The 144,179-nt window shown below is 32.8% G+C and overlaps 1 protein-coding gene and 1 long non-coding RNA gene across 2 annotated transcripts; one reads left to right on the top strand and one right to left on the bottom strand.

Moving 5' to 3' along the window:
* Positions 1-44,903: 44,903 nt before the first annotated feature.
* Positions 44,904-117,681, bottom strand: LOC127729352 (synaptotagmin-1-like). The gene is made up of 5 exons (XM_052237127.1): positions 117,252-117,681; positions 73,710-73,885; positions 55,030-55,473; positions 53,847-53,964; positions 44,904-48,156 (listed from the first exon to the last, which is right to left on the bottom strand). The coding sequence occupies exons 1-5, from the start codon at positions 117,679-117,681 to the stop codon at positions 47,855-47,857; spliced, it is 1,470 nt and encodes a 489-aa protein (XP_052093087.1). The 3' UTR covers positions 44,904-47,854.
* LOC127729353 (uncharacterized) lies at positions 107,503-120,667 on the top strand. The gene is made up of 4 exons (XR_007994595.1): positions 107,503-107,639; positions 112,059-112,123; positions 117,544-118,600; positions 120,521-120,667. It is a non-coding gene; the product is annotated as an uncharacterized LOC127729353 (long non-coding RNA).
* The last annotated feature ends 23,512 nt before the right edge of the window (positions 120,668-144,179 follow it).

Genomic DNA, 144,179 nt, shown 5'->3' with positions numbered 1-144,179 from the left:
ATGGTAGATTTGTTATGGAGTTTAGTGTAGCGTACATTTCGCTGAGCTAGTATTCATTATTGTTTAGGGTTCAACTAAAGGCCACTTACGGATGGGGGATTTTCTCGCTTCGTTGAAGACCCATTGTTGTTTTCTGCTCTCTGGTCGGTTTGTTGTCTCTTAGACACATTCTCCGTTTCCATTCTCCATTCTATTTATTCTACTTTATACATCCTTCGTCTTCACACAGTCCTGGATTTTATTGTAGTTAAATATTTGTCCTTACATGTGTAACTGGGAGAAAAATGCAATTTTATTTTGTCTTTAAGCTAGAAATTAGAGTCACTGTGTTGAATGTACCAAGAACACTGTTGCACAACTATAGTAGGTAAAAAGGTTATTTTTAACATTTGGTTATACATTTCGTAGATTTACAAACATTGGGTTTTCTACGCTGTACCTTTTGATACATCTTTGATAGAAATGAAACAAGGAGTGTAAAGTACTAGCGCAATAAGGGTAAACTGACATCTGTTAATGTGCGTGTCCTTACATAAGATTTTTTTTCAAATTAAAGACAACAATAGTTTATCGATGTCCAAATCTTATAAATCCATTAACAATGTACGAATGAAGATAAAAAATAAAATATGTGCTAATCGCATTAACCCCATAGTCGCGATATCGGGTGCGTCAACATGGTAAAGTTCAAAATAACAAAATTACCGAACTCCAAGGAAAATTTAAAACGGAAAGTCCTTTATCAAATGGCAAAATCAAAATCTCAACCTTATGTAGAAAATGGTGGCTTAAACCTGGGTTTATACAAAGCGTCTCCTAGCTGCTGTTCATGCATCACTCGAAATCCGAATTCACATTTAATAAAACTGTCACAATAAGGAAAGGATCTTACTTGGGAATTGAAAGGCTTTTCATGTATCATAAGATTTAACAGCGAACACCAAGACGTCGCGTACGGTGTTGGTGATAATACGGGCTTTGCTTTCCAGTTCGCCTTTGTAGTATTTGTTCGTAGTTTCGGAATTGATAATTTTATAAATATATATATCAAAATGAGCCTTAATAAAAGTAGAAATCAAATATGCCTGAAAATCATTATTTTTTTTCACTTTGTAACTCAATTGATCCCTTATAACACTGATTTTGAGCGTGTGGACAAGTAACACGCAACAAATGACCAGCGTTGTTTTAATGCTCTTCTCATTTTTTTAAAACTTAAACAAAAAAAAAGAGGTATGCATAGAAAGAGCAGTCTTTGGTGCTGATGACGTATGTTTCATTTATGACGTCATCGTTAACTGGACGCGTCTGACCGGGACGAAAGGTGCACTTTATTTTGTGGCAGGCCGGAAAAAGTAAAAAAATATGGAAAGGGGAGAAGGTAAGAGTCATTTAAAAAAAATAATTCAAATATATTATTCAATAATATGATACATCATTTTATTCCTTATATGACAAGGAAAAAAACTAAAGTTTTGTTACAATATTCCAAAAGATCGTCGCAGAATTTACGAATATTCGAAAATTTGATTTCTGTCACAAACCACAAATTTCTCATTTTATGAGGTGCTCTTAAAAATTCGAACGAATGCTGCATACATAAATTACATTTTTTTGTATCCATCGTTCATGTGTCAAAATTGTACAATAAATATATAACTTTCTATATCTTCCAGTAGTAAATATTATTTAAGTTATGTCCTATACTGCTGAATTTATAAACTCCGTTGAAATGTCACACTTGCCGTTTTTGACGTTTTCGACGTATTAATTTAGTGTTATATGAAAAACAATAGTCATTTTGCGGTCTTTTTTACGATCCTAAATTTTATATAAAAGTGAAAAGATGTTTTTTAAAGTGTAAGAAAAAAATATGTAAAAGTTGCAAAGGAAAATATTAAAAAGAAAAAAAGCGCGATCTTTTTGTTTGTGTCTAGTCAAAATGTCACAAAACGCCATTTTTTACATTTTAGTAAATAGTATGATAAGTCAAATATAACTGTTGTAGAGGGGGGAAATAATTTGAAATTATAGCACAAAACAAACGACATAACATAACAATTTAATTTTAAGGGATTCATTTGAACCTATTTTCGACTATTTGTCGAAAATATTAACGACACAATCAGCTACTACTTTTGTCTAGTCATAATGTCACACCATGCTTTTTTTACTTGTTTTGACGTTTAATTTGACATATACATGTAGTGCTTAACGTCGCAACTCTTTTTCCAACATATTTCATGTAAAACCATGATTTTTATCCGTTTACGTGTTCATAGTTGACATTAAATTTCCTTTTATTTGCAGCTGGCAATTTATATTAAATTATTTTTGGTGTAGTAAATTTTGAGTTTGCTTTCAACAATTGATACTTAACCTTTAATACAGGTGATGAAATAAACGCTTCAATTGATAATGTTATCCAGAAACTATCAAAAGCAGATAGAAGAAAACAGCAGAAAAGAGAGTGGTTCGAAAAAAATAAAAACAAACTGTTACAATCAAAGAAAGAGAAAAGATCTTTGCTCAAAGGTGATACAGTATAATTTAAAGAATGTCATTTCTCTTTTAATTTAACTGCACTCGAAAATAATATGTGCCGCTTTTGCCTTTAATTTGGTCCTACACGTAGCAAGCGTGCCTTCATAGACATGTATGTTGCACCATGAAAAAAAAATCTGTCTCTTTAAAAACCGGTACTTTTTATTACACACAAAAACCAAAGAACTGTAAAAATTTAACATAATTATTTAGGCGAAGAACCATTTACTAATATATATCTAGTATAATATACATTGCGTGTACAGAAACTTTTTCAAGGAACAAATTTTGACCGTAAAATGTGGGGGGTGGGTGGGGGAGGGGGGGGGGGGGTCCACTACCCTAAGTCGATAAATCCTACATATATGTAATGTGTCAATGGTGTTATATAGGCAGAGAACGAAAATACACAAACAAACAATTTACAACATTTCCGTAATAAATCGCGTGTAAGTAGACGATATCATGCATTTATACATGTAGGTACATAGTATATTAAAAACGAATCGATTTTGTAGGTTCAAAATCTGTATCTGCTAGCGCCATTCGCAAAAGAAACCAAAGAGTAAAAGAATTTATAATAAAAGAAAATTGTAAAAACAGAAAAAGAAAGGAGAGGGAGCAAAATAAATTAAAATGTGAAAAGCGACAGAATTGCCTTGAAAAGAAGTGCGAATATCAAAGAAGAAAAAGGGGGAGCTCTTTTGTTACAACAAAAAAACCTGAGAAAATCCCACCTTTCTCTAACAAAATGAGAAAACACAGAGCAATAAAGAAATTAAGAAAAAGCCTTCCAGACTCACCAGGAACACGCATTTCTACACTAGCGGCATATCTCAGAAATGAAAAATCACCAACAATAAAAACACTGCAAAGCTCCAACATCATATACTCACCAGAGGAAAATAATAAAAACCAACTAGGTCTGGCTGTTCTTGAAGATATGAAAATAGCAATTTCAGAGACAAAACTTAAAAGAACAGACCAGGCCAGATTATCCATGAATGTTTTAAGCGCGTCAGTAAGCGGCAACTGCGTAAAACAATTACGATCAAAACTGTCCCTAGCAAAAAAAATGGGTGTACCTGCAAGGCGTATAAGCTACGGATTTACACTCCGCAATAAAATTTCTAAAACTCTATCATCATCTCAGGTATATACAAAAAGAAAAGTAAGAACAGATGCCCTTTCGGATGCAAATAAAAACTTAATTCATGACTTTTGGTGTTCTCCGGAAAATTCCCATCCAACCGGAAATAAAAATGACGTGAAAAGAGTGCGTATTGGACCCAAAAAATATTCGAGTCACCATGTCCAAATATTAGAAAAGACTCAATCTGAAGTTTTTATAGACTTTAAAAATAAATACCCGTCTGTTAAAGTTTGTCAAAGTTTGTTTGAACGCTGTAAACCTTATTTTGTTCGTGCTGCTAGCACGAAAGATCGTGTAACGTGCTGTTGTAGATATCACTTAGAAATAAAATATGTTTTTAAAGCTGCCATGAACAATCGTAAAAAATGTAACCAAAATCTGCCAAGTGACACACAATTTCCCGTTTATGCTTCTGTGACTGATATGTGTAATGCAACTTTATGTAATCCTAATGAAAACGGGTTTCATGATAAGAAATGTCTAGATAGAAATTGTCCTAATTGCGGAGTGAAACTTCTCAATTTCTCCAATGAAGAACTAAAAAATGATGACTCCAGTGAAAATATTAATTGGGAATGTTTTGAATATATCAATCAAAATACAAAACACGGACAAAAAAAGAAACTTATGCTTGTGAAAAAAAACACAAAACCTGGCTTAATGGTTCAGTACCTACAAAAGTTACTTGGAACATTTCCGGCGCATAATTTTAGAGCAAAATGACAAAACAATCAATTAAAACATTTGGTTACAAATTTACCGCAAAATCACGTTATATCTGTTCATGACTATTCGGAAAATTATAAGTGCAAAGAGAGAGACGAACTACAGTCAAGTTATTTTTAAAAGACAGAAGCTTCTTTACACGTTTCTCTGTTATACAGACATGCAATATTAGAAGTTGACGGTGTCTAAAGCACCCTTGAAGACCCTTATATAGTAACAGAAAACTTTTTTGTAATATCAGAAGATGAAAAACATGATCAGTATTTTACTTTTCAAGTTCAAAAATATATATCTGAATATTTGTCGTCAATATCCTGTCATGTGCATACAATGCACGAGTTTTGCGATGGATGTAGTTGCCAGTACAAGAGCAGACATTGCTTAGGTCATCTTCGCAAATCGTTAGATGAACTAGGTTATAATAATCTTATTCGGAACTTTTTCGAAACGTCTCATGCTAAAGGCCCACAAGATGCAGCAGGAGGACTTGTAAAAAATCAGACAGATTTAGCAATCGTTCGAGGAACAGCAACTATACAAAATGCTCATGATTTATTTGAATTTGCCAAAAGCAATCTTTCCGTTCCGAAATCAAGTCATTGTAAACGTCGTTTATTCAAATATACTGAAAACATCAATAGAAATTTCCGGATGTTTTATAAACCAATACCAGGAATTCGAAGCGTGCATCAGGTAGTTGTTGATAATGACCATCTTTTAATAAGATCTTTATCTTGTTACACTTGCAATAATTGTTTAGAAGGTAACATCAACGAATGTGAAAACACAAACATAATAGGAACATTTTCTCCGATACCAATTGTCCCGGAAATCGGAACGGTTGACGAAGACCAAACTGATGAGACTGATATCGAAGTTCCAATTTATGAACTAGTATCTAAATCAACCATATTTGCTGTCCTTTGTGACGATGATGAGTTTGATTACTACCTATTAAAAGCTCAATCTGAAAGTTATCAGTTAAAGAGTCGTGAAACAGATAATTGGGGAGTGTCTTATCAACCCGGAACTAACGTTATAAAAGGAAACTATTTTATGCAAGGTGAAAATCCACTACATTTCAAAATGATTAAAAGAAAGTATGGGCTCGTTCCTTCAAATTCATGCTTATATATATGCACTGATGTTTATGTACGTAGTGGTGAAGTTAAACTTTCTGAAGATATTCACCAGAATATACTTAAATGTGTTGAAATGAGTACTTATGTGTTATAGATTATTTGAATAAAAATTCAAAATATTGGAAATATGTAAAATTTTTAACATCGACTAAAATAATTAGAAATGGGTCTCCATTGAGATAGTATATATCTGCATGACAAATATATATATATATTATGGGTAAAAAATGAGGCTGAAAATGCACTCAATATTTATATTCAATATTTTGTCTATTGAGACATGGTTCTAAAATGTTCCTCATAATTTCCGAGCGGTTTCACTGTAACGTGTTGTATGAGTATCTGTGAAACAGTGAAACCGGTAGGAACTAAAAAAAAGTTTTGAAAAAGAGTTGCTTAGCAATTTAAAAAACCACAATGGCACAATACTTTAAACATTATTTTATCTGCACGAAATGAAAGAAGGATGACGTAATTTATACAATGCGTGAAAATAACGTCAAATTAACGTTACCAAAACTAACACCAACACCGTACGCGACGTCCAAGTCTTTTCACTAGTGAGTTGAGACACAGATCCATCGTACCTGTCAGCCAATACGTGAGGTTCTGAATAGGGTTTAAACAATAGAGAATAATGCCTAAATGATATAATAAATAGAGAAAAATGAGCAAACAATTAAAGAATAGAGAATAATGGGGTACAAAAGTATAAAGAATAAATGTTTAAAAAGAAAAGAATCCTGAAATACAATACTGATTACAGAAATGAACGATGTACAGGAGAAAGGAATCACCAGAGTTTATTATTACCGAACTAACAAGATTTTTCTGTAATTAACTGAAGTATTAGGGAAACCAATCTTTCTATTTTCGAAAAAAGGAATGATATGTAGTGTAATTACGATTCGATTGATATTCTGCATGTGCGATGCAATCTTAGGCCCGTTTTAGTGACTTCTTATTTATTAGTCTTACTTTTTTTGTATTCACGATCATTCATGTTTTGTCTGTTTTTTCAGTCATGATATTTTTATCTTTTTTTATTGACGTTTTTTTTATTGTATCTGGATATCTTTATCTTCTTTTACTTTCATTTTGCCAAATTTGTAATTTTAACAATTTTGTTTCTGATATCAGATATAAAGTCGACACATAATTAAGTTATTTGGAATCTAATGAAAAAGGCATATCGTTTACATTTTCATATTCCCTTTTAAAATTAAACCATTAAATCACATTTTGCTACTGTTTTGTCTAGACAGACGTTGTAATGAATATCATTCATCCTTACACGGAATAGTCATATTCACAACAGAAATCTGCAAAATATCATTCACATAGGCGGATCCAAGGGGGGGGGGGGGGGGGGGGGTTGGTGGGTGGGCTGGGGGGCCTGGGCCCCCTCTTTTGTGGGAAAATTGGTTGGTTATATAGGGAATTACTGAAGCATGACGGGAGCGGCCTCTCCCCCTTAGGTCAGTCAGTGGGCCCCCCTTACAAAAAGTTCTGGATCCGCCACTGATTCATCCTTACACGGAATAGTCATATTCACAACAGAAATCTACAAAATATAAATCTTTTAGCGGCATTGCTCATTTCAAAATATTTGGTCCTCTTTTCAAGCAATTTTTACTTTTTATCAAGATACTGAGAAAAGGGAACACATTTAAAGAAATTATAAACGCCAGACACAAATTGAATTTATGGCTACTGTCCAAACATAAAGTTGAAATTCTTAACGTATACTTCAGTCTCCTACTTTCATTTCTTTGTTTTTTTATTGTGTTGCATCTAAGAATTCCGGGCAATACTTTTCTCCGAGCTTGCTGATTTGTTTCCTACGAACTGGTTCGATTTAACTTAACTACCAATTGGTTTTCATAATTTTACAAATATATACCTTTGATGTTTTTGCTATTCGATTTGGTCCCTTTTAGTCTGCCAATGTATTTCTTCCACATTGGATGGTTTAACTATGAGTGTTCTTGACAGTTATAGAGGATATTCAAAAATACCAATGGTAGCAGGAAATTTATTTCTGTTTCAGATTTATTAATTCTGTACATTGTTTGTTTTGGCTATGTTTCCTCCCATCTGTTCCTTTATTTGTCTGTCAGTCCATGCAATGAAACACCCATGCATGATGATAAGTTTACATAGATGAGATTAAAAGACTGCATTTATTCTTTCTCTCCTTATGATACGTACATTTTCAGTACCTTGTACAAAATACTGTTAATGTTTTGTAATTTGTACAAGGAACAACTATCTTCTCAGATGTTCACAACAACAACTTGAAATGAAATCATTCATAAAATTCAATAAAATTTGAAAGAATCTACTTTTCAAACTTAGGAAAAATATAAGATGTTTAGGCCACACCAATTTGATTTGTAGTTCTTCGGACAAAAGCTCCAAAAAATATGGGGCGAGCGAGCGAAATTTTTTTAATTGTATTTTTTTCTTGAAAATGAGTTTTTATGAGGCGGGTGCTCTGCAAGTGAAGCGAGCGGTATATTTTTTTTTTTCAAATTGTGCGATTTAGAATTTATGTACATGCTAAAACTGGGTTACTTCATAGAAAAAGGAGAAGAAACATGCTCTAATGCATATAATTCGATGAATTGGTGCATGAACCATACCCAACTTTCTTGTCTCGCTGTGGTTTTGTTAATTTCGATTATTTTCGTCAAATAAGCTTTGTCTGCGTGATTTTGCATTAAAATTCATGCATGTGTATATATTAAGAAAGCATAGCAGATGCAGTTTAACAAGAGGAATTATGTTAGTTAGGTAAATGACATATGTTGAATAAATTTAAATATGTGTATGTATCTAAAAAAAATGCCCCTGGAAAATATTAAATATTTTTTATATATAGTTGTTTTCATTATATCAATATATGGTAATGATTGTTTATTGGCTGCTTGATGTCCACTTGGAAATATTTATCAATACCTACTAATGATCAACATAATGAGTGAGGTGAATATTTCAACAACATTATGAGTAAGATAGTTATATTGTTATGCATGTAGATGTCAATGTATTAAAATATTCCCTTAAAATACGTATACCTGTCACCACATTCACATGCATTATTCTGACAGCAAAATACTCTTTCATTTTGCTCCTAAAGGCTGCAATGCATTTTAAACTCTTTAGCTTGACTAGAAGTGGTTGAACCAATTACACATCCCTAATTATTATGAGCATGCCAATCACAATACCACCTCTTTGGTCTCGAACGTTGGAACTGTTAAATTTTCCCTTACAAAAGAGTTCTGCTTGCATACCAATAGACTAACAAGGACATATGGCCATGGGGTTTCATCAAAATAAGATAAATCTATGATTTTTTCTAAAATTCATGGGAATTCAATATTATTTTCATCAAAGATAGATAGGTCTATAAAATAACAAGCATTGTAGATAAATTTGTACATAATAGCAGCCAGTGTTTCAATATTCCACGTAGCAAATCTGAATAACAAGTGTCAATATAAACAGTCATTCTTTGTAAGAACAATGTTTTATTGGAATAGACTACCAAACAATCTCGTGTGTGCCAAGACAATTGATAGCTGTAAAACTTCGGTTGCTCTCACATCGTGGGACTAATTTTCCATCGCCTTTTTTCCGTTGCCATTGATGCCATATCATGGCCTTGCAACGTACTTATTCAGATTCAGGTCTATGTCTGTTGAAACAATGATTGGGGATGACGATGGTTCTAACGAACATTGATATAATCGTGCATGGTCATCTAAAGACAGATTTTTAATATTTGTCTCCTAGAACAGGTCTTCATAGATAAAACGAGATGCATTTCGGATAACTGTGTGTTCAGTAACTACCTCTCCACGGCAATGAGCTGACACAACTGCATGTTGGCATCCCGATTTTTTACCTTTTATTTGCAATTTGATTTATCACACGTGCGTTTGAATCGATCGGTGCAATAAAAACGTCTATGTGGAAAAAAAATTCAAAGAGAAACTAAATTTGGAGCGGCATGCGGCCAAAAAATTTGCGGAGGCGGTAATTATTTTTTTTTATTGAAAAGTCAATTTCTTCAAAACAGGAGCGGGAAAATCCAAAGAACTATTAATCAAATTGGTGTGGCCTTAATTACTCAGTAAATTAATTTGTAATTCCATCAGGTTATTTTTGCCTAATTTATTGTCTTTTATTTCCATCTTTAAGATAATGCATCTTTCTGATTTTTCTTCGAGGTGTTTTTTAACCTAGCTAAAATGCTGTATCCACAAAATGCAACTATGCCCTCTAGGCTCTGATTGCATAAAAAAATATGATATCTGCTTATATTAATATTTACACTACATTCTTCTCATACTTCCAGTTCATCTTAATTGACAGACTTTATAAAGTAAGCTTTGAATTTATGAATATCGAGGGGAGGATTTATGACGGTTACCGAGGGTATCATCAGTTCAGTAGTCAGTCCTTCGGTACTGACATGATATATAACAAACCTTTCTTAGATTTCCCGTTTATAAAATCAGAAATGATTAGAAAACTAAAGTTTCAACTCCATCAGGCTTTCAAATATTCAGCTTTGAGCGTTCCTGATGAAGGTTTATCCAGAAAAGTGCCTCGGACGCCAGAAATTTCTAAAGTGTTGTTTCTTTTTTTACCACTGGTATGACGAAGAGCAGAACTGAAAGTTATCCATAACATTCAAGGGGTGACGGATGCCTTGGTAAAACATCGATACATAAATTTTTCACTACAACCATACATTCTTCAAATTCTCAGATCCAGCAGCCTCCCGTTTGTCAAAGCAGAGGTGTTGTTAAATGACAATTATTAGCTCTGTGGTATGTTTGTAGTGGATGACGCGAACTTTGAATCAAGTTATTGAATAACTAGGGTGGTAAACAATGTCATTATTATTGATGTAAAATATGTAGTCACACAGTTATTTGTTATTACAGTACCCATCGATTCGTCGACATAATCCTTACACAATATTAAACATTTTACAATTTATAACATCGTTTAGCTAAATAACTTGTTAATTGACATCTGTTTGATAGGACATTAACACCAGTTTAAAACAAAATATAAACCAGTGTACTTTTGAGTAATAAAAATCCAAATATCATATTGCTGACAAGTTCACAGTCTAGTATGATAGTTTTTAAAGTGAGGTTAAAGTATCCTTGTTGTTTGTCATTTTTTCGGTCCAAGGACGGCTCTATTTCTTGACAACAATATTTTATTAGTAATTTCAAGTTCGGACAATTTCATTTGGGAGAAGACTGTATTCTTGATGATAGTCGGAATTTTCATTCACATGTATCCAACCTTGGTAAATGATTACGTTTGGGACAACACATAGGCAAGGGACAAACCAAGCGTCGTTAGTTTAAATAGGACAGGCAGTTCTAGGTCAAAATAATAAAATATGAAAAAAAAAATAGTCAACAAAATATAACAAAGAAAAAGTAAAGTTTTAGAATTACGAATCGCATGAAAAACCGGGTTGAATTGAGGTTTTCGGGAGATTTGCAATTCCATATGTGTTGTCTTGCTTGTGTCAAATTCCCCGATCGACATTCCGGACGTCCTTCATTACAGGCCCTACCTATTGTATGCATTGTTTGTTTGCGTCCTGAGCATGTATGAAATATTTGCCACTGGACGCTAATCAACCAACAATCAGTCAATCAAATAAGTAGCATAAGATAAATCATGAACCAAGAGACCAGATCGATATTGTGGAAATGACAAATGAATAATGCCATAGTCGTCTTTGATATGTTTTCTTCGAAATTCTTGACCATGTTCGTAAAACATTTCGGAAATTGACCTCAGCGTTAGCATTCAGAATCATTAAAACAGCAACCGTCTATCAGGTACAATACAATAGGAAACAAAAGTTCTGACATATCGTATCACACAGGGGATACACTCCATATACTATACAGTAAGATAATAATTATTTAAATAATGTCAACATAAGGAGGTGTTAGTTAGATTAATAAATGAAAAAAGTGTCCAGCAAAAACTATAGGAAGGAGAATGCAAGTATCTAAGGTTATTCTTTGTTCAAATAAATACAATAAGGTGTTACCAAATCGTTAGGACATAAAAACACTTTTGGAAATCGGTTTAGAAGAATTACTAGAAAATCTTTGTCAAGTAATATCATCCTCAATGTTGATGCAAAAAAAGCAATGCGATTAGGATATAACACAATATAAGAGTTATTCAACAATTCAGATTTAGAATTCATTTATTCCCAAAAAAAACTTAAAAACTCACAATAACAAACCAATTCTATAATAGAATTGTCCATGACAACCACTCCCAGACTAATATTGTATTCTATAGGTATTATCATTAACTAAGATTCTATTACTGAATGTTTCAACACTCCCGTTCCTATAGTTACAGACATTGACAGGGACTACTAATCAGATTTTATTTCTTTCTTTATAGGGTCTTTTATGTCCATCTTGATTAGGCTATCCTCTTAAAAGTCATTATCTTTTACTGATACAAACTACATAATACAAAATGAAAACAAAAAATTAGTCTATCATTCATTATACCAGAACCTATACACAACAGCTACTCAGAACTCTGCTGTATTGGTTACCTTTAAAAATGCTTCTTTGATATTGATTTCCACAAATATAATAAGGTCATATGACTCGTCACGTGTTTTGGTTCTCACACATCCATTCAAATACATGGTTATGAGCGTTCCTGGTGAGGAAATCCAGAAAAGTGCTTCGGACGAATTCAATTTATGAAGTGTTTTTTTTTTCATTTTTCTAATATACGTTCAAAACGATTGTGTATCTAAGTAGCTACATTTTGTTAATATTTTAGTCATATTTTTAGGCTTCAGAGTTTGTTTTATCTTTCAAATTCTAATATAGTCGACACTCGATCATCAATAAAGAGACACTATATGTTGAAATGCATCGGGTGTTGCGAAATCCATACTTTGTTATAGAACTAAAGAAATCCACATAAATTTGCAATAAATATATTTGAAAGCTTGGAAGTAAATACATTTGTCGATACCAAAAGTAAATATCAAATTTTTAAAGCTAATAAAGAGACGCGGAATATTTATAAAAAAGATGTTCAAACTCATAAGTTGTAGACAGATTGGTAGTGCCATGGCCATAATTGTTTAAAATACAAAGTATCAGCAAAATCAATGAAAATGTTTCTCCCTTTGATAAACAGTACTTGCAGCAAGATTTAATTCCTTTTCTGTGAGGTGTTCTGTGTTTCTAAGCAATGTTATTTATGATTTGGTAATAAATCAGAGCAATATTTATATCTAAATCAAGTTTATAGTGCTTTCTTTTATTTTAATATGAATTTGAATTCCAAATATTCTTTGGATAGAGATTTGTTTAACTAGAGTTGTCTTTCTTTTGGGGATAGTTTGAGAGATCATTTTTTAAACGAGCGATTAACTTGCACAGTACTCTCTTCCCTTCACAAATCATTTCCGCATCAAAATTTACTGATTTCTCTTCGATTTTACTTTTTCCTGAAGGGTGTTTATGTAAATCCCCTCGTTATAAATTTCATTTAAATTCTTTATTCTAAATATATATTCGATCACTACAAATTCTACAAAACAAAAAGTCTAAAATACAAAAAGTCTAAAATACAAAATCGAAACTCAACAGTTTGTTCGTTCTAAGAGTTTTAAATAAAAAAAAACACATCTTTTATATTATTCGAGCCTATGCGGAGGTCATAAACAAATCGAAATAGAAATAAGTAGAAATGGTATGATTGCATATGAGACAACCATCCATCAGAGTTCAAATGACGAAGCCAAAAGCAATTAAAGGTCATCGTACGGTCCTCACAAATGAGAAAACCCCATACCAGATAGTCAGTTATAAAAGGCCATGATATCAAAAATGTGAAACAATCCAAACGAGAAAACTAACGGCCTAATTTATAAATTAAAAGTTACGAAACAAATATGACAGACATGAACCAAAGACAACCACTGAATTACAGGCTCCTGACATAAATAACGTGGCGGGGTTAAACATGTCTATTAGCGCTGAACCCTTCCACTGACCTGAGACAGTGGTAATACAGCACAACCTAAAACAATCTGTAAACAAAAATCAGCTGCAAATGGCATAATAGATCGGCACGAAGCACGAACAAACTAACTTATATTACAACAAAAGACACAAATTATTTCTGATTCTGTACCTGAACAAATATGTCAATCAGAAATACAGTTCACTACCTTACAAAATATCTTTCCAAAACTTCCCGGAAAGTCTACGATGTTTCTCGTACAATCTATGTTCATGTTTTAGTTTTGATTTATTTTAATACAAGGTTGTTGTTGAAGAGTGAGTGGTTTTGACATTTCGACATGGTGAATGATAAAGAACACTGACGATATTTCAAAACTGATTATGGAAGGAAATTTTGTGTAAATTACAGGAAAAATAATTAAGATTGTTGTTTTTCATTCTTGTAGACCAACACTAGTTTAGCCTATGTGGAGAAAAACAAATATAAAAAGAATCTGCTGAGTGAAATCATTCTTATCATGCAAGATAGCAGTCAAATATATTGTTTACTATTTATTCATTTTAAAATAGAATGGAGTAATGTAGGTAGAATTTTTCCCAAGAAGAAACAAGGGGTGACAAAACTGAGCTATGTACGAAAAGCGCGTCTGGAATACCTAGTTACAAGTCTGGAATCTTAGATGAGTTTTTTTAAACCCAGAAAATGACCAACTCGCGATGGACGGTTGCCACATGTGGAACAAATCTGTCAAATTTACGTCACTAATGAGTCTATTGTAGACAAAACGCTCGCATGGCTTACAAAATTTTAATCCTGGCATGTATGATTTTATGACTTTCAACTACACCTTTATTGTTGGCGTCTTTGTTAGATTAAATTCTGTGTTCTTTGAAATTTTTTAGTCAGTTATGTTGTATATCTGTGATGTTTCTTTACTCAGTTTAGGCTGATGGATCCCAATTACTGTCACATTGACCTATTATGTCTGATTGTGTTGCCTACTGTTGTAAATATAACGGAACTATAAGCAACTGCCATACAAGTGGGAGGTTTATCTAGCTATAAACCAGGATTAACCCACCATTCTTTTTCTCGAAAAATGTCTGTACCAAGTCAAGAATATGGCAGTTTTTTTCTTGTTCCGTTGATTGATAGCGCTTGATTTTGTCATTTTTTATGGACTTCCCCTTTTTGAATTTGTCGTGGAGTTCCGTATTTTTGTTATTCTTTTTTACCCCCTCCCCTCGGTTTTGGTGGTGTCTGTGTTGCTCAGTGTTTAGTTTTCTATGTTGTGTTTTTGTACTAATGTCGGATTTGTTTTGCCATGGCATTATAAGGTAATTAAACCCATGCGAAGAAGAGAACAAGTCAACAAGAAGAGGAACAATGTTGATTCCCTAAAAAAGTCGATCAGCTGTTGAAAAATAGGCTCTCTAAACGTAACAAATATGTTGTTAATAAAGAGAATATTGATCATGTCAGTTTCAGAGACCTTTTTGTTTGAACCAGAGTGGACTTTTTCCCAAATAACACAATGTCGAGATTTATAAATACCGAGCCACGTCAAAAGGATATTATCAAAAAAATGGACTAAACAGTAAAGGTTAAAAATGTACTTAGACAAATAAAAAGAACAGTACAGCACGTAATTAAGATGATAAACAACGTCTGTACATAGAATCTTTACTTCAAGACCATGATCTTTTATTTGTGAAGTTGATACGGAATATTTATCAACAAGGTCTAAGTATCTTCAGATTAACTTTTTAGAAGAAGTAAGGGAATTAAAGTACCTGTAAAAACAATTTGGTGATGAATCGAGGTAAAGTAGTGATTTGATCCAGTTTTATAAAGCCAAAAATGAATATGACTGAATCAAACTTAATACATGACAAACCTAAACTGATCATATTATGGGTTAGACCTGGTGGACTTTTCTATAATGTTTCTATCATTTGTCCCAAAAAATGTACATTGAAAAAATCTTATTGAGAAAAACGCAGATGGGATTTGTATTCATTTGTACTATAGAAATGTACTACAGAATAAATTTTCCTCGGGCCACCATTGTGACAACAGAGGTCAAAGTTTATTATGATCTTAAACCATTCCAAGAGTAAAGAGAACAGCTTTATATAATCGAACAGAACGGTGGAATATTCATGTATCATTATCTGATACATTTTACCTCTTGAGTATGTAGTTTCTTAATCACTTTGAAGACCGGTCTTGATTATGATATAAATAGTATTAAATGTTAATAATTTGGACCGATGTGTCGTGATTTTACTTTATAGACCTAGCAATTCATCGTTGTGTGTTACATGTGTAAGAAGTTTGACTGTTCAATGACGTCAACACCTTAACCCGTGTGTAAAGAGTATCTGCATCTTCTTTTCTTTTCCACATTTTACTCTTTGTCTTGCAAATCCCTCGATTGAATCAATGAGTTTATAAGGTTTTGTTTCCAGTACACAAATCACCAATGTCCTTTACTTTGTATTGATATCCATTTTATCACAAACCTTTAGCAATAACTCAATAATATATTTCCTACGGGAATATTCATTCCAGTACAATTTTGTTCACGAGAACCTTATTTTCATTCTATTGCAATGTTTTTATTATCCGAAAATTGCGACGAAATAGTTTATCGCAATAGTAAAAAAACCTCGCAATCTTAAACTCTGATAGCATTGTTTGTATTGACATTCACTAAAATAATTAATCTTTCATTTTTGTTAGTTCTTAAAAAATCGAAAAAATAAATGCCTTTAAAAAACTCCGAATTCACAGTAGATGAATGAAATTTCACCATATATATGCACTTGTATAGTGTTATCCTGGATGATCAGAAAGACAAAAAATTATTAAAGGGTTAGTGGGAGTAATTGGCCACAGTTTAATAGATCTATTTACATCACAACTGTAAACTTCAAACAATATGTTTTTTCTAAAATTATCAACTTTAATGTCCAATATAATTATATATTCTAGCAAGACATAATATATGATGGTCGCCGACTGTTCTTAAAATCGCAGACCATATCTACTCAATTGAATAGGACGAAAATCCATCAACCCTGGATATCAGAGGCTAATGATTTGAACTGACTAAATTGAAATCAACCCTAGAAATCGGAGGCTTATGTTTATATTGAGTTTGTGAATAATATATAACAATGCTATCCGAGCGCAGCGAAATGTGCCAAAATGGCCAGACTGTAAAAAAAAACCCTCCTTTTTTTGACAGAATGGCTATCCGCTACAAGGTGTGAGGAAAGCTTAGCCTTACTGTGGCAATTACTGCAGTATTGACTAATAAATGTATGAAGATAACTAGATGACACTACTGATATAACTTCTATAATATTCAAAATTTTTTTTTTTTTGTACAAACACAATATATTCCTAAAGCCCCTGAAAATTTTTTTCTAAGTAAACGTTTTCCCACCATGTCTGCTTGTCTCAGACCTAAATGCACACCCCAAGGTCTATTCCTTGCTGTGAAAAAAAGCATTTTTGAATATGGAAGATCCAACGATCCATATGCTGTTTAACCGACCTGCAAATCTTAAACAGCAGTTAGTACTTGCTGTCATGTGTTAACAGGTTAGCCTATACATAAAAACATTTTAGCAAGTAATATACCATTGACAGAAAAAAACCTTGCGTGGAAAATCACGGCAAAGTAAAACCACCCCCTCTTTATATATTTTAGATAGGATGAATCAGACTTCCAACGACCAAGTACCTTTATATAATCATCTGCATACCCTTCAATCAAAAGAGTAGTGGCCATACCTATTCTAAAGGAATGTGACTTGCACATGTTGTAATTAGACCCTTTATATCCTAAGACAGCTAGTGATTTTTAAGGACGGCAGTGAACTGATATCTAGTCATCGGTTTAGTATCTTAGTGACAAAACAACGGTCCTTCAACAGACGGACGAACCATGAAATAAGAACTCAATGCTATCACTGGACAGATTTTAACATTGTATTGACTTGAAATGGTGAGCACTTTCCCTGTTCCTAACTGGACAGTTTTTGATGTTGCCAAATAAACCTGAACATATATTTATCGCCAATCTTTACATTATTAAACAAAACTGTATGATCAGCAATACCTTTACTGCCTACCGTCAACTCTCCTACCCGAAATAACCCTTATAAGGCTAATGAAAATGCTGCAGTGAACAATTTGTTTCAAACTGTGACGAGCATAAACTTGGAAGTACCTACTTTCTTTTCCAACAGTTCTCTAGTAAGAGGTAATCTCGAGTCAAATTTAGATTTGGCGCGCCTTACACCTTCAACCATTTAACGAACAACAAAACACTGTGTATTGTCTAACAAATGATTCAATTTATGAAAGAAACTGATGCCTGATACAGTTTACTGTAGAATGTGATAATCCAGTTTGGAACAAATGTGTTATATAAAATATAATATCTGAAGAGGTGCAGGCCATTTTTTATTCAAGCCAAAGTTAACTCTAAAACTACAAAAAATGATTCTAATCCAACCTGTGCTGGGGGCAACCGAATTTTGCAACAAATAATTTATGTCAACCTCGAAATGATTTCAAAGAATTTCATATGTATCTTGGAAGGATTCTTTTCCGTATCTGGTGACACAACTCTGAATCGACACATCTGAAACCGAAATAAAGAATCGGCGATCATATTGAATGACCCTTCTATATGTTTTGCTTAAAACTGAGTACTGTTACATAATGTGAACAAAACCAAGGTGCGAATTAATTTCATAACTGATTTCGACTTCGATGTCCTTTTGTTGATCACCGATACCAAAGCCTGATTATCTATCATGAACAGGATTTTTTTATTTCTGAATTGCAGACCCCATGAATACAAATTCAATATTAATGGAACCAGTTAAAAAACCGCAATAGTTTTCATCAATTCAGAGTCTGTCCAATTTTCTGGCCAACGAAACCGCGTCCATTACCCATCAAAATAAGCCCCATAGCCGAATTCTGGACTACCTGCACTGTCTGTGAACAACTCAATTGTTTCATTTGTCAACCAAAAATTATGACTCGAATTAAATGAAATGGTTTCTTTTCTTTAACAGACGTAATTGAATTATAAAATCTTCTTAAAAATGCTCTTGCAGATGGGATAGCCCTAGCACAAAAAGCCATTAATAGATGACTCTAAAACATTTGCTCGAACCTTTTTCATAGTTAGCAAGTTCTCCAAGTGAGATTTTAATTTTTGAAGTTTGCTGTCAGGAATCCTGACCAACATCTGATCAGTATCTATTTCTAAGCCCAAAAAAGTTAATACAGAAGTATGTCTAATTGTTTTATTTTCTGCAATTCGGACACCAATTTTTGATTTCACCTATAAGAATTTGGACATTAAAACCTGCCTTGGTATTTATTAACCATACTTCGAGAACAAGATACAAAAGGATGAGCAGCAAAACATCTAATGCATGAATGACTATAAGTACAATTAGGCCTAGTGTAAGAACCATTATAATTGAAAGCATAGCACTTGTATATGCTTCGAACTGATGATTCTGTGGCATTATTGTTTTGATTAATATACATTAACCACAACTCCAAATCTATGTCTGCCCATGATGAAGATGGGTGCTAGGAGATTTTCAATCTGAACTGCTCATCATATTGTTTCCACCTTATACTATATGAACCACAGCGTTTAGCAGCTATTCTGATGTTGTTGGTGTATTTCAACAACTCTTAAAACTTTTCAGGATAAACTAGACAATAAACACTAATATAAACTAGAAATGCATCAGTGCACTGATCAATATTTGTAATTTTTTGCTGATGTTTTTGTTGCAACACCAATTCACATAAAACAAACATATGGTTTGTTTAATTGATTTGTTTTGAATATTAGTATTTTGTAACAAACATGCCATATCAATAAATTCCCCATTTGCTAGTTTCTTTTTATTGGCAATTGATATGTGCATGCCTAATTCATTACTTGCTATAGTGGATTGTAAAATGAAGCTTGGAGGGGTTGTTGTCAGCTGAGTATTACCTGTAGTGTCATGAGTAGCCACATCAGGACTACTGAATACTGGACGAGCCTTTTTTGTACCTGGCACCTGCACAAACGAGGGCACTACTGGACTACTTGTAGGTACTGCAACACTGGACACCGACACCGCTGTATGGGTCCCTGGCATATGTGTCACCATTAACCATGGAATCTGACTGGGACAAGTGCTGAAGGCCGGCAACAGGTGATCTAACCGCTGTCACCTTCTTTGCTGCTGCCGCTGCTTGATTGTACGTCTGAGGAGAGGAAGCTCTCTTTCTAGCAGATTTTCGAAGCATCTTGTTAACTGTAATGAAACCTGTACGTTAGTAAATTAAATTCTACTGAGTAATCTTAATACCGCATTATAATCAATAAAATTAGTCCTATAATAAAACAGACATGTAAAATTTATAAACTATAAATTGTGATATATTGCATTAACAAATACAATGAAATATATCAATAATCATGAAACCAAATACTTGATGTTTGTGTGTGCAATGTTTAAACAAATACTATACAAATACTTGTACGTAAAGGTTAGTTATCATGCAATAATCAGTTATTTATCCTATGATCAGGATAAATTTAAGTATTCAGTATTGTTTGAACAAAAATTTATGACCCAGACAAATGATGACATTTGTGAATCAAGTAATCATTTATGAATAAAGTAATCACTTAATCATTTAATCAAAATCTGACAACAGTAATCAGACGATTACCACATTCATAAACGTGTAATCACAGCAATCAGACTTGCATACAAACAGATAATCATACAAATATTCATGTTTCAACAATGCCTACAACCTTAAAATATCAAACTGGATGTCTCTAGCAATTTAAAACAAGATTATGGACATATGTCATCGATTTAATTCGCATACGGACGACAAATATTATAAAGTCGGGAAAAAATAATGCATGTGCAAAATTAAAAAAAACGGACGACGAAGTTTTCTTTATATAAATAAATCCATCATGTGCTTTTCTGAATAAAAGCTGCATTCTTGCAAACACAAGACAATTCAACAGATCTGTGGCCGATGTGCGAAATAATTACACACGTCACATGGTTATGGTATAATTCTAGTTATGCGCTTAAAATTGTACAATTAACGACGCAATAATGTAAATTATACAAATATTAAAGCCGTTTCACTATGTAAAGTTATTTCTTTAACAAATTTAACATCGATGGGCACAGATCTTAGCCTTTCAACCACGTCTTTTCTCTTCCAATGTTCTCGAAGTGCCTTGCTGTGAGTTTAATTACGATTGCTGCAGCTAAATACCTCAAAGATTTTTAAGACAACACCACGACAACTATAAACCAGATCACAGCGGATAAGAGATTTCAAATCTAAAGTTTTAGATACTTTTATGTGTACAGTACCATAATATCACTATGATGTGCACTTCATGCATGAGTTGCACTTCTATTTCAATATAGCTCTTATTTTATATATGTTTAGCTTTCTAGACAGAAAAAGACTATTTAAACCGTACAAAAAGAATAAATGAATGAATGGCTGAATTTGTATTACATCCTGTAGTAAAGATCTCATGGATATAAGGACGAAACAAGTTAATGTGGTATAAAATGAACCCTGCATAATACTAGTCCGACCTGCTGAGCCTTATTCTTAACGTGATTGTTCACAAGGTAACCGTCAGTGGAAATACAATCATGTCACCCTACCCGGACATTTTATTTTCACTGCAAGCCTACCAGTCTTTGTTCTTACTCCTAAATACCACGTGCGTATCGGAGAATCAATAAATACCAACTTTTAAACATTTGGTTTTATCTGGTCAGGGATAGAACCAACACTATCCCGCTCTCAAGGCGAGCACTCTAGCACGAGACAATTAAGGCGGTTCAAAATGAAAAGGAGATTGCGCATTTTCCTTGATACCGTCAAAAGTAAAATTACAAAAATACCAAACTCCAAGGAAAATACAAAACTGAAAGTCCCTTGTCAAAAGGCAAAATAAAAAGCTCAAACACATCAAACGAATGGAAAACAAGTTTCATATTCCTGACTCGGTACAGGCATTTTTCTTATGTGGAAAATGGTGGATTAGACCTGGTTTTATAGCTAGCTAAAAAGTAAAATAACAAAAATACCGAACTCCAAGGAAAATTCAAAACGGAAAGTCCCTTGTCAAAAAGCAAAATCAAAAGCTCAAACACATCAAACGAGTGGAAAACAACTGTCATATTCATGACTTGGAACAGGCATTTCTTTATGTAGAAAATGGTGGATTAAACATTGTTCTATAGCTAGTTAAACCTCTCACTTGTATGACAGTCGCATAGATTTCCATTATATTGAAAACAGTGTGTGATCAAAACAAACAGACACAATACGTAAAAATGTCAAAAAATGGGGTACAGTAGTCAACATTGTGTTATAATCTTAATCACTTTAAAAACAAACAATTATGTCAACAAAGAAAAAAAAGGCATATAGACACAGCAAAGACAAAGTACATAAACAAAAATGAAAGAAAAGAATACAAAAAATTACCATAGCACAATAAAACAATGGTGGGATGTATAAATACTGAGCTACGCCAAAAGGATATTACAAAAAATTGACTTAACAGTAAAGGTTAGAAATATACAAAGGCAAATAAAAAACAACAACACTATAACACGTAATTAAGATGATAAACAACGTCAGTACCTAAAATCTATACTTCAAGACCATCATGTATTATTTGTGAAGTTGATACTTAATATTTATCAACAAGGTCTTCATATCTCCCTATGAACCTAAAAAAAAGGACGAGACGTTCTTTGACACAACCCTAGTTCAAAAACTTTCTGCTCAGTCACTGGTGACGTTTTATAAATTCTGAGTAGCAACTGCAAGCTCTTGAATACCGGATGAGTTGGGAGATGTATATCCCATATGCAGGTGAAGTTGGTATATTGCTGGTAAAGGGGGGGATATTTTCCAAAATTAAAATCATCTCGATTGTCATAGACTCTGGTACTGAGATGACCGTTTTTGTCAAATTCGAGGTATACCGGTAAGTCTAAATATGAAGCGGAGGAAGCCATTTCTGTTGTTTCTTTAATTTCCTGTTCTAGATGATATATAAATGAAACCCAATCAGAAAAGCTTGGATTGTTAATGGAAATAACATCATCAATATATCTGAATGTGAAATTAATTGATCTGGCTTATTTGTTCTTCTTGTTTTTGACAAGTGGCTGAAAGAAACACCAAATCATATGAAAATAAGAAGAGGTCGGCAAGGAGAAATTTAGTGAAATTGCTTTGCTTGAAAAACGCTACATACTGCATCAAACATTTCATTATTTTTTTCTTTTTTAATGTCAAATCCTAATCAAAGATCTACATGCACATTGACTGACTGACTGGTCAAAAATTATCAACAAAACCAAGCCCCTATTGTTCATTTCAGCTGGCGAAGCAGGCGTACATTTTTTATTAGACAGTGGCAACATCAACGATTCAAATTATTGATTGAAGCAACATTTCTGCAGATATCTACAAACATGATGTATGCATGTAGAATGACAAATCAAATATGTGAGTTGTGTTCATACTGATGCTGAACGGAACCTGAATAGAAGTAGTAAATTCGCAAATAGGAGAAATATTGCTGCTGTTTTATTTAAGAGCAATTCTCTGTAATCACCAAACATTTCATATAGAGGATCGGCACGCATAGTCACCGATTTTCCTTAAACTTAGCCTGACTATACATTTAGGTGAAAAAGTAAGAAAGGGCCTCCCAAAGTGTTGCGAGGCCACGGTTGCCATGGCAATCAAGTCAATGAGTTTGCTTAGCAACCAACCTTATGTGATACAAAAGAACCTAGTTACCATATATGTTTTAATTCCGGACTGTATGGATTATTACACAGACCAGGGTCAGGGATGAATGTTATCACATTAGTTATTAGCAACTATTCGTTTATAGTGTAAAAGTGCATAGCAACCATTTATTTATTTTGGAAAATTGCCATACAACCATTTATTTATATTAGAAAAGTGCCTAGCAACAATATATTTTCGGTTTCATTGATACAAAAGTCAGAAATAAATTGATATCAATCATGAGTTATTTTTAAATTAGTAATCCCTTTGAAGAACACACATTTTATGTACCGAATTGTTGAATTACACTGGGTGGGTTGTACATATGTATAATCAAGAACAGTTAATTATATAGAAAATTCAATTTCAAGGTCGAACAAATAAGGGTTTAATCAAAAATCCAAATAAAAAAATAAGATGTAGTATGATTGCCAATGAGACAACTCTCCACAATATACTAAATGTTATTTTTACGATAGATCCTCAGAATCTACAAAAACAAGGCGAAACGAACAAAGTTGCTTATAGAACGACCAATTTATTTCTTTGGTTAGTGTTGGGCTTTTGAACAAAAGGTTTTGCGTTATAAGGCTGGACTACTTATTTAATTTTTTCGTCGAAAAAAAAAAATTTCCGTCGTGTACACACCTATTTCTTTTTTCAAATCGTATGTGCATCTGAATGTACAGAAAATTCATTTTCAGCATGTCTTTCGTAATGATTTTCAGTTGTAGACACCATCACATTCATTTAATTCAGCATCCCTTAACCCGATCACAAAAAGATAGAATGGTCCTTCCTTAGCTTATAGAACTACTCTGAATACGCTGAATTGCTATTTTTGTATTCTGTGGATAATAATAAAAAAACTCCTTCTTAAATACAAAAGAAAAATGTGTTTTCTGCAAAATTTACTTTTTTTCATGTAGATTTTACCTTGGTGTTTTCTACCAATCTATTATAGGTTTTAAGCTAATTGTAAAATAACTGCTAAAGAAAGTTGATTCTCAATTTCAGCAATATCAACCCATTGGTAAATTTTATCTTTAAGATCATTTATTCTGTATAATGCATCTCTTTACCTATTAAATGTTTTAAGAACGACAAAAAAATTAATGACAATTTCAGTAATGTCAACGTATTTTAACTCTTTTCTCGTTGATCTGTTTTACTGAAAGTATATCTTTTTCTATTATAGTTCTTAAAAATAGAACCCAAAAACGCAGAAAAGGAGAAAAATCATTAAAAAGTGAAGTTTCTAAAACAAAATATAGAACCCAATTCATACGATGCCACTGCAAAATGTAGTATCTAAAATAATAGCATAAACTCATTTTTTACAATGCCATTACAAAATGTAGTTTCTAAAACAATAGCATGACTCAGTCTATTCTTTGCCTTTACAAAATGAAGTTTCTTTTTGTACAGTTTATTTATTAATTTATTTAATGACAATTTGTCGCACCTGGGACTTACATGAATAATACAGTCTCTTGGTCCCAGGTTGTCTATTCCTTCATTTTTTTCTAAATATCAAAGACTACTAGCTAATTTTATTTTTTAAAGTAACCATTAATTTATTAAAATGCTTATTGCATTTCGATACTATGCAAATAAAAGTTTTTAATATGTTCATCAAAAGAAACAGTTTGTTTCATGTGAATAACAGGAGTGATTTATATTGTACAGTGTGCAAATGATTATTTGTTTTACTTAGAAATATAATCTTCATAATTTGCACTAGAATGGACATGTATATGTACTGTATTTTTAATTTTTCTTTTTTGTGATTAATATCTTTTATTTCAAATCACATGAATACACAAATACTAAGCAGTCAGGGCAGCTGACAGAGGGGTCTCTGCTTTTAACCAGCATCTGTTTTCAATTAGTAACTGTATTCTACACAGCTTGAAATCTTTCGTATAAAATTTATCCTTTTTACATACAATTATAAAAATATATATAACTGTTATTTTTTTTTCCATTCTAACCACTTACAATGTTAACAGTTCAAATCTTATCTCGTGTAAATATAAGACAATCAATTATGAAATCTTTTGTAATTTTAATTGTGTTCCCGGTTAAATGCCGTTAGATATTGACATCGACATGACACGTGCTTCAAACACTTTAGAATTTGGATGAAGGATTATTTGTGAAATAAATGTATGTGCACATATAAAAAGGAACACAATCTGTGATGATAAAAAAATACATTACGAAAAAGTAGTACAATTATGTAGTATGTAATATACATATGTATAAAATATAAGCTATGAAATAACTTATATCAATATTGGGATTGTTGGTAAATGAAGGTGTAAACAATACACTAGTGGAGGAAGCCGGAGTGCCCGTAGAAAACCACCGACCTTCGATAGGAAAACTGACAATCCCAGCGGGGTTCGAACTCACAACCTCAGTGTTGACTGGCTAGTGATTACAGTAGTAACTACTTAGACCACTAGGCCACCGAGGCCCCTTGATTTTTAGTATGTGAGTCTACTATGATGAGTTACAGATCAAGTTTAGGTTTGGTTCCGTTCCGCTGATTTTTACTGAAATTACTGGCTTTGGATTTCCGACCTTTCCAAACAGTACATTTTTCCGACAACACTATAAAATTTTCAATAATTATTTGCGTTTTATCAAGATCTTGATTATATCCAATAATCAGGTTTTGGACTTCAAAGTCAAGCGTTATATCTATGCACAGAGATAGCAATCTTTTTATTTCTTCAATGATGTTTTGAATTTTATAACAATAATACATTCGTGTGACGCACAGTTCATTATTCTATTGTGCTGTATTTGTGTTCTGTTGTAAATCAATTTTAGGTGTTCGTTGTTATTTTGTGGTTTACATGTTGAAATGTACTATTATATCATTTATTTATGTATTTCTCTGTCCTGAATGTTCTTTTATTTATTTGTACAGTATTCTTGTCACGTAATGTTGTCATTTTAGAGGTATTTTTAACATTGCCATAAAGCGGGAGGTTTGGCTAGCCATAAAACCAGGTTCAACCCACCATTTTTTCTTAAAATGTCCTGTACCAAGTCAGGAATATGGCAGTTGTTATCACAATCGATTTGTGACTATTGAACTGCGGTATACTACTATTGCTTTTATAGAATAGACGATCTTGGATTTTAAAAAAAATGACACATAAGTTAAATAGGCTATCGGACTTTCGCATTTGGTACAATTTAAATTCAGTATAATGTATATTATGATGTGATTTCCATTGGAATTGGAAAATATTGTTTGATACAAACAGCGTGTGAAGCTTTTTCCAAACTGATTGCCAGTCTAGTTATGTATTAAATGTTCTATTCTATTTAATTTCACATCTTGCACTTGTACATTTATGTAGTGTTTTTTGTTATGATTTTAATTGATTTTTTTTCTGGGAGAATAAATTTTCTTTTCATATCATATATTTTGTTATTCTGGATTTTTATGTGCTTGACATTATTTGGAGTACTAATGGTGCTTCTTAGTTCATTAATCCAATCAGTGGGGATTGATTTCTTTATTAGATTGTATTCGCATATCCATTTACATTTATCTATTAATTTATCAAAATAATTATTTATTACTATAGGTTTCCGTTTCGATATTCCAAACATCTTTTATTTTGCGATATGACTCTTGGTAAAGGAAGGGAAGAGCAAAGGTTTACATTTACATTTCATAATGTTGTTACCAAATATATTCTCTTCAAGAAAGCTATTTTTTGAACGTTCGGTCATTAAACTATAAAGTTCACACCATGCAGTAACAGAATTTTGGTAGAAATTTGACATATACTTAATATTAATTCTATTTAGATCTTTACAGGTAAATATAGAATATTCAGTACCAATTTTTTTTTGTCGAAGTGTTTTAGCCAGTATTTGGCGATTGCGTGTTTGACTTTCTAAACTAATTTCATATGTTTGCTTTTTATGAAACTTTCCAAACTGATCACTTTGATCCCCCATAAGTTTTCATCTAAAACAACATACTTTTCTGTCGACAAGACTGACTTTAGAGCCCAAACAAATTCCCAGAAAAAGATAGTTTATTTCTTTTTCACACTCATTAGGTATACCCTGCATCTCAACCTCGTATCCCAAAATAGGTATTAATTGGGTTTTTATAATAAATACTTAAACTCTATAAGTTAATTTTCTTGTTTTCCAAACGTGAATACAGTTTTATGGGTATATTTATAACCATTTCTGACAGCGTCTAATAAAAAAGACTCAAGGTCAAAGGTCAAGGTCATCAATAACCTTTTAACTTTTTTCAATTGATTTTCATCCTTTATATGTCATAGTTTATGAGATATTTTAATAACAAGGTCAAAATTATTTTACAAAATAGCAAAAATTTTCCTTAGCAACCACCCTAGCAACCTGAATCCAAAACCTTTAATTATAAATTATTACTAGGCAACAGTGTTAGTTTACATTGATAACGTCAATGTAAATGGGTGTGGATGCAAAAGTGTGTAATTAGTTCATTCAAAATGCCTATAATTTGCCTTCTTGACTACAATGAAAACTCCTTTATTTTAATCAGTGTTGCAATCTTTTCCCCCTTTTCATCAGATTTTTTTTATCTTATAATTAACTAATTAAATGTTATATTTTAATGAACAAATGTTAAAATATTCCATAAAATAGAAATGTTTGCATGATATCTGCCTGAAAATGAAAATATCTCTAAATCTGAGGCTATGCGTGCCGCAACTTGGTTGGTGGTTACAGAGAACTAATATTAATTATTGCCATAAAAGCGGGAGGTTTGGCTAGCCACAAAACCAGGTTCTACCCACCATTTTTTCTTAAAATGTCCTGTACTAAGTCAGGAAAATGGCCATTGTTATATTATAGTTCGCTTCCGTGTGTGTTGCATTTTAGTGAAGTGTTTCTGTTGTGTCGTTGTTCTCCTCTTATATTTGATGTATTTCCCTCAGTTTTAGTTTGTAACCCGGATTTGTTTTTTTCTCAATCGATTTATGAATTTCGAATAGCGGTATACTACTGTTGCCTTTATATACCAAATTAAAGTCCCTGTAGCGTAAAAGTTAACACTTTATTGGTTTCGTTTAATGTTTCGTTCATCGTATAGTAAATGTCATCGTTTACTATAGCAGTATTTGGCAAAACCTCAATGCTCTTCAACTTCGTACTTTATTTGACCTTTTAACTTTTTTTATTCGAGCGTCATTGAGGAGTCTTCCCTAGACTAAACGTGCGTCTGGTGTACAAAATAAGCCTGGTATCTATGAAGAGTTTGTTTTAGCATTTCATTTATCGTTTAGAAAATGACCTCGTCCATCGTGTGGAATATGATATTTTCTTCTCAAACATTCCATTTTAAATAGTATCTTAGGGTATCGAGTTAAGATAAAAAAAAAACAATCGAGTTAAGATAAAAACAATCAAGATAAAAACAATCGAGTTAAGATAAAAACAATCGAGTTAAGATAAAAACAATCGAGTTAAGATAAAAACATTCAATAACCAGATAGATAAATAACAAATTAGAAGAATGAAAATAAAAAAAGAATTGAAATTGAAAAATGAAATAATTCTTGAATTTGAAAAATAGACAAACCAAAAAAATTGAGCTCATGAAACTCAAGAAGCGACGTACCCATCATTTTATGATTTATAAAGATTTACAAAAATGAATGTGGTAGACGCCAAAATATTTCTCGACAAAATAAATTTATACACTAGAACGAAGTTTTGATAAGAGATACACAATCTTTTTGATTTTTCAAAATATGATGAAATCACAAGCCTATAAAATTTTCTTATACAAATGTTTGTAATAACTACATGAATTAACATTTAAGTTATCACTTAAACGATAAGGATTCCTTTGACAAAAAAAGAAGAGCCGCTGAAACGTATTCATAAATATATGTAAAAGAATCTTACATAACCAATATTTAAATGAAATCTGGATAAAAGCAGTAACATCACAATGATGGCAGGTGTCATATCTAAAACACCGAATTAAAATATGTAATAGCTTTGTAGCATTCTTTAAAATATTCGTGCAGTTATCATTCGTAAAAAAAGTTTTTTACGTCAGAAATTCAATATGCCACTATGCCGTAGGTTGTACACTAAACCTCTAAAAATCTGATTAACTAGACATGTCTACAGCATGCAAAATAATTTAATATCATATTGAATCGAAGTTGAACAGTCTTATAGTGCTAATCTAAAAAGCGCTTTGGGGCAAGCCATGCTCTCCTGAAATTAATTGATTTTTTTCAACAGTATGCATGTATAATTTGGTTTGAATGGACTCAAAAGTACTGATAATGTGAAAAAGTTTTTTTCTCTAACAATCACGAAGAGGACATACAAAATAGTGTTATATCAAAATGAGTGTAAAGAAGCTCAAAGAGTAGAAACAGTAGAACCATTGAAAAATCTTATTTTTATTGTTATCTGTCTTAGAAAATCATTTAAGAAACATAAATCTAAGTACCCTAAGGTCGGATAAAAACATTATTCAAATTGACGACAGACGATATATGGTAATATTCATAGTAAAAACACTAAAAAATATATTCTTTTCAAAGGTGTATCACCATAAAGCGTTGAGGTAGGATGATATGGATTACATTGATTTTTTCAGAGGAGGTACAAACTCTAACCCTATAATTCACTGTGTCTATACTACCCCAGCAAAAAATGTTTCGAGTCGATAGTATATAATATCGAGTATAGTGACGGATCATTTACAGACATTTCGGGGCCTTTTATAGCTGACTATACGGTATGGGTTTTGCTCATTGTTGAAGGCTGTACGGTGAGTTATAGTTGTTAATTTCTGTGTCATTTGGTCTCTTGTGGAGAGTTGTCTCATTTGCAATTATACCACATCTTCTTATTTTTATATATATAATTGAATGATATTGTACAATGTAAATACACAAAATCTTTTCGATTGTAATATTTTCTACAATCGTTCTAGATCAATGGAGAAATAAATAAAAATGCACAGCAAAATGATATTTGTTTACCTTTTCATTAAATTGCACAAAAGGAACAACAAGAAATGTACGGAAAAAATATTAAGATGGAGATTTATTCATATCTCTATACACTGAACAAAAGAAATGGGTCTGTCAAAATCGGTCCGGTTTTGTTAATTGGAATGACCCGTTTTCGTTAAAAAAACAAATTCACAAAGCTGGACCTGGTTTAGTGATAGAGAATAATGCATATAAGTATTAAGTAAATTGAAATCTGATGTCAGACATGAGTCCAAGGGCTCGCTGTATTACAACTTATGTAAGGGGCAATTGACTATTTATTTGAATCCGTAAACACTTGAATTCCTGCTTTATTGGAAAAAAATCAATTTTGAATTCACTTAATAGCAAAATATAAGCAAATAAAGAGTGTAAAGCAATTAAGTTCTCTGAAGTCTAAATGCATTTTTCAAAATGAGTTCTGTAAAAGAGGGACGAAAGATACCAGAGGGACAGTCAGACTCATAGATCGAAAACAAACTGACAACGCCATGGCCAAAAATAAAAAGACAAGCAGACAAATAATAGTACAGATGACTAAACAAAGAAAACTAAAGACTAAGCAACACGAATCCCACCAAAAACTGGGGGTGATCTCAGGTGCTCTGGAAGGGTAAGCAGATCTTGCTCCACATGTGGCACCCGTCGTGTTGCTTATGTTATTACAAATCCGGTAAGTAGTCTAATTCGGTAGGTCACATTCGTGAAAAATGTAATGTTCAAACTATGATAGTGTACGTACATCCTTAAAATTTAAAGGGCGCCCATTTAATTTCCTTTGACCACAGGATGGTTAAGTAAGTAAATGTTCAACTCTACCCAAGGTGCGATAAAGGAGTGATACCTTTCCTATGATCGTTTGAAAATAAATATTCTAACCACAAGATGTTGAACATAATAAAGCAAGTAAACGATTCAAAATATATATGCATAGAAAATATTGCCCTTGAAAAGGAAGTGCACTGATTGACAATAATCATGCGTTAAAAAATCCCCTTACCTCTACGGAAAATCAAACGTAGAACATTTTATGAATATAAGAAAAATACATAATTCCCTTACCTTTCAATAGCATAATGACTATCGTACATTAACATATGTTTTACATTTTAATGGCTTGGTCAGGTTTATTTTCTAACTTTATAGGACTATTTCGTATACCAAATTTTTATAAGAAACGAGAAAAAACATCCACGAAACTAGATATATGTGAATTGATGATCATATTTAATATGTATTTTCACATTGGTATTTTTGTGGCTGCACCTATTAGCTCCTATCGCGCATTTACCAAACAGGCTGGATGCAATCGCCATTACATATATACTGAAAATTATTTTTTTAAAACATAAATGTCAGTGATATCAAGTGTTTGTATTCCACTACAACTTAGTTTGTAGATAAGTGCAATAAGATATAATGAACGTATTTTGAAAACGCAAAATATGTTTCACTCCCTGTTCGAAAAACTCCTCTGGAAAATAAATCTCCATTATTAATCAAGTATGGTTGAAGAAAATATCATATCTCACAATCGAAAATAGTAATATGCAAATATAGATCTAAAATTTTATACAAATAACAAATAATTAAATAGAAATCGCACCTTTCATCTGTCTAAAAAAGGTCCGTCCTCGTACTGGATATTAAATGCTAATGAGTCGGGTTAGTTCAGACACAGTGCACTTCGTATTATAAAAAGATTAATCTCAAATAGTTTATTGTTTCTTCTGTTTCTCAGTTTTGCATTGTATCTGTGTCAGGTGTAATGGATAGTTCTTACTGATCTTTTAATAGTATTAGAACTTACGGATTTTGATTGTCTTCTTCATTAGTTTTTTATTCGGATAATGTCTTTATTAGGTAATTCAAGATCGAGTTAACTACATTAACCTAGATGCTATAATCGATCTTTTGACACAGATAAAAAAAAAACTGTCCGGGATTGTTCGTGAATAGAATTATTTCGTTTTCAAGTAATCCTCAAGACTAAACATGCTAAAATGTAAGCACTCTAATGAAGTCTGAAAGTGATTAATTCCCTATTATCAATTGTTCTGACATCAGACCATTTTGTAATCGATTACATTTAATCACATGATCAGACAGAACGTGTTGTGAATAAGAATATTGCCGTATACACATTTGTAGCGAAGTCGTTACAATGTTACTGTTTATTGTTTTAATGGGAAATTAATCCATGTACATTGTAAACAAATAAAACGAGTCAGCTGTATTACGGCGTCTTTCCCTAAGAATTTATGTCTTGTGGAGTTGTAAACAGTGGTAAGAGTATTAAGCAGAAAGAATAAACAGAATATGAACAAAAGGAGCTGTGGGGTAAATGTCAATGACACAGCAACAAAACGCCAACCCTTCAGAACATAAGAATAGAAAAAGATATGAGGAGGTCAACATTTGGTCTACAAAAGACACACACGCGTGTATATACTTGCCGATTTAAAGAATATATCCTATTGCCATTTCAATTTGGTTAGCGGGGTTCTTTGTCAATCCGTAGCTGAAAATCATACACTACCGGCAGTATTAATTCATAACACTGTCCCACCCAGACCCTCCCTTATTATGCTGTTGAATGTCAGTTGTACCAATAACCAGTTTGCTATATCTTTGGTGCCCTGACCGAAAGCTGAAGAGTTACAGTGCAGATAAAGGCACCTGATTTACACTTAACAGAGTTCAGTAAAGGGATCAAGAAATGCCAACTGGTTATAGTACGTATAAAGGAATAAAGTAAACAGACACAGGTTTGGGAGAAAGAATCACAGTTTAATATTTTCTTTGCATATCAATAAAGCAATAAACATATTTACAAAGAAAGCAAAATCAAGTTGAAAAACTGTGGTACTCCAAAATAATCCAAACCTGTGTTATAGTAGGAGATTAGGTTCATGCAATTGGAAGCCTGGTAATAACAAATACATGCATGACATGCTGATTATAGAAAGACAGGCATGGTACCCTTTTTGAATAAACAAAATTGTATTTAACACTTATGCTATGACCAGAAAAGTTTTGCAAGAATTCATGCTCCTGAATTCAGCACAAGTTACTTCTGAAAATTAACACTGAATCAAAGTGTGCCTGTGAGCCTAAATAAAAGAAAACGAAGGGAGTGACAGGACATATGAGAAACAAGGTGATGCACAAACAAAGGAGTTGGTAAGCATTCTTTTAGAAAAAATTGACATAGCTTTAACTCATGAAACCGTGAAACGGCAGCAGCCATATCATTCTGCTTCCCTGGCAGATGAATTGAAACAAGTTGAAAATTGTTAGTAGCAGACAGCCAAAACAATTCTCGCAAAAATGACATCAAAAGTTTGTTCTTAGAGGTACACTTATTGATACAACCAACAGTTGATGAATTATCACAATAAATATATACACGCTTATTTTGCCAACATTTAGCCCAACGCTTGGCCGCCAAAGCCACTGCAAATGCTTCTTGCTCATTAATATGCAAAGCTTGCGCAAATGGGAAATCCTCTTTCCAATTTACATAAAACCAATCGGTACCAAAAACTCCACCTGCACCTGTTTTACAAGCATCAGTATAAACTGAGGTGACAGGATCAGTGTTAAGTAAGAAGGATTTCCCATTAAAAGTGGACATAAAATTGTACCACCAATGAATATCATGCAAAATATCCCCGCATAAGCGCATTTTGTGCCAATCATGCTTAAGCTTCGTAATGCCATCAATGATTCTCCGAAGAAAAACTCTTCGGCCGCGAACCACTGAAGAAGCCTAGTTTAGTTTTCCCGCCAGGGACTGCAGTTGTTTCTTAGAAACATGCTTGCGCTGCTGAAAATCTGCCAAATCTTGCCTTAACTGCTCTAGTTTTGTACTAGGTAATCTTAATTCAAATGTTGTGGAGTCTATCTCCACACCTAAAAATACTAATTTCTGGAATGGGTCCAAGACCTTGGTCAAACTAATTGCAAAGCCTAACTTGCGCAGCAAGTACATTAAAACCCTAAGGCTATGTGCGCAGCGCTGCTTAGTGCTTTCACAAATGAAAAAAAATCATCTAAATATGCTATAATGGTAAAGCCTCTGCGTGACATCATGCGGCGAATAGCCTGTGAAAGTCTACGGAAAATGCCAGGTGCTAATTTAGAGCCAAAAGGTAATTTTTTATCTATAAAAATATGTGCTTGACCGTCAGGGAAAGTCCACTGTAAACCTATTACCTGTTGACTACTGCGACTGATACCCACAGATCTGTAGGCCGATTTTAAATCAACTTTGGACATGAAACAATTTTTTGTCACTAATTTTGCTGCATCATCAACAGATTGAAATTTTTGCTTCTCCATATCCCCTGCAAAATCATTAACAGCTGACTCTATGGGTCTATTGCAATCATGAACTATCCTTACACCCCTATCTGGTTTTGAAATGACACCTAAAGGACTGATAATTTTTGGTGTGGACGTTGCCAACTCATAATTCCCATTTTCAATTCCAATTAAAATCTGTTGATGAGCTTTATCGTATAAAGGACTTGAAATATGTGCCAAAGGATGATTTTTTGCTGAAATGTTAAGTGGAGCAAAATTAATATCTTGAACAATGTCAAACACATTTTTTATGCCATGTAAAAGAAATTCTTTATCAGAATCATCTTTAAGTTCCTCTTGCCAAACAGTATAAACAAGGTCACGCACTGGCTTTACCATTACACCCAGTTTTTTGAATGAGCAAACGCTTGGTGTTCAGCACCACACCCCTGGATAGCACAAATGTGTGCATAGCGACAGTTTTGTAAAAAGCAATCTTTCCTACTATTGAACTTTCTACAAATTTCAACACCTTCTGCAGAATGAGATGCATATTTGGAATTATCCTGTTGTTGCTTAGGTGCAAGCTTAATAGATGGACCAGATGCCTGAGGTTTAGTGAATATGGCTTTTGGCCGAAAATAAACTGACTGTAAATGAGGGATGTCAGTGCCCCACCTAAAATTGTGCTGTTTTTGGAGTCTGCGGTATTCCCTATCAAAAAACAGCACTGACACAAATTCACATGATGAAACTAAATGATAAAATCTCATGGTATAGGATAGATAGTCAAGAACCTGTGTCTGTGTCAGTTCTCCTGTGCTAAGTAACTTGTACATGATAGACAAATTTGCCCTCGAGCACTGACACAGAGACAGGGACTCAAGTTTGGGTCTTACAGGGCCAGATTTAAAAACCAGTTGCCCCCCCCCCCCCTTGAAGTATCTGAAATAAGGCGCTCCTCAGACATGCTGGTCCCCCTATATCATAGGAAACAAAGTCTGAAATGTCATTGTACACTATTTTACAATCTATGTTAGCAGATTTTAAATAAATTTGAGGGTCTTGCCAAGATAAATTAGAATTGACAGTGTTCATAGAAAATGCATTCGGGTTATAACTAACGCCAATGGGATCAGGTGAATGTTCATGTTGTTTCTGGCTTACTGCTTACTGCTGAAGCACCGCCTGGATATAGCCGTCTTCTTGTTGGTTGCCGCCATCTTCGATTAAGCTATGGGCGCCGCCATCTTGGATTAAGCTGTGGGCGCCGCCATCTTTATTTACACCGGAAGCATGTCCGTGTTCGCCCTCTTCCTGTGCACATGTCCTACGTTTTGACGCTGCCATGTTCACTTTATCGGCACTTATGTCCTTTCGGAAAGTCTTCGTAACCGCCCTTAACAACAGTTTTCTTTGTCCAATCGGCATGTTTGTATCCGCCAAATCGTCGGCCTCAATTAAAGACGCAGCTTCCATGTTTTCAAATCCTAGCTCCAGGATTGTATTTGTGGTATTTTCGCTAAGCTTCATTACGCCGGCCCATGTTCTTACTTTGTCAGATTGTTTGTCGGACGAGGCCATACATGGGATTTCTTCGTCGTTAGACATATTTATATTCCGCCGAGAATATTATGCATATATGAACGCTAATGTAAAGACAGTCACACGGCAATCATGGAAAGTTATAATTGTCGATCCCGTCTCACTGACGAGTTGTTAGCATCATAGATGTAAAAAAACGGACAGCTTTGAAGGTATCAAAGGAATAAGCAGACATAACACGATGATGCAAAGTCAAGCTATATACAAATCATAGATTTTCGTCGGACTGTTTATACTTGTGCCGCGCACATGTACGTATTCTCGTAATTCGTTTGTTCTAAACGTTTGCAGAATTTTGTGTCCATATCCAATACGAAATTGATTAATCCATTATATGATGTAAATTTACGATCATAATAAAGAAAATATTTTCCCAGAAAATAATAATGGCTGCTGCAAGCGAGCGTTGCTTCAGGAATAGTTGGGCCTGTGTGCATAAAACAAAAGCCCTACTAATTAAGGGCTGATTGGTTAATTCAAAGTTAGCTATGAATCTCATTGGTTAATTAGTATGATCTCGAAAAACAATTAGTAAACGAGAAGCACATGCGGCAGTGACTGGGAAACCCCATTGCTGATTGGTTAAAAAAAACCTAGACATGCGAGTAACTACTGACCAGCATTCCAAAACGTATTATGTATTAATACTCTATTTAAATAAAATAGTTCCATTCTATGTACGGTGATACACAATGGCTATTATAATGTTGTATGGAGTTCGGTACTTATTTTACTTTTTGCTTGGCCATATTTTTAATGGATTGATTTGGACAATATATGTATGAATTAACTCATCATAGATACCAGGATTACAATTTTGTATGCCAAACGCGCGTTATGTCTTCAAAAGTCTCATCAGTGACGCTCGGATCAAAGAAGTAAAAAGGCCAATTAAAGTTAAATGAATAACACGATTAAACGAATCAACGTGATCGACAATAGCTTGATAATGTCAAAGAAAAACAAACACATTGAAAAGCAACCAGCAAAATCAGCTACTAGACCACCAGTCGCCAACTCTGATGGATTCGGCCATTCTAAAAAAAAGGCAATATATTATATTTAGTATTATGTGCCTTGGAGATCGGTATTTTTGTTATTTTACTTTCTACATATGATTCTCCTGCCAATATCTATAAAACAACAAACAGGAGAAAAAAACTTACAGCTGTGTTTTGTCGTACTCCATTTTCACATCACTCCAAGCACACGACACACACAATTTATATCAAATAAACTTAAAGTCGGGATCATCGCTTATGAAATAGAAAATAATATGCGATGCAATGTAAAACACTGATGTCAGTTTATAAACCATATGCTTATTGGATGTATTTGACAGTTTTGTTTTCACGAATTTATGAATTATTGTTGTATAGTGGCCTTGGTACGTCGATAATATGTTCTTGCTACTGATATTTCAGCTTTATTGATACCAAATTTATTTGAGTCACCGACTTTGGTTATGCATCACAAATCAGTCGAGTGTTACAAATATAATTTTTAAATGTTCTGAAGCAGGTCCACGTATTCCAGCAGCTTGTAAAGATTCATAAGAGCTGCGAGAGTTTGTCCATTAATTTGCAGTAAATCTTCTTATAATAAAGATGAATAAACTTGATACAGAGGTTAATTAGAAATGACTGATCCTAATGAATAAATTGTTCATTTATTTATTTGTTTTATATCTTCTGTCGAAAGCAGTATTTGAAGACCCCTACCCTACTATTTGTAAAGCTTTTGAATTCTAGCACTGTTTAAACATTAATAGTATATAATAAGGAGATGTGGTTGATTGCCAATGAGACAGCTATCCAACAGAGTCCAAATAGCATGAATTTAAGCAAGTATATGACACCGTACGGCCTTCAACCATGACCAAATCCCATACCGTATAGTCAGCTCTAAAAGGCCCTGACATGAAAAAATGTTATAGCATTGAAACGAAAAATTAACGTTTCGAGATATGAAAAAACAATAAACGAAAAACAGATAAAACAGACAGCAACCAACGACAACAACTTTATTACAGCTAAGACTTGGAACAGGCGCATACAGAATATTGCGGGCTAAACATGTTTTGAACGCTCAACCCTCTACCTAATCTGGGACAATGGTGTAACAGCACAACATAATAACAAACTGTAAAAATCAGTTGGAATGGAATCGATTTATTTAATAGGCACGAAAGACACAAATCAACTAACCCAACTTGTACGATTCGCCCGTGTATGTAACAACGTATTAGATTTTAGCGAGAGAAATTTATTACACCAGGGTTTTCGATATCATAAACTAGTCAAAACATTTACTAAATTTTATCATCGGTATAAGGACATCATTCGTAAATATAACTCAACATGCAGATAACTTATACGTTCGGGTATTTCACATCCAATCTTTTATGGTAATATTCTTTACAAAGCACAAAAATGTCAGTATTCACCTCAAAAACTAACAAAACCTTTAAACAGACTTATTAAGAAGGGATATAGTTACGATACTGTTGTCAGGTCATTAAAGATTGCATATTTTGGCTTTAATTTTGATTCACTTATAGGGTCTTTGCATCGGAATTAAACATATTTATTCTAAAACCAGTTGTTGGCATGACACGGGTTATGTTCTTCTCATATATTTTTTGATGGTATAATACTAAACCCCTAACAGGAGGGATTGTGCCTGATATTCATATGATGAAGACATAATCTTTCAATCAGTTTAATTGAGGTCTGGAGCTGGCATGTCAGTAACTGCTAGTAGTCTGTTGTTATTAATGTATTATTGTCATTTTGTTTATTTTCTTTTGTTTCCTATTCTGACATCGGACTCGGACTTCTCTTAGACTGAGTTTTATTGTGCGTACTGTTGTACGTTTGTTTTTTCTACATTGGCTAGAGGTATAGGGGGAGGGTTGAGATCTCAAAAAACATGTTTAACCCCGCCGCATTTTTCCGCCTGTCCCAAGTCAGGAGCCTCTGGCCTTTGTTAGTCTTGTATCATTTTTAATTTTAGTTTCTTGTGTATAATTTGGAGTTTAGTATGACGTCCATTATCACTGCACTATTATACATATTTGGTTAGGGGCCAGCTGAAGGACGCCTCCGGGTGCGGGAGTTTCTCGCTGTATTGAAGACCCATTGGTGGCCTTCGTCTGTTGTCTGCTCTATGGTCGGGTTATTGTCTCTTTGACACATTCCCCATTTCCATTCTCAATTTTAACATAACGTTAAAAGACAAAAAGTACCGATCTTAGAGTACTCGCATTTACTGAAAGCTCGTTCAAAGCCAAAAACAACTTATAAATGAATCATATTTTTCCAGCCTAAAGTATCAATCAGTACAGATCCAAGGGATTTAGTGTAAAGACGTCACAAACAGTCTCAGAAAATCCTTCTACAATGCCAAAATATAAGTACATATTAATATCGATAGGATGTAAAGCATTATATATTTAGTTATGTTTTTTTTAATCAAATACAAATCAATGTGATAGATATAAGAAGATGTGGTATGAGTGCCAATGAGACAACTCGCCATCCAAGTCAAAATTTATAAAAGTAAACCAATATAAGTCAAAGTACGGTCTTCAACACGGTGCCTTGACTCACATCGAACAGCAAGCTATGAAGGGCCCCCAAAATTACTATTGTAAAACCATTCAAACAGGAAAACTAACGGTCTAATATATATAAAAAACGAGAAACACTTATGAACCACATCAACAAACGACAACTACAGAACATCAGATTCCTGACTTAGGACAGTACATATAAAAATCCTATTCAAGGATTTTACTATGGTGTTTAGTGATACCCTTTAAGAATAAGTTTATTCAAAGGATCAACAAGTTTGGATGTACGTCATTACCTTCAAAAATTAGGATGTGATATCCCGTTTTTTATAAAAATTCTAAAGGTACAACCAAACTTCAAAATCAAATTTTTGTATCTAAGAAAGAATTTAGCAGAAGTTTTGGGTAATTTACAGATACGAAATTCCTGAATTAATCATTTACAATTCATATAAGGATTACGTTCATTGATATTTGAAACGTCACTAGAGACACTGGCGTAGCGAGCGAGTTTGGAAATATACACACCGTAAGAAAGGAAACTAACAACTGGGGAACGAAAAATCGTCTTTCTTATTGTAAATAATCGTTTTGATTTTCTCATGTGAAAATATCATATTCTAGAAGAGGATAATTATTGCTGTTGATATTAGATTCATTTAAAGTAAGTTCCCTCTGGTAAATATTCGCAGTGTAATTAGAGAATTCTTTATTATTCAAAGCAAAAAAATCATCAAGGAAACAGTGAGCGTTATTAATTATATCAATTATATTGAATTAAAACGGATATTAAATAAACACAATTTGTGCTCATAGGAATACCTCAACCTGTCGGGAAACTTTATTGCCGATTAGTACTCGAATCATCTCTTCACAGCTACAGCATATTGACAAACGTTTTGTCTAAGGCCATTGACAATCCCAATGTGTGAAGAACCGCACTGATTGCAAAAACAAAGATTTCGATGCTGATATCATCAGATGCTGGATATTTTATTGGGACAATAAATTTGTTAAGTTTAGTGGATTAATATTTTAACAGACAGCAATTATTACATGGTTACTTATCGTGCACCTCTACTGGCCTGCTTTCATGTACTCATGTAAAAGATATATGGATGATGTCCTGTCACTCAAAAACACATATTTCAGCGAGTATTTGCATCTCATATATCCCAGAGGACTTGAGATTGAGGATAATAACGAAACTATAAGGTCTGCTTCTAATCTTGGTCTTTACCTCGATATGGACACAAATGAAATTTTTCAAACTAGAATCTACGAGAAACGTGATGATTAGAACTTTCTAATTGTCAATTTCCCAATTCTAAGCAGTAACATACATACCTGTCCCATCGTATAGCGTTTACATACCTCAATTGATACGTTAAGCTCGTGCATGTTCACACTTTACGGACTTTATAAGTAGTGATGTGCTCCTTACACAAAAACTCCAATAGAGTTATGGGAAGAACGAATGAAATCGACACTACATAAGTTTTACGGTCCTCATCACGAAATGGTTGACCGATACGATATGTTTGTGTGCCAGCTTACTAGTGACACGGTTTTGCAGTCTAAGATCTTTAGATACCAGATTAGTCGTCTTATCTGTAATTTTACCGATTGTGTCATATTTCCAAATAATGGTATTTTGATTGAACGTAGATTGAGTGTGGAATCTGGCAGTTGTTTTTCACTTGTTCCGTTGATTAATATCGTTTGGTATTGTCAGTTTTTATGGACTTCACTTTTTTTAATTTGCCTGTGAGTTCAGTAGTTTTGTTATACTTTTTTCGCATGGCGGGTGATGCATGTACAGCAGAGACGCTTACCCTGTCGACTCACCTTGTTTTTCTTCTTCATCAATTTATGAAAATTGAATATCGTTAAACTACTGTTGCCTATGCATAGAATGTCCCGTGTGGAACTTTGAAATATTCAATCTAGAAAAGTGTGTTCCTGGTGAATGTAAATTAAGAAAAGCGCTTCGGACGCATAAAATGTTATAAGTGTTATTTTCTTTTCAGTGTATTTTAGACGGATATTTATTAAGTTTTTCCAACAAATTGTGATTTAAACGATACAAGTCTTCTATTAAACAGGTGCAATGTGTGCCTACAGGAACACAAAGAACCTGTCGATTAACTGTATTGGTCGGATTGACCAAAGCTTTAGTTTTTAGTGTTCGATGCGAGTAAATGTGTTTATTGGTTTGCCCGTACATCTGATTCGTTCCTTTTTATTTGTCAGGTTAGATTCTTTGTGGTTCTTTAGACTTTGATTTTTTATTTCCTTTTTTTTACTTTCTGCCCCAAACCATTTTTAAAAACAAAACCAAATGGTGTGATTTCAGAGCGCACATCGTGTTTTTCTGGAATAACTTGAAGTACGCTCCTAACCAACACTTTGGAAGAAGGCCAAAATTTAAAACGTTTAAGAGCATAAGATCCAAAAGGGCATTTAAATAACCAACAGTTTGAACTGTCAAAGATCGCAAAATAAAAAGCAGCTGCGCCAAGAGCGTATAATATAACTGTTTGTGAGTATTATAATTGTTGCGAGAATAAAACGGAATATTCTAGAAGGTAAATAAAATTACTCTGTAGAAAAACTTGCATAAGTAAAGGCAACAGTAGTATACCGCTGTTCAATAGTCATAAATTGTTTAAGCGAAAACAAATCTGTGTCACAAACCAATACCGACGGAAACACATCAACTATGAGAGGAAAACAACGGAACAACAGAAACACTGAACTACAACAAAAACAAACGCAAACATACATAGAAACTGACTGTTTGATAACAACTGCCATATTCCTGACTTGGTACAGGACATTTTAAGAAAAAATGGTGGATTGAACCTGGTTTTATGGTTAGCCAAACTTCCTACTTATATGGCGATGTTAAAAATACCACTGAAATGACAACATTGCGTGACAGGTATACAGTACAAACAAACACGAGAACACTCAGGACAGAGAACCACATAAATAAATAATATTATAGTACATTACAACATGTAAACTACAGAATAACAACAAACACCTCCCATGAATCTACGACAGCACACCATGGCACCACAAACGAATTATAAACTTGCGTCCCACGAATGTATGAACGCCACAAAAAGTGACGTATTTTTGTGACGTTTATATTATCACAGGTAAATTTCTAAAAATAGAATAGATTTGTTTTATTGTAGACACGTACAAGAATATAAGATTGAGTTTGTAATGGTGTTATTTTATGTATTTTCTAACCATGACAAGAATATTAAAATGAAATTGTATTTGTAATGGTGTTATTATTTGTATTTTCTAACCATGTCGGTTTTTTCTTCTAAATCAAACCTGTGTATAAACAAAAAAAAATCCTGTGCATATACATGATATAGTTGCTTTAAACTAAAAACCATATAAATGAAATAGCTGATTAATGATCTTAACAGTAAACACACTTGAAAACAAACAACATAAAACAAAAACACTGTAGACGAACAACGAGTAACTCGACTATACTGATAAATAAGACATGTGTGAAATGTACTTAAAATGCACAATTCAAACCACAAACGACAAGACAAAACACAATATCCAACCAGAATTACAAAAGACACATCATAACTAAATACAAGAATGTTGGCTGTATAAATACAGAGACACGTCGTTAGTTAGTTTAGGCACAGACACATCGTATAGATCAACCAAATAGTGATGATGTCCATAAAATTTACGGAGTGTCATGTGTCATTTTTTATATTTCCTCCTCATAACTCTGTTTGAGCAGTTTCTGCGTAAGGAGCACACTCCTGTATATCAAGTCTGTATAGTGTGAACATTTACGAGCATAATGTATCAAATGAGGTATGTAACTACCATTCGATGGGGCAGAGAGTATGTTACTGCTGAGAAATGGGAAATTGATAATTGGGAAGTTGAAATCATCCCTTTTGTCATAGATTTTAGTGTGAAGTCGTCCATCTGTGTCATAAAGATATCCTAAGGGTATAAATGTTGCATCAACTATGATTGTTGAAAGTTCCTGAACTCTAAGAGAACAGAAAATTGCAAAATCAAAAGCGATTCTGCATTCACCAATCCTTACAGATTGTTCAGTTTGTAGTAATTTGACCCAAACATAACCTTGACATGTAAAATTACCTTTTATTAATCCGACAATTAAAGTCTCATAAATCGGGAATGACAAATCATAGTTTTTCAAAATAGATTACTTATGTGACTTTTACCAATTTCTAGTAAATCAAGCCAAGCATACTTAAATTATTGTATAACATGTGAAAACCTTACTTAAATTTGACAGTTAAAGGCCTGTTACTCTGGAACGTAAAACAATACAAGCCTCGCTTTTTGAATTTGAAAATTTAACTGTCTCGAATGTAGAAATACTGTATCACACTTGATGCAGTGGTGAAATTTATATACTTCCGTCTTTGACAGGCGTATAAAAAAGACGCCTTAATTGTTAAAATACATTTAATTTCATTCGTCTGATAGTATACTCCGAAAAATTCGGTTTCGAGAATGCGATTTAGATATTGATCGAATTTCAAATCTTGAATACCTCGAATGTTCCTTCACGTTTCATAAACTAAGAGATCATAGAATAAAGTCATCAAAGATACCAGGATTGAAATTTTGTACGCTGGACGCGCGTTTCGTCTAAAAAAGACTCATCAGTGACGCTCGAATCAAAAAAGTAAAAATGTGTGTCATTTGGATGGGTACATTCAGTCGACTAAAACATGACGAAAATCTTTATATAAATAATATTAATAAAACACATTCAAATGTTGAATTGTAAAATTTTATTTCTCCAATATAACAAGGAAAGTTTATAAGTCATTCAGTTTTTAGACATCCTATTACCAGCAATCGGCTGTAGATGCAATAGATTACACAGATCAAAATCTAATGCACACGATTGCAAAATCCAAATGATTAGCAGACAAAAATCTGATGTACCCGACATCTAGCAATGACAATTGAGAAGACATATCCCATTGAAGCGATAGCCGGTAATACGGTGAGGTATATAGATCAACAAAATGTACAATAATCTCTGAAACAGGCTTCTCATTCAACAGACAACATATACACATAATTAACTTCCTCGCCAAATTAAGATGCAATTTATAACTAAGCGCATATGACACATGCTGGATAGAGATTAACAACAAGATGCTAGTTTTATGATAAAAAAAATGTCTAAACTAGCTTTAACTCTTCAAATGTTTCGCTTCTTATACATCAACGTTGCTGACGAAGGTATATACAGAAAGTGCTTTGGATTCATGTTCAAAAATGTTCATTTTTGATTTAGCGTAGAAGATCTACTCGTGGATTTTGAGTCTCTACTTCTGAAATTGAATTTATGATGTGTTTTTTATTTATCAACAATATATTTTAGTTTAAATTTGTTTAAGCTTGTAATTAACCTTTACTGTGTTATGTGAACAAATGAAAAATATGATAGTGTTGGCAAGATTACCTCTATACGAATATATACATAATACATACATACAATCAATAAAAACTGTCATTTAATATTCAAAACGGTACAACTGTAAAATAAAGATTGATTCCATATTTAAGGAAAATCTATAAGTATATAGCTGTTTTAAAAAATAGGAATAGGCCAGATAGAAAAGAAAATGTTTAAAATGAATATTGAAATTAGGAAAAATAGCAAACTTTTATGAGAAGAATGTTCTAGTAAGAGCATCAACACAATCAGCATATCACATTATTTAGGTATCTTGCACGGGTCCTAAATTGGTTATTCGACAGTCTATGATTAGACTGCTGACATATCACTTTAGATTTTTGTAAATGTATATGATAAAGGCCAATACCATATGAAAGCAAGCTGAACAGAAGGAAGAAACCTTTAATAAATGCCTGTCTTTATTAATTGCTAATAGAAGACACCAGATTGATACAAGTTTTGCTTAATCATTAAATTATACAAATACATTCCTGAATGTAGCTGAAAGTTGGCACTTCAGCTAAATAATGGGCTGTAGCTAGGTCATTTTACGGCCAGTTGTTCTTTTGAAATGGAATTATTTTTATGAATTGTCGCATTAGAGGAACTCTTTTGATATAATCACATTACGACAGAGATTACTTGTCACATCAGTGAATATAAATGTAGCAATACAGTAAATGGCAATCTTACCATTTACGCCTTTAGAGAGGCGGTCTGTCTTATTAGGAATTGAATTCTGCTTTTTGTAGTCGGCATTTAGCACATTTTGCATGATGTGCAAATTTAAACTACGGAGAGACGCATTCAATTTTTATAGTTAGATTTTGATGCGAAGTATACATAAGTGAGTTGTATTTCAAATGTTTATGAAACCATGTATGCATTTGGAACTCGTTGACCTGCATCTTTAGTGTCAGCTAGATAGATTAAGAGCATTTTTTTTAATTATTTAACAAGTAAAAGCACGTTTTAAACTTTTAAGACCGGTTGACAGTTATTTTTGTAAGTTTGAAATTTTGTATCCACAAAATACTTTTTGTGATAATATCGGCAAATTGGAAAAGACAAAATTAATCAAAAGAACTGCATCGAAGTTGTTGGAGAGCATTCAAAAAGTCATTTCATAGCCTAAGAAATGAGGTAATTAGAAAATAACCAAAAAATAAGGGTTTACAATTAACGATAAAAACCACTGTACGCGTAGATTGAGCTTAAACATAAATATAGTCTGTCTTAGTTCTATAAATTAAAAACAAATATATCAAAAATCTGACTTTTTTTTAATTACGTTGTCAAGTTATGTTATGTTTAGTTTTATAATGTAGATTCCAAAGGGACTCCGAAAATGACATCTGTATTTCATATGCATTTTGAAATTAATATATCTATCTTTTTTTAAAGAAAGGACAGATTGTAAGATAAATGTTTACTATAGCGTCAAACAGGAAATTTTAAAAATGTAAAAAAAAAAAAACACGCGATAACTGCCAGATTTCTCATTAAAAAATAAGGGATATAAAATCAAATACCACATAATAATTTGGGATTTCTAATATTTCATTCTTAAATATGTATATAAGAAAAATGGACTATTAAAGTATAAACATATCACAAACATTCTTTATGTGACTGTCCCAAGTCATGAGCCTGTAGGTCAGTGGTTGTCGTTGGTTCATGTCTGTCATATTCGTTTTTCGTAAATTGTTATGTTATAATTAGGCCGTTAGTTTTCTCAATTGAATTGTTTCATATTTTTCATGTCGGGGCCTTTAATAGCCGACTATACGGTTTGGGTTTTTCTCATTGTTAAAGGAAGTATGGTTTTCTATAATTGCTTACATCCACTTCATTTTCACTTATTTTTTATATATAGGATATAAACATATAATCATAAAGATGAAAGTCTTCAAAATATAGCAGAGTAAGAAGTACATGCCCTATAGTTCTGTAAATAAAAATGAAAAAAAAAAGAAACTCTATATATAGTTAAATATTTTGGCTACATGATTCTTTTGCAGGTATCTATATATATTTTGCATAATTATTTAGCGAATAAAATAGACTGAATGTATACCAAATATGTTTTCATAATACAGAAAAGTTTATGTTGCGGAACAACTCTCTTCTACTGACTGTGGCAGTTCTTATAATGATTACCATTCGTCCACTGGCGGAAGTAAGCGTATGACCTAATATAAGGATTATTCATTTATCACAATAGAAATCCAAATAACAGAACACGAGATATGGCTGTCATTCTTGAAGCTCGTGCCAACGAGGAACAGCACTGTTACTTGCCATCAAATCGTTCCAATGAATCTTCCCATCACCTTGTGTATCGTAGCCAATTTTCACTCTGCCTACCAGTTCATCGTTTCCAATTGTATTGTCATGAAAAATTTGAAATTCTGCTGAAAGTCTTTTTAATAGTTCCTTTCCAATATTAAAAACAAGAGCTTCGTTCCAAACTGGTTCATGTGTCACGTGCACTGTCGATGTCTTTTTCTTTTTAATTCTTTTTCCATCACATAAGATTGATACTTTTACGTATGGATCTGCCAAAAAATAAAAATAAACTAGAAAAATTAGAAACAGAACTCATAGATACATACATCCCTTCCGTTTGTAAGGATTAAGAAACCTTCATGTCTTGTTGAGAAACCTCAAACTTATTTGGATCGGAGATGCAAAATTTCATAAAGTAAGAATGAGTCTATGAAAGGTTCATTGAATTCTTTTTTTTAGAAAGAGTTGCGTGTCCAAGATGTCTACCATGTAGGAAATCCACAAAACGATTTGGATAATCAAATAAAATAGAAGTTTCCCAATGCAATTATATACTAAAGATTCTATGTAAACTTAAAAAAGGAGTTGGACACACGAAAAGCACACGGACGCACGAAAAAACAATAACCAAACGGACGGACGGGGAAAACGGGAGAAAGATCAATATTTGTATTTAAAAAAAATTCATTCGAGCAGCTTTCCTCTGCATAGGTGATATTGCGGGATCTCATTAGATTCCTTTTTGTTTTTTGTGGTACAGATTAAATCATATACATATCTCAACTTTTCAAATTTTTACCATGAATAAAACTGATAGCATTTAATTTACATAAGCACTTTGAGGTAACAAATTAAGTAACTGTCATTTTTTAAAAAATCAAAAAAAAAATCGTTTCAATGTTATTTAAAAAAATAATATTGTCATCCAAAGTTTCAACAGATAATGCATTTGTATCGAAACAATACCAAGTGTCTGTATTTAGATCCCTGTCAATTAACAATACCAGACGTCTGCATATGAATCCCTGTCATTAAAATCTCTACAATTTCAATTTGGCAGTAATTAGTGCATTTGTCACAAACTAATATTCAAAAGTCTGAATCCATGTCATACTTTTACCCTCACTATTAATTCAATTACTAGACGTGATAATACTTTCACTGATGAGTCACGTGATATAAACGTGTGATACTCATTTCAGTGGACACGTGGTCTTGAATAAACTTTCAAATTGTAATTCAATAATTTTGGAATCCCCAAATCTTACAATTAAAATTAACGGTTATGTCATTTTCATAACTTTGAAGATGACATGATAATGTAATAGGAATATTAACCTTTTTTTATAATATCAACACGCTTCGCCAGATTTTTAACGTGCTTACTTCACAAGGTTTCAGTCCGCAAGATGACATGTCACCCTACCTGGACCTATTATTCTGACTCTTACTCAAACAATCAGTGATCTTACTTATTGAATGCAGCTTGTGTAGCACAGAAGCAGCAAATGCCAATTTTGAAGAATGTTGTTTACCGTGAGATCACGCGTGCAGGTCATTGATTTGATTTATCAAGAATATTACAATAATTTCAAAATATTTGTAAACATTCAAATTCTGAGACTTAATTTACAAATCTGACTCATGAATCATAATTTTTATTCAAGTATAATTTGTAACTATGTCATGGTATGGTTAATTAGGGCATGTTCAACTACTAGTTAGATGTGGATGGAAATAAAGTCAAAGTAAACAGCAGAAATGTCAACAGTTACATGATATTACATGGTTATTAAATATTCTAGATTAGCTGAGAGAAAATCAGGTTTTGGTGTAAGAAATTATATAACATCGATCTTTCAAAATTCAACTGACAATTTCTGTCAGCGCTTGAAGATAAACTTGCTTAATACTCTTCTTCATTGAGCATTCAATGACTACTATCAAAACACAAAAAGAAAATGACAGAAGCTTTATGTGATGAATTTCTTAAACAAAGAATAATCATGATAGAGCTAGAAGAAAAGCAAAAATTTAATTACCTTCTGAACACACTTATCAAGAAAGCATAATATAAGGTAACCGATTTTATTTAGTCAAAAATTATAAGAGTAGGTATAAACATGAATACAGGAGTGCACCGTCATTTTGCATGAAATTAAAATGAAGTAAGAGAAAATTGAGAATGGAAATGGGGAATATGTCAAAGAGACAACAACCCGACCAAAGAGCAGACAACAACCGAAAGCCACCAATGGGTCTTCAACGCAGCGAGAAAATCCCGCACCCGGAGATAGTCCTCAGCTGGCCCCTAAATAAAATTGTGTACTAGTTCAGTGAAAATGGACGTCACACTAACTCCAAAAAATAAATGAACTAAAATTAATAAAATATACAAAGACTAACAAAGACAAGAGGCTCCTGACTTGGGACAGGCGTAAAATTGCGGCGGGGTTAAAAATGTTTTGTGAGATCTCAACCATCCCCCTATACCTCTAGCCAATGTAGAATAAAGAAACACAAAGCAATACGCACATTAAACTGAGTATAAAAGAAGTCCGAGTCCGATGTCAGAATAGGTAACAAAAGAAACTAAGCAAAATGACAATAATACATAAATTAAGAAAGGACTACTAGCAGTTACTGACATGCCAGCTCCAGACCTCAATTAAACTAATTGAAAGATTATGTCTTCATCCTATGAAAATCAAGCACGATCACTCCCGTTAGGGGTTAAGTATCATACCATCATAAAATATATGAGAAGAACATAACCTGTATCATGCCAACAACTGGTTTTAGAATAAATGTGTTTATTTCAGATGCAAAGACCCTATGAGTGAATCAATACTATAACCAAAATATGTAATCCTTAATGACCTGACAACAGTATCGTAACTATATCCTTTCCGAGCAAGTCTGTTTTAGGGTTTGGTTAGCTTTTGAGGTGAATGCCGACATTTTTGTGCTTTGTAAAGAATATTACCATATAAAATATTGGATGTGAAATACCTGAACGTATAAGATGTCTGCATGTTGATTTATATTTACGAATGATGTCCTTGTACCGATGATAAAATTTAGTAAATGTTTTGATTGGTTTGAGATATCGAAAACCCTGGTGTAATAATTTTTCAGTAACACAGAGATTTCTTTCGTTGACATCAAATTCGTTGTTACATACACGAGCGAATCGAACAAGTTGAGATATATAAACACCATAAGATGGTGACAAGGGAACGTCACCATCTAAAAATGGATAATTAACAATAGGAAATGAAAAATCATCTCTTTTATCATAAATTTTGGTATTAAGCTTCCCGTTAAAGGTATAGATATCCAGATCCAGGAAAAGGCAGTTGTGTATTATTTTAGTTTCTTGTGTACAATTTGGAGTTTAGTATGACGTTCATTATCACTGAACTAGTATATATATTTGTTTAGGGGCCAGCTGAAGGACGCCTCCGGGTGCGGGAATTTCTCGCTGCATTGAAGACCTGTTGGTGGCCTTCTGCTGTTGTCTGTTCTGTGGTCGGGTTGTTGTCTCTTTGACACATTCCCCATTTCCATTCTCAATTTTAGTGTTCATTGTTAGTATTAGTTTTATTTAAAGTCAGTTCGGCAGGATAAATCTCTTTAGTGTACATACTGAAGTCGTCATTTTTGAGAGCCAATGTATCATCTAAATATCTAAAAGTATTATTATTTTTTTGAATCAGATGTTGTTTTAATGGGTCTTTGCTGATTTTTGCCATTAATTGTAACTCATAACAATACATAAACAGGTCCGCAATAAGTGGTGCACAGTTAGTCCCCATGAGAATTCCGATAACCTGACGATATACGGCATCTCCATAGCGAACAAAAATGTTATCTAGTAAAAATTCAAGGGCAGTTATAGTATCAAAGCAGGTCCAATTGACATAGTTCTTTTGTTTGTTGTTACTAAAAAGTGACATAAAAGAGTTTTAACATATACATTCGCTTTCCGACTTTTTAAATGCCCATTTAATCAGGTGTGTGAATTTTTTCTTAATAAGATTATGAGGCAAAGTGGTATATAGGGTAGAAAAATCAAAACTTTGAACAGATTCGAAATCACCAATATAAGCATGCAATTTATCAAGTACTTCCAACGAATTTTTGACACTCGAAAAGTAATTAACTCCACTATTTTCAAAGGCCGTATTTGAACAATTTATCACCAGGATTTTGATTGTACCAAGTGTACTAGTAAGTAGAATAAATAGTTTATTAGTGGAACAATGGCTTGAAGACGAAATAAATCTATATCTGTAAGGAGTTTTGTGCAGCTTCGGAAGCCAGTACATAGTTGGAACTTTCATTGTATTTGGTTCTGCTTGTAAGGAGGAAGCTAAAAGTTTATGTTTGTCACAGATGTTATTTTCCGAAAATGGAGTCAGTTGGAATGTTGGTTGAATTCATGATTTCTTTTTGTAGAACCTCAATGTATAATTTACGTTAAACAATAATGATATTGTTAGCAGCCTTATCAGCCGGGACAAAAACAATTTCCTTGGCGAGTTCTTTTAGCTTATGTTTGATACGAGAAATTGGGCTATTATGGTTGTTGTTAGGAGTAAAATGATCTTTAAAATGTTGAATACGTATATCCACTATCGAATAGTGATGTAATTTATTAACAGGCAAAGAACAGAGCTTGGTTAATAGATAATGTCTACCGTTGTTTTTTGAAATCGAAATTAGGTCCGAAATATTTGTATTGTTATTACGAAATTTTCTTTGATTGCAATTTATTTTACGTCCATGAGAACGGTTTTTACGAACTGTTTTAGAAACTATATTCAAAATGTTTACAGAAGATGTCTCCTGTGCATGCGTCATACATCATACTATTCCAAAGCCATGTAAAAACCAAGCAAAAAACGTAACACTTATGGGATCGATGACAGTAAATAAAGGCAACAGTAGTATACCGCTGTTCGTAATTCATAAATCGATTGAGAAAAAAAAAACAAATCCGGGTTACAAACTAAAACTGAGGGAACACATCAAATATAAGAGGAGAACTACGACACAACAGAAACACAACATTAAAATGTAACACACACAGAAACGAACTATAATATAACAATGGCTATTTTCCTAACTTGGTACAGGACATTTTAAGAATAAAATGGTGGGTTGAACCTGGTTTTGTGGCTAGCACATGTCTATTTCTGATTTAGAATCCCAGACACAGTAGTCTAATTCGTGATCGCAACCGTGTTATTTGTGACGTGAAAAATTCAGTCGTTCTCATTACATTTCTGGAGATTTGTTCGACATTAGGATTTACATGTACCCCTTACAGTTAAATAGCCACATAGTATGAAGGGCCGTTCTGGTCATAATTCATTTTGTTACACGTATGCTAGAGGTACGCGTAACAGGTCGTTCACGTATCCTAGAGGTACACGTAACACTTTGTTCACGTCAACAAACTCATATATGCCATAATGGATATTTGGTGTTATCGACGTTGGTTAAAATGACAAAAAGAAAACTTTTTCATTCAATGTCATTAAAAAATAAAATATCACAGGATACTTGAATTTAAGTTACGCGTACCTCCAGGGTACGTGAAAAAACTATTACGCGTAACTCTAGGGTACGTGAACAAAGTGTTACATGTACCTCTAGGGTACGTGAACGACCTCTTACGCCTACCTCTAGCGTACGTGTAACAAAATGAATTTTGACCCGAACTGCCCTTCATAATATTGAGAGCATGTGCAGGAATATCATATAAACGGAAATGTGCGCGTGATGCCACGATACCACGATACCACACAAGAAGCATTGTCAGATTGAAAACATACAACGCATAAGATGTCACCAAATTAAAATATTATAATGAGTTAAATCTTGATACTAGTTATTAAAGTGTGTAGTAAGTAAACATTATCTTTGTTTCATTGACTTTAATATAACGTACCTAAAAGTTTACTTTCGTCTGCTGCCAGTTTTAGATTCCTCGCTTTCATCACAACAACAGTTAACCTTTCTGCACTTGAAAGATAACTCAAGGAAAACATTATTTCACCAACATCTTTCTGAAAAAAAGGTATGAAATTACTTCAGCTGAGGGACGATGACTTGGGTAAGGATTTACGACACAATGTATTCGAATGAATATTGTAATTTATTTTAATCACTGCGTCGATAAATCTTCTAATGGACTCTCGAAACATAATTTAAAAGATATAGTTCAAGAATATTACTAGTTTATAAATTATATGGCTCTAAATAGCAAATAGATGTAATATTCAACACGTCAGCACAAGAGGGGTTTTTGTTTAAGTCCTTTTTGGTGGTTTTGTTCCAAGGCTTTTAATAATTGTTAAAGTCTTTTTGGTGGTTTTGTTCCAAGGCTTTAAATAATTGATAAGGGCTTTTAGTGGTTTTGTTCCGAGCCTTTTAATAATTGTTAGGCCCTTTTTTGTGGTTTTGTTCCGAGCCTTTTAATAATTGTTAGGCCCTTTTTGATGGTTTTGTTCCGAGCCTTTTTATAGTTGTTAGGCCCATTTTGATGATTTTGTTCCGAGCCTTTTAATAATTGTTAGGCCCTTTTGGTGCTTTTGTTCCAAGGCTTTTAATAATTGTAAATGTCTTTTTGTTGGTTTTTGTTCCGAGCCTTTTAATAAATGTTAGGCCCTTTGGTGGTTTTGTTCTAAGGCTTTTAATAATTGTAAATGTCTTTTTGGTGGTTTTGTTCCGAGCGTGTTAATAATTTTTTATGCCCTTTTTCAATTTGTTTGACATTAATTTATCTCCCTATTGATGGTTTTGTTTCAATCAGTTGACATTAGTCATACCCTTTTAATGGTTTTGTTCCAAGTAGTTTGACATTTAATTTGGTTTCCTTAATGTATTTAAAATCCAATACAAATATCACATTCGCATTTTTAATTTTCATCCAGCTTAAGGCTGTAACAGATATAGAAAATAAAGTAATTTTAAGTCATCTTTTTGTATATACTCATTGTAGCAGTTGTGAAATAATTACCAATTAGACAAAAGAAGACATATAAGACTAACAAAATGATGATATTTCCATTTCAGATAGAAATTAAATTTTAAGGATGGTGTCAAAATATATTTTATTTCTTCATACTAACAGTTTTGTTCCCTTCTTCTTGATATGGAGAAATTCCTTTCCACATTTCCACTTTATCTGTTAAATTCAAACTGTCCAGTAAGGCAATTTTGACTTCACCAATACAATCATGTGTGGAAAATTGATCATAATGAAGAACTAAAATTTCTAGATAACAGTTTGGTAGCTTTGATGGAGATATGTCAAATATAAACTCCTCATCAAATTTTGGGGCCAAGGTTTTCTTGTGGACTCTGGTTTGAAGTTGACTTTTATGGTCTGGTAATAATGATACTTTACAGTATGGGTTCGAGGTACCGGTAATGACATCACATGCCACGAGATCTTCTGCTTGAATTATATTTACAGACAACAGGTGAGTCTCTTTGTTGTACTGTAGACTACAATTTATTGCACCGAGATTTTCTTCTTCGTTACTTGTTAATGAATGTTGTCTACACAGTTGCTGAAAAAAGATTGTGCTCATGAAAAATATTATATACATGATAATTCAATGTTTATAGGAAAAGAAGAAAAAGTAAATGGACGGACGTAAATTCTGACAATGCCTGAAAAATGGAAATAATACATCTGTAAAATATTATGAACAGATATATCATGTTATGGAGGGGTATTTCCGAAAAATACCCCTCCATAACATGATATATCTGTTTTATTACACCGAATAGATTTTGATTGAAACTCTCTGTACAGGTGAAGGGAAATCTTTTTTTTTTACTCGTAAGCTGTAACCCATACATATGTTTATGCATAATTTTTAGGATAAGAAGAGACTATCATAGTACCGCAGGAATTATACATGATTTGTAATAACATAAGCAACACGACGGGTGCCACATGTGGAGCAGGATCTGCTTATCCTTCCGGAGCACCTGAGATCACCCCCAGTTTTTGGTGGGGTTCGTGTTGCTTAGTTTTTAGTTTTCTATGTTGTGTCATCTGTACTATTATTTGTCTGTTTGTCTTTATTTTTGGCCATGGCGTTGTCAGTTTGTTTTCGATCTATGAGTTTGACTGTCCCTCTGGTATCTTCGTCCCTCTTTTATACGTGTTAGCGCTGTCTTTATGTAACGTCATGGTATCCATGTGTAAACGGCATTGTCATTCCATTATTTGTATAGACGTCTTTTTCCACTTTATATATACACAACGCATTCTTCAATAATTTTTTTATACGATCACGAGATTGGTGCCGTGCAGTCGTGTTGTCTGTTTTGTTTCAGTTTTCGGATTACCTCTATCAATCAATATGGCTTAATTATGTTGCCTTAATAATCGGGATAAGGTGAGAATGATTCCGAATAATTTTGGCGGGAAGAAGCTTGAGAGGGGTAATAAAAGGAATATCCAAAAATGACAAATACCACGGCATACAGGGGAATTTGAGGCATATTCATCGGCAGTGGTAAAAACAGGCAAATTCGTTTGAAATGAGGAAAAAAGGTTAGAATGTGCGAAAAATACACTGAAGCGCTACCATTCAATCGAAATATTGCATTCTTATATAAGGTGTAATTACACAAAAAAAAAACGAAGTTCCTTGTAAATCAAGTAGCAAAAGTATGTTTTCTTTCTGAACGTGCAGCATCATTTCTGCTACTATAGAAGAAATCAAATATTACGGTTTAGCTTGTGCCCATGCATCGAGAAAAACAAACAGGATAGTAACTTTGATCATAGCAATTCACCTGAAAAACAAGAGAGACAAAAGCTGCCGAATGGATATTCAAACTCATAAGTCGAAAACAAACTGACTATGCCATAGCAAAAAACTAAAAACGACGAAAAGACAAACAACAGTACGAAAACTTTACATAAAAAATTAAAGACTAATCATCAAGGATAACTAATCTATTTACCTATCAACTTATCTTGCCTATGCCACAGATAGTGGCAGTCTCGTCCCCGACTCAGTGGTCATTACTTCTGTGTCGAAAAGTAATATCATTGATTCAGTAATTTTTTTTATAAATTCATGGTTCTAAAATGTTCAAATATATCTAAATACTAAGGGTGTTTCTACCCTCTACATAGATAATGTATCAAGCTCAATACATCTATGGATAGCCTCATCCAGATTTAGCACTACTAAAATGAATTTTTGGTTTTCAATGTTGTTCCTCTTCGAAATTGATTTGTGATTCAAACTTTTTTTATTCGAACTCAACTAATAAACTATAGGTTACCGTACAGCCTTCAATAACTAGCAACCCGCAATTATATACAAATAAGGAGATATGGTATGATTGCCAACGAGACAACAATCCACCAAAGTTCAAATAAAGTGGATGTAAGCAATTACAGGCAACCGTACGGCCTTTAACCATGAGAAAATCCCATACCATATAGTCGGCTATAAAAATATGAAACAATTCAATTCAATTCAATTGAGACAACTAACTGCCCAATTTATAATATAATAATAATAGATGTTGATAGAATAACAAAAGGTGTTTTTATAACTATTTAAATGTTTTTATAAGTATTTAATTGAAACATGTTAACACTTTTTGATTAAAAAAAAAAGTAGATTTTGGGGTTAAAATTATTATGAATGTTAAAAAAATCAATAAATTAAAACATTTCTATTACTTTTTATCAAAAAAGAAAGATATTTGTTTATCAACATTAGACATATTAGAAATATTAAAGAAATTTTAGTAAGATACAATTATTTCAAACTAATAAAAGGATATTAGAGATTTATCTAATTCCATATCATTTTAAATATTTTATTATGCACATAAAAGGGGAGGATAGGCAAGTCATGTCATTCACTTTTCAAGTATGGCTAATGCACAGTTAAATATAAAGTTTGTTGAGAATTGTCTTGGCAAAAAAAACTTGGTCTACAACAACTACAAGTACAGAGTAAAGACTAAACGGGGAGAGAGATGCTACTGGAGATGTGTAAGATCTGACTGCACAGCTACCACCAACACACTCAATAGAATACCAGTTAACATCAGAGATCAGCATAATCATCCATCAGACCCAGTTCAACTCAATGTTGAGCAAGTACTCAAAAGAATGAAAGTAAGATGTCTTTTTGAAAGCACTCCAGTAACAACAATCTATGAAGACGAATTAGTCAGACTACGCAACAGATACTGGGACAACGACTCTGAAAGACTAGTCCAGAGAATGCCCACCTTTACAACCTGCAAGACATCACTCTACACCCAGCACAGTAAGACGATACCTCAACTGCCAAGTTCAAGACAGGAGATCAACTTAGAGGATAAATGGAGAGAGACGACAACTGATGATAACTTCCTATTCACTGACGATGGAGACCAAGACTGTATTCTGATATTCAGCACCCACTTCAACTTGAGCCACTTGACAGCAGCTTCTACTTTTTATGGTGATGGTACCTTTTACAGTTGTCCCTCTACTTTTTACCAGTTTTGCACCCTACACATCTTTGTGGATGGAGCTATGTACCCACTCGTCTTTGCGTTACTACCAGGAAAAGACCAAGCAACCTACATCCGTTTCTTCCAATTCTTCCAACTACTTAAAGATTACTGTCAACAACACAAACTTCAACTTCAACCAGAGACTATAGTACTTGACTTCGACACAGCAGCACACAATGCAGCCTCTACAGTATTTCCTGGCATTACCAAGAAAGGTTGCTTTTTCCACTACACCAAGTGTATTTGGCGGAAAACTCAAGAGTGTGGCCTGCAAATTCCATATTCGAACAACGAGGACATCCACAGACTGGTGAGAAGAGCAGCAGTTCTTTCAATGGTACCAACTGAGAAGGTGGAGGACGTCTAGTTTCAGTCTCTCCAAGACTTAGAGGATGCAGATACCGACATCAGCACCGCAAGTTTTACTGACTACGTGACCGAGTACTTGGTAGAAGGCAACCGTCAACTGTGGAACCATTACAACACTGTAGGACAAAGAACAACCAACAACTTAGAGGGGGGCACTCAAAGATCAAGAAAATCGTCCAGACTCCAAACCAAAATATCTACAAGTTGATCAAGCTGTTACAACGCCAGGAAGCTGATTCCAGATGACAAATGCTGCAGTACGCCGCCGGTGGTAAACGAATCAACAGAAAAAGAAAATACAGAGAGATTGAGACCAGACTCGGTAACCTGAAACAGCGACATGCTAACAGAGAGATGACAACTGTACAGTTTGCAGACTCAGCATCGTATCTTTTACACTTGTAATAGACTGTTAAATGTAAAAAGTGCTTGTATAAACTATTCAACAATTGTTATCAGATCACATATGTAGTGCTTTTTGTCAATCTGCTAAATGTTTGCGTATGTCATATGTATTGTTTTCTGTGTGCACTGTGTACAAATAAATAATATATTATTCAAAATAGATTTATTTCTTCTTTTTATGATTTGAAAACAGTATGAAAATATCTTCCACAATTCTACAAAGATTCAAGAAAATCCATAAAATAGGGTAACAAGAATTCCGATGAGTTGCAAACATAAAAAACACCTAAACAATATAATATGAATCACTTACAATAAAAAAGGTGTAATATTATAACCAAGAAAAATATCCTGAACAACTGAACAAAATAAAACAAAGTAATCTAACACGAGATACAAAATTTCAAAAATTCCATCAAGTAATATGGGAGCACAAACAACTATAGAAATATTGAAAAAAAAACACCAAAGTCCAATGAGTCCAAAATGATTTTCAACAACTTGACAAACATGAACGAGCTTTTGCTACCTGTAATTTACCTATCTGTTTAATAGTATGATTGTTTAAATAAGCATGCACTTTTGTTGTGATAACTACTTACACATACTCCTCGAACGCCAACATAATTTTACAGGTAAGTTGTCGGTAGATAAAAGGATGTTGGTTTTCAAGGAATACACCCAACCAACGACAACCACTGAACTACAGGCTCCTGACTTGGGACAGGCACATAAAGAATGTGGCGGGGTTAAACATGTTAGTGAGCGCTCAACCCTCCCCCGAAATTGTGACAGTGGTGTAACAACACAACATAAGAACAAACTATAAAAATCAGTTGAAAATGTATGCTATAGAAGGCCCCAGACATAACAAAATGTGAAACAATTCAAAAGAGAAAACTAACGGCCTGGTTTATACTTCACATATCAAAATGTGCAACAATTCAAAAGAAAAAAATACTGCACATTATAAATGAAAAAAACAAATATGAAAGACAGCAACAACTTAAAAGTAAAATAACAAAAATACTGAACTCCAAGGAATGTTCAAACGGAAAGTCCTTTATCAAAAGGCAAAAACAAAAGCTCAAACACATCAACCGAATGGAAAACAACTGTCTTATTCCTGACTTGGTACAGGCATTTCCTTGTGTAGAAAATAGTGTATTAAACCTGGTTTTATAGCTAGCTAAACCTCTCACTTGTATGACAGTCGCATAAAATTCCATTATATTGACAACAATGTGTGAACAAAACAAACAGACATAATAGGTAAAAATGTCAAAAATAGGAGTACAGCAGTCAACATTGTGTTATAATCTTAATCACTATAAAAACAAACAAATATGTCAACAAAGAAAAATAAAATGGCATTTAGACAAAGCACATAAGCAAAAATGAAAGACAATAATACACAGATTACAAGCTCCTGACTTAGGACAGGCAAACACCCAATTGCCTTCTATGAATACACATTATCATGATTAAAGCTTACTGTTTACTCAAAAACCAATTCATGAGTTTGAACAATAAAGGCATGTGACAAACATATTTATCTTATCTTAGAATTTATTAGCTTTTAAAATAGAATTATTGCATGTTTAAACTTAATTATTCTTATCAGTGGGGTTTACAACAAACCTCTGTTTGATAATGCTTGTAATGCTTCGGATAGGTATCGTGTAATTGTATCCTGATTTGTGTATCAAAAACACCATTCATGTTAATATCATCAAGTAATTTGTAATTCTACTATTGGTGCAACAGTTGTTGATATATAAATTTTGAGGTTTTTTCTCGTTTTTTTAATATCCATATAAAGATATTAGTGGGGGCATGAACTCAAGTAAAACATAATCTTACAGTTAATAAGTATAATGTGTAAGTAGACAAACAACACACATTGTTTAATGGTATCAGGTGTTGTCAACAGAATATTTTATTTGCTTATTATACAAAGTCGATATCACCAAAGGAAAATGTTCGAATGAACGTACAATTACTTCAAACAAGGATCGGTACTAAATCATCTACGATGAAAGAGATTTAAGAACACACTTACACTCTCCTGGTTATATTGATTTAATTATGTGCAAGGACTTTGTCAGATTGAAAGCAAGTTTCCACAATGCAAAGACACTGAAACATTACTGCAATTATGTTCAATTCGAAATGATTTATAAGGCAGTGGAACATATAAAATAAAATAATATCCTTAAACTGTTTCAATTTAATACAAACTGTCTGAATCTGTGGTCAAATTGAAGTTAAAGAATTAAGATATTATATATCATTATTATTATAATTAAGAGAAAGAGTAGCAATTAAAAACCATAAATCGTAGAAAGACGGACACCAACGTTATAAATATAATATAAAAACACCACAAACAGTCTACAAAGCATTACATCAAAAACTAAACATTGGCCTTTCAAAACCCTACGTTTAATTATGCATGAATTCTGTTGCACAAAAAGGCGAAGCAGTTCTTAGTTTTGACACTCGTCATTTAGCCAATGAAAAGTGAGAATCTAGTCACATTGGGTAATAACATTATAACGGAAAGGGTCATAGGGTATTGGCCACAGAGAAAAGAACATATCAGAGATGCATAGAAGAGTCTAACTTAAATTTCGACAAAAACATGATTGCAAGATCCCATCATTCTCAAGTGGTATAAAATTTTTCTCTTAGCTATAATTATTAATATTTGCATTACGTAGGCGTGTATACAAGCAGATGAAATGATATTCTCAAACATCGAAAACTCTTTGTTCATCTATTTTCATAGAGAAAATATAATTCATTTAAATATGGCATTCAACTGATTCAATCGCTCTAATTTATATGTGACACTTAACTCATTCAACTCTAATGTTTTTGATTAATATGAAATAACTTTACTGTTGTATGAAATTGTTTATATGCAAAATCTTCGATTAGAAGGAAATAAGTAAAAAAAAATATATAGATCAACGTGCAGACATCTTATACTTTCAGGTATTTCACATCCCATTTTTTATGATTATATTCTATAAAAAGCACAAAAATGTCGCCATTCACCTCAAAAGCTAACCAAACCTTTAAACAGACTTATTAAGAAGGGATATAGTTACGATACTTGTCAGGTCATTAAAGAAGGCATTTTTGGAATTAATATTGATTCACGCATAGGGTATTTGCATCGGAAATAAACACATTTATTCTAAAACCAGTTGTTGGCATGATATGGGTTATGTTCTAATATCGTATATTGTATGATGGTATGATACTAAACCCCTAACGGGAGGGATTATGCTTCTTTTTTTGATATGATGTAGACATAATCGTTCAATCAGTTTATTTGAGGTCTGGAGCTGGCATTTTAGTAACTGCTAGTAGTCCTTAGTAAATTTTTGTTTATTATATTGTCGTTTTGCTTAATTTCTTCTGTTACCTATTCTAACATCGGACACGGACTTCTTTTAAAACTGAATTTCACTGTGCGTATTGGTGTGTGTTTGTTTATTCCACATTGGCTAGAGATATAGGGGGAGGGTTGAGATCTCACAAAAAAATGTTTAACCCCGCAGCATTTTTGCGCCTATTCCAAGTCAGGAACATCTGGCCTTTGTTAGTCTTGTTTTTTTTTTTTTTTATTTTGGTTCATTTATATGTTTTGGAGTTTAGTGTAACGTCCACTTTCGCTGGATTAGTATACATTATTGTTTAGGGGCCAGCTGAAGCCCGCTTCCGGGTGCGGGATTTTCACGCTGGGTTGAAAACCCATTGGTGGTCTTGGGCTGTTTTCTGCTTTTTGGTCGGGTTGTTGTCTCTTGACGCATTCCCCATTTCCATTCTCACATTATATATATATCGCCAACCCCAATTCAAATGAATGAATTAACAGATGAAATAATGTATAATGAAACAAAATATCATAGCAAAAGTTTGAATTTTCAACAATTCGGGATATTTCCCATTTTGACAGAAAAAAAAATTGTTTGGCAAAATAGCAGAGGAATAGAGAGAAGAAAAGAACCCTTCATATAAATGGTTTCCCATTTCTGAAAGACAGTAGTGGTTAACAGCATTTGCATTAGAGAGGAATGGTGAAAGGCAGAATTCAACGACACGAGTTATTTCCCCTTCTAACAGATAGGCATGGTTCGCAGCATTGAAGAGGAATGGTGTGCAGCAAAGATTTCTGCCTAATTGTTTTGTCAAATCCGGTATTCATAAAAATGTCTTTGTTAAATTAGAGTTTCATTCAAACACACTTTCATAAAAATTGATAGCATGCCTGAAAAGAATCATATCTATATTTCTATCATACCTGTTTGAGGAAAACCAATATGAATCGTTATTTTATAGTAAAACTATGGCATTTGGAACTTCATCACATGAAAAATCTGTAGTAGTATGCATGATCGTGGGAATTGACAGGACGTAATAAAGTACTTCATGTTTTGTCATAACACATTGCCGGTATCAGCTTCTTAAACTTCGCAGTACAATATAAGCTACTTTTAAAAGCGTTCCTGATAAAGATATATCTAGAAAAACGCACGCAATAGATAAAGCTATTACAGGCTCTTGTCAATCGTAAAAGGTTAAATGTTGGCTATTTGAGTTAACTTTGAGGCAACAGCAGTTAACTGATGTTTAAATCCCATAAACCCATTAAGAAGATACACACAAGGTAAATACAAAATCTGTGGGAATCGCATAACCTTTCAAAAGGAGCGAGACCAGGTTGTCGACAAGGGAAGCAACTCCTGTCTATTCATGCATCATCCGGCAGGAAAGACAATGTCTAGAAGAATAAAAGTAATACTGTTTAAAAATACACGCAGAACCTTTGGTTCTCTGAAACTGAAATGATCTAGATGCTTGATTTTTGTTATTGACAAAATATTTGTGAGTAGGCGTGGATTTCAACAGTCATCGGCAACTTTTTGATATATTTGCTAGTCAAAATTTTGCATGGGTAACCGTACAAAATGAACGCTCATCCTGGTATCTAAAAATCTAAGACCGTAAAAACATTGTCGCTAGTGGATTGGGATACAGACACCTGTGATCTTAAATTGGTTGACTGTAAAAGTAAAGTAGTGTCGATTTTAGTCATCTTTCCTCATATCTCTGTTGTAGCAGATAATGATGTCCGTATAGTGTGAACATGTATGAGCTATTCCGATTGCTTGCCGCCTGTTTTTAAATTGGTGAGATCACCTCCGGGATTTTGGTGGCGTTCGTGTTGCTCAGTCTTTAGTTTTCTATGTTGTGTTTTGGGTACTGTTGTTTGTCTTTTTGTCATTTGTCGGTTTTAGCCATGGCATTGTCAGTTTGTTTCCGACTTAGGGAGCTACCATTTGATATTTATGAGGGCTAGGATGAAAAATTTTATCCAGCATTTTTTTTTATTTGTAATCTTTGTCCTGCCTTTTTATTTTTCACTCTATTCGGTCCTGCATTTTTTTGTTTTAGTTTATCCTGACTTATTTTTACATAAATTGTCATCCTGCCTTTTTTTTTGCAAAGTGTCTCATCCTGCCTTTTTTTTTACTCAAAACTCCTGTCCTGCCTATTTTTTCAAATTTGCAGATGAAATGATATTCTCAAACATCGAAAACTCTTTGTTCATCTATTTTCATAGAGAAAATATAATTCATTTAAATATGGCATTCAACTGATTCAAATCTCTAATTTATATGTGACACTTAACTCATTCAACTCTAATGTTTTTGATTAATATGAAATAACTTTACTGTTGTATGAAATTGTTTATATGCAAAATCTTCGATTAGAAGGAAATAAGTAAAAAAATAGAGATCAACGTGCAGACATCTTATACTTTCAGGTATTTCACATCCCATTTTTTATGATTATATTCTATAAAAAGCACAAAAATGTCGCCATTCACCTCAAAAGCTAACCAAACCTTTAAACAGACTTATTCAGAAGGGATATAGTTACGATACTTGTCAGGTCATTAAAGAAGGCATTTTTGGAATTAATATTGAATCACGCATAGGGTATTTGCATCGGAAATAAACACATTTATTCTAAAACCAGTTGTTGGCATGATATGGATTATGTTCTAATATCGTATATTGTATGATGGTATGATACTAAACCCCTAACGGGAGGGATTATGCTTCTTTTTTTGATATGATGTAGACATAATCGTTCAATCAGTTTATTTGAGGTCTGGAGCTGGCATTTTAGTAACTGCTAGTAGTCCTTAGTAAATTTTTGTTCATTATATTGTCGTTTTGCTTAATTTCTTCTGTTACCTATTCTAACATCGGACTCGGACTTCTTTTAAAACTGAATTTCACTGTGCGTATTGGTGTGTGTTTGTTTATTCCACATTGGCTAGAGATATAGGGGGAGGGTTGAGATCTCACAAAAAAATGTTTAACCCCGCAGCATTTTTGCGCCTATCCCAAGTCAGGAACATCTGGCCTTTGTTAGTCTTGTTTTTTTTTTTTTATTTTGGTTCATTTATATGTTTTGGAGTTTAGTGTAACGTCCACTTTCGCTGGATTAGTATACATTATTGTTTAGGGGCCAGCTGAAGCCCGCTTCCGGGTGCGGGATTTTCACGCTGGGTTGAAAACCCATTGGTGGCCTTGGGCTGTTTTCTGTTTTTTGGTCGGGTTGTTGTCTCTTGACGCATTCCCCATTTCCATTCTCACATTATATATATATCGCCAACCCCAATTCAAATGAATGAATTAACAGATGAAATAATGTATAATGAAACAAAATATCATAGCAAAAGTTTGAATTTTCAACAATTCGGGATATTTCCCATTTTGACAGAAAAAAAAATTGTTTGGCAAAATAGCAGAGGAATAGAGAGAAGAAAAGAACCCTTCATATAAATGATTTCCCATTTCTGAAAGACAGTAGTGGTTAACAGCATTTGCATTAGAGAGGAATGGTGAAAGGCAGAATTCCACGACACGAGTTATTTCCCCTTCTAACAGATAGGCATGGTTCGCAGCATTGAAGAGGAATGGTGTGCAGCAAAGATTTCTGCCTAATTGTTTTGTCAAATCCGGTATTCATAAAAATGTCTTTGCTAAATAAGAGTTTCATTCAAACACACTTTCATAAAAATTGATAGCATGCCTGAAAAGAATCATATCTATATTTCTATCATACCTGTTTGAGGAAAACCAATATGAATCGTTTTTTTATAGTAAAACTATGGCATTTGGAACTTCATCACATGAAAAATCTGTAGTAGTATGCATGATCGTGGGAATTGACAGGACGTAATAAAGTACTTCATGTTTTGTCATAACACATTGCCAGTATCAGCTTCTTAAACTTCGCAGTACAATATAAGCTACTTTTAAAAGCGTTCCTGATAAAGATATATCTAGAAAAACGCACGCAATAGATAAAGCTATTACAGGCTCTTGTCAATCGTAAAAGGTTAAATGTTGGCTATTTGAGTTAACTTTGAGGCAACAGCAGTTAACTGATGTTCAAATCCCATAAACCCATTAAGAAGATACACACAAGGTAAATACAAAATCTGTGGGAATCGCATAACCTTTCAAAAGGAGCGAGACCAGGTTGTCGACTAGGGAAGCAACTCCTGTCTATTCATGCATCATCCGGCAGGAAAGACAATGTCTAGAAGAATAACAGTAATACTGTTTAAAAATACACTCAGAACTTTTGGTTCTCTAAAACTGAAATGATCTAGATGCTTGATTTTTGTTATTGACAAAATATTTGTGAGTAGGCGTGGATTTCAACAGTCATCGGCAACTTTTTGATATATTTGCTAGTCAAAATTTTGCATGGGTAACCGTACAAAATGAACGCTCATCCTGGTATCTAAAGATCTAAGACCGTAAAAACATTGTCGCTAGTGGATTGGGATACAGACACCTGTGATCTTAAATTGGTTGACTGTTAAAGTAAAGTAGTGTCGATTTTAGTCATCTTTCCTCATATCTCTGTTGTAGCAGATAATGATGTCCGTATAGTGTGAACATGTATGAGCTATTCCGATTGCTTGCCGCCTGTTTTTAAATTGGTGAGATCACCTCCGGGATTTTGGTGGCGTTCGTGTTGCTCAGTCTTTAGTTTTCTATGTTGTGTTTTGGGTACTGTTGTTTGTCTTTTTGTCATTTGTCGGTTTTAGCCATGGCATTGTCAGTTTGTTTCCAACTTAGGGAGCTACCATTTGATATTTATGGGGCTAGGATGAAAAGTTTTATCCTGCATTTTTTTTTTATTTGTAATCTTTGTCCTGCCTTTTTATTTTTCACTCTATTCGGTCCTGCATTTTTTTGTTTTAGTTTATCCTGACTTATTTTTACATAAATTGTCATCCTGCCTTTTTTTTGCAAAGTGTCTCATCCTGCCTTTTTTTTTACTCAAAACTCCTGTCCTGCCTATTTTTTCAAATTTCATCCTAGCCCCCCCCCCCCCCCCCCCTAAAAATCAAATGGTAGCTCACTTATGAATTGAATATCCCTTTGATATCTTCTGCCTCTCTTTTCTTTTTTTGTCTCGTTGACGTTTGATAAAAAAAATCATCATAAATACCAGGTGTTACATTGTATACATCAGACGCGCGTTTCGTCTACAAAAGACTCATCAGTGACACTCGATTCAAAAACATTTAAACCCATATTTTCTTTTTATGCTTAGGTAGAACTGTCGAAAAAGAAAAAAAAAATAAACTCGGGTTTAACTGCAAAGTATGATATGACAGTATTGATTTGAACATGATTATGGACGCCTTGACGGTTTACCATAAAATTGAGAATGGAAAAGAGGAATGTGTCAAAGATACAACAACCCGACGAAAGAGCAGAAAAGGATACCAATGGGTCTTCAACACAGCGAGAAAATCCAGCACCCGGAGGCGGGCTTCATCTGGCCCCTAAACAAAAATGTGTACTAGTTCAATGAAAATGGACGTCACACTAAACTCCAAAACATATAAATGAACTATAATTAAAAAAACATACAAGACTAACAAAGGCCAAGAGATTGCATACGAACAATATGTAGTTAAATATTTAAGGAAACGATGTAAACAAATCTTCCTTCATTGTTCATGATTTTATGGCAAATGCATTTCTGAAAATTATTCAGCAATACAGCATTGTTATAAAAGTGCAACAAAACTGTCATTTCTTTCCCTAGATGGTCGGCGTAACGTGATATTATTCAGTAAGGAATGACACCTAATTTCCCATTCATGTTTTCATCATGCGGATGTTAACAGTTTGCAATAAAGCAGGAATCGTAAAATATCTGATTCTCTTCACGTCTTTTATTCCATGGAAATTTCCATAATCCTACGTATAATTGATTCATCATGGGTCACCAGTCGACAGAACTTTAGTTTGATCAATGTCTTAATGCAATTTTAGACATTAAGAATGATACCACAAATAGCTTTTAGCAGTTTCAATTCTATTATGTTAGATAGTCTATGCTTTTTTGTGTGTCCAGTTGGAAAGAATAGGTTAAAAGTGACGAGTGATGTAATATGCTTTATTCATACAATGACTACTGACAGAATTAAATTGTTCGCTAAATTTGTATAACTATCGTGACTGTTAGTAGGAATTTAGGATCATGCTGCTTGTCCCATTGATTATAAATTTTAACTTGCGAAATAAATTTTGCTTCCGTGTGCATCTATGTTCTCACATGCTATGTTTTTAATTTTGTGTTAACTCTTTCTTGTAATTCTTTCTTTTGGCTTAACATTTGACACTTCCTTAATCATTCTTGTAATTTGAGTTAAAGAGAATAAAACACAGTGCGGATCTTTCTATTTAGTAGTTGACAAATATTTCCTTTTTTGTTTAGAAATTTTCGATTTTATGCCATTATATTTATTTCAACGTTTTTATTTTCTTTCCACCATTATTTTTTCTTTTCTATTTTGAAATTATCATTATCTTTAACCGTGTGTTTTCAATCTACTTTTCATGCTCTATCACTACACCTCTGCAGAAATTGATAAATCTCACGATGAACCTAAATTCACCTATGGCACAAGATACGTAACGGACAATAAAAAAATATCATAGAAAAACATACGACAGTTAGGGAGCTACCATGGGGTGGGGGCTAGAATGAAATTTGAAAAAAAGGCAGGACAGGAGTTTTGAGTAAAAAAAATGCAGGATGAGCAACTTGGCAGAAAAAGGCAGGATGACAATTTATGTAAAAAAAGTCACGATAAACTAATAAAAAAATGCAGGACCGAATAGAGTGAAAAATAAAAAGGCAGGACAGAGATTACAACTAAAAGAAATGCAGGCAAAATTTTTCATCCTAGCCCATCCCCCCCCCCCCCCCCCCCCCCCCATAAAAATCAAATGGTTGCTCCCTTATGACAAAAATAAAAAAGAACAAACAACAGTAAAAATCACCCTACATCAAAGCTAAACATTGAATACACCAAACCTTTCAAATATTCCTACATCAAAGCTTAACATTGAATACACCAAACCTTTCAAATATTCCTACATCAAAGCTAAACATTGAATACACCAAACCTTTCAAACATTCCTCCATCAAAGCTAGACATTGAATACACCAAACCTTTCATATATTCGGCTTTGAGCATTCCTGATGAAGGTAAATCAAGAAAAGCGATTCGGACGCATGAAATTTATCACGTGTTGTTTTTATTTTTTCCAAACACACAGCTAACTTCTTATAGGAATCATTGCCATTAAATGAGAATTTTTACCCTTCTTGGAGATACATATAGCGACACAGGCTATTTAGAGTCTCTAGTTCAGTAATGCCCCCAAAGTATATGATTCCATTTCCTAAGAAAATTAATACCAAGTGAGAAGAATTATTGATATTTGAATGGATTGCCAAAATTAAAATTGAATACTTGGAAAAAGCAAGTACATACGTTTCCCATTTTAAATAATAGTTCTTCAAAGATAGACTAAACATCTAACATTTTAAACATCAAGGTCAGTACTTGTCTTAGTGTGTCTTTTTCTTCTAATTAAGACTGCTTGTCTGACGAAAAATCCCATAATATTTCAATTACAGTCTTTTGTTTTACCCGACCTTGAATCTAACTAATGATCTTCCATACTCGAAACAATATCAAATTAACGTTTAGTTCAATTCTTATCTTTGTTTTCTTTTCTAACTTTTATTTGTAGTAGCTTCCTTAATTAATAGTTTTACGTTTTACCAATGTTTTACTTTCTCTTATAAAAAGTAATTGAATTTCATATCAAACGAACTCTTGTTGACCTAACCATCCATCGTATGTATTAAATTTTTAAATATGAGTTTAAGGAATTATGTTTATCAGTCATTAACGAGTAATAGGATTTCAAAGCGTAGGTGTAATTGAAAATATAACCAACGTTACGATCGAGAAAACAGTAATTGTATCAAAATATTCCATTTCATCAAGGGGAAATGAAAGACTGCAGTCAAAACGCTTAATTTAACTTAGAATATTTTGTGTAATTTATAATAACATCAAGGAGAAATTAATGCTTATTACAACATTTCCCCCGTAATAATTCATTTCGTTATATAATGTGCAAAAATGTTTTGTTGAACGTCGCCCCCAAAAATAAAACGTAATAGTTATTTTACCGTAAAGAATTATTTTTTACTTTATCCACAAGCAACACTTTACAAAATCTATAATTCATTCATTCAAAATTAATCGCTAAGTGTTCTTAATAAAATATATATTATCATTGTTCAATCTTATATAACAATAATCGGATTAGCGTCCTCAGGCCAAACTTCATGAAATAGCGACAATTGCTTCTTTGGAGTTGACGAGTATAAAAAGATTGTAATTCACACTTTAGAGTGACGTCGGAGTTTTTTTTATGTCATAAAAAAAAAAAAATAGAATAAAAAAGTGTAGATATTGTTTTTAATTACACCTTATATAAGAATGCCGGATTTTGATTGGTTGGTAGCCAGTGTATTTTTCGCATATTCTAACCCTTTTTCCTCATTTCAAACGAATTTGCCTGTTTTTCACCACTGCCGATGAATATGCCTCAAATTCCCCTCTACACCGTGGTAATTGCCATTTTGGATATTCCTTTTTTACCCTCGCGAGCCTCTTCCCGCCAAAGTTATTCGGAACCTTTCTCACCTTATCCCGATTATTAAGGCAACATGATTAAGCAATATTGATTGATAGAGGTAATCCGAAAACTGTAAACAAAAATGTCAGACAACACGACTGCACGGCACCAATCTCGAGATCGTATATTGAAGAATGCGTTGTGTATATAAAGTGGAAAAAGACATGAACGATTTAATGATGGAATGACAATGACGTATACACATGGATACCATGACGTTACATAAAGACAGCGCTAACGCGTATAAGTACATGTATAATTCCCGCGGTACTATGATAGTCTCTACTTATCCTCAAAATTATTCATAAACATGTCTATAGATTACAGCTTACTAGTAAAAAAAGAGATATATCTTCACCTGTACAGAGAGACTCAATCAAAATTTATTCGGTGTAATCAAACAGATATATCATGTTATGGAGGGTATTTGCGAAAAATACCAGTTTTGGGACCAAATTTCCCTCGCCTGGCGGCTCGGGAAATGTCACAGTCCTTTGACTGGTATTTTTCGCAAATACCCCTCCATTACATGATATATTTGTTCAAAAACCACTGATTGTGCAAAAAAAAAAACTTCTCATTGTGTTAGAACCGTAAAGGAAAACGCACTAACACGTGAACAGAAAGAAAACTAAATGGTAGAACATTAATATGAAATACGAGAATCGTCCAGCTCGATGTTATCTTTCTACATAACAAAAAGTCACGAGTTATAATTTTGATATCGCAAAGGTTAGTTTATCATTATATTGAAATTAAATACCTAGAGTTGATATCAAGCGATATTCAATTTTCATTTGTTATGAAACCTAAGTCTACATGATGATTAACAGATGGCTTAATTATATATAAAAAAAAGGTCAACTGAAATATTTACATGTGATTTGAAACATATTGCATCATCGATCATGAAATATCCACCTGGTAATCATATGATCTACATGACGATTAACAATGGACGTAATTAATAGATTGAAATTCTAATATGACGTTCTTCAAACGCTTTGAGTACACACCCGTGGTAAAATATGAATATATTGTATGTCATCTGATCGGTAACGTCATGATTTGTTTGGGCTGTTTTGATTATACTCCCACGTCATGTGCTTTTTTATGAATGAGCTACCCGACATCAATCGGTGTAAATGACGTCATTGAAAGATGACGTAAGAATATAAGCATTTAACGGGAAAATGCACGCTTGTGAAAACTGAAAGTCATCAAAACAAGGAAATATAAACAAACGAGGATAAAATTTGTTAAAAGCAATTTATTTTACATATAAGTAAGATTATCATTTAAACTCATTCTAAGTACGTTTATATTGTAAATAGTTTAAGCGTATCACTAGTTCAGTTTTCTCCGTTCTTTTACGTCAATATTGTTATCGCTATCGCTCGTGATAAAATATTTAGCATAAAGGGCCAACCCGTGGTAAAATCAGTATAAATTCAAGCCCCATAAATTATTTCTTAATTACTTCATCTGAAAAGATTTTAACTTGTGATTTGAATCTTTGCATCATGAAGTTATACTTCAAATAACCACAGCAATTAGATCTCAATGTCTGCATGAAGATTGTAGAAAAGGGTTGAGTAAAATAAAACAAAATACGCGTGAAATTATTGTAAACAAATATAACAAAATAAACAAATAGGGGGCGACCTTTCAAGAGATAACTGTGTTAGTATTGTTGGAGAAATTAAAATGTCAATTACATTCCGGAATTCAAAATGTCGGCGCCCCTTAGTTACAGACAGGTAGATAGAGAATTGTACGCTGATTGTCATCCAATCAGAACCATTGATACACAATAATTGCATAAGAGTTAATATTCTTGGGGCAGAATGATTTTGAAATGTATAATATGGCCTGGTAAAAACAGAATTTAAATGAATATTTTACCCCGAAAATGCAATATGAAAGTGTGTACTACAGTGAAAATAAATTTTCCGTCAGATAAAATCGCCCTCTGAATATCAAATGATCGTTTCCTTATAAGTATCAGTCATAAAACTACCTATTTCATATCTATACCTGCATAAAATAAAGAGCCAATGAGAAAACTTTCCACCAGGGACCAAATGACGTAGATCTTAGCAATCATAGGTCACTGTGCGACCTTCGACTATGTGCAAATTCCGTACCGCAGTGTGTCTTATCATCGGCAATGTTGGTTGATAAACAAAATATTTGACATGTGTATGAAAACTGTTATCGATTGTTTCAAGCATAGAGTTTGTTATAACAATGAAGTTTTCTGCATTTTTAATTCTGTCATATTTCAAAAAGATTTCTAAAATCGAATATACTTAATAATAAAGATATACAATTTGCTTATTCTACACAATAAATACCTTTCTATCATACAACTTAGCATCAATTTTCTTCAAATCAATGGCATCTTGCATTGAAGCTCTTCGTTGTCTTTGTGATGGCAATGGTGGTAACCCGTCATTTGCAAACGAAAAGGACGAGGATGAGTCACGGAAACCAGAAATAGATCCAGGGGTTACATTTCCGGAACTTCCTTCTGAAACAATAATATTAGGGAAAATGTAAACTTCTGTATTTGCATGTTCTGGGTTTGCTAGATTAAAGTTAAAACAAAAATGAAACCGAGAAAAGTAGTGATTATCTCCAAATAAAATTGAGAATGGAAATGGGGAATGTGTCAAAGAGACAACAACCCCATAGAGCAGACAACAGCCGAAGGCCACCAATGGGTCTTCAATGCAGCGAGAAACTCCCGCACCCGGAGGCGTCCTTCAGCTGGCCCCTAAATAAATATGTATACTAGTTCAGTGATAATGGACGTCATACTAAACTCCAAATTATACACAAGAAACTAAAATAAAAAATGATACAAGACTAACAAAGGCCAGAGGCTCCTGACTTGGGACAGGCGCAAAAATGCGGCGGGGTTAAACATGTTTTTTGAGATCTCAACCCTCCCCCTATACCTCTAGCCAATGTAGAAAAAACAAACGTACAACAGTACGCACAGTAAACAAAATGACAATAATACATAAATAACAACAGACTACTAGCAGTTACTGACATGCCAGCTCCAGACCTCAATCAAACTGATTGAAAGATTATGTCTTCATCATATGAATATCAGGCACAATCCCTCCTGTTAGGGGTTTAGTATTATACCATCATAAAATATATGAGAAGAACATAACCCGTGTCATGCCAACAACTGGTTTTAGAATAAATATGTTTAATTCCGATGCAAAGACCCTATAAGTGAATCAATATTAAAGCCAAAATATGCAATCTTTAATGACCTGACAACAGTATCGTAACTATATTCCTTCTTAATAAGTCTGATTAAAGGTTTTGTTAGCTTTTGAGGTGAATACTGACATTTTTGTGCTTTGTAAAGAATATTACCATAAAAGATTGGATTTGAAATACCCGAACGTATAAGATGTCTGCATGTTGAGTTATATTTACGAATGATGTCCTTATACCGATGATAAAATTTAGTAAATGTTTTGACTAGTTTATGATATCGAAAACCCTGATGTAATAATTTTTCAGTAATACATAAATTTCTCTCGCTAAAATCTAATAAGTTGTTACATACACGAGCGAATCGTACAAGTTGAGATATATAAACACCATAAGATGGTGACAAGGGAACGTCACCATCTAAAAATGGATAATTAACAATAGGAAATGAAAAATCATCTCTTTTATCATACATTTTTGTATTAAGCTTCCCGTTAATAATATAGATATCAAGATCGAGGAAAGGACAGTGGTCATTGTTAGTATTAGCTTTATTTAAAGTAAGTTCAACAGGATAAATTTCTTTAGTATATATACTGAAGTCGTCATTATTGAGAGCCAATATATCATCCAAATATCTAAAAGTATTGTTAAATTTTTGTATCAGATGTTGTTTCGATGGGTCTTTGCTGATTTTTCCAAACATTGATAAAAATTTCAGATAAGCAGCCTTTTTAAGGTGTTATCCCTTCTCAGCTTACATCTAGAAATTGACGACGAGGTTCGGTTGAGAACTAAACTGTACGACAAAACAAATGATTTCAATTCTCCCATTTTGAATTTTCAATTACTATATAGCAGTATCCAACAGTCACATATGGAGTATACGTCTCTTAATTAATATAGTATTTAATTTTTCGTTTCCTTATGATTTCCTTAATAGTGGGCTGATGCGTAAAAGAAAGCTATTATTTCAAAGTACTTTAATGGTAAAGTCGAAGTCAATCCTTCAAAGTTTTAAAGGAGTCAACCTGATTTAATTGACCGTTATGGGATATCCGTGTCACTTGTCTTAGCCACAATTCTCTTTTCCTTGATTGTGCCACCATCGACTTATTGTTAGATTTTTATTTGCCACGAGTTAACACGACGGTGCCACTAGTGGGCAGAAGTTGCTCACCATTACACAGCACATGAGTTCAACGCCGTTGATTGGTGGGGTTTGTGTCGCTCAATCATAAGTTTCCTGTCTTATAGTTTGCATTTTATAATTTTTATATTGGCATTGGTATTGTTCGTTTTTCTTCCGACTTATTGTTTTTGACTGTCCATTGGTTTCTTTGTTCCTTCTTTTTAATTTAGGTTGTTTAAATGAAATGCAGGACAGACAATTAAGAAAAATATGCATATTGGTATAGAGGAAGATTTATATAATTTTAAATCGTCGTCCAATCAGACAATTATGGGGAATGACACATCATCTGTAGTGAAAGGTGCATTAAACAGTTACATGTCAAGATATTTGGTCATATTTGTTAAGTTCTATTACTTTTTGAATTATTTATCATTGTCTTATATTTTAAACAGCTCCCTAATTTTACACCAACTACGATAAAAAAAAACTTCTTATCAACTAAAAAAGAAAGAATATTTGGAAATGTCAGTTAAGATTCTTGAAAGCTTACACTTATTTATTTTCAAGCTGTTCAGGTTTGAGCAAACATACAATAAACATTTACATTGATATTGGTTGTTACAATTTTTTTTACGCATATCATTTGATAAAAAAGAACATTGCGTCTTATTAAATATATTCATATACAAGTGTTTGTAACATATGCTTGGACATTTTCTTTGTCAAAGTCATGCTTAATAAGAAAGAAAGCACAGAAAAATCTCCTATGCACATGTACGTGCATACGAACACGGGAATGAAAATAGTTTAAATATCACGAACTCGGTACAAAACCACGCTCGATTGTGTATATGTAGTGTAGTTCTTCATAATATTTCGTATTTATGTATTTAATAAATCCTTGCTTATCTTGCATGTGCAGTCATGATTTATATCCTCATATTATTCGATTTAATTTGATCGTTACATAGTTACAAACGTTATCAAAGACTCTTGTTATCAAGATTTATTCTCCGATTACTCATGTGCATAAAAAAAATTCTGGAATATAATTGTATGTAATCCAATTTTTATAACTTCGTTTCTTGTTTCTCGGATATTCATTTTATCCGAAATTCATTTCATTACTACATGAAATCGGAAGTAGCACACACTAGCTGTTGTGACATAGTAATTACACAGTGCCGTCATGTTAGAGATCGATCTATCGTGCTAGGAATTAAAACAGAAGCAAATCACCAAGTGTCACTTCAGCTTCCAACAATTCGATTATTACACAAATATATTTGATTAACTGTTGATCTGGACGCTATCAAATTGACTTCCTCTTAAACTTAGATTACACATATGACAACTTGCCAAGTTTGATTAAACTAGAAATATAAAAACGTTTGTTATTATAAAAATAGTATACGTCTATATGGATATAACACAGATTTTGAATGTACCGTTAGGTATTATTTGTGTCTAGACAAACTAAAGGGGGATGATCGCACGTAAACTAAGCCCAACCCCACCACGTTGTGTAGCCTGTACCAACGCAGGCTATTTAGACAATGTTTTGTTCGTTGTTGTCAGTTTCTGTTTGTATGTCATTGTCTGGTTGTTGGTGTTCGTTTTGTTTTCATATGATCCAGTAAGGGCCATAAACTTTCCTTTAACAGTCATAAACTCTCCCCTATATAGATGTCTTCTGATTCAATAATTTAATTTATTTCATAGACTGTCAAAATAAAAAATACATCCGGATGTGACTGCGTTTTCAGCAAATTGGACGTCCCTCAGAGTTGCTGAAAATCTTGAAAAAGATGTTAAAAAGTGTAGAGCTATCTAACCAGATCGTGGTTTACAAAAATGTCATAAAAATATTCTGTTATCATAATCAAAGGGGATATAAGGACATTATAAGTCGAAGAAAGACGGAAAACTCAATTGATAAAAAAAGCAAGTGAAAAAGACAGACAACAGTTAAAAAACTACAATTTTCATTGATCTATATAATTTCTACAAGAAAAAAAATACAAAAACAGAAAAGAACAAAAAAGAAATAAACAAACAAACAAACAAAAAATAAGAGATTACAAGAAGGGTAAGCACAATTAAGACTTGTTACTTTTGGCAAGTCAACATTGGTGAAAGTTTCTTTGACCTTTCAAGAGCCTCATTAATAGTCAGCATTGGTGATAGTTCTGCAGACCTTCAAGAGCCGCCTTGTTTTGTTTCATTATGTTAAAATTTGAAGCAACTAATGTGGTGTCCTTGATTAAAATTAAAACTTAAACCTTAGCGTATTTAGGATAACACATTTAGGATAACCTAATTATCGATATATAAACTACCTATAATTTGAGACTTTTCCAAGTCACGTTGACGGGAAGTCTTATATATAATATTACAAAAATGTTATTTTAGAAAGAGCAACTTTAATGTCAACGCAACAAGTATTAATGAATATAAAAATGATATATAGAAAGTATTGACTTCTTTGGAAAATTAGATAGTTATTTAATAAATCAAGAAAATGCTATTTCGGAGATATGTTGGGCATTATAGACGTAACTCCGATAGTTTATTTTTGGAAAAATTGGCTAATATAATTTTCTAGTCTTTGGTTTTATAAAGGTCATCTTGCTCATATAACTGGCACTTCAGACACTATTATTTCCTGAAAAATAAATTTTATCTTTCAAGTTTTATCAAATGATGCGAAATCTTTGAAGAAGGAATCTTTTAGGATACCAAAGACGTAATCTCAGATCATATTTTTTTTAAACTTTTGTATCTAGAAATCCAACTAAATTTTATTCGAGTGTTAAAAAAGGCATACACTGCATAGGTTTTGTAAAATGAAAGTAAACATGTTTGAAATATGATCAATTTTCGAGTAGATGTGGCTGATTAATTGTAAGATTCGTCAAATTTACCAGTACAAATGATTGGTTGCTGGTAACTGAACGTCCTGTAGCAGATATTATATTATATACATCAAACCATTTCTAACTTGTAAACTTTTGAGGTGCATTTAGATGAACAAAATGATGTTTGCGGTATACGTCAATTTGACAACAACCAAACGAAACAAATAACCAAAAAATAAACATACAGCCTTCAAAAATGAACACGTGTCTTTGCAATATGGCATGCTCTAAATTGTCCTGTGGCAAAGAAATTTGAAAATAAATTAAAAACAGAAACTATCAAACCCATAAAATATCACCCCCCCCCTAAAACGAAACCTAAAATAAATAAAAACCAGTAAAATATGACAAATAAGGCAACCAATGACGAGTTTTCTTGCATGGGACATGCACATGGTATTAAAACTGGCTTTTTGTTAACCCTCTCCCTTTCCGATTCCAATAAGTTTACTTAAAAAGGTAAGAAAGGACGTGATAAAAATTACTACACTGTACATGAAATAGCGGTACTAGTATTCATATAGTTTGTTCTTATGCTGAACTGTTACACAACAGTTCCAGGTTTGGAAGAGGGTTGAGCTCTCATAAACACGTTTAACCCCGCTGTATCCTAAATGTTCCTATCCCAGGAGCCTTTAGTCTTGAAAAACATAATTTATTTTTAGCTGTTATTGGCTTTGAACTACTGACGTACATACATAAAACTACCACAAACAACAAGATTTTAAATTCTGGCAAAAATTATCTCATATCATCTCCGATTTTCTGATTTCAAACTTCAGACAAACATATATCATAATCTCCTAGATATGATGTTATACCAGTAACCTTCACCTATCATAGTATTCCCGACGAAATGATTTGAAATTTCCGACAAGTACATATCACTCCTGTCTCCAAAATTCATAGATGTACTAAATAAAAGATGTGCTAAATAAAGAACTATAAATAGCTTGAAACAAACGACATTGAAAGACCGTGCGAGGGCTTTATAGCCAGTCAAGGTCGTTAACAACCCCATAAGTATTGAAAGAAAAAAATACAAAAAGCAAACAAATCGTAATTCTATACATTGCATAGAAATGCTAACTTCAGCAAAATATTTGAGCATTTAATCTGTTAGTTTGCATTAAATATTATTGGATTAAATAGCGTTGATTAGGTTATATCTGAAATTCCAATTTTCCATCTTCACCAAAGGCTATTGTATAAATTTGATTTCTCCTTAACGAAATTTTAAAAATTGTTTAATTGCGTAAATCTACTTCTGTCAATTAGACCTTTGTATTTCTGCAGCGATGACAACTAATTACTTCTTTGAGTTTTCCATGGAGTAGTAGAGAACACACCAAGAGAAGCTTGGAATCTTTATTCAATAAGTAGAAAGCCAGAATTGAAAACAAAAATATTTGCATTTTGTTGATAGATGGATGTGTGGCTGAATGGCTAGATTGAAGTTGACCTTATATTGTATAATATTATACAGTTCATAAAAGAACTTAGCTCCTAACTCTTGGAGTAAATTTTATACTTAAGTATTACTCATCTTCCATTTCACATTCGATTGTTTAAATACTTTTTTTGCATGTTCGTTTCAATCATTACGTTGCTACTTTGTATTTTGGGTTTTATAAAGTTTGAAATAACATATCTATCAACATCAAACAAAAGTCGAAAGTTTAAAAGTTGAAATGAATATGAACCAAACTTTGTACTAGACCGGTACGCCGACTTGACACTTGCATAGTTCACAAGATAACAGTCCGCAAGAAGTCATGTCACCCTATCCGGATACATAATCCGGTCTCTGAGCCGATCAGTCATTGATTTACTGTTGGCGTGCACTGGTGTTATTGTGATGCGTTATACCGTTTGAGCATTATATTGTCAATATATATACTACTTCAATGGTTATACTGACGTTTCACCTTAATTTTAGGTATGCTGTAAATAATAGGGTATTTGTTTCTTGTAGAGATATATCAAATTATTGCGAATTAAGTCATTAAATTTGTGATTGTCGGAGGGATATATAAAATGAGCTATAAAAATGATATTTTGTGTAGTGATGTAGTCTTAAATAGGCAACATCTTCAACACGAATATTAAATTAATTTCTGCCAATATATATATCAATATTTATTTCAGATTTCAGTTTCATCTATGATAAACCACTTAGAATAATATAACGTATATGTTGTTATATATATTCGTAATTCTTATAGCTTTGCAGATGCAGATCTAGGATTTTGAAGGGGCAAACTAGGCATCGTTTGGAATTGGACATGTACAACGTCTATGCATAAATCTTATATGTAGCTGCATAAGTGGGGGCTCGGTTCCCTTAAATCTGCCTCTGCTTTGTAGTGTGTCAATTGCATCATATCACATATGTTTTTCTTCAACTAATGCAAATGACTTTTTCAATTAAATATGTTTATTTCCTTGAATGAGTCTTTGCAGTGATAAATATTTCTATAAAATAAACATGTTCCCGTTTACAAAACAAAGAAAATATAAAAGTCAACACTTTCTCTAAATATATCAGTGCAAAATTATCGTAAAGAGAGAGTTGGTTGAAATAACAAAATACTGGTAGCATCTGACTTATGTGACGGACACATTTGCGACAAATAAGAAAGACAACAATATCTTCATTACAAGAATCTGATGAGATTAAACACAAAAGAGACTACTTTATTAATATCATGTTCTCTGGCTGACAGAAGTTTTAATCAGACTTCTTTTGTTCTGAAGATCTAGTTTCAAGCTCATTTCGTTCAAAGACAAAGTCAAATTAAACTAGCTGACACACTTTATTGATAATAAGACTTCTTTAGATCTATTGACACTCAAACAATATTGATAAAATATATTCAAAACATTAGTAACAGAAAGAAAAGGTTAGTTGAGCAAGCACAGAAGGCGTTACATTCTGTAAATTACAAGATAAGAAACACATAGATTTACAGTTGAAGATATTTGACACACTTGTCTCACCTATTTTACTTTATTCTTGTGAAGTTATTGGTTAAATAATTGGTTGATAATATTAAAAAGGTACACTTACAGTTTTTAAAAAGAATACTAAAAGTACGAACCACCACACCAAATTATTTAGTGTATGGAGAATTGGGTCGTTTTCCTTTGACAATTAATATAAAATGTAGAATATTAACATACTGGAATTGTCTTTCCCCATGTTTTTACTAATTACATTGTTCATTATAGATTATATTGCTTTCTGTATGTTGTATAGTACTATGTTTTGTGTTTTCTTATGTTGCACACTTGTGTATGCCTGGGTTGTTGAAAATAAAATCTTGAAAAAAGTAACACAAGATTTAAAATTTGTTTTACGTAATTCAAATATGTATATTTCTTCCATACATTCACGATTTTCATAAAACAAGATTTAATATACATGACTATTACAAAGTAGGACAATCCATGCAAACAACAACATGCAAGTTCGCTGCTGCAGGATTATTATATTTGACCTCAATTTTTATGGTTCAGCGGCTTCTTAAAACTGAATATTTTTTATCACTTTATTTTCTTAGTTATTATGAGTAAAAAGACAACTTTATTTGGTGTAGAGAATCAGTACAAGGTAAACATGTCCGTCATACAGCCGAGAGTTCACCTGATATTTCATTGATCTGTGATCAACGTTTAGTTTTTGTGGTAAGTAGATATAAGAAGATGTGGTATGAGTACCAATGAGACAAGTCTCCATCCAAGTCAAAATTTATAAAAGTAAACCATTATAGGTCAAAGTACGGTCTTCAACACGGAGCCTTGGCTCACACCGAACAGCAAGCTATAAAGGGCCCCAAAAATTACTTGTGTAAAACCATTCAAACGGGAAAACCAACGGTCTAATCTATATAAAAAACGAGAAACACTTATGAACCACATCAACAAACGACAATTAAGAAACATCTGATTCATGACTTCGGACAAGTGCAAACAATTGCAGCGGGTTTAAAGGTTTTAATGGTACCAAAACCTTCACCCTTATCTGAAACAATAGTGTAACATCACAACATAGAAAGACACACTATAAAATATCAATTGAAAGGTACATTTCTGAGATACTTTAAGCAAAAGGTCAACAAAATTTGAAGTATAGAATGATGGTGTGTACGTGCGTCTGGTAGGGTAATCTGAAATTCACTGCAATTTCATGGTTCATTGGTCAACGTTAATTTTCCCTTATTTTACTGATAAATGAACTTATTATTTTTTTTTACTGTTAACTTTTAGATACAGGCTAGGATTAAAGTTTTTTATTCACCAATAACTTTACAAACCTCCATGGAACTTTACCTAAATTTTGCAGAAGCTTGTTTATAATCAAAACACAGTATCCATCTAGCAAAAATATGATTTTTTTTTTCATTTTCCGTATTTTACTTATAAAATGAGTTACAGGATCCTGTAATTCAGTGGTTGTCATTTGTTGATGTATATCATACTTGTTTTTAGTTTATTGTTTTAAACATAAATCAGACCGTTAGTTTTCTCGTCTGAATTGTTTTACATTTGTCATTTCGGAGCCTTTTATAGCTTACTGCGCGGTATGGGTTTTGCTCATTGTTGAAGGCCGTACGGTGACTTATAGTTGTTAACTTCTACGTCATTTGGTCTCTGGTAGAAAGTTGTCTCATTGGCAATAGTAAAACCTTCATAGAATTTCATGAAACTTTTGTAGAAGCTTTTTTTTATGATTAAGAGATGATGTCTGAAGGCAAATTTTTGAAAACATATTTTTTTTCATTTTCAGTATTTTACTGATAGATCGACTTAGTGTTTTGCAGTTAGCAATTACAGACTGTCTGGAATTGACTTCTTTTACATGACAAATTTGTTAACTTTCATGGATTTCTATGAAACTGGACAGATTCTATTTGTCATGATAAAGTTTAATTCCTTTTTTTTTAAAACTGCAGCATTTAACTGATAAATTAGCTTACTTTTTACAGTCAATATTACACTTTTACACTGACAGCAGCTATCACAGGTGAGACATAGGTTTCCGCAGAACCCTTTACGAATCTTTAAGTGAGAACAAGTTAAGAACTACTGTATTACAATCGTTTTTGTCTGAGGACAAAATCAGGAAATATGAAACAAACCATCTTGAATCACTTGCATCCTTAATTTTAAGTTCATAGAAAAAGAAACAGTCTCCATATAGCGCATCTTTGGCGACGACGAAGAATTTTTTATGCATTAATAAAACTTTATAGCGAGCTAGTAATTGGAAGATTAACCCTATACATTCAAGTGTGAATTGAAATAGACAGTTTTCCTGAATTATTTACAAAACTGACGTGCCTATAAACGATTATCAGTCCGTTAACAAAAGCTTTATATTACAAAGGTCAAAGGTCAAGTATCTAATTCTAATTTGATGGGGACAGCTTCAAGTCATACTATATTAGGGAGATTCCTTATGCATTAGCACCTTACACGATTTAATCATGTTCTTCTCGATAACAAAATTGATTCACTTTTACAGAAGATAGGAATTTTCTGTTGCTAGAACTCTCCTATACATAGAGTTACAAATAGGTTACCGAAGGGAATGCCTGATTCCATTAAAAGGTCACTTTAAGGCAACTGTTTATAGTTGAGTTAAAAAAAGGTTTATTGTTCAACAATATACTGGTCCATTCTGTTCTTTATAGTCCAGGTATAAAAACAACAAAAATAATGTAAAAGAGATCTGAAATGTTAACAATTGTTAATTCAAATATACTTAGTTCGGAAATGACGTAATATAAATTCAAAGGAGATATTGGTTGATTGATTGTTGGTATTTAACACCACTCTTGGCTTTATCGTAACTGTCATGTTTTTTTAATAGTGAAGAAAGCAGGAATGCCCTGAGAAAATCACCAACGTTCTGTAGGAAAACTGGCAATCCTAGTCATTTAAGATTGGAGTCGAACGCACCTGCCACGTGCAGTGATCGTTGTAAGTTGCATTCGACTCCGATCTTAAGGAGCTACCATTTGATTTTTATGGGGGGGGGGGGGGGGGGGGGGGCGGGGGAGGGGGGGGCTAAGAAGAAATTTGAAAAATGATGACAGTTTATGTAAAAATAGTCAGGATAAACTAACAAAAAAAAAGGCAGGACCGAATAGACTGAAAAAAAGGCAGGACAGAGATTACAACTAAGAAAAATATGCAGGACAAAATTTTTCATCCTAGCCCCCCCCCCCCCCCCCCCCCCCCCCTAAGAAATCAAATGGTAGCGCCCTTATTGACTAGGATTGCAAGTTGTCCTGAAGTATGTCAATGGTTCTCTCTGAACACTCCGGCTACCTCCAAAAATACAAATGGCCGCGACGATACAGTAAACAACAATGATAATATCATAATCAATTCTATTATAGAATACAGTAATAGTTACCAATATCGTAAAAGTACACTAAAATGCATATACATTATGTACTTAATTAGTGAGTTTAATAAGGTCATGCAAAGTTTTATAGGAAATATGTTCCGTAAAATGCATAGTAAACAATTTAAGACGATAGAACATATTTGTCTGTACTACTGTATAGTCTCTTGGGTAGAATAATCTAAAGCCCAGTAAATTAAATGGGAATGATATTACTGACTCGAGAGAGACTTGAGTTACATTATACAACCATTTTTGTTATCGATGAAATATCAAGAAGCTTTCCAGTTGGACTTATATTTCCGGAAGTATGATATACTGACGTATAAACGTTAATGTATGTGTCACTTGTAGATTTCTAACGCATGAGAATTGGATATCAAGCCACATCCAGTTCTCACGAGTTGTTAAACCTATTTCTCTTCAAACGGTGGCAAAAATATCTCTGTCTGGTAAAATATTTCCGATTCCGCAAGCGTCCCTTCAAATATAAGCCCGCCTACGGTATTGAGAATATTGTGTGAGGAAAACAGACCGTTGCTAGCATCAAACGTTTTCAAGATTTTGAACGCTTCGGAACGGAGTCAAATTTGAATAAGAAAATTTGCAGGTGAAACATGCGAGGGTTTTGTATATTACTGAAGCTCTGTTGCCCACGGGGTTAATTAATGTTACCTTTGAAAGTCATCATTGACATAGCGAAAAGCCAATTGAAATGTCGCTATTTCGTAACAAATTGCAGGATAGGCCAATCAATTTGACATATTTTTCGTATCACTTATTCGTATCACACTCCGTTCAATGTGATACGAGAAGTATTTCTTCATGCGAGAAACAGATATAAGAGAAATATAATTGCACCATTACACATTGTAAATCATAAATGTGCTATATTTGCCTTAAGAGAGATATTATACAATTATAGCCTTTGTATGAGGTCGATACAAGGATATATTGACCTGAAAGAAGTATATTGACTGATGATGAAGTTCGAGGTCGATATACTTCTTTGGGTCGATATATCCTGTAATGACCTCATACAAAAGCTACAATTGTTATATTATTAATTTCCGATCATACTTGTATCAAAATCGTCAGTGCATTATATACTCTTTTTTCAATCATTTAATTTTGTTGGAATTTTATAGATATCATATTGTCTCTTTGACAATAACAACATATTAGTCGTAATTTCAATTATTTTTTTTTTGTTTTTTTTTGTGTACATCTTATGTATTTGAAGATTTTTTTTCAAATAATCGATCATAAATATACACTTTTTAAAAACTTTTAACAATATGATGAAATTCATTAGATGACGTCGCAAAGTATATCGGTTTTTAGATATTCTAAAAATAACCGTGCAACCGTGCAATGCATATACATTATGTACTTAATTAGTGAGTTTGATAAGGTCATGCAAAGTTTTATAGGAAATACGTTCCGTAAAATGCATAGTAAACAATTTAAGACGATAAAACATATTTGTCTGTACTACTGTATTGTCTCTTGGGTAGAATAATCTAAAGCCCAGTAAATTAAATGGGAATAATATTACTGACTCGAGAGAGACTTGAGTTACATTATACAACCATTTTTGTTATCAATGAAACATCAAGAAGCTTTCCAGTTGGACTTATATTTCCGGAAGTATGATATACTGACGTATAAACGTTAGTGTATGTGTCACTTGTAGGTTTCATAACGCATACATATTGTAATTCATAAATGTGCTATATTTCCAATAAGAGAGATAATATACAATTATAGCCTTTGTATGAGGTCGATACTATATAAATAACACATAGCTGAGAGGGTGATAGAGCAGATTGTTACCCCGAGAAAACATTGTCAACTGAGGCGAAGCCAAGGTTGACAATGTCTTTTCGAGGGGTAACAATCTGCTCTATCACCCTCTCAGATGTGTGTTATTTTATTTATTATACTGAATGTTCTGTTATTACTGTCGATTGAATTTCAAATTCAAAGTAATAAACTATGACGTCTTGTACATAACAACCATCCGTATTTAATAAAACGCACACTTGATCAAGCGTCTCCGTGAAGGGTAATAGAGTATTTGCCATAGGATAGAGTCGTATTTAATAAAGCGCACACTTGATCAAGCGTCTCCGTGAAGGGTAATAGAGCATTTACCATAGGATAGAGTAAATTAACACCCTCGTATAAGCCAATCAAAATATTGCATTTTTACGTGAAGTATAATAAAAGGATATATTGACCTGAAAGAAGTATATTGACTGATGATGAAGTTCGAGGTCGATATACTTCTTTGGGTCGATATATCCTGTATTGACCTCATACAAAGGCTACAATTGTTATATTATTAATTTCCGATCATTTAATTTTGTTGGAACTGTATAGATATCATATTGTCTCTTTGACAATAACAACATATTAGTTGTTATTTCAATTATTTTTTATGTTTTTTTTTTTGTGTACATCTTATGTATTTGAAGATTTTTTTTTCTAATAATCGATCATAAATATACACTTTTTAAAAACTTTTAATAATATGATGAAATTCATTAGATGACGAAGCAAAGTATATCGGTTTTTAGATATTCTAAAAATAACCGTGCAACCGTGCAACCGTAAAATGCATATACATTATGTACTTAATAAGCGAGTTTGATAAGGTCATGCAAAGTGCAATATAACTTTTCTATCCGCCGTTTTCAATCGACCTTTGAAAATATAGTTTAACATGTGACTATTCCTGGACGAAACAAATTAGTCAAAATATAAAAATTAATAATATAAACATATATAGTACGTGTAAGATGTGGTTTCAGCCCTATATATATATATATATAACCCTTATGAGTTTGAATATCCTTTTGGTATCTTCCGTGTCACTTTTAGGCTAGGTTATCCGTGGTAAAGTTGTCCCACTACACGAATCTGATAGGATTTCTTTTTTTATATAACTGTATTACTATTTTTAGCTCACCGGGCCCGAAGGGTCCCATATGAGCTTATGCCATCACTTGGCATCCGTCGTCGTCTGTCGTCGTCGTTGTCGTAAACTATTTCAAGAATCCTCTCCTCTGAAACTACTGGGCCAAATACCTTCAAACTTTAACAGAATGTTCCTTAGGGTATATAGTTAATAAATTATATCCGAAGTTTTGATCCATTGACAAATATGGCCGCCATGGCTAAAAATAGAACATAGGGGTCAAATGCAGTTTTTGTCTTATATCTCAAAAACTATAGCAGTTAGAACAAAAGTGACATGGTAAGTCAAAATCTCGCATTAGTACGATTACACCGTATATATAGTACCAGAAAATGTGGCGGGGTTGCATGCATTATTAATTCGTGCAGAGTAGTATATAGACTAAAGTCTTTTTCTAACTGTCCGTCGATGAATGAATGAATGAATGAATGAATGATAGTATGAATGAATGAATGATAGTAAATCACAACATATAGTATATTACTAATATGTAGCTGTACTCTTCTGATAAATAGCTACGTGACATTATAATAGATAGAGAGAAAGTGTAAATGGCAAAAAATGTTCAGCTAAGTAGGATCTACAAATAAGTCAAATGATCAAAATAGTCAATTGAATCCATAATGAGTTGTTGCCCTTGAAACGTTTATTTTTTACATTTTTTCGTGTAAGTCTGTTACTTTTTTTCAAAAATCTTCTTCTCTGAAACTACTAGGCCAAATACTTCCAAACATTAACTGAATGTTCCTTAGGGTATCTAGTTTGTAAATTGTATCCGAAGTGTTGATCCATCGATAAACATGACCGCCATGGCTAAAAATAGAACATAGGGGACAAAAGCAGTTTTTGGCTAATATCTCAAAAACTACAGCAGTAAGAGCAAAAGTGAAATGGAGTTAAAGTGATAAATGGGTCATCATCTATCTGTTATGAAATTTTCAGACAAGTTCGACAACCCATTGTTGGGTTACTGTTGGAAATAGTTTATTTTTATAAAATTTTACTGTTTTTGGTTATTATCTTTAATATTATAATAGATAGAGAGAAAGTATAAATGGCAATGAATGTTCAGCTAAGATAAGTAAGATCTACAAATAAGTCAACATAATCAAAATAGTCAATTGACCCCTTAAGGAGTTATTGGCCTTGAAACATTTTTTTTACATTTTTTTTTAAAGTCTAATTACTTTTTAGAAAATCTTCTTCTCTGAAACTACTTGGCCAAATTCTAAAAAAACTTTAATTGAATGTTCCTTATGGTATCTAGTTTAAAGATTGTATTCGGGCATTTGATTCATTTAGAAACATGGCGGCAGTTTCTTAAAATAGAACATAGGGGTCAAATGAAGATTTTGGCTTTCATCTCAAAAACTAAAGCAGTAAGAGCAAAACTGACATAGGTGAAAGTGTTTTAAAAATAGGTTTAGATCTACCTGTCAAGTAATCTTCAGACCAATTGGACAACTTATTGTTGGGTTACTGCCCAGAAATAGTTAATGTTTTCGGAAATTTTACAGTTTTGGGTTATGTATTATTTTTAATATTATAATAGAAAGAGAGAAAGTGTAAATGACAAAATTGTTCAGCAAAGTAACATCTACAAATAAGTCAAATGCCTGAAAGTGAAATTATACGTGAGCGATATCAGGCCCTTATGAGCCTCTTGTTCATTTTAGTTATGACAGTAGTGTCGGTTGGTCGGAAGGGGCTCCAGAAATAGTTTTGAAATTATTAAATTTAAAGATAAAAGTTTACGAGGTTTTAGCGTTCCAGAAGTTTAAGATGTGAAATTAAAAATATAACGGACGTCGGACAGAAGACTTACGACGAACGACGGACACAAAAGGATGCAATATCATATAACTTCCTTTTGGTTATTTAGTTACAACAAGTATTGTAAAAATATATTTACAAATTTCTATTGTAGTACAATGAACGTTTGCGTAACTTTCAATTGGAATAATGGAAACATTGGTCTGCTTTAATCAAATAAAAAAACTCATCCATCACACATGAAAACATACCCTTAACCAATACGGGCAGCAATTTCACATTGAAGACAAAACAATCATGTTAACTTTCACTAATGCCATATAAAACCTTTTATTTCTCCCGATACTAACCAAAATTACTAAATGGGTTTTTAATTTGCTAAAGTATTCCAAGGTTGGTCTAGTATATAACAACTATAGCATTAGCAGCAGAGTTTTATTTTCTATAAAACCTATATTTAGTGCACGTTCACACTATTTACTCCAAAGAAAAATCCATGAGAGTAATATTCCCAAACAAATGAGAAAAAAAAGATTTCGAGGCTTTGAAATACAATAACATGCCTATACAGCTCCTCACAACTCCTTAAAAACAACAAATAATCATACAGCGCCTCACTAATCTTCAAATATTGTCGTCACACGCTTCTCCGTACCTCACAACTCCTTAAACAACAAATGATCATACAGCGCCTCACTAATCTTCAAATATTGTCGCCACACGCTTCTCCGTACTCCCACACAAACTAGTTCTGGTAATGGATTTTTTAATATGGCATTTTCATTCATGCTGTCAGCTTCTGAATGTCAACGCTATTATTATATAATTATTCCAAACTGGCAAGCGTTCATGCAGATTCTATTCATCACGAAGCTTTTATGGAAAATTTAAAGAAAAAAAAAGTTGTCATCGTTGAGAATTAAAAAGTTTAACAGATAAATTATCATGGGAAGCAACCAACAAACCGTATTAACCAGAAACTTCTCTGGTATCTAAAATCTAATAATGACTAAAACGGAAGGACAACTTAACCAATAAACCGCATTTACCACGAAGAAAAAAATTGTGTCGTTCATAATATTTGTTTTACCTTTTTTCCACCTTAATATTTTTCTTTTCCAGTTTCAGTATGCAAACATTAGTTTATTGTCTAAACTTAAAACCGCAGTATCCAAGTACTTTGAATTTTGAATTAAGATGTTATCTATTAAAAGTATCTTCATTATGACATTAAATTAAAGTAAACAAATAAATATGTCAGGATCTGCACCACCATTAACTTAATTGCAATTTTGTGTAAAATTTAAAAAAAAAAAACCTAATAAAACAACAACAACAAAAACAAAACAACTAAGGGACGATCTCCTTAGGCAAATGTTACTTAGTTATACGACCAAAATTTATCCAGATAACTCAACATTTACACGATTGAACAAACCAATAAATTTTTCTTCGAGTAGATCTTTGTACTATGCTTGGTGATCAATATGATCCATAAACTTTAAGAACCCTGCTCTCTTAGATATTATCTTTTCAATATAGAAATAATAGTTTAGCGTATAAGAGAAAAAAAAAAGCAATTAAAAAACGAAAACAACACTTCATAAATTTCATGCGTCTGAAGCGCTTTTTCTGGATTTACCTTCATCAGGAACGCGCATAGCCGAAAATGTTAAAGCCAAGGGTTGAAGAACTATATGACCAAAAAGGACATAATAATGATAGCCATATCCATCTAAGAGCAAAGAAAAGATATGAGTATCATCCATGACACAAAATCAGTAAAAAACACAAAAACAAAAAAACAAAGGAACTGCGCTTTTAATTTTGCCCGGCTGAGAGAGTTGAAACCTTATAGTTTCTTAATACTTTATAAATTAATCAATAATTTATGAAAAGTTTGTTATAAATGATGCTAGTGACGAAGTTCTGACTACTAAGTTGCTGATACCATCTGGGACTGATAGTGAGCCAGCAGCGGTATCGACCCAGTGCTATAAAAATGAAAATAACACTTTAAAACTTTTATGCGTCCGAAGTTATATTCTAAAATGATTTATATCCAGTTTATCGACCTGTGTAAAAAAGAGCAAACGTATGCACATCAGGCGCATTTCTTCTTTTTATATGTTCTAGGAGAATTGGATAGGATTCTACGTTCAGTAGATGCTATTAGATTTTTGTCGGTTTTTGGTTCAATAACTACTGAAAATATTTGTATCTCAAAAAGTAATACAAAGTATTTCTCATTAGGGTCCTTATTGCAACTAACCATCTCCACTTCCGGTGAGGAAATGACTGGTACAAAATTAAGATTTATAGAAAAATTAAATTAAAATGTATTAAATAATCTTTCATTTGAAGTTGTCAATTCAAATCGATGCAGTTATATAACAAGTGTTAATCGTGACACAAGACTGGTATACAATAGAAATTAAACTGTAGCAAAATAGTTGGTTTCAACCAAGTCTGAGAAAATCAAAATTCATTTATCCAAAATCGTTTAATTTTTGCCTTATATCAAAATCTGAGAAATGATTTCGTTAAATTTTGGAAAGAACCGGAATCAAATTAAGAACATGCAAGGATTTGACAGAGAAATATGAGATGTTGACAGATTTCATGTTTCAAGTTTTGTAAGACTCAGAAATAGTTACTTGATGATTAAAAAGGGCAGGCATATAAAAATAGATTTTGAAAATCAATTCTGTCCTTGCTGTTAATCTGAAGTGCAGATGATTTACGATTTTTTTTCTCATAAAATTGCAGATACTATATTCTCATTTCATAATCATTTAAACCTTTAACCATTCCATCTCATACTTAGAAGTAAGGGTCTAACTACACCAATCACCTTTAGAAACATTCTCGATTTCAGAAATTACTCTCAGGAAAAGGTTAAAATGCATTCAATGATCTCTTATTTAAAATGAAAAATAAATAATATATAGAAATAAACATCCACTTTATTTGAACTATGGTGGATAGTTGTCTCATTGGCAATCATACTTCATCTCCTTATTTTTATAATAATGTTTTCAATCGAAAAAAAAAAGCTGTCTAATATTTTTTGGGCATTATTATGATATGTTCTACCATCCAAGTTTAAACACACTCGGGAATAGAAATTGTGTAAATCATTAGAATATTTGGTCAGAACCTTTATCTGTTTTATATCATGTATATGAAAAGAGAGGCGAAGGATACCAAAGGGACATTCAAACTCATAAGTCGAAAATAAACGAACAACGCCATGGCTAAAAAAGAAAAAGACAAACAGGCAAACGACAGTACACAAAACACAACATAGACACCTAAAGACTGAGAAAAACGAACTCCACCAAATACTGGGGGTCATCTCACGTGCTCTGCGAGGTTAAGCAGATCCTGCTCCACATGTGGCACTCGTAGTGTTGCTCATATTAGTACAAATCCGGTGATAAGTCTAATTCGGTAGGTCGCATTCGGGGAAAAGGTGATGGGATTGGAACATATCCTTTGTCATTTGTGAAACGGATATTCCATAACGGTCAACCAACTCGTGATGGCGTCCGTAAAATTAACGAAGAGACTATTTCACTTCACCACTTGGGAATCTTGGTTTAATAGCTTCCTTGTGAGCAGCAACACTCTATCAAGGTAATCATGATAGGAAATACAAGCACTAGAATATCGTATCAACTGGGAGATATATACTCCGTATGCAGGCGCTGCTAGAATGTTGCTACATAGAAACGGAAAGTTCACAATTGGGAAGCTGAAATCATCTCTTTGTCGTAAAGTCTTGTTTTCAACCGACCATCATTGTCAATTTCTAGATGTAAGTCAAGATATGAGGCAGGCTTCTGTTCGGTGTGAGCCAAGACTCCGTGTTGAAGGCCGTACTTTGACCTATAATTGTTTACTTTTTACATATTGTGACTTGGATGGAGAGTTGTCTCATTGGCACTCATACCACATCTTCTTATTTCTATTAACTGTATCTGTTGTATCCTTTATCTCAAGTTCGATGGGATAGATGCGTTTAACATAGTCACCAAATTTGAATTATTTAGTGAGAGAACATCATCTATATAGCGAAAAGTAAAGTTAAAGGATACTGCGAACTTCTTTTCTTTCTTCCTAAGAAGTTCCGGTATGAAGTCAGTTTCATATGAATAAAGGAACAAGTCTGCAAGAAGAGAAGCACAATTGGTTCCCATTGGAATGCCGATTGTTTGTTGAAAAACACGTCCTCCGAACGTAATAAATATTTTGTCAATCAAGAAATCAACCATCTTGATAATGTCAGTTCAGAGAATTTGTTTTTTGAATCAGAGTGATTTTTTACAAAGTATGATTTATCCCTCCCTAAGACAAGAAACTTGTATCTACGTAGGCCATTCTTTTTTATAAAACAAAGCAGGACCAACTCTTTCAATTTGTCTTTTAGTTTGGAATAGGGAATACTTGTGTAAAGTGTAGAAAAGTCCAATGTTTTAATACCATTACAAGATGAAAGAGTCTTAGATTATTTGTACTCTAAAAGATTTTTGGAATTTTTAAGTATACACATCTGATTCACGCCACGTATAGAATAGGTAATTTCACATTAACTTTGAAGCCTGGCTTTGATTGCTGATAAAATGGATGTAAATAATTTAGAAAGAGTTTTTTTGGAGCACTTGGAAGACCCAGCAATATAACGTTGTTTGTAAGGACACGTATGTAGTTCCAATACAGCGAAGGAAGATCCAGTTCTTCATCTTTGGTTAAAATTCCAAAGGAACATAGAACAGACCTATGATTATCCAGGATTTCCTCCTTGATAGTGTCGTTGGGGTATATGTTGAGTTTCCAAATGAATTGTCAATACCTAATTTATTTATCAAACAGTTTATGTAATGTGATTTACACATAAAACGATATTGTTTGGGGCTTTATCTGCGGGGACAAAAAAATATTTGCCATGGAGGTAGGACAGGTGTTTTGCAACATTTGGGTCTTTAAAGATTGATGTAACATAGGTATTCATTGACCCATTCGATTTTTTAATTCTGATTTGTATCAACGACCTCACCACCTTAATCCCTTTGGAAAGAGTATCTACGTCTTCTTTCTTGCGTTTAACACATTGCCTAGCATAATCCTCGACTGAATCCATCAGTATTTTGAAGTTGTGTTTCCAATTGATGGATTAAGGCGCACGATATTTCGGGCCTTTGGATAACACATTTCGCAGTGAAGTGTTATTGACGATGTTTAGGTCACCAGTAATAACGTGGTCAGCCGGATTATATATGAATGGGGAACTAGCACAGGTGCAATCAGGATGTTTAAACTTGAAGTCGTCATCAATATTGAGATCCTGCAACACGTGTTTGTAATTGAAAATTTTAGTTGCAAGTGGTTTAAGAAATAGTAAGAAATGATAGGTACAGACTGATCTTTGAAATAGGGTGGTATTTTCAATTGCACTGATTTATGGTGAAAGATATTGCCCAAGTTGATGGCACCGAGACCTTTGTTGGCGAAGGAAAGTTTTAGAAAGGATGAACTTGTTAAAATTGTCAATTTTTTTCTTGTTTTTGTCGAAAAATTGATTAAGCATAGTAATATGTTTGACTAAAATGAAACATCCGCATGGCTTCAATATAATCTCTTATCAATTGTTCTCTTTCAACTTATAAAACCATGTTTATCAGAAACATTTATGCTATTAATCCACAGTTTATGTGATTCAATATAGCTTAAGTCGTTGTAAAAGTATCAGAAACCTAATAAATATAGTTATGAAAACACTGTTAAAAAGATATTTCTAATAGAATTATTAATACTTTAAAAAAACGGATAATGCAATTATACTTTAAAACATAATGACGCCTTCCTTATTTTCAGCATTAGAAACACTTTCGTTGAAAAAAGATAACACTAGGAGCCAGTCGTTTTAAAAACCACAGATTTATAAATACACGAGTAGCTTTGTTACTAAACAGACATAAAAAGAGTATAAAAAAGCCTTTGCCTGAGTGCCTTGTGCCGTTGCAACCGGAAAAAGTCTAAAACAGGAAAGACGGTATATTGGATTTTTTTTCAGTATTTCAAATAAGATGTAGGTTATACGTCAATTAAACAGCAACCAAACGACAAAAAAGAAACTTTCAGACGAATTGTGCTTTGATTTTTATTGTTCATAAGGTCAGATATGTATTTACATGCAGTTATCATTTTAGTTCCATAATTCGACTAAAGAGATTTTTGTAACAAACATATTGTTAAAATGATTCACTGACCAAATGACAATTTACACTCATATTGTTAATCAGAGGAAGTAAGAAATATGTCTACATTAAAAATATTCAAGTTGTTATTAACCTAAGAGCACTTTACTGTTCCAATATATTTGTATGCTAATCCATATATGCTGTGTGTAGATGTCTTCAAAAGAATTATTACTTTGATAAAGAATAAGAAATTTTATATTTATCCAATAAGATTTGATACGATTATTTATGAGGTCGACATTAAAATATCTGATTAGGTCTGTCTAACCTGTCGTAAAACGAACCAGCAAAGAATTATGCTAATTGTTCAGTAAATTCATTCTGCATAATATGGTCTAACACATAGCCTTGAATCACATAAGTACAGATCATTCAAAACTATATTTAACTGACAAGTCAGTAATATGGAGAATAAAGTTTACATTGAAGATTCATTAGTTCCACCTCAATCGAACCTTTTAAGATGAAAACAGAGATGTTTAGCATATTTTGAATTTGACAGGGGTTCGTAAATAACTAAAAATGTGCATATATGAAGGTAAACAACTTCATCAAAAATTGAATCTATCCTCAGGTATATTGTCGGAGTACTGTTACTTACAGTCATTTATGATTATTATTTTGGCTAGCCATAAAACCAGGTTCAACCCACCATTTTTTCTCAAAATGTCCTGTACCAAGTCAGGAATATGGCAGTTGTTATCAAATAGTCCGTTTCTATGTATGTTGGCGTTTTTTTTTTGTTGCAGTTTAGTTTTTCTGTTGTTCCGTTGTTTTCCTCTTACAGTTGATGTGTTGCCTTCGGTTTTAGTTTGTAACCCGGATTTGTTTTCTCTTATTCGGTTTATGACTTTTAAACAGCGGTATACTACTGTTTCCTTTATTTATGACATTGACAATTTTCTGAGTTTATTAAAAAGAATTAATGCAAGTTTAAATTTGAGCTCCTTGTGAAAGTAAATTCAGCAGAAAAACAACTCGAAAACAACGAATTCTGTATATTAAACTCAAACCAGAATTGTCAGATTTATCGGACATTCAAAAGTTTTGTTCACGTTCATGAAGAAGCATACAAAACTGGTTAAAACATTTTAGCCATTTTAAAAATCATTAGTTTCCTTTTTTTCTCAGAAAGGAATAGTTATTCAAAATAAGATAAGTCTCCAACTATGTAGATCAACGACCTCGTTTAAGAAAAAATCCAATATAAAATACCTAAATTGGTAATAATAAAAGTTCTTCTATAAACATAGCAACCTCTCCCAGACAGATTTCTCAATATTACTTGGAATGTTAGTAAAAGGTTCATAATTTAATAAAAGCAAAATATTGATATTTGTCCTATGCAAAATTTAACAACAAAAACATAATTATCGGGTTAGCGGTTTTTCTGTCTGATCAAATTTTATGATTCCTAAAACATTATATGCGAAACAGCTTCTATGTAATGCATAGACATATAAATAATGACTACATTATAGACGTTATGGTTTTATAAAAGAAATAATAATACTTTTATTAAAGGAATTGAAAAGAAATTTGTTAAAGTATAGAAAATTGATAAAATATGTCTGTTTTTTATATTGCATTTTGTATTTGATCTAGGTTTAAGTGTTTTTAGTCCACAGAAAATATCAGATTCTGATAATTGTTGATTGTAATTATGTGTGTAAAATAATTTTAGAGGCACACCAGAAGATCCGGCAACATCTTGAGTATGAGAGATAGTGTTCGGTAACTCACATCAATTAAGTCACGAGATGTCTTGATTTTGCTTAGAAATGACATAACATTGTCTTCAAAGTAACAATTAAATACAGCCGAATCGGCGAAATTATTCAGAGAAGCAGACACGGCCCTTTATTTTTAACAGTCATATTGAAAACGAAAACCTTTTTGGTTTAATAAAATATTTGTAAAAAGTGAAAATATTTGATTTATATGTAATCCAAAAAAAGACTTGAGGTTTCAAGTTTAATTTACATAATACTCCTGTACTGTACCTTTGAGTGAAACATGATATTAAGATCAGCAGGTGTAATACTTTGATTTTGCATCCCACAGCTGCGATGACTCATTAGTATGGTATTGTCCATCACAGTTTTAGTTGTAGTCTTGATTTTGATGTCTGTTGTGCTGTATTGTAGAAACGTTTTCCAAGCTAATATTCATCGTACATTCTTGTTATTCCCTGATTTTAAAAGGAAAAGGTTTGGTGCTTAAAACTAGGTTGGCCCTCCCAGCATGTTCATATGAATGTGCCATTTCAGGAATTTCGTATCATTTGGGTGTCTCTGTTCATATCTTAAGTTTTGTACTCTTGGATGTTTTGTGCTGATAGCAAATTGTTGTTATCATTTTCAATTATTTTCCTGGCATCATAGAGCTTGACATATCATACATCCAATTTTATTTTAATGAACATATCCTCTTGATGTCTTTGATTGTTTTCGGTTTTGACTGGTTGTTGTCTAATTGAAGTAGACCCATATCTCTTATCATTCATAGATATGTCCCGTTTAGTTGTTGTCGAATTGACTTATACCCATATTTCTTATCATTTAAAGATACTCAGGAAATAAACATTTGTAATTGGGTTCTAATTTCTTATTTTTCTTATATAGTTAGGCATTTTTGCAGCTAATTTAAGCGTTTTATTCTCATTTATTCATTTACCCAATGAAGGTACCATAATGAGGCAGTTGAATACCAATAAATTTATTCGAATCCACCTTTAATGTGTTTGACCAAATTCAGGAGTCTAGTCAGTTATTGTTCTGTTTCTCACCTAAGCTAATAGAAATTAAATGTGATGTAATTTCTGTTTGTCCCGATGAAAAAAGAGGAGAGGTTTTTAGAACTTCCATTTAATTGCGCCATAAAGTCACTGGATGTTTGTTATTTGCATAGACTCTATTTTATTTAAAGTTTATCACATTAATATTTAATTTCTTTTATTCATAAGTAATACCTTTTATTCATATGTAATGCCTTTTTATTCATATTTAATGCCTTTTATTCAGGTCACCTTTTCATATATTACACTAAAAATGTAAAGTTATGGATAATTAAGTATGTCACGTATAGGTTTATGTTGGATGAGAACAAACAACAATATTTCTTCTCTACATCAGACCAGCATGTTAAAGCTGGTACCAGTGAAGACAGATAAATTAAGTCAACGATCAAACCCCCTGAAGACGAGATAAACGATTACTACTTTAATTTCAATAAACACAGCTTTAATAATGCAAGTTTTCACATAAATGATTCCTGATGACAAATGATTACAGTTACATATATACGTAATCAAAGGGATGATGAAGATATCAGTTTGATAATAACTTTAATAGTTGAAACGTGATTACAAATAGTATAATATTGATCATGTGAATTATATTTCCAACAAATGTCTCTGTTTTTAATGACGTCATTGATAAAATTACTTTTACATGTGTTTGTAATAGTTATTTATCAAAATGATCGTTATCTTTCTACTTTTGTTTTACATTTGTTTGTAATAGTTATTTATCAAAATGATCGTTCTCTTTCTATTTTTGTTTAACATGTATCCATCTTATTTTCGTTTTATCCATTATATACATGCTATTTTGTGAATAATTTATTGTATTCTTATTTTTAAGAGTTGCATTGCTAACATTTGTCTGTGTTTAATGTGTTTATTCGATAATACATGTTCGATTTACAATAATGTATCTTGCATATGTACATGATTGTTGAAACATGAGGAGCATAACAATTTGAAACAATCATTTTTCATTGATTTTCAAACTTGCACTTGATCACTTTTGTACCATAAACATCCAGTATTAATGTATGCAATTTTACTTGTATGATATAACCGAAACTAAATGTTAAAAATTAACCAAACCTTCCTTATATAGCCATAGGAGGTCTGTCTCAAAGGTCAACCACGTGCGATGGCGCGCGGTTGATAAATCAGAGGCCACAGTAGTTTATCGAGTTCAAATCTGATACAAATATTTAGAAAATACAAAAAATCAAGACAAACAACGATAACTGAGTGTATTGAATGAAACCCAAAAGGAGCGAGACGAGATGCGTCTACATGTTAAGCATCTCTTGCTGTGCATGCATCACTCGCCGTGTGAATCCACAAATGTTCCAAACCGGGAATATTTACAGATTACAGGACTATTCTGGTATCTAATATCTATGATCACAAAAAGATGTTAACAGACACATCGTATCTGTCATCGTATCTGTGTTGTTGAAATAAAAACTGGTGATGTATCGATTTCAGTTGTTTACGACGTTACGATGAAAAGTAAAAATACTTAAACATACACCGTTAATGATGAATTGTCCATTTTTCAACCAGTAAAACAAAACGATATTTAGTTTGAAAATGAAGCGCGTGTACCACTTATTATCATAATCTGAAAGCTTATACAGTTTGTATATATATATTTGTTCCTATAGATGCACTGTAGTCTCGTTTATATATTTTCAATCTAAGCTTATCCATATTGAGACGAGCTCTGACTTGTCCTTATTATGCCACATTATTTTGAATTCTGATGCAAATTATTTGGTAGAGCAAAAAGTAAATACATGTATGTTCTTTTATGTCTATAGTTCAGAAATAATTGACTAGTAGAACAACTTGTAGAGAAAAGGGTTTATTTGATTTTGATGTCTGTTGTGCTGTATTGTAGAAACGTTTTCCAAGCTAATATTCATCGTACATTCTTGTTATTCCCTGATTTTAAAAGGAAAAGGTTAGGTGCTTAAAACTAGGTTGGCCCTCCCAGCATTTTCATATGAATGTGCCATTTCAGGAATTTTGTATCATTTGGGTGTCTCTGTTCATATCTTAAAGTTTTGTACTCTTGGATGTTTTGTGCTGATAGCAAATTGTTGTTATCATTTTCAATTATTTTCCTGGCATCATAGAGATTGACATATCATACATGCAATTTTATTTTAATGAACATATCCTCTTGATGTCTTTGATTGTTTTCGGTTTTGACTGGTTGTTGTCTAATTGACGTAGACCCATATCTCTTATAATTCATAGATATGTCCCGTTTAGTTGTTGTCGAATTGACTTATACCCATATTTCTTATTATTTAAAGATACCCAGGAAATAAACATTTGTATTTGGGTTCTAATTTCTTATTTTTCTTATATAGTTAGGCATTTTTGCAGCTAATTTAAGCGTTTTATTCTCATTTATTCATTAACCCAATGAAGGTACCATAATGAGGCAGTTGAATACCAATAAATTTATTCGAATCCACCTTTAATGTGTTTGACCAAATTCAGGAGTCTAGTCAGTTATTGCTCTGTTTCTCCCCTAAGCTTATAGAAATTAAATGTGATGTAATTTCTGTTTGTCCCGATGAAAAAAGAGGAGAGGTTTTTAGAACTTCCATTTAATTGCGCCATAAAGTCACTGGATATTTGTTCTTTGCATAGACTCTATTTTATTTTAAGTTTATCACATTAATATTTTATTTCTTTTATTCATATGTAATACCTTTTATTCATATGTAATGCCTTTTTATTCATATTTAATGCCTTTTATTCAGGTCACCTTTTCATATATTACACTAAAAATGTAAAGTTATGGATAATTAAGTATGTCACGTATAGGTTTATGTTGGATGAGAACAAACAACAATATTTCTTCTCTACATCAGACCAGCATGTTAAAGCTGGTACCAGTGAAGACAGATAAATTAAGTCAACGATCAAACTCCCTGAAGACGACATAAACGATTACTACTTTAATTTCAATAAACACAGCTTTAATAATGCAAGTTTTCACATAAATGATTCCTGATGACAAATGATTACAGTTACATATATACGTAATCAAAAGGATAATGAAGATGTCAGTTTGATAAAATTTTTAATCGTTGAAACGTGATTACAAAGAGTATAATATTGGTCATGTGAATTATATTTCCAACAAATGTCTCTGTTTTTAATGACACCATTGATAAAAATACTTTTACATGTGTTTGTAATAGTTATTTATCAAAATGAATGTTCTCTTTCTATTTTTGTTTTACATTTGTTTGTAATAGTTATTTATCAAAATGATCGTTCTCTTTCTATTTTTGTTTTACATGTATCCATCTTATTTTCGTTTTATCCATTATATATATGCTATCTTGTAAATAATTTATTGTATTCTTATTTTTAAGAGTTGCATTGCTAACATTTGTCTGTGTTTAATGTGTTTATTCCACAATACATGTTCGATTTACAATAATGTATCTTGCATATATAAATGATTGTTGAAACATGAGGAGCATAACAATTTGAAACAATCATTTTTCATTGATTTTCAAACTTGTAATTGATCACTTTTGTACCATAAACATCCAGTATTAATGTATGCAATTTTACTTGTTTGATATAACCGGAACTAAATGTTAAAAATCAACCAAACTTTCCTTATATAGCCATAGAAGGTCTTTCTCAAAGGTCGACCACGTGCGATGGCGCGCGGTTGATAAATCAGAGGCCACAGTAGTTTATCGAGTTCAAATCTGATACAAATATTAAGAAAATACAAAAAATCAAGACAAACAACGATAACTGAGTGTATTGAATGAAACCCCAAAGGAGCGAGACGAGATGCGTCTACATGTTAAGCATCTCTTGCTGTGCATGCATCACTCGCCGTGTGAATCCACAAATTTTCCAAACCGGGAATAATTACAGATTACAGGATTATTCTGGTATCTAATATCTATGATCACAAAAAGATGTTAACAGACACATCGTATCTTTCATCGTATCTGTGTTGTTGAGAATAAAACTTGTGATGTGTCGATTTCAGTTGTTCACGACGCTACGATGAAAAGTAAAAATACTTAAACATACACCGTTAATGATGAATTGTCCATTTTTCAACCAGTAAAACAAAACGATATTTAGTTTGAAAATGAAGCGCGTGTACCACTTATTATCATAATCTGAAAGCTTATACAGTTTGTATATATATATTTGTTCCTATAGATGCACTGTAGTCTCGTTTATATATTCTTAATCTAAGCTTATCCATATTGAGACGATCTCTGACTTGTCCTTATTATGCCACATTATTTTGAATTCTGATGCGAATTATTTGGTAGAGCAAAAAGTAAATACATGTATGTTCTTTTACGTCTATAGTTCAGAAATAATTGACTAGTAGAACAATTTGTAGAGAAAAGGGTTTATTTAATCTTTCGAGTTTTGAATGTTTCAGAAATTTTTGCGCAAATTGTAATTCTTTATTTTCCAATTTGCTATACTTGAACAAGTACCAAACAGAGATTATGATTTTAATTTGAACCCGTGCTGTCCATTTTAAAGGTGTTACACGATTGCTTCGAAATTGGCGTAAATAAGCACAGTAGGATACCGATGATCGAGAGTTGTAAATACCAATCAAGACAAAAAACTCGAATGAACTCCAAACGTTCGAACTAGACCGGTTTGGTCGACCGGATAAGCGTTTCATGCTATTATTGCACCATCGCCATAAAGATTCAGTCAAACATGTCACCAAAAGGAATTTGGCTAAAAAATATAGGCTTTGAAAATATCATTGATGTGACTCCGCTTTGACAACGTTTGTTTGATTTTGCTGTTATCTGAGAGTTCCACACCGCACGTTTATTCCAATATTAGCATACAGGAATGTCATGCTGCAATATACATCGATTTATGCGATTTATTTTTTTCCCGATAAAAAGCTAACGGTGCAAGGTTATTAATCAAAATAAACAGGATTTTGATATTGAAATGTATTCATATTGTTTATATTAATTTACAAATTGCATTGTTAGTTTAAGCCGTATAAATAGAAAACAGATATTCATTAAATGGCATATGACATTTACACCCTAGGGTGTCATAAATTAATAGGACATTACAAACCGCTATCAATATAAGACAAACAGAAATAAAGGATTACAATGCAATTTAACGAAGTAATAAAAATAAATATATTAGGATTATATTGATGGGTTTTGACAAATAAATCACAGGGAGCAATGAATTTGAAATTAGAAAAAAATAGTTTTAACTTTGCTTGAACGCACCAATAATACAAGTGGTAAATAATCTTGGATGAGTTTGTCCTAGTATGAGAACAATAAAAAAAAAATCAAATTCAATGTGCTAATTTTGTATTTTGCAATCTGAAACTACTTTTACTCCCTTTATTCATAATATAGTGCTGTTTTCGTTTTGGTTTTCATTGATAAATTGGTATTAAAGTAATACTTTTCTACAGAGGAATTATCTGTTTTTTGAGATATTGATAATTATCATTTTCAAACAAAGTATAAAAATTGCAGCTAATAATCATAATAAAAAATAAAATAATTTTGATATCTTGAACTTCAAACATAAGTTAATTTTGTAAAAAAAAATATAATGCTCAAAATTGCCATAAATACTTCACAGATAAATAATGAGTTTATGAAGTGAGTTGCAATTAATACCAAAGTGACATAACACATATATCTTTAAAGAAAGTAACATAAAAACTGTTCACTTTACCAAATTTTCATACTTAAATATCTACAAAAAGTGCATTCCTTTATTCGATGATTCGAGTGCCACTGACGAGTCTTATGCAGACGATACGTGCATATAACGTATTTGTGATGAGTTTTTACTCCAAGAAAATACAGAAGAAAATTTTAATTTTCACAGTTGGCCATTTCGACAGTACAAACATGACAAAATCGTACAGAAAAAGATCAACTGTATTTCCTTTCATTTAAGTTGCTTAAATACTTTTTACGGAACGCCTCGCACTATTCAGACCACAAAATATAACAGGTTAAGGTCCCATCTTATCGACTGCAAATTAAACAATTTGAAAATGGTTACAGCGCAACACATGTAAGAGGTATAACAATTATATTGGATGCATATCTTCGACATAATTCAAACTATAAATATATCCTTAGGCAAAATCTAAAAGTTACAAAAAACTCATCAAAGATGCCAGGCTTATACATGTGTACGCCGTTCGTGAGTTTCGTCGTCAAAAGACTCACTTGTGACGCTCGAATCAAAAAAAGGTTTAAAATTATTTTCATTTACCTGTGTTTAAAGTTATTGCTAATGGATGGTATTTTTGTTCGAGCTTATTGTTTTTCTTTAATTGTTTAACATTTCGTACCGATATAACATGTTACTTTTATTATTCTTCCCTTAGTTTATTTATTTTGTATTTACATTGTGTCATAGGTCAAATTTATTTGTTCAGTGTATGTTCAATGGTGTTAATATGTCCTTTGATTGAGTTAAGCTATTTCAGTTGATATTTTATAGTGTGTCTTGGTTTGGTACCATTAAAACGTTTAAACCCGCTGCATTTGTTTGCACCTGTCCTAAGTCAGGAATCTGATGTTCAGTAGTTGTCGTTTGTTGAGGTGGTTCATAAGTGTTTCTCGTTTTTCGTTTTTTATATAGATTAGACCGTTGGTTTTCCCGTTTGAATGGTTTTACACTTGTAATTTTTTGGGGCCCTTTATAGCTTACTGTTCGGTGTGAATCAAGGCTCCGTGTTGAAGACCGTACTGTGACCTATAATGGTTTACTTTTATAAATTTTGACTTGGATGGAGAGTTGTCTCATTGGCACTCATACCACATCTTCTTATATCTATTAAAGGCCAAATAAAGTACGAACTTAATCTCCAAGCACACGATATGAATTACAATGATGATTTTATTATGATTTCATATTGGCTATATTCATACGTTTCATTACATGTAAAGACCACAAAAATGCAAAAAATATTTTGAATAAAAATTATGACGATTATATAACTCTTTTGATAATATCAAGTTATGTAAATATTTAAACTACTTTATAAACATGAACGTATGTATAAACATTTTGTAACATCGTATAAAAAACAAATTCTGATTGAATACCTTTAAATAATATACCCTATAATTTTTACTATAAAGAATAATACTTCATATGATAACATTGATTTATTAGTATACTACATTGCCAAATATGTTTAATTTTACTGAAAGCGGAGAAAACGGATTTTGTTCAGAAAATGAGGGGTCAAATACACAGTGATTTCACAAGCAAGTGTATTTTATCGCGATAATAGTAATCACAATCTCCTTTGCCATTCACCTGCCCAGTAGTCTGCATTTCTGTGTTGACATGAATCATCATTGATATGGAAATGTTAATAAATCAACTTTCTACAAAACTTTGAATTAATTCGAAATAAGGATTTTCTACCCCAGGAATAGATGACCGTAGCTGTATTTGACAAACCTTACGATATTTTGCTCTTCAACATCGTACTTTTGTCACGCTTTTTTTCTGTTTTGATTCGAACGACAAAACTATTGATATGCATTTTAGTTATTTAATTTCAATATAATAATAAACGGGCAATTTGAATGTTTATTATCATTCTTTGAATTAAATAACAAAAATGATATCAAGTAATATCCAATTCTCGTGAGTTGCTAAACCTATATCTCTTTTAATAAAAATTATCTTTGTGTAAAATGGGAAATTCCGCAAAACATTGTACCTATACAGTTTGCTGTCATTAGTCTTTTCCCGGTGTCAAGCATTTACATCAGACATTTGCAAGTTTTTTGTACGCTTTTGACAAAAAGAAAATTTTCAGGTGAAACATGTTAGTGCTTTGTAGATAATTGACGAAATCACAATCCTACTCTGCCAAAAAGGGGGGAAGCTGGGGAGTTATCCATTTAACCTTTGAGAGTCATCCTTAATTATACCGATGTCGCAATTTCGTATCACCTGATAGCATCCTTCGCCTCTTTTATACTAGGATAGGACAACCAATTTGAACGCATTTTTTATATCAGTTATTAATGTCACACTCATTTCAGTGTGATACGAGAAATATATCTCGATGCGGGAAAAACATAACCACAACCGTAATAGAATAATTTCAACCAATACCTTTATACAACTAAGCTAAATTTTGTTCATCAAACTGTTGTTAAGCTTGACATATGGCATCGACACTTGCTGAGACCGGATGTTGACGCCTAGATGTCTTTCGATTACATGTCGTTTAGGTTATGTCTCATAAATGTATCCTTAACATGTCCTTTAAATGAAACATCCGTCTTCTGCTTTCATCATTTATCACCTTTGCATTGTTTATTTTTTGTACCATTGAATTCAATGGACTGCTGTAAGCAAACTATATGACAAATCCAATTTTTAATCGGATACTTTAACATCAATGGATATATATCAGTTACGCTGATCACATGTACTTGTTATTATGTTGTCAAATATGCTCTGTCAGGTAAGGGTTATCAGATAACCAATATTCAAAAGGAAGATGCTTTAAAGTTTATCTTCACGGGGAGAATATTGCATTTTATTTATTAGTTTGCTCTTAGTCATGTATATATTTTGATAGATTTAATCACAATTTCATTTTGAAAATTCTAGTTTGTTTGTGTATCTGAGGCAAATATACATATTGTACTATGATCATTTCAGTGAAAATTTATCAAAGCCAAAATTAATGATTTGGTGAGTTTTTGTAGAACTTATCCAGCTTTATTTTGATATGAACTGTAATTAAATCAATTAAAAGGGGGATGGTTGAGATCTCAACATACGAGTGTAACCGTCTTCCCGCGTTGCACATATTTTATGTGTTCAAAGTTCAATGATTTTTACAGCCCACTATCTTCTCTCTTTTTTTAAACTATAATGTATAGACTGAATTTTTGAACCGAAAAAATGACCAGCAACTGAAGATCAACAGGTAAAGTTTAGTTTATCTTTGTCTTTTTTGTTCATCATTTGAAAATAAGATGTAAAGAAAGAAACTTGGTCCAGCAAAAATGATCAGCAAGACAATATTTCAACCCACATTCTCAAAAATGTGCTATTGAGTTGGAATATTTACTCTTAACATCATGAAATCAAATCTTGAATGATCGGGCCGGGGGTGGTTGTGGTGGTGGGATTGAAGCCAGGGACTTTCTATACTAACGGGACTCGTCTCTATTGATTTTAACTGATTACTAAGCCGCCTGTGTAAAGCTACCACCCAACAATAAACTTAGTTTCGTATCTCTGATATATGATGCTAGTAGTTATTTGCGTATTTCACAGTACATTGTAATTATATAATTATTATTAGTTGTTAATATAAAATCTGATTAATAGCCATTTACGATGACAAAAAATATCAGATTTTGAAAGAATGATGAATTATTAAAATTAGACGTATCGTTTTGAAGAACATACCAATGGTTTACATATCAAACAAGATGGCGGCTACTGAAAATTCAACGAACAAATATCTCAAAGTTCAAAGATCAATATTTAAAAAACGATCCGAGAAATTTTTTGAAAAACAGCATTTTGCAATGAAAAAATGTATAAAATTTCATAAAAACGATTTTTTGTTAAACTTGAACATATAGTTATGAAGAAATCTTCGTAAATGTGAAATGATTTGCTATAAAGTCACGTTAGTATAGAAAGTCCCTGTTGAAGCAGGAAAAAAAATAAGAGATAGAACAATGAAGGTATTATTTTATAGTGCTAAGGGCGAAACTGTACTTAGCTAGGTCTTGGGTCTTCAAATAATCCTAGTACATACTGCTATATTCTCGAAGAGATGATCTGAATAACCATACAAGTACAAGCTAATGCTAACAGATTATTTACTTTAGCACAAAGAAAGGAAGTGACAGATTGTCTGATTAACATAGGAAACTTTGACTTTTGTATTTGTCATTTTTGAAGTAGTTTTGTTGTCTTTGGAAAGGAAACCAACTTTATCAATGACAGATGTCATTTCAATTTGCCCCAAGGGTAAATCGTCCCTAAATAATTAATACTGATTTTCCGTATAAACTTGACTACAATTATTATTTGGACGATACACTTTTCAAATCATACTATAAAGAGAGATTGTAGAAGCTATTTATTGTTAAAATAGTTGTTAATTCAAAATGGCAAAATTCTTTAAAGTTTGTGATATCACGGTACATACACAATAATTGTTTCATCAATTTTTTGAAGGATTTTTTTCAATTTTTTATAATGTTCTTAGTTTTCCGTAAACCAGTGATAAAAGCAGCAGTTGTATAGTAGTGAATGGTCGATTTCGTAGATTGAACAACCTGATATGCCGCTCTTACTGGAGTAGTGATGCGTGACCTATCACTTGTAGTGCGATCTTGAGCTTATGCACTTCAAATTGGGATGTGTTGAATGTTGAATCGTCGGGTGACTTCAGTTTGAGATTTTGATATCCAGTATAATTTAAACACAAAATCTGACCGATCCTGTATGTACCCTTACTCATTCCATGTTGTAAGAAAAAAAATAGTGGTTAATTTTGGTGTTACACAGGCCTTCCCCGTTATTACAAACTTTTTTTGATAGAAACGTTCGTGTGTATTCATAGGGTAAACCGTAGTTTATACAAGACGAACAGTATTAACTTTATATGAGCATAGCTAGGATAAGGGTATATTTCGTTCCGCATGTTGAACTGACTATAAACGTCCCGTTGCAATATCAAAGAATTATACGCTTCACATCTGATATTTAAATGTTAATATACGCCATTAGCTGATGACAATTCAGCAATCTAGTAACTTTAATGTCATTACTATATGGTTCGGCATTTGTTATATAAATTATTACCACACATATTATACATTATAAAACGTAAAATAACAAAAATATTGAACTCCAGGGAAAAGTCAAAACGGTAAGTCCTTTATCAAAGTGCAAAACCAAAAGCTCAAACACATCAAACGAAAGGAAAATACTAGTAACTGTCATATTCCTGACTTGGTACAGGCAGTTCCTTATGTAAGAAAATGGTGGATTAAGGTAGCACTACAGTCAGAATTTTCTGACTCCAACCAACAGTCTTTAAAGATTAATTTCTCCAAAACTACTCAATGGATTTTTAAAATCTTTAACTCATTTTAAAGCTGAAATATAATTCTTTCTTAATCTATAGATAAATTCATTTTTGGTATGATTAATCTCAAAATATAGCTCATTAATTGCCAAAAAAGTGGTCTTCCAACTTGGATGAAAATGGCACATTCAGGTCAAATGGTAGTAAAAATTTGTTTTCATCCCTTTAATCAACCATTCACAATCTACAAAACCGTGTCTCAGATTTTTGATATATGCCTCCAGTAATAAGATATATTATTTTTACTGCTGGATGCCAAACCTCATTTCACCTTTCATCTTTGGAGACCTATAAATTCATTTAGAAACAAATTATCCAAAAACTGGGACACGGTATTGTAGAAAATACTCCCTTCAATCACATATATCAAAGTCAAGCCAAAGGGGGCACCCATTAAGTTTCTATTTTCATTTTTTCCTTACAATTCTCATGAAAAATTGTTCTGAGAAATGACCTTAAAACTGAATTTCCTCTTAAATACCCCTATAAATGCCACATAAATACAAAAATTCCACTGGGAACACCCCAGGAGTATTCTGACACCATTACTTTATCAATAGAACCACACACATTGTGTCTTTGATGCTCTAATGCTGTAAAATTTGCATTTTGTGTGCACTGTATAACACTAACTTGGCATTTGGCGGGAGTTTGACGTCACAGATTTGACCAACATCTGTGATGTAGTAATTAAATAAAGACAAAGCTCCGCCTCTGTCCAGACAGTCTAAGATAAGAGAATAACAGGATTGGCCAGCTGCATCATAATTAATATTTAACATCATTATTCTCACTATAAAGAATAATTTTCATTTGAATTTTAAAAAGAAATATAATATGAACATGATGACTGAAATTAGCTAAAATATTAAAATTGTGCATTAAAAGACATGTCCATAAAAAGATCAAGACCATCCCCTTCTTGAAAATAGACTGTCCAACATGATTTATGAGTTTCATGGAATTAACAAATTTCACATAAACTTAAAATTAGTTAAAATGCCTAAAATTATCTTTAAATGTAGAAGACCAAAGACGAGAAATTTATACAGGCAGTCAGAGGCTTTCAAAGATACTTTCACACTCTTTTCCATATTTTTGTTTTCATTTTGGTAGATTTTTTCCCTTTAAATTTTTTCCTATTCATATCTTTTTCTTTTTCTCTGTTCTATACTTCCATGTTTTATAAATTAGTTTTGTTGCAATGCAATGAGATATTTATCTTGTGGTCAGGGATTAACAGCTGGACACTGGTATCAACAGATGATTGACATATTAGCCCCTCCCAAATGCCTATATATTTAGATTAATTACATGTGCTTTTATTTACATAAGTTCATTATCAATTTACTCCCTGTTGTGATATGATAATGACTTTGGGATTTTTACAAACTGTGCAGAATAATACTTACTTCAAAATATCTTCAAAAAATCATTGTTAGACTGTAGTGCTACCTTAAACCTGGTTTTAAAGCTAGTTAAACCTCTCATATACGAAAGAGCAACTTAAAGAAGTAAAATCAAGCGTATTCATTTGGACAAAGAAAACCATTTTTCGATGAGTTTGTCGTATGTAGAAAACATAAAACATTTTTTTTTAACTTATTGTATGCTTGATTTTATTTCCTTAAGTTGCTCTTAATTGACAAAATACCAGTATATAACTCGTACATCTAATTTTGGAGCACACAATGCATACGATGCATCAATTTCAATTTGGTGACACGTGCATATGTTTAAGGTATTAGAAGGAAACTTTTCTGTTACAAATAACTTAAATAACTGATAATAACAATAATATTCATATTTAGGCTAAAATATAGGATAACATCAATATTATGAAGACTTTAGTTTAGAGTACCAAACATAAATCGGTTAATTCATTTCGCACTACTTAGTATAGACTAATAAATGCTAGAATCAGGGGTGTTTAGCAGATTAAAATAAACGGTCATTATAGATATTTTCTAGTGATTCTCTATTTTGTTTTATAGTATCCACTGACTACTTGGCTACTGAGCTAATGATACCCTCAGAATTTATCAGTCCACCAGTAGAGGTATCGACAGTGGTACTTATATCATTTTATCAATTTTACTGCAATGTGTATTCGACAATTAATGTGTTTTTAGTGAATCTCGAATCCTGAATCCAGAACATAATACAAACGTTGAAGAACTGATAAAACGCAAAAAGGACCAAAGTACACCGCAACCTTTTTGGGTTTTTTTTTTATTGTTTGGGCTTTCACCAGGATGTTGGTTTTCTCTTTTGAATTGTTTCATATTTTGTCATGCTATTGCAAATTATAGTTTACTATACGGTATGGGTTTTGGTCATTGTTGAAGGCCATCCGGTGACCTGTATGGTCCTCATGGGCTCATTGTCAAGCATACCACATCTTCTTAATTTCATTTCACATTTGTTAGAATGTAATAAACCCAGAGGATAACAAAGCATTGACATGTAAAAATAAGGATATCAATAAACTCAAAATTACCAACTGATAGTTAATAGCAGATAAACGAAAGTCAGAAAAGTCGTTCATTACAAATAAATGATAATGGTCAATAACGAAAGATACAATTAAGTATAAATTCAGCTATTAAATTGTCACACCTGAACATCGACATCAAATCGAAAAATATTAATAATAAAATGATTCTCCATTGTACACCGGTGGTCAATTGTCTATTCAAATATTCGCACACATATAATCTGACCATTTTATGTTTATCATGTAATCAAATGTCATTATAACGTACAGATTATAATGACTTACCTAGCATTAGGATTTCCTGAAGAAATGTAAGGCAGAAAAGTTCCGGTAAATTTGATATAGTATCTCGTTATTTTTATAATGGAAATGAAAGCTGGTATATCAGTCAAAATCAAATAGATAGTTTTTGATTTACAATTATAATCAAAGCTGTAAAATACCGAACATAAATCAAATAAATTAATATATATATATATAAATATAGAAGAATCAAATAAAATGAAATCCAAACGCAAGAGCTCAAACGAAAGAAAACCAGATGTGTCATCAAGTTTAGCTTCAGCTGGTATGTAAGTATCAATTAGTGTGATATTATCCCACATAATACCGGAATATTCAATATGAATAATATCATATTAAAAAATTATTTGATCTTACAAATTTTCACTTAACTTTACAGGTATAACGCATTTAGAGATCACTTTATTAATAAGATAATCCATATTTTTGAATTTTAGTGCTAATGTACAAATATTCCATGGATGAACTTTGCACAAATCTAAAAAAAAAACTATATCGCAGACCGTGCCTTGTACTAATTGAAATTCAAATTTATCTATATTGAGATTCGTATGACATGCATATACAAAAGGGGACCTAGATGATGGTCATATATCTATTGACACATTGTCGGAAATGAACAATATATCTCCATGTATTGATTTTGTTGTTCCTTTCTGTTAATTAATGGTGATATATAGGTAAATTATCAACGTAATGAGCTGCTAAATTGAACGGATAAATCTTAATGGTTTCACGTAGTAATTAAAATTCGCTTTATATAGAAGCAAACAATGATTATAGTAATATTGGTTTGACATTTATATCTTTCATTGTACAATACTGACACCTTAGTTAACCAGCTTATATTCAATATTTCAGTTCTTCGTCATAAAAAGGAAAAGTGGTCGGATTTTTCACGATTTTTTCCAAGGAACAACAAAAATCACACAAATACATATTTAAAGGATAAGAACATAGCGAATAAGCAAACAGGTGCTTGACGAAGAAACGAGATGTTCACTTTCCTTTAGGCGACAATTACATAATTTGAAATTATTAGTTTCTATTAAGATGTATCGGACTACAGTTGCATGGTCGCCTTATGCTTAAATGTTTCCACTCAACAATAAAAAAAACATGAATGCTATGTATGATTTTTGCTACGTCAATAGATAGTTTCTCACATAGCAAAATTTAATCTTTCAGCAATATTGGTTAATTGCGCAAATATTCTGTACGTTCAGATATTGATTCAACATGTTTTTTTCAATTTTTAATGATATGAAATACAAATAGCTTATGACGGTATGTTTAAACAGTAAAGGAGACGTGTGACATTTGCAGCATTTGCATTTAACTTTTTGGAAGCAATCACTAATAAATATATAGCCTTACAACAAGTATTTGCTTAATTTTTCCTTGAGGAAAACTATCTATTACAACTGTTTGTTAATTTAAATATTTGTTTACAATTTCACAGCTACTTTGAAACTTTTCTCTAGAATTTCACATCGATCAAACCTAATGTGGTGGTTCCTGTAAAACACTCTTCATTTTGGTATCTTTTGCCTATCTTTTATGAAATGCAAAAGGAGATCTCTTTTTTATAGATTTATATCATTCGTTTGATGTGTTTATGATTTTGATTTTGCCATTTAATAAAAGGACTTTCCGTTTTGAATAATCCTTGGAGTTCAATATTTTTGTTATTTTACTTTTTATGTCAGTGTCACATAATTGGATTAAATCAAACTTGTTAGAACTATATAGCGTGTCTCTTAAAGCTAATTCGATATATCAAACATATTCCACGAAATCAGCATATAACAAAGTCAAAGGACAAGTTATCATACCGAACTATATATAATTGTGTACGCAAGACGCGCGTTTCGTCTTCACAATACTCATCAGTAATTCTCGAATTAAAATAGTCTAAAGGTCAATGCAAGTACGAAGTTGAAGAACATTGATGACTCAAGATTCCAAAAAGTTTTACCAAGTACGGCTTACGGAATATATACCTGCGGTAGAAAATATTTTTTATAATGGATTTTTGGTCCTCAATGCTCTTCGGCTTCGTAATTTATTTGGCCTTTTTTAACTTTTTTGACTCGAGCGTCATTGATGAGTCTTTTGTAGACGAAATGCGCGTCTGGCGTACAAAACTTCGATCCTTGTATCTATGATGGGTTTATTTAAAACATTTAAACAAATTCAAAGATTTGTGAACAATAAATTTATATAAAAAGAAAATATGACCGATCAATGATATTTCATGTCAACACAGAAGTGCTGACTACTGGGCTGGTGATATCCTCGTGGACGAAACATCCACCAGCAGTTGCTTTGACCCAGTGGTTGAAACAACTCATTAAAGAAATGAGGCTTAAGATTTTGTAACTAAATGTGCAAGAGGATGATCTGTTCTGTGGGTTATACTTTACGTTTAGAAACGTTTAACAATTTAAATAAAGAAATCCAAACGAGTTATTTGTGTAGCCTAATTCTTGGAGTAGAGGCATGCCAGTGATGAGTTGCAATGTGTATTCACTTTTCGGATCTCTCAGCCACCCACTTCCTGTTTTCAGTTACTATCAATAACGAGTGAGGGTATGTTTAGCACGACAACGCGTGCTTTCTTGTTTATCATTATAAAGCCGGAAATTATATCAAATTCTGAACTGTAAAACAAAAGTTTGTACGGATGAAGTGACAACAGAATTGCGGGAAACAAAGCAAATTTTCCCCAATATGTTTTAAAGTAAGGCAAAAGCAGTCAATTCAAGAATAGAAGGAGGACGTAGACGGAAACCTAATATATTCCTTAGCACAAAAAACCTTAAAAATGTAGTCGTTTAGCATTTACATTCCTGGATATTACTTATCACATGCATTATTCAATTACCATTTTGAATGTAGGTTCTTTATGAGTAGTATTGCAACTTTATCTACTGATCAGATTTTTATATATATTCAAAACGCGAAAAAGTTTGAAATTTTTTTTTTTTACATTAAGATGTGTCTGATCCTTTCTTGATTTGGCATATCTAGAATCGTGTAGTCTCGATTTATTTTCATTGAATGTTTTAACTAAACCAAATTAATTTTTATCAGTTTGCGTGCATATCCTATTTTTTAATCTAGAATGAAATGGTTGAGATATTACAGAAAACTGAAGGGAAATATCTCTCCAAAATGTCTTTAAAAAATGACCGAGAATTTTCTAAGCAAATGCTATCTTCTTCACCGATAGGATTTGTTTTGTATAAGATGCAACATTGGTTTATACTTGAAATTAGAATAAGAAGGAAACAGCAATAAAATTTCAACGGAACCAAGGTGTGAGGTTCATTCTGACAGAATATTTGTGTTTATATATATATATTAAAAATCTTAAAATTCTGTCGCAATTAGCTTCGTGACATTCATCACCTTGGTATAACAAATTTTTAACATGTTATACTTTATCATTTAAAAAACAAAAACTAAAACAAACTAACTAAGAGTCATTTGGTCTTTGCTGGAGCGTTATCTCAGAGGCAGTCATACCACATCACCTTATTTTATTCGGTACGTGGCAGTGTAAAAATCACGCATCACTTTCCACAATATTTCGTAATAATTCATAAAAAATATGTAGATAAAAATCAATGAGACCTTGCATATGTTTCACTTTTCACTTATAATACATCATGTATATATTGACGATTAAATGTCATTTTAATGTATGTTTCAACAGCTGTAACTGCTCAAAGCAATTTACACTAGATCATTACATATTTGTACATTTTTATTTACTTTGCTGTTTAGATAAAACAACTCTTCATTTATGTTAGTATATTTTGAAAACAGAAATGCGCAATATATGCATATGCACACAATAACACATTCAAAGACATATGCATATACATTCAAATATACATACACGTACGCACGCACACAAACACACACATACGCGTTTAAACATACAGACAAACATTTTTAGTTTTAAATGGTTCGTATAACCCAAAGCTTAATTTTAATGTTTGTGTTCTCTTTTCTTGTTCTTCTTGTTTATCCGTACACCTGATTTGCTGATTTTGATTGTTCTTTCTCTTGTATTTGTCCTTAAGATTTAATTTTTTTCTGATTCCCTCTTAACAATCGTTTATCGATATCTTATATATCTGTTGGTGTCAAAAGACAAATTCATCGACCTCTTTAGAAAATATATTAGTTGAAATACAAATTCGAAGAATAAAGAATGTATTTAAAATCATAGTAAACATTCTCAATAAAATTTAAATAGGTAGATTTTAAACGCAAATAGTCAGTGACACATTTTATAATTATTTAAAAATGTCTCAGTTTAAATATAACTATTTATATTAGATGCGGGTTATTGTTAAAAGATAAAATGGCCTACCGTCATCACTATCATGATGTGGAACAATTGGCACCAAACTCTGAGCTCTTTTCCTCTCTAACACAGCCGGTGGTACCCAAAATTTTTCACTAACATCTCTTGTAGGAGAACTCGGGCTTGAGCCCATTTTCCGTGAGACCGGCATCCATTCAGTTTTAAAATGAACCCTTGAATATCTTCTTTCTTTACCTACACCTATAGCTGACAAAACGTTAGTCACAGATGCTTTCTGTGGTAATTTAATATTCTTTGGTTCACTTAACTTTTTATCACTTGATTTTTCTTCCAATAGAAATCTTTCATACCAGTTGAGACGGAAGCGTTTTGAACATGTGACGTACAGCAACAGTAACAGTAGAATCAAGATCGTAGTCGGAACGACTATGTATGCTACAATTAAATAATCCGGTTGTCGCTCAGCACGACTCATTGCCACATCAATCGATTAATAGTATTAGCCTTATATCAGATCGAATTTACTGTTAGAAGTGTTGATTTTTCTTCATTTCAGTTTAATTCGCAATAATTCATCATCAACAGATATATAATCTGAAAAATATAATAAAGCAATTATTTAAATGGCTATCAATAGGATTAACATATGATAAAATGTTTAAAATGTCAATTAGTCCACCTAGTGATAACTAGGTTCTCATTAGATTGTTTTAAAATAAAAATCTTTTATGAATTATTTTGTGGCGTTCAATTTTTTTTATTTTCCCTTATTTCATTTAATTGTATGGTATTGTTTGCGTTAATGTATTTTCTAAAATAGTTTAAAACAATAATGGAAGGTAACAATAGATCTCGATAAATAAATTATTATAATAGACAAAACAAGAACAGTAATACAATTGTCCTTGTAATTTTATTTTTGGAAAATAAAAGAACTCGAGAAATTCTAGAGATTGATTACCAAAATGAAACAATCTTTGGGACAAATAAGAAGTTTTATTGAAGTATCAGTTCTCTGACAGCTAAGATTGACTGTCACTCAACAACAATAATGAAATCAGGACATCCTTTTATATAATATATTTGTATGAATAGATTTTGAATTAGATTCAGCTTCCTGATTGATGTTAGTATTGTGTAACTTTTCCAAAATAACTGAAGTTGTACTACCGTATTCTGATGCTGTCATCAAAGACCGAAGACAAGACAAAGCTTTATCAACAGTATAAACAGATGATGTATTGTCAATAAATTAAGTCTAACAGACAAGACGATGTTTTAGCTTGTATTTCCATCTATTGAAGAGAGCATTTGATCATGCTAATATGTTTACTTTAAACATTAATTATGAAGTTGAACATACAAACTTCCATCTAATGTATTGAATTATTAAGGTATAGTTGTATTAAAAGTTATTCGCTTCATTGCAGATTAAGTGAGACTCGTGTAAGAATAAATTTGAGAAAATCAAATGAATTTACTTAATTGTTTTCATTTTGAAACTTTGGTCTGGTCATCGTTATCAAAATTCTTGTAATAATCGGATTGTCACTTTACCTAAAAGAAATACAAAAATACAAACTTTCTAAATATACCTTTAAGCCTAACACTTTGTAAAATGATATGCATTTTTAATGTGTTTAATTCAGATTCTGTACTATTTTCATCAATAGTTACATAACTTAAGTACTCAGATAATTAATCAAATAATCAGTTCACTTCACAATGACTGACAGACCTTTTACTGTAATATGACTTTTTAATAAAATATACTTTAAAAAGACAATCTGTTAAATAGAACGTTACAAAAACAAATATATATTCAACATAATTCTTTCAGCATATTTTTTTTACAAAAAAGAAATATGATCTTTAGAATCATTATAAAGGTAAACGGTGGGGCTCTTTTCACAAAATCATAAAAATTGATCCATTTTGAACAGTGATGGTCATCACGGAAACAATTCATATTCGCCCTGTATTTCTAATTTTACAAAAGAGTTAAAGATATCTCAATAATTTTACCTTGATATCAATTATCTTGCGTTGTATCGAATACAATTCAATTTTAAAAAAATGGGGTAGGAAGAAAAAATCTGTAATCGAAAACAAGTATTTCTATTCAAAACATTATTTTCATTTAAAAAAAAGGCAGGAATAAGCTCGTTATTAAGTGGAAATATAAGCAAAAATCATTAATGATAACGGAATCAATTCTAGTCATGAAGACAAGGAACAATCAAACACAATTAGGACAACTCACTGTTCAATTTATTTACATCCTATAAACTAATCACTTTCTTTATCCATAGTTTGTTATAATGCCTTTTCTATTAAGCTCATAAAATTTAAAGCACTCAATTCAAATGAACATCATTGACATCAAAACTGTATCAGTAAGACCTTGCATTTGATTATCCACATCCAGTCGAACTCATGATAAAATAATAGGAGAAAAAAGCAAAATACAATATCATTTTACCAACAATTAAAAAAAAGGGACAGCTTTCATCATGAATATCTGCGACATATTTCTTATTTGGTAGGTAGCAATGTATACTGTCAAACATTGTTTCGTTTTAAGTCTATGAAAATTTTGTAAAATAAGAAAAACATAAGGAAAGGGAAGAAACCTGACCTATAAATATTGATTTCAGAGAGGATAAATGAAACAAGTAGGATTTTCAAAAAGGAAAAAGATGATCTACAGTTGTTTACATCCTGGTCCTTTGGTCTCTGGTGGATAAATGTCTGATTGGCAAAGTTAACATATTAAATATTATCTTTTCATTTTTATATGCAATATAATTCTAGATATAGAGTTTTATACCAAAGGAAAATAGCACTTTAAATATAAACGAATAACCATCATAATATAATACTAAGACCAAACTAAGTCCAAACTTTATAAAGTCAAATAAATATCCAAAACTGTCTAAGGTCAGTTCATACTAAGGCAATTTTAATCATGGTTATTCGTTTATATTCAAACTATTAATTCCCTAATGTCAGTAAACATGGATTGGCTGGTTTTCATTTGGGCAGCTCCATCGGTTTCCGTGGAATAAATTGCAGGACCATTCATCAAAGTCTAATTTTAAATAAGCTGTTTCTGATGACAAAATGAGAGTAAAGCTTATTTTTGGAGTTTTGATATTTTGCCTTTAGGTATGAACCATGATTGATTGAAAAGAGGGGCGTGATTTTGTTTCAATGCGAGTGTTCAGCCAATCCTTATCAAATTCTGATATGTTGTTTTTGATGACAAAATTGAGATTAAATTTTATATTAAATTTTTTATCTTTGCATTTCAGGAGTTATGGCCCTCAATTGAATGAAAAATGCAGCTATATGTAGTGTCCGTGCAATAACAAGAGAACTGTTCAACCAGTTATTTTGAAATATATTAAATGCTTTTTCGGATGATAAAATGGAGATCTAGTTAGATTTTCGCAATGCTGTTCATGCGTTACGCTCTTGATTACTTTATCAATGACAGTAATAACAAAAACTAATTCCGATATAATGTCATTTTGATAGACTTTTGTAAATCAACAAATTTGATGAACTTTTGCAATGTATGTTTCTCATGAATGGTGATCGAAACCAAATATAGGTTATTCGAGAGAATAAATCATTTATTAGGCATTTAATATCTTTTATTAGTTGAAAATATCACAATTATCAAAATTAATAATACAACGCCATGATTATATTAACATGGATGACATTATGACAAATTATTTGTGTTTATTAACTGAAACTGATTTTTCTATGATATTATCCGCTAACCAGTTATCTCGAATTGATACCAAACTTTTGAGTTTGCTAGATTTTACATATTTTCTCATGCTCAATTGAAAGATCGACTTCCTTTTCCCATTTAAAAGTGCTCTGTTCCAAAAATGGGTATTGATTGCAAGCTAATTTGTGGAGTTAGGTAATTGATATTTCAACAAACAGTATGGAATTCAAATGATACTAATTGTACAGTCCTACTTGCTGACTTAATTTGTAATCACTTGAAGCATAGTTCATACAAAACCTCCTTAAGGACCAAAAAATCTTGCTAATTTTCCACAATTTCATGTTAAAATATTTTGATGATATATATACCCCTGATTCCAACGAGCGCTTGTATCTTAAATATTCCACTGAACGTGACATAAAGGATACCATTGAAAGGGGTAGCTTTGCCTTTGCCCTCTGCCCCATCGTATGGCGTGCATATACTTCAGTTAATGCGTGCATGTTTACATGCTACAGACTTCATTAACAGGGGTGTGTTTAAACAGTATCAGCAAAGTTATGAGGAAGAGGGACTGAGAACGATCACTATCACAAATGACATAAAAAACGTTTTTATACCCAGCTCACTTTAGACATGTTTTTGTGATCTTAAGACCCAAAAATATTCGCCTGATCTGTTATACCTTTCTTAAATTGGCCGTTTATAAATTTATAAGTCATTAAGAAACTAAGGTGTCAGCTCCTTCAGGCAAAGTTGATCTTAGATAGATTTGACTATTATTTTTATGCTAACTCGGCTGTGTACTTTTAAGTGTTGGATTAAGTTGTTCTATGTAATGTATCCGTTTTTATTCTGTAGTTAGTCCCCACTTCGGTTTTATCATGTATATCTATTATATAGTCATTTTACAAAATTTACTGTTTGCAAAATTGTAAATTATTCTAAATAATAAGGATGTTCTTGTCCCAGGCAGAAAACCCTGGCCGTGTTAGGCACAACTTTTTGGAAGTTTTGGTCCTCGGTGCTTTTCAGCTTTGTACTTGTTTTGGCTTTCAAACTTTTTTCATCTGAGCGTCACTGGTTGGTCTTGTGTGGACGAGACGCACGTCTGGCGTATTGAATTTTAAGCCTAGTACCTTTTGTTAGCTATTATTCGTGTGTTTCTTTGTCCTATATGTTCTCCCATTTATTTGTATTGTGGTCCTGTCATGTGATGTTGTCGTTTTGGTGTTGTGTTTGACGTTGCTATAAAAGCAGGAGGTTTGGCATGCCACAAAACCAGGTTCAACCCACCATTTTTTTCTTTAAATGTCCTGTACCAAATCAGGAAAATGACCATTGTTATATTATAGTTCGTTTCTGTGTGTGTTACATTTTAATGTTGTGTTTTTGTTGTGTCATTGTTCTCCTGTTATATTTGATGCGTTTCCCTCAGTTTTAATTTGTAACCCGGATTTGTTTTTATCTCTATCGATTTATGAGTTTCGAACAGCGGTATACTACTGTTGTCTTTATTTATGTCCTTTTTGGTCATAAAGCTCTTCAACTGTTTTGGTTCGTTTACATACTTTGCTTTCAATTATTCGGCTTTGAGCGTTCATGATAAAAGAATAAAACAGATGAGAAAGGTTTAATCTATAATCATAGACAGATCTTTAGATTTTCTCTCGTTCATCTTTTTCGTTGAACGCAATTCAATTGATTCTTATTTATAGTGTAGAAAATGGTGTAAAAATGGTGGATTAAAAATTGTTTTATAGCTAATTAAACCTCTCACTTGTATGACAGTCGCATACAATTCCATTATATTGACAATAATGTGTGAGCAAAACAAACAGACATGGTAGGTGAAAATGTCAAAAAATGTGGAACAGCAGTCAACATTGTGTTCTAATCTAAATCACTATAAAAGCAAATAACTATTTCAACAAAGAAAAAAAAATAGCATATAGACACTCTATAGACAAAGTACATAAGCAAAAATGAAAGACAAGAATACAAAAATGACAATAGCACAATAACACAATGGCGGGATGTAACGAGCCACGCCAGAAGTATATACAAAAAATGGACTAAAGGGTAAAGGTTAAAAATATACAAAGACAACTAAAAAGAACACTATAACACGTAATTAAGATGATAATGAACATCAGTACCTAGAATCTATACTTCAATGTATTATTTGTGAAGTTGATACGGAATATTTATCAACAAGGTCTTGGTATTTTCCGATGAACTTTTTTATAAAAAGGATGAGACGTTCTTTGACATAACCCTGGTTTATTTTATATACTTGGTTAAACACACAATTTTGAAACACATATTTTAACAGAAAATCCCACTGTTTACATACATGTAGGTACAACTAATTCCATCTTTGATGAATACAATTCAACACATTTATTTTGTGTTAATAAGATAAAGATCAGATTATCTATTCTAATTTGTAGGTCACACTTTGCGCTACATTCAGAATTTGTGGTATTTTAGGCAAATTTTGAATTCTTGTTTTGTTATTAAAAAAAAATGTGAAATATTGACCGTGGATTCGCACTATAGGTGATAGAAGTATAAAGGAAACCATTAACCCTGTCTCGCTCTAATTTGAGTCCAAGCGATTCCCTCAGCTTAATGTGCCTTCTAAATCGATTTATGAGATTTGAACATAGATAAACTACTGCTGCCTTTATTGATGCAAGCGCGACAACTGCGATTTGCAGCGTTAATTTTATTGGAATATTTTACTTATTATTTTATTTTTGAACAACAACAAATAAAGAGACTTCATTTCTCCCTTGTATTTTTGTTTGGAACATTTGACTCTCCGTAATAACTGACATTTGGTATTGACAATTCACTTGGAAAACCAACATATACTTATATGGGGTAGGGTTCGGTTCCCTCTCTCATGTTTAACCCTACTTCATTCTCTATGGACTTGTTCCAAGTCAGGAATCTCCTTATTTCTATATTCAGAGTAACTGTTGATTTTACTATTCTAGGGGCGGTGTGAATCAGATGTTGATTCTAAAAAATCCAAAGAGTGCATACAATCTATATCTAATCTTTTTTGATTATATCATTGAAAAGAAAAAAGAGGCGAGAGATACCAAGGGGACATTAAAAACTTATAGATTGTAGAAAAATGGCAATGATTCATTGCATAAAAAAAGGAATATAACGAAAAAATCGAATGAGTCAACAAAACACTAAATAGATAACTAAATACCCAACAAAACCTGGGTGAACGTATGTTGTCCGGAAGTGTTGATCATGTTTATACAGATCCACCCAGTGATAAGTCTCGTTCGATGATGTCACAATCGAGGGGGAGAGGACGGGAGTGTGGTTTCGACAATCGGAATATCCATGGTCATCTGTGATACAAATATTCAATAACGTTCAACCAACGCGTAATGACGTCCGTTAACTTTTAAACGGATGTATTTAACTTCAAAAAATTTCTGCATTTAACATACATATTAAAAATTGAAAAGAACACTCTAATCATGCGTCCGAAGCGCTTTTCTGGATTTATTTTCATTATGAACGATCAAAGCCGGACATTTGAAAGCCAAGGAATCATAAGAACCGAAACAGTTGAAGAGCTATACTAATTTAAAATAGAACATCTCCACACTTGTTATCTCTAACATCAGTTGCATAATAAAAGTAATGATATCAACTCAATGAAGGTTAAGGATTTCGTTTACACCAATCTATAACAATAAAATTGAGAATAGAAACAGGGAATATTTCAAAGAGACAACAACCTGACCGAAGAGCAGAAAACAGCCCAAGGCCACCAATTGGTCTTCAACACCGCGAGAAAATCCCTCACCCGGAGGCAGGCTCCAGTTAGCCCCTAAATAATAATAATAGTTCAGTGAAATTGACGTCATACTTAACTCCGAAACATATTAATGAACCAAACTTTTTTAAAAAGACTAACAAAGACCAGAGTTTCCTGACTTCGGACAGGCGCAAAAATGAGGCAGGGTCAAGCATGTTTTGTGATATTTCAACCCTCCTCCTATACCTCTAGCCAAGTAGTCAAACAATGTGTGAAAAAAAATTGTAAGGGGTTCCACGGAACACTGTGTCTCACCTGTGATTGCTGTTGTCAGTGTAAAAGTGTCATGTTAACCTAAAAAATGAGTCCAGTCATCAGAAAAATACAGAATTTTTAAAAAAAAAACTAAATTACTTGGTCTTGAAGATTAGCGTCTGTCCAAGTTTCATATCAATCCATGAAGGTTTATAAATTTATCATGTCAAAAAAATTCAATCCCAGACTCTCTGTAAATGTTAACGTTAACAACCTGTCTATCAGAAAAATACTAAAAATGAAAAAATTATTTTCAAAAGTTTACTTCAGACTTTATCTCTTAATCATAAAAATATACTGCCAAAGTTTCATAAAAATCCAATGAAGGTTTTACAAAGTAATTGATGAATAACAAAATTTAACCCCAGACTGTATCCACTTGTAAACTGTAAACGTCCATTTATTAGTAAAATACGGAAAAATTAAAATAAATATTTTCAAAATTAAGCTCTGGATACTGTATTTTGGTCATGAACAAGCTTCTGTCCAAATTTCATAAAATTCCACGCGAAGGTTTGACAATGTTATTGATGACTGAAAAACTTTAACCTCAGACTAAATCTAAATGTTAACTGTAAAATAAACTAAGACCATTTATCAGTAAAATACGGAAAATGAAAATATTTTTTTTTCAAAATATTGCTCTGGATACTATATTTTGGTCATAAACAAGCTTCTGTCCAAATTTCATTAAATTCCATGATGGTTTGACAAAGTTATTGATGTCTAAAAAAAGACTTTAACCACAGACTGAATCTAAAAGTTGACGCCGCCGACGCGGACGCCGACGCCGATAACAGAATCTAGGATCGCTTTGTCTCTCTTTTGCGACATAAATGTCGCAGGCTCGACAAAAAGCATATACATGTATAAACAGGAATAGATCATTCAACAACATCTAAAGAATGAATTGAAATATCGGTATTCGCTTTTCCATTTTAATTGAACATTACATAATTTGAATTGCCGGAGAGAGGTCTAAACTAATAAACCTGTTTGTTTTCATACCGGAAAGAGGTCTTAATTAATAAAATTAATAAACCTGTTTTTTTTCATTTTATTTGTCATAATTTGCACGATTATGTCTTTTAATTATACAGAAACAATCATTAGCCTAGTAAGACGTCCAAAGGACGTAAACCGATATTTGCAATATTTGATGGAAGGAAATCATGTATACATAGGACAAATAGTTCAAATGGACTGCAGAACAATTTCGATAAAATTACGAATAAAAATTAAGAAGTACACGATTAAGAAGATATCATAGCTTATATTGACACAAGCGCGACAACTCTAATTTGCAACGTTTTGTAAACTTAAGTGCAGGGTGCCACGATTTCATGTCAGCTTGTAAAGTACTTTGAGCTGGCTTAAAGTAACTGCGACCATTCTTTGATTAAGCATTATGTTGTTCATAATTGTTTTGGTTTGCACTTATTATTTTCAGAGGCGGATCCAGGGGAGGTCACCCGGTGCACGTGACCCTCCTGAGGTTGACAAAAATGGTGCACCTGTATATTTTATTACAATATTTTGATTAATTTAACAATTTGTCTTTCACTGATAATCACTTAGCTGAAAACACACAACTTACATGTATCTTGACATCTTAATTGCTGATTACATGTGCCTTGTATAACCATACATTTTAGCTTAAAATTTGTATGGCAAATTTTCTGACCATTCATAGTTTTCTAATGTGATGCCAAAATTCAAAATATTATTTTTTTCTTTTTTGATTCTATTTAACATTTTTAATCCTAAACCCCTCTTCTATCAATTGTCTAAATTTTCGGGCATTTTACATTTTTTGTAACCTTTACCCTCTGACTTTCAGGAAAATCCACAAATCAGCCCCTTCTGAAATACCAACGACTCGTAATAGACCTAGCTTTGATACGATCAACAATGTTGATTGTTATCACGAAACAACCCCAACATACATATAGGTATAAACGACGTTGGCCTTGTGAAGCAATCAACACATCAAATAACAATTGAACAAAAAATTAATTTGACAAGAAATCATTTTCAAACAGGAACAAACTGTAACTTTCCTGTAAAGAAATTCGCAGGAAAGAACAGACTGTTTCAGAGAAATTGGCTGATTCGATATGATGGGCTTGTGTACCCCCCCCCCCCCCCCCCCTTCAACAGATTATTGTATATATTGTGCTCTATTTGCGGTTGACAATTTCGAAACTCTAACATAAACCAATAAACTGATATGTCTCATGCTTGTACAAGACTAAACAAACATCTTTGCCGGAATGACAAAACTTGTAAAAAGAGCCGCGCTCAGGCAAGAGTCAATGACAGACAATATTGAGAAAAAGACGGTCAATATTATTAATGCATTGATGCAAGTGCATTATAATTAACATTTAGAACTTGATGTGATCGTTAACACGTTTGCACGCAGGAATCCACGAAAAATGAAATTGAAATCAATTTTATGAGTCCTCTTTAATCATTTGCTTCAGTTATTACTCTTTTCATGACATTGATATCAATAAAACAAAATTTTATGCTTATAAGAGTTCGTAAGGTGACCTCCCCCTGACAAAATTCTGTATCCATTGATATTTCACACGTTATCAACTAAGTATGCTCATCATAGATACCAGGATTAAAATCATGTACGCCAGACGCGCATTTCTTCTACAAAAGACTCATCAGTGACCCTCGAATAAAACAAGTTAAAAGGGCCAAATAAAGTACGAAGTTGAAGAGCATAGAAGTCTATGCTCTTGACTTGATATGATTTGGTTTGCACACTTGTCTTGCAAATATTCCTGCCTAACGTAAATCTATTTGAATTGAAACGAACTATAAAAGTAACCTTTTGAAAAAATTACTTTAACTAATTGAGGAAGACCACGTTTCCGACGTCTAAGAGGTCAATTTGGTAATTTACCAAGCTCACATCTACCAGGACCCATATATTAAATACCAACATGCGATATTTTCATTCGTTGCCATTTTAGTCTTATGTGAATTTTCATACTCATCGATGGTTTTGACGAGTGAAAATTTTCATGAAAATTGATTTAAAATTCCTAGATATATTCAAAAAATCATATTTTATTCCTCATTATACATCAATATACGATATGTCGATTTGTTATCTGTAAGGAAAACTTTTTTTTTTTGAGTCTAAACATATTTTATTTGCATATACACAAACTGGATTAGACACAAGTCTAATGGAGCCTTCTCCATTTAGCATATTTAACAATATAATATATAAGAGCATGCATACATTACATATTATTTCAGCATTTGTATAAATTGGACAGAGAATTTAATTGGTGCAGAAAATAATAATAGTAAAAAAAAAAAAAAAAAAAAAAAAAAACAATAAAATTAAAAAAAAAAATTAAAAACCAACTGAACGTTAATGATGATGTGCTTGTTGTCATGTTTTACCAGCTAAACAATAAAGAATCTCCTCGACCCTCTAATAAACTCAAACAGATATTTTTATTTTGCTCCTGCGTAAGTAGACAACTAGCCGAGGTTAATAGTTCTATATTTAATGGACAGTTATTTTGGAGCCAGCTATGATTTTATAAAAAAAACTTACTTCGTTTTTCTAAATATAATATATCTCGGAATCTCAAATTCAATATTTTTATTCAGCTAATGTAATATAGATAATGTATATACAACATAATCTTCAATTTGCATGCTCAGATTTTACAAAAAAAAATGTTGTTCACAGGCTTCAGAATTCGACTTTTTAGCTCACCTTTCCAAACTTACAGTGCAGGAGGGAAAACTGTAATTTTAATGCAATTTATGAGACTACTTAATCAAATAGCTAGTGTTAGTTCAATTTTGGATCATAAGGTACGATTTCATGTACGTTATATACATACTCATTTAACAATTCCTCACAAAATATAAATTTATTTTCTGGAAAAAAAAGTACATGAAGGACAAAGCCCTAATATATTTGAAGTCAAATGGCCCGAATTAGGTCTAAGTTGATAACTTTGAACGATATAAATATGTCATATGCATCTACTTATTACACAACTTAGTTATAGCTTTTAATAACTTCAAGGTCTTCTCCAACATTTTATGTATAGTAAACACATGGGCCTAAATGGTTCAGGTAAGCTTAAAGCAATAATGAAAAGTATTTTAAAACTTACCAGTATTAGATGGAGCTTTGATATTTCATGCCTAATCACCTGTTTAGAACTCCAAAGGTATTTGACAAAGCTGATTTGCTTTACAAGTACATGTTACTTGTTATATATTTAGATCCCTTTTTATCAATATATAATAATAAGAATCGTGTTATGTATATAGAATTTCATAAGCTCGGCAATCTATTATCTTTCCATAATCTATAATCGACACCACGTTCCTATAAGTCGATGCATCAAATTACTCAAATGAATTCAAAATAGCAATTATAATGCTCTCATTGGTGTTTACCATTGTTTACGATAATCGATGGAATGATACAGGATTTGTTAAATATTTAGGGTTTAGAGAATCGATTAGCAATGATGAGAATATTATCCTTCAATTATAAAGTAACATGCAACCTTGAACATTGATTAGTTTCTTTATAAACTTATTAAATATTGTCTAACCTGCAACCTTGAACATCGATTAGTTTCTTTATAAACTTATTAAATATTGTCTAACCTGCAACCTTGAACATCGATTTAAAAAACTTATTAAATAGTGTCTTCTACTGGAACACGTTGATTTTAAGACATTTATAATTTAATCTTAAATGAAACGCATTCTAGTGGAACCGCTCCAACTGTATGTAACACTTTCTGGAATCTTTTCAACAAGAAAGAAACTGCTGTAATAAGACTTGCCAGTGAAACAGAGAAACAACTTATTAAAAAATACCGATAGTCTGTTACATCAAGTCATTTATTTGAATAACCTTTTTTTCTCTTTAACATCTTTAATTCAAAGAAGAAAACATGTCAAATTGCATTTTAGTATGGTTTTTTTTTAATTCTATTTTATGAAAAAGTAAAATAACAAAAATACCGAACTCCAAGGGATATTCAAACTTAAATGAAAATGAGAATGAGCTCATACCGTTTGTTGCAATAAATTGCAAAAAGGCATATTCAACGGAAAATGTAAAGTACAAATCATGATTTCGTGCATTGGATTATATAGCCATATCATGAAGTAACTCCCAAAAAACCGAGTTTGAAATTAAAATGTTCGTATCTATTTTTTGGAAAAAAGTCAATTCAGTATATATCACTGGCTTTAAAAAGAAACAATACGAATCCGTCATCTTGTAAAAAAGGAAACAAATGATCCAAAAACATTCTCCATACTAGTATCAAAAACTGTTTTACTTGAACAGTTATAATTCAATTTCTGTTTATAAAATTAGGGATTTTCTGTTCTTTATAGGAAGTACAAATACAATAAGTGACAGCAAGTGCAAAAACTGGTACAAAACATCAGGAAATGTTCTTTTTTCATGATAATTAGCATGAACATGTGTGCTTTATATACTGATACAGCTCCGTTTAAAAAAAAACCTCATCAAATAAATCAGGCTAATATTAATATATTAGTCTTAGATACATGATTTCTTCTATAAGTTGTTATTGGCTTTCCACTAGCTGTCAGTTACTGCGAATACTCTAAGATCTGTACTTTGTGTCTTTTGTTATTAGGGATGTAAAAACATCCTGCCATGTCCAGTCTGTGTTTTTGTTTGATGTTTTTCTGTTTTGTATCGATCTAATGAGTTAATAGATATAAGAAGATGTGGTATGAGTGCCAATGAGACAACTCTCCATTCAAGTCACAATTTGTAAAAGTAAACCATTATAGTCAAAGTACGGCCTTCAACACGGAGCCTTTGGTCACAACGAACATCAAGCTATAAAGGGCCCCAAAAATGAGTAGTGTAAAACCATTCAAACAGGAAAACCAACAGCTTAATCTATATAAAAAACGAGAAACGAGAAACACTTGTGAACCACACCAACAAACGACAACCACTGAACATCAGGTTCCTGACTAATGACAGATGCAAACAAATGCAATGGCTTTAAACGTTTTAATAGGCGCCAACTTTCATCCTACCTGAAACAATAGTGTTACATCACAACATAGAAAGACACACTATAAAATATCAATTCAAATGACTCAACTCAATCAAAAGACATATTAACAAAAACAAGTGAACATACACTGAACGAATAAATTTGATCTAGTTTGTTTTTATGTTGTGCTGTTTAACCCCGCCTCATTCTTTATGTGCCTGTTCCAATTCAGGAACCTGTAGTTAAGAGGTTGTCGTTGGTTCATGTCTGTCATGTCTGTTTTTCGTAAATTGTTTTGTTATAGATTAGGCCGTTCGTTTTCTTAATTGAATTGTTTCATATTTTCACAACGGGGCCTTTTATAGCAGACTATACGGTATGGGTTTTTCTCATTGTTGAAGGCCGTACGGTTGCCTATAATTGCATACATCCACTTCGTTTGAATTTGGGTGGATAGTTGCCACATCTCCTTATTTTCATATTAGATAATTAGTACATCAGACGCGTGTTTCATCATCATAAGACTCATCAGGGCCGCTCGATTCAAATTAGTTGCAATCAAATACAAAGATAAAGGTCATTAATAACCGACAAGTCCGAAAAGAATAAGACCTACGCTTCTTCAATATGTATGTGTTCATAGTTAGTTTATCATTTTAAAACAGACATGTGCACATAATGTATATTAAATAAAAAAAAATCATATTATATTTTCGACATTTTTTTACTGTAGATTTTTGGTTTAGAACGAGAGAATTCTCCTAATTTATTTCAAGTCAATGCGATATCCTAAAGGTTCTCCAATCTCTACTCAATCAATATTTTTGCGTGTTTCTGAGCATGTAACAATTTTTAGATGCCAAAAGATAGCTCAAAACTGCAATTTTCGTTGATTTTGGGAATTTGGCAATTATCGCAAAAATGAACTAGAAAGGACATTCATAACCAAAAACTAAATTCAATTTGAAATAAAGGTAGTATGTTTTGATCTTCAATGCAAAATTTTACAAATACATATAAAATTTGCGATAATGAATAATTTCTGTTTTTAACAACAGTGTATATCCAAGAATAACTATTTTTCTCAATGGATCAATGTAAAAATTGTTACCAAATTTTTCATCTGTATCATTCAGACTTTTTGATATTCCAGTATGCTTTAACAACATTCGAGTTTTGATCCTATGAGTGAATTGAATTATGGGAAAATTGGCTGTACCTTTTTTTGTGTAAATGCATAGATCTAATGGATGCAACGCCTTTGTTTCGGCTCGTTTTGTCTTAAAGAGGATTTCAGGTGTTGAATGTACCTGAAATTTCTTCAAACAATGGAACTTCTAACACTTCCGAAACATCTGAGGTCATTCCATTTTTTGAAGAGTCCTTATCGCTAAGATGTCACTGTTTTGTTTACCCTTTTTGTTCTTTGTTCTTTGGTCTTTTTTCAATTAGTGGTATTTCCGATTATGATATTTTTACTGAGTGTGAATGGAGGCTCATAGATGCATATCTGAAGACGCTTATCTTGTTGATGCACACGATCTTGCTCATGTTGAAGGTCATGCGATTCCCTCAGTCTTTGAATTTTACTTTGATTTATATCTTCTTAATGGAATTATTGTATTTGAACATCGGTAAGCTACTGTTGCCTCGGAATTTATCTATTCGTCTTGAACGTAGGATTTGACATTGCCCGTAGGGAATTTCTTACCTTTTTCATAAAAAGAACACGTGCTGTGCAAACTGAATGTGGACTTATACGTTTATTTTAAGAATTCGACATTACATAAGCATTTATATCGTGCATCACATTTTTACCTTAATACGTACATTTAGAAGCAAAAAATGTATATATTATTTAAGGTTATTGATAAAACAAGCGACTATATTGTTAAGTGATTAATCATTCCTAACCTAAGGCGCCATCTCGTCAAATCAAACTGTTCAGGAATTATATCAGTAATCAAGAAACGATACGAAACAGGAAATTGTTTTTATAACACTTAATAGAGATACATTTATTTGATAAGGATCTCTTAGGAACGGACATTTACTGAAATCTTCCGTTTGTGTTAATCAGTGTTAAAGATCGCTTATTGTTTTGTTAGTGTTATCATGGTTGTCCAATGGAAAACCTTAACAAGCAGTCAAATTGCTTTCTTTGCTTCAAATGCATGATGCAGAAAGATAAAAATTCGGCAGTTTAATGCATAATATCTTTAAACGTATTCTATGAGGGGAAATTAAGTATTTCAATGCAGCTAAAATGCAGCAAAAACATCAAGAAGATCAGTAACACACCAAGTCCGAGTGGGATAATTATTTTACATCCCAGCTCTTCTAGACTATATGAAAATAACATTTTCGCTTCATAACATCTAGTTAAGAATGCCATACAATAATATACTTTATATATTACTATATAGTATATACCCTTTATGAGCCCCGGATACAATGTTTAAATATGTTAAATTAACAGTGAGTTTGTATCCAGTCGTCCTGGTGTAGGGGTATGAGTCGGGGCTTCATATGCTTAAGGTCTTGCGTTCGATTCCCCGCATAGACACTAGAAATTTAGTGGATTTTTTTCTACATAAATTTTGAAAGTTAGTCTTTATTCCGAATTAATATTTCTACGTTTTATTGTGTATTCATCATTCCCACCAAAATGTTACAGAACAAAAGAAAGCATGCAGAACAAAGAAACTCAAGGTAGGGTGAACCGACTCAGATCACCCCTGTTAGAACAAAGGGGTTGGGATGTAAGTGAAAATGTCCAACTTGTATGTCTGATAATCTAACACTACCCAGCATCTATCTATCGCTTATTGTCACTTATTCTTTTCTATTTGCTTTGGTATATTACGGCGCAATGTATACTTTTTTGGGCTTTTTTGAGAGGTTATAAAATATGAAAATAAGCATGTAAAAATAACTTTGTTGTGGAAAATTACACACTAGTGTAATTTATCCTGGAAAAATTAAACACATATAAGCAAAGGATTATTTATGTTATCTGAATCTGGCTGAAGTTATTCTTCAAGGAAATAACACAATGAGAGACACCAAGTTGATGTCAAGAAATTACCTAGCTCAAGAAAAAAGTAACCTGTGCTAATCAAAATACACAAAATGTACCTGCGTGTTTGTTCTGTTTTACACTTTTTACGGAAAGACAACACTCGATAGTGTAAATTTTATCATCGGAAGATTGGTCTCTTCTGTACATCTCCAGAATGTCTTCTGGTGAAGAGTCCAAAAAAAAAATGAATCTAGAACTCTTCTGGAGATATTTTGTAGAAGAAGCAATAAAACTATCAAATTTGCCATCGAATATAGCAGATTTTTTTTTATGTTGGATGACATAAATTAAGTTTACGATGATTATTAGAAAATTAAGATACGTCAGTTCCGATTCGGTAGACATGACTCTAATAGTGTGCTCTGTTTTGGCATTTGATGTAATTATACAATAAGTGTAAAAACAAAGTAAATTGGTTGGAAGAAATCGCTGTGTTCGTGACATTTTTTAATGCCCCACCTACGATAGTAGAGGAGCATTATGTGTTTCGGTCTTTGCGTCCGTTCGTTCGTCCGTCCGTCCGTCCGTTCGTCTGTCTGTCCCGCTTCAGGTTAAAGTTTTTGGTCAAGATAGTTTTTGGTGAAGTTGAAGTCCAATCAACTTGAAACTTAGTACATATGTTCCCTGTGATATGATCTTTCTAATTTTAATGCCAAATAAGCGTTTTTACCCCAATTTCACGGTCCACTGAACATAGAAGATGATAGTGCGAGTGGGACATCCATGTACTTTGAACACATTCTCGTTTCTTTATGCTTTCCTAACTCAATTTTGCTAACAAATCGAAATTAAATAAAGCCCCGACCATTTAATTTTCAGGAATAATCTAAAACTGCACAATAATTTGTCGATGTTTGGCTGGTATATGATCGAAAAGGACATCTTGTCTGTCATTTTTTTTTTAGTAACCAAACTGGATTATTTTTGTTTAAAGCAAAGATATCGCAGAGTTCTCAAAATCTTTTCCCTGGTGGTCCTTGAAGAAACTCTGCTAGTCCTAACTATTATTTCTATTGCAAAATTTCGATGGTCAAAACCTTCGGACCACCATTTTTCGAAAACCTGAATTATAGTTGCTTGTAAATAAAGTATACAAGGTCATGGCGTTTTTCAAACAGTTTAAAACTAAATCCGTTGGTTGTGTACTGATTGATACTTGAGTCCGAGAGAACAAGATTTATTTCAGTCTTAGTGTAATTAGCTTTGAACAAAGTTTAACTTTCAGTAACTACAAATACTCTTATTTCGGTGCTTTGTGTCTATTGTCTAAACGTAGTTGTTTTTTATTAGTGTCTCGTACCGATCTTTTGAGTTAATCTAATTGCAACCGATTTTTACAGTTTGTTCGTATGTTGTACTGTAACACCACTGTCCCAGTTTAGGGGAGGGTTCAGCGCTCACAAACATGTTTAACTCTGCCATATTCTGTATTTGCCTGCCCCAAATCAGGAGACTATAGTTCAGTGGTTGTCGTTTGTTTATGAATGTCAAATTATATTTGATTTTTTGCAACAACAAATTTTTTTTATATATAATTAGGCCGTTAGTTTTTTAAATATGAACCTGGTGGCCTTGTAAGAACTGAAAAAAATTGGCATCCACTTTATTTGAACTTGGTGGATAGTTGTCTCATTATCCTTATTTTTATTATGATTAGCGACAGATTAAAATGAATAATAAATCCGCAAAAAATCCTTCTGTCCCCCTCCTCCCCAGAATATCAAATAGTCGTCCCCTTGCTGTTATTGTCGTGTATTCTTATACATGTATTTATCAAGCTTATCGTCCCAACAGTGATGTCGTACTAAGGCTGCTATACCATAAAGACGTTTATCACACAGCTCACATTCTAGTATATCTACATTCATAAATTTATTAATGTCATTAAGACTAAGCGACGCCATGTTTGTTAAGTTCCTCTGCCGTCTAAACTACCTATTTAAAAAGAAGAGGTAGAAGAGAGACAGAAGATCTTCCCAATGCAAAAAAAAAACAGAAATGGACCTCTTCTGGCTCACTACCGAAGAACAAAAAAACACGCCCCAGGTGTTTGGATCTCCTTTTCCTATCTTGATCAGTGGACTATAATTTGAAAACTTAGATAATGTAATGCAATGGTTGTCGTTGGTTGCGGACTATCATTTTTGTTTTACTATAAATCATGCAGTTGTTTTTTCACTTTTTTATTTTTTCAGAATTTGTCATTCCGGGGCCTTTCATAGCTTATTAAACGTCATGTGTTTTGTTGATTATTGCAGGCCGTACATTTACCTGTATACTAGTTCAAAACCTTGTCATTTGGTCTTTTATTATCTCCTTATTTCTGAATGGATAACCTTTTAATGGCATGACGAAAAACGTTATTTTTACGAAAAATCGTTATACATGTACTAGACTGTAGTATAATTATAGTTGAAGCAGAAATAATTCAATATAAAAGAAACAGAATTTAGTTCATGATGTTCATTCTCGAGGAAATCATAAAAAATGTATAAGATAGCATATGTCTTTTTGTTCAAGTCATTAGCTTTTTCCGTTGGTAATATCCCCACTTATGCTTAGAAATGCAAGGTCCATAAATAAGTAATTAAGAATGACGGAAGGAAGTAAAATTACAACATAATTGCAATCTATTCATTCCTTTAAAAAAATTGAAGTCTTACGAAAAAACATTCCTTTACTTACGCCTATCTTTTTTACTTTAAACTCCAGTGAAAAAAATGTGTGTATTTGTAGTTACAACGTTGTGCACGATGTTCCTACAACACGACGTTACACTAAAATGCGGCGTCAAAGAGGGTTTTTGACTTCGATTAATTTTTGCAAGTTTTATTCGTTTTTTTTATATGTTGTTGGTTGATTCTGGTTCTGTTCTTTTTATGATGTCATTTTATCATAAATTACCTCAAGTTGTGGAAATTGATTTACTAATGTTTACCCTTTAAGTTATTTCGCCGAAAAATGCAGTACTGTCGCAAGTAATGTAGGAAGGAAAAATGGGACGGAAGTACATGTATACGGTTTTCCATAAATAAATTAATTTTTTAGATGTACAAAACTTTTATCATAGGATGTTTAATTTCATGGTGCAAATCATCTGTCATTTTAAAATTTCTATATCTTAATTCAACCCAAATGCAAATATATCTGATACTCTGCAAGTAAATCGAAACATTTTTACCCTTGGTTAATTTTAATAGAATTGTATTTTCCCTGGCACATAATTTGTCGAAATACACCGCTTCAATTACTTGAACCTTGGCTTGAGAATTATTTCCCAAGTCATCTAAAGTTGCTTGCTTAAATTGTTTAACTTCTGATATACATTTTGAATATAGTAATCTACTCCTGGATCGTCCGTAAAAATAATATTACAATCCCGGGTCTTATTAATTCAATGACACGGTTTTCGTCGCTGTTTGTCTTTCAATTACCTCCATTTCATGCACAAGTTTATATTGGCGAAAAGTTCCGGCTTCGCTAGTGCAGGAATTACTTTCATCACGACAGTTATAACATGAATAGCAGGACAAATCGCGAAGTAAAACATTCCGTGGACTTGTATTAAGTCTTTTAATATTGGTGAATGCTCCTTATTGAAGTGACGACTTTAAATGATCTATTTCGGAGTACTTCCGCAACATAAATTAAAATTCGCATTTTACATTTAGAGAACGGTCTTGGTGTCTCCAATTTGTCTTTGCAAAAGTTGAACGAAGTTCATGTATTCGTTCATGTAATGAGATTTTTTTTCCATTTCACCATTCTTTTAAATAAATCGTTAAAAGCTATAAACGATTAATAAAAATTGCAAAATTTAACCCGTGTCGAATCTATGTCCCCGGCCGGAGTCTATAGCAACATGCAATATTCTTTTTTTTTCGGCAGCCATCATCATCTTTTTCTAAATTTCACCACACGATTTGTTTTAATTATCATGAGCATTTTTAATTGAAACTTTAGCACATGTAACGTCGGAAATTAGCGTGTTTCGGATTTTTCGACGTTTTCAGACGTTTGGACAAATTGGCTACCGTTTTGTAATGTGTGGAAGCATTTTATTCCTTTAACACCCAAACTTGTAGTTAATAAGAAAAGAATCTTGGCATTTTGTACTCTTCGTGTATCTAACTTTTGTTTTGATCAATTCTAAATAACTTACTGAAATATCAGTTAAAAAATACGCGTTAACTGCTTTGAAAAATGAAATATCAACTTGGACAAAATGGCTACCGCTTGAAAAACGACTGTGTAGAGAAGATTTTATAGAATCTGCAATATTTGAACTCACGAACAATGAGGCAAATATTTGTACTATTGATAGATGTTATTATTGTGTTACTCTTTTTATTTATTTTCTGCTATATCTACTTATAAAATTCACTTTCAGTCGTTGAGTTAACGAAAAACGTCGTTGGACATTTTTCTTATTCAAGCTTAATATGCAGCCACCAAGTTAAATGAAATTTGGCAAAATAACGGCTTTAACGCCACAGAGAACCGACACATGTCGTTGTTCCTGCCAAGTTTCAGGAAGATCAGAGAATAAGAAATAGGATCACTATATATAAGAGTTAAAACAGTTTTTCATAAATGTAACGTTGGACATCCGTTTTTTTTTCACATAGCTTTGTTATTTTAATCCTCAAATATACTAGATATTACTTAGTATATGATCAAGAGCTATACAAACATAATTTAAAACATATACTGAATTTGTTTTAATAGTGGTTCGTGTTTGCTAACATTTTTATTTTGTTTTGCGGAGGAAATTTCGAAGATTCTGTTTTAAATCCTAGGGGTTGTAGGAACAGCGTGCGTAACGTTGGTGTGCTTCTTTCTGGGTTCATCTTCATATTGAACGCGCAGAGGCAAAAGTTTGGAAAGGAGTTAATACAACTAGCGCAATATAATAAATGCGGCCTACAAAGACTTTTCAAAAACGTCTGTGGTTAATTTGCCGGAGATACTGTATACTTATATTTGTTGTCAAAATTATGCAAGAAAGTAAACCTGGCTAAAGCCGAAGCATTGACAAATGAAATTATTGGAATTTAAGTGTTAACCAGTACTTATGTTAACCAATTGGTACAGTGAAGTGTTCTCAGGCTCCCAAAAAGTAAGAAGTCCGTAATATTTTTGCTAATAGATTTCGACAGGCACTTAATATTTAGATCAACCAGTTTGGCTATTTCTATTTAAAACATATCCGCATACAGTTTCAAATGAAGTTTAGTTTTAATATATATATATATATATATATATGTTGGACTCTTTATTACAAATCGGAGTCTAGTTTAACGGGTCCGACGACTTACAGAAAAGAGCGACGATTTACAGAAAAGAACAGAAAAGGACCGAAAAGGACCAAAAAGAATAGAAAAGAACCGAAAAGGAAATCTATTTTTTTTGGCAATCGAAGGAGACTAGCAAATTGCAAAATCATTAAAGTCTATAAATGAAAAGATAGTTTCCAAAAAAACTTTCTTATCAGGTTTTGAAACCTTATATTGCTACAGGACTAACTTACAATTGAAAAATTACCCTCTTATTATTAAAGGTAGGGTCGGATGCCTATCTTATATACTACAAATTACAAATAGGGGCTATTCAAATGAGTTTTGAAAAAGCTCATACATTAATTTATATGTTATATCTATTTCAGTATTTAACAATATCGACTGCATCTTTCATCCGCTTTCTCTTCCCTTTCCCAATCTGGTAGATTGTTTGCCTCTCCAATCTGTATAGACTTAATCAATTTTCTATCTCCATGTGCATTTCCTCACTTTTTTCATTCTCCTTAGATCTCTTGTTTAATTTCTCTTTCTACTTCATGCGTCTTACTATCTCTCTGGCACCCTTTCTCATTTAACTTATAAATATATAGACGAACTATTTACATATATATACATATAATTACACTAAATTGCGCACAGATTTTTTTATTTGTTAATAATCTCCATGCACAAGTTATTGCTATTTAAAAAATATAATATGCATATGATCAAATATTATAATAATAAGATTAAAATCCTTGATAAAAAATATAAATGATAATTTATCATACTGGTCAAATTTTAATTTTTTAAATTTTTTTAACTTCGACCAGGCCTTGGAGAAGACATTTTCGAAGAAAGAACTAAAATAACACAGAAGTCTTTTTTTTTTTTTTTGTGTCCACATATCCCTATAAAATGTACAATCTAAGTTACAGTTATGCGTTCATTTATTACGAGGAATTATTAACAATATCAAAATTTCGTGTGTATATAAATATGAAATAAATATATGTATGCTCTTTTTGGTTCCTTTTCGGTTCTTTTCTGTTCTTTTTGGTCCTTTTCGGTCCTTTTCTGTTCTTTTCTGCAAATCGTCGCTCTTTTCTGTAAATCGTTGGACCGTAGTTTAACTGCATAATAAACCAAAATTTCAAATATGCGTCCTTTTGTTGTACTTACAGCAATAACACCACAGTCGTAAAGTTGTTGTTTTTAAAAATCTACTCATTCAGTCCATTTGTTTTCATTTTCCATTTTAACCTTTTTTGAATGTTGACGATGACCTGTATTTATCTGTTTATTGTCAATAATAAGTCCTTTGTTGGTTCACAAATAACAGAATTCGTAAGTAAATTTTAGCAGTGTTACGTGCAATTTATTGTCTAATCCTTAAAAGGCATGGGTATGGGCAATTCTAACATGATGTAGTACCCCGGTAGGTATTTAGTCACACCATCTTAAGACGATCTACCGGAAGTACCCATAATCCCCCTCTTTGGAATAATGGATACTTAAAACAGACGCTAACAGCCAGCAAAGAGCCATCCAAGAGCATCGGTGCGGTTATGCACTTAATCTAAGGTAAGCAGACGCGGCAATTCTTACATTGGCGTCTGCGAGCAGCCTTTGGTCGAATTTTTAAGCGGGGAGGTCGTTTTTTTTACCAAATTAATAAGGGAAGGGGCCAGAACAGCAGTCGACATTTTGACATTGGTGAACCCTGACAGGTCACTAATTTCCAGTGTTTGCTACTCTCAGTTGTTCTGAGGTAGCAATTAACGAGTTTTGTGGGGACAAAAGGGTTGGGTTTGTACTTTGTGACTGTGTTTCAGTCACGAAGTAGTTATTATATCGAGGTATCACACTTAGCCGTTCGCGGGACCCTTGTAGGGAAAGGTGTGAACCCCATGTGATTGATTGATAAATTCCTGGGTTTGGAATTTAGCAGCCGATATTATTAGCAATATTGCCCCTGTTGGTGCTCCTGACAGTTCATCAGCAGCATATATTTTTCATTTTTTTTTTTGTGCTGTTACTTTATTATTGTAGAAGGGGAGAAAGAGTAAGTTGGATTTATTTTGTAACTTGTTCTCGTCACTTTCAACTTTCAGGGAACTCTTGGTATCCTCGGTGGGAACCCCGGATTGTTACAGTGGCGACGCTGCTGTGTTTGGGGATCTCACATTGTATGAGGGGGTTCTCTACGGGAAATTGCAATTCAAAAGTTTCCGTGTATTATATACTGTCAACACCTGGTAGGTAAAACAGTTCCAAGGCACCAGTGTAAAAATCTGGCATCCTTGAAAATTACTTGCACAACATCACACTCGAAAACATTTGAAATCGAACAACATTCACATGGCAAGGGTGAACATTAATTCGGCCACCTTTGAGGAGTTGTTATCCATACCTGGGGTGGGCCCTAAAATTGCAGGCAAAATATGCGAATTAAGGGATGATCTAGGGGTCCTTGACATTGAGGACCTGAGTCAGATACAGTATTTAAGGTTGACACCAGCCGCCCAGGAGGTCATGGATTTTAGTCATTTGTCTGATAATAGGGGGATTTGTGGAAGGTGAGATCCTAAGGCAAAAGAGGAAAGGGGGCCAAGAGAAAAAGTGCAGCGAATGAAGAGCTTAATACAGACTAGGGGTAGGGGTCCCGGGGAACCAGGATATGTTACCCCTGGGGAAGCAATTGGTTATGTTGGAGAGGCTATGTCTAGTCCGGAGCTAAGGACCCCAGTGCAAATAACACCAAGGGAGGAGATGTCAGTTCGGTCATCTTTTCACTTTGATACTTGTCAGAAAGTCATATATATTCTTTATGCATCCTTCATCAAAAGGATTAAAATCATAGTCTAAATATTTGAGGTATGTAATTCTCTCCCTTGGTACCATTTCCCATGTAGTCAATCCTTTTATCATTAAGTAACTATGGAAACAGAATAAACCAATCACACTCATTCCTCCTAACACAAGCACTAACATGTCTAACAACAATACTATATTAGATTTAAACCATTCTTTCCATGTTAACTGGAACTTAAATGATGACCATGTAATCAGAAATGTCCAAAAGATAAGTATACATGTAACTGCTAGAAATAACCAGAATTTTTAATGTTTCCTATTGTTATGTATCCTGTTACATTGTTTTATTATGGAAGGGCCTGGGGAAACATCTTGTTGTGTATTCATACCTAAGGGGACCCCTTGTTATATGGGGGGTCTTAATTGATAAAATTGGGGGGAGTGTAGTACCCCGGTAGGTATTTAGTCACACCATCTTAAGACGATCTACCGGAAGTATCCATTATTCCAAAGAGGGGGATTCTGGGTACTTCCGGTAGATCGTCTTAAGATGGTGTGACTAAATACCTACCGGGGTACTACACTCCCCCCAATTTTATCAATTAAGACCCCCATATAACAAGGGGTCCCCTTGGGTATGAACACACAACTAGATGTTTCCCCAGGCCCTTCCATAATAAAACAATTTAACAGGATACATAACAATAGGAAACATTAAAAAACGTATTTACATTTATGTACACCCCTATCAGTTCATTTGTGTAGCCAGAACCTTTACATTGGCCTGGAGGGGCTAAACCTGTCCGAGGTCCCCAAGCTAAGAGTAGCCAGGAATGATCTGTCAGGCTTCACCCACATTCCTCCAAATGTGAATGGTAAAAATGGCCAAACAAGAAACAGCTTACCTTTTCCATCTTATGAGGTTATATATCTCCCCCCACATCATCCCCTTTTAAAAATTAGATCCCTATTTCCCTTCGAAACGGATCAACCTGCACTGCTGGCATGTCCCCTGCTTGGTTGATCCCCTAGTTCCCCTCCCTACAACTGGAAGTCATACTCAAACTGGACGGGCTGGGTTGGAAGTATCCCCTCAATGCCCTCCTTTTGAATGACTCCTTTTCCTTCCCTTTGTGGATTGTCTAAAATCCCACACACACCATTGTTTTCTAACAGTGGATGCACTGTGAGCAACTGCTGATTGTGTTCTAAGAAAGCAATGCCAGGGTCCCATTGCTGTGACTGTTCTCCATTCATCTGAGCTTCTTCTGCCTCGGCCTGCTCCACTCTTTCTGCCCAGTTTCCAACCTCCCTCAACATCTCTGCTGTCCCTTCGGGCATCAAACCAAGGGCACCCTCCCCAATTTTCATCTTTGAACACTCATCTTCTTTCAAAGCTTCAAACGTGCTAAAAGGGGTCTCCCATGCAAGACCAGACATAGTTGAGACCAAGAGGTTCGGGGCACCCCCTCTCTCTGACAAAGGATTGGGTCCTTGATGTTGTACTACCCCTGCCTTGAACACAGTTGTACCCCCTGGCCCTTCTTGACCATGAACTGGGCTCAGAGAACGGTCTCCTAATTTTTGAGACTCACGTTCACATGACTGTATAGTTTCGGGTAACTCTACAGGTAGTTGGTTTAAAGGAGACTCCCGTTTGGAACATGACATTACAGGGCTGGTGTTATTTGTTGGGTCCCACTCTTCAGTCCCTGGAATTTGTTTTTCAATATGTAACTCCCCTAATGGTATCTTTGAACTTATATCCATCCCCTCTGGCATGTGACCTGCTGTTTGAAATGGATTGAGAATGAAGGACTCACCAACAGAAACTTCCTCTTGTAATAGCCTTTGCCCTTGACCTGTACCCCAGTGCTGAC

This window comes from Mytilus californianus, unplaced genomic scaffold, assembly GCF_021869535.1.
Source record: "Mytilus californianus isolate M0D057914Y unplaced genomic scaffold, xbMytCali1.0.p SCAF_2, whole genome shotgun sequence".
Lineage (NCBI taxonomy): Eukaryota > Metazoa > Mollusca > Bivalvia > Mytilida > Mytilidae > Mytilus > Mytilus californianus.
This window is presented reverse-complemented; position numbering and strand designations above follow the sequence as displayed.

Excerpts from the sequence above, each read along its gene's own strand:
- LOC127729352 (XM_052237127.1), bottom strand. The coding sequence starts at position 117,681 with ATGAGTCGTGCTGAGCGACAACCGGATTATTTAATTGTAGCATACATA. Across the intron at positions 53,965-55,029 it reads AAGAAGAAGGGAACAAAACT|AAAGATGTTGGTGAAATAAT; the intron begins GTTAGTATGAAG and ends CCTTTTTTTCAG. Across the intron at positions 48,157-53,846 it reads AGACGAAAGTAAACTTTTAG|ATCCATACGTAAAAGTATCA; the intron begins GTACGTTATATT and ends ATTTTTTGGCAG.